The 108,298-nt window shown below is 41.4% G+C and overlaps 6 protein-coding genes across 10 annotated transcripts; 3 read left to right on the forward strand and 3 right to left on the reverse strand.

The window, feature by feature from the left end:
- Nucleotides 1-8,462: 8,462 nt before the first annotated feature.
- On the forward strand, nt 8,463-44,029 carry skila (SKI-like proto-oncogene a). 2 transcript variants are annotated; one of them, XM_055014389.1, is made up of 8 exons: nt 8,463-8,582; nt 9,618-10,898; nt 29,783-29,878; nt 30,536-30,624; nt 32,566-32,708; nt 36,899-37,266; nt 38,055-38,285; nt 39,682-44,029. In XM_055014389.1, exons 1-8 carry the CDS (start codon nt 8,478-8,480, stop codon nt 39,925-39,927), a joined length of 2,559 nt encoding a protein of 852 aa, XP_054870364.1. In that variant the 5' UTR covers nt 8,463-8,477; the 3' UTR covers nt 39,928-44,029. The 2 variants fall into 2 exon arrangements, with proteins under 2 accessions (XP_054870364.1, XP_054870365.1); XM_055014390.1 differs by having other exon boundaries at nt 29,786-29,878.
- Nucleotides 44,030-51,034: 7,005 nt separating this feature from the next.
- nadkb (NAD kinase b) lies at nt 51,035-66,952 on the forward strand. Of its 3 annotated transcripts, XM_023265628.3 has the most exons (12): nt 51,035-51,175; nt 52,370-52,663; nt 52,764-52,847; nt 54,458-54,587; nt 56,886-56,994; nt 58,207-58,292; nt 61,595-61,697; nt 61,810-61,979; nt 63,599-63,698; nt 63,827-63,984; nt 65,776-65,858; nt 65,968-66,952. In XM_023265628.3, the coding sequence occupies exons 2-12, from the start codon at nt 52,371-52,373 to the stop codon at nt 66,125-66,127; spliced, it is 1,476 nt and encodes a 491-aa protein (XP_023121396.2). In that variant the 5' UTR covers nt 51,035-51,175; nt 52,370; the 3' UTR covers nt 66,128-66,952. The 3 variants fall into 3 exon arrangements, with proteins under 3 accessions (XP_023121396.2, XP_023121400.1, XP_035802045.1); XM_023265632.3 differs by lacking the exons at nt 51,035-51,175; nt 52,370-52,663; nt 52,764-52,847 and adding an exon at nt 52,980-53,124; XM_035946152.2 differs by lacking the exons at nt 51,035-51,175; nt 52,370-52,663; nt 52,764-52,847 and adding an exon at nt 53,221-53,380.
- Nucleotides 66,953-67,720: 768 nt separating this feature from the next.
- sec62 (SEC62 homolog, preprotein translocation factor) lies at nt 67,721-82,905 on the reverse strand. Of its 2 annotated transcripts, none has more exons than XM_023265664.3 (8): nt 82,812-82,905; nt 75,910-76,018; nt 74,681-74,786; nt 73,970-74,153; nt 73,397-73,492; nt 73,250-73,310; nt 73,035-73,154; nt 67,721-70,742 (listed from the first exon to the last, which is right to left on the reverse strand). In XM_023265664.3, the coding sequence occupies exons 1-8, from the start codon at nt 82,845-82,847 to the stop codon at nt 70,186-70,188; spliced, it is 1,269 nt and encodes a 422-aa protein (XP_023121432.2). In that variant the 5' UTR covers nt 82,848-82,905; the 3' UTR covers nt 67,721-70,185. The 2 variants fall into 2 exon arrangements, with proteins under 2 accessions (XP_023121432.2, XP_054870339.1); XM_055014364.1 differs by lacking the exon at nt 82,812-82,905 and adding an exon at nt 76,935-77,176.
- Nucleotides 82,906-83,317: 412 nt separating this feature from the next.
- On the reverse strand, nt 83,318-90,935 carry samd7 (sterile alpha motif domain containing 7). Its single transcript, XM_035946148.2, has 9 exons — nt 90,576-90,935; nt 87,100-87,236; nt 86,639-86,762; nt 86,273-86,397; nt 86,096-86,177; nt 85,254-85,930; nt 85,049-85,164; nt 84,848-84,958; nt 83,318-84,032 (listed from the first exon to the last, which is right to left on the reverse strand). The coding sequence occupies exons 2-9, from the start codon at nt 87,209-87,211 to the stop codon at nt 83,796-83,798; spliced, it is 1,584 nt and encodes a 527-aa protein (XP_035802041.1). The 5' UTR covers nt 87,212-87,236; nt 90,576-90,935; the 3' UTR covers nt 83,318-83,795.
- A 10,512-nt stretch (nt 90,936-101,447) lies between these two features.
- LOC111565554 (apolipoprotein D-like) lies at nt 101,448-102,702 on the forward strand. The gene is made up of 4 exons (XM_023265671.3): nt 101,448-101,608; nt 101,708-101,829; nt 102,180-102,268; nt 102,404-102,702. The coding sequence occupies exons 1-4, from the start codon at nt 101,489-101,491 to the stop codon at nt 102,643-102,645; spliced, it is 573 nt and encodes a 190-aa protein (XP_023121439.1). The 5' UTR covers nt 101,448-101,488; the 3' UTR covers nt 102,646-102,702.
- Nucleotides 102,703-104,606: 1,904 nt separating this feature from the next.
- On the reverse strand, nt 104,607-106,214 carry LOC111565551 (apolipoprotein D-like). The gene is made up of 5 exons (XM_035946150.2): nt 106,094-106,214; nt 105,873-106,006; nt 105,598-105,719; nt 105,084-105,172; nt 104,607-104,963 (listed from the first exon to the last, which is right to left on the reverse strand). The coding sequence occupies exons 2-5, from the start codon at nt 105,990-105,992 to the stop codon at nt 104,725-104,727; spliced, it is 570 nt and encodes a 189-aa protein (XP_035802043.1). The 5' UTR covers nt 105,993-106,006; nt 106,094-106,214; the 3' UTR covers nt 104,607-104,724.
- Nucleotides 106,215-108,298: the final 2,084 nt, after the last annotated feature.

The raw sequence follows: 108,298 nt of genomic DNA on the forward strand, positions 1-108,298 counted from the left end.
AGACATAATTTATGTTCCAGCAATAGTCAAGGGGTCACTGCTGTGGTTCATCGGTGGTTAAGTATTTCATCGTAGTTCAGTCGGGGGCCAAAGTATTTTTAATTGCTTCTGAGTATTTTCTTTCTTTTGGGATGGAAAAAAAAATCTTTATAGGCCTGGCTGTTTTGTTATTGTGTCAAGGGGCAGGTCTCATTTTTCAGCGTTTGACAAGAATTATATCAACATGTTAATACTCATTTATTTTAAAAAGTGAGCTGTATAGACAAATGTATGCTTTGTGATGCACTACTAAACCTAAAGACAATCTGTTTCATCTAAAGTAGCCAACTCTTCTTGTTGCCATGTGAGATTTTAATTGTGTTATAAGGTTGTGTTTGTTCAGGTGCAAACTTAAAGGTTTTGTTGTGAGTCAAATATACTGAACACTGATTACTGCAATATTTTATGTAATTCTTTTCATTGTCATTGACATAGGCAAGAAATATTTCTTGTTCCAACACAGAATGTCTACAACAGCAGATTACATAAAATAAAGTGTCGCCATATTGGAAATGATAATGAGCAGATGAAGAGTGGGGTTATAGACAAGAAATCACAAGTCTGTAATTAGTCACACATCTGAGATGAAGAGTTAATGAGGTTGTTGATGTTGCTTGTGGAATGCTGCCTCACTCTTCCTGAAGGGTTTGGTGAAGTTGGAGGACAGGATCACAGACATGTCCATCCAGAGCTGTCTGAAAAAATTTCTTAGATGACAAATGGTGGAGTTGTGGACATTCAGGTGTCTGACTAGACCTATCTGACATTCAGCCTCCATAAGGCTAACAGCCTGTTACCGTCTTTTGCTTGTCATCTGTGGCATCGTGTCTTTTTTAAAAAGCTGCATGTTAGGGTAGCCTTTTATAGTCTCCGGTCAAAGGAGTGTCGTTATACTGCTCACTATCTGATCATTGTCCCTTAATGCCACACCTGACCAGGCTGTGAATTACCTCAGTGGCTGAGAATTGGTCACCAGTTGAAAAGCTCAAAAACTTGTGCACAGCTGACTAAATGCAACACTTTTCTATTACAAAAGAAATGAGACTTTGAACCTTTTCTATGAATCAGTAAAGAAGACCGTGTACATGCTGCATGTATATTTTTGTTCAGTGTAGCGTGTGTGTGTTTCTGCTTTTCCAATGTCGACATGATATTCAGGAGGTATAACGTTTTTCAGTAGTCACTATCTTAGTTTGTTGTGTTAGCGCGTTGTAGCACTTAGCAGCTGAGGTTGGTGGGATGCCATCAACTTTTTGGCAGCACTAGAGGAAAGGTCAGAGGTCACAGATGTCGGTAGGATTCATCCTTTGGAGACCTGTTTTACAGGCTGGCTGGCCTACTAAAAAGTGGATTGATGCTACACATGTCAGTCTGTCTCCTACCAAAGTACTACTGTGCTGGGCACAGACCTGAGCTCTCACCCACATGGGCAACTGGAGAGAAGAGAATTAGACTTGAGGCTATATGCTTGAGCTTTTCCACTCCACCTGCCTGTATCTCCACTGGTCACATGACTCCAGCCTGGCTTACAGAAGGTCCTTGACGTCCACAGAGGTGAAAAGGTCACACTGTAGCCTCCCCTTTGCCCTCACACAGTGCTGAGTGTTAAAAGGTGAATAAAAAGGGTCATGGAAATGATGAGGTGTCAAAAATAATAAAACGGATTTGTGTGCCGCAATAACTCAGACAATGGTGACGAGAAACCCATTGTGTGAGGCTTATTTCACGTCCTGCTCCACTAAACCATTGTATATTGTCTCAATGGAAGTAGATTTTGTGAAAAATGACTCTCCTTGTATGACTGCATGCGACTAATACACCATCGGCTCAGGCAGGACGAGGATAAATGTCTTTGCATAATTGTGTATTCCCATGATGGTATGTTTGACATTGTTCCTGTGCCCTCTCCGGTGGAGAACGGGGATACTCCTCCCCAGGCACTGTGCCTCCACATCACCCTGTGGAAGACACAGGGAAGACTGACCTTGTGTAATTAATGATGTAAAACGGAGGAGGATCTGAAAAAAACCACCCTGTTCTAATTGCACTTATCTTGTTGGGTGTTTCATTTTGTCCCTGAAGGGATTAATTAAGCAGCAGCACAAGAATCATACTTGGGGCTAAATGCAGCCCTTTAGTAAAACACACACACTGCAATGTAAGGTGCATCTAGTGCTCTACTTGGCAAGTCTACACACTATCATACTGTATTTAGAGATGCTCTTGACTGTAGTGCTGACAGTTACTCTGAGTGATTACCAACCTCCATAGTTAAGCATGCTTGTTCCATCCCCCCTGTAAAGTAGCTAAAGATCGGTGTAATGGAGGCATCTTGAGTAATTGTGTAAGCAAAGCGTTTGTTTTATTAGCAGACATTTGAGATGATTCTCCATGACCACGGCTAAGGAACACCTCTTAAACTGTTTATAGGTCAAGTACATGTGGAGAAGTGAAGGAGTTACAGGAGACTTGGTTGAGCATTAAAGGAGCAAGATCTTAATATGGGAGTGAAAAATAAAAACATGTATCATTAAATATTCACAATAAAAAAGATCAACAACAAGCCCCTTGACTGCAGTGCTATCACTGTTACAAATGCAGATAATACAAGACTGCATGACAAGTTGTGTCATCTGGGAATCCCCTGTATGATGTACATCTGTCACATTTCTGTCTGCTTTCATCTGCACTCTCTCCCAGTGCAATTTGTATTTTTGTTGTGTTATCATTTTTTTATGTAACAGCAGTTTAATTCTTTCTTGAAGACCCCTTCTGGTGAAAATCAAGTTTTGTTTTGTTTTTTTACCTGTAAACCGTTTCATGTGGTGTTTTTTATATGCTGGAAGACACATTTTGGACTTTTTGTATCTTATTCTTTGTGATTATTGTTGTTCTTTGTTCTTCTTCAGTTTCCAGTTCAAACATGTATCACTGTGTTACACCAATAACACTACATGCCATTGTGTAGCGTAGAGTAATTTTACAGTGTTTGAACAGTGTTATAGGTGAGCTGGTGTGCTCGAGCTGCACGGAGTATGGAGGAGTGGGTGGAGACTGTTCATTCTAGCAGTACTAACAGTGTGGAGTTACACCCAAAACATTCAAGGCAGAAAGAGGTTTTTCGTTTAATGGGCAAAAAACTTCTAAAGATGTAACTTTGACAGGCAGATATTAGTTTTAGGGGCTTAATCAATGACTACAGAGGGACTTTAATACATAAATTACAACAAAAAAGGCTGCAAAAGCAAGTAGTAGACAGTCTCTTCATTTGTGGGCTTTATTGATCTTTCCTGATGAGCACTAATTGTTTTATGTTATTTCTTTTGCAAAACAAGGAATGTTTATGTTGTAGTCTTAATCTTTTACTGGATTTGCACAGGGAGGGGAGATGGGGAGTGAGTATAGCAGCTAAAGACATCAACATGAATAATAATAATAAAGTTTATCTCTATAGCACCTTTCAAAACCAGAATAACAAATGGCTTTAAAAAGTGCAACAATAAAACTTTAGAAAAGGCTTTATAATCATATTATCACATGAATGCTAACCAGTACAAGCGAATATTTAAAAAACCTTTTAAATTCAGGCACTGACTAAGGAGTTCTGAGTGTAAGGGGGAGCTTTGAGGCTAAGACAGTGAAAGCATTTTGACACATGGGATGCAGACCCTATAAGAGGATATCAGGCGACCGATCCACATTAATGCTTTATACAGTAAAATTCAATGTTTCTTCATTCAGTCACAACTGACTCAGCACTACACCAGTCTCATGTTTCCCTACATAAACATTGTTTCAATGGCTTCCACACAGGAAGGCATACGTGATAGATTTAGGGGAAAGAGAGCACTGGTATGAGAACAATACTACATGCTCTGCATTGAGGTTTTGGTGTTGGACTTCAGGAGAGGAAACATTGGAGAAGTGCTGCTTTGATACTCACATAGGCTATCAGACGTAAGCTACTGAATAGCTGTGTTTACATGTGCACTGGATTTCTGCTTTTAATGTCACTGGGATGTTCATTTTTGTGTATGCAGCATCCTGGTTTCTGATCATCAGTAGCAGTTTTGTCTTTTTCTCATAACTGACAAGATTGCTCAGAAATCATAATAATTTGTCACAGTGTCCTGGTGTCTGTTGGAGAACTCCAGGTAGCTTCTCAAACTAGAATAAAGCCAAAACCCAGTAATAACCAGGATGCTAGTGCACACTCTTTCGCCTTAAATATGATCCACCTTTAAAGCAATGTTTTTGTCAGTATGGTTTCATCATTTTGGTCTACCTTCTGTTTAATCGTCTGAACAGTTAAACATCTTTCAAAGATAAAATGTTTGCTCTAACCTGCGCACCTTGGTACAACCAATAACCCACAATCATGTGACAAAATGCTGTGACTTTTCAGATGAACTGCAGGCTTTATTTACACAGAGCAAATAGGAGACAATTATGAAATCAAGTGAAAAATCTTACTGGTAGAATATCTATAGCAGGGGTGTCAAACTCATTTTAGTTCAGGGGCCACATGTAGCCCAATTTGACCTAGATGGGCCAGACCAGTAAAGTCAGAGCATAATAACCTATAAAAAACGACAACTTCAAATATTTGCCTTTGTGTTAGTGCAAAAAATGTTCATGTTTAATGAACTTTCTTTTTTTTTTGCTAAACGATATGAACAAACTGAAATTTCTTAAGAAATTTCGACACATTTAGTCACAGGTATCTGGAACTGAACAATTGAGTATTTTACTTTATGATCAAAAACAACTTATCAAGATCTAGAAATTATTTGAAATGTGCATTCATTTCCATATCTGTAGTTACTCTAACCCTGACACCATACAAACTAAAGGGGGAACTATTTAGGAAAAGGTTAAGTTATCCCCTTGCCTTGTAAATGTATACAATTTATGCATAAAAAATACATGAAAGTTGTGGCAATGCAGTGGAAAAATTTAAAATAGCAATTACCTTTACTGAAAAATTGCAGTTTATGTCGTCTCTGTAATTTTTACACTTTTACAAAGTCATCCCACAGGCTGGATTCGACCCTCTGGTGGGCCGAGTTTGGCCTGCGGGCCGTATGTTTCTGATCTATAGTATGTGGAGTAACCTTTTTCCTCCAGGTTTAGGAACACTGGAAAAAATAAATAGAGATTGATTTCAGGTTTTTGAAATTTTTGGTAAAAATATGTAAAGAAATTATGCTTTTTTCAGTTTTTCTTTTTTTCCATGATCCTTGGCATAACAGCTGTGTCATACAGCACAAAAGACATGTTTGCATTCTCTCCACTTCCAGCCATGGTTGTGCTGTTTTCATTGAGGTGCAGGACTTTATATTACAATATTACAACTATGACAGATACTTTTAACGTGGCTGAAACACGAGACCCGATGCAACCTGCTGACATACATCACAGTATTACAGTATTTGCCCCAAACTGTCTGACACTTCACACTCTGTAGCGAAGATGTGAGGTCTCAGACCACCTTTTCAGTAAGCATCATTACCCCCAAATTACACACACATCGCACTGAACAACTTAGGACGTATTTCAATATCTCCCATTGATTCTAGACAGGATGTATGAAAGCGACTGCAAGGTGTCTGCCCCCAGGGCCCACTTAGTACTAAGTCCAATAACAGTTAAACAGTCTCTTGTCTAATGGAGAGGCTTATCAATGTGCTTGTCTGCTACAGTCTGTCTGTAAATCCCAACTCCCCCACCACTGACCTCCTTGTGCTTCAGCTTTTTGCTTTAGACCCCTAATGAACAATCAGTGCTGGTCACATTATTGCACATATGAGATTAATTTACTCGCCACAATACACAGAGTGATGTTATTACAGGAAAATCAATGTTCCTCTTGTTGTTCTCTGGGGCTGGACAGGGTGTACACACATCTGCTCTCATAATACAACTGCTGACCTTGCTGTCAGAGAGTGAGCCAGAGAGAGGCTGTGGTGAAACAGCCGACTGTGTTGTTTATCAAAGCTTTATCAAGCCTCTGTGCTCTCACAGACGTGTGAAATCAGATTGTGGGTCAGCCAGGCAGCCAGGGTGCACTCCAGCTGAGAAAATGCCGGCATATGTCGGCAGAGGATGATAACCTTCACAGATTAGGATTTACGCAAAGAGTAGGAGTTATAAATGATCCTGTGCAGTCAGACTCAAGAGTAAAAAAAGAATTCAGCCCCTTGCAAATAAGCAAATTTAAATAAGCAATTTAAATATATATATATATATATATATATATATATATATATATATATATATATATATATATGTACTCATTTCTATCCTCCTCATACTCAGATTTTATTAACTCCCATCATCCCTATAGCACAATAGACCTTCTGAGTGACCTCTTGACCCCTCTGGAGGACAGTCCATATGAAGAGGGGGGGAGGGGCGCTTTGGGAAAGAAATCTTTTACCCAGTCCTCTCTTTATTCTCCCTTTTTTGCAAACTTGGGTAGCAAGCAATGTAGGTAAAACAACTGTAATATCAGTTCATGCTAGCCAATGTCAACCAAGGCAATATCAATAAAAATAGCCTACAAGACTAAAGTCGAAAATAACTTGTAGAGGTTTAATAATAACAGTTTTTAAAAACGTTTTTCTATATTAGACATGTAAATTCACAGGCTTTTTTGTAATTGTATTAATCTTTTTTGTGTATTTGAAAAATAAAAACAAAAAAGCTTTAAAAGAAAAAAAATTACAAATTTATTTTCCATTACTATTTTTGTGGTGTCCTTCATTTAAAACATAATTGAAAATGGGGGGTTAGAATGTATTGTATTGTTGTATTTGTATTACCATTTGTATGAAAAGTCAAGTGCTATAAGAATAAAGTCCCACGAATTGAGTGATTGGCGTTGTAATGAGTGTTTTGACGGGAATATAATGCTGACAGTGTGTAGGACAAACCAGTGTCCTCACTGAGCTCTCTGTCATAGATTCAGGAGCTGCTGCCGTGCGGACCCACTGCTGGGCCCTGTAACGACCTCTAAAAGTCCCCGAGCCGCAGCTTTGGCTTCCCCTGGCCTGCCTGCTGTTGTCGTCGTCTATCTCTGCTCTGAGCCTTTACCTGCTGCTGGAGGAAACAGATCTCCCAGACTGTGTGACACAGTCAGACAGACAGGCGGACAGACAGGCCGACAGACAGACGAGAGACACCCCCGCATAGTTTCCGTCAGCCGGGTGACGTCTCCGCCTCTCCGCCCGTGTGCAGTGTGACGTTAGGGGTCTGTAGTGGAGCCTCTAGCTGCATCTTGTTGACGGTCCGCCAGGCTTTTCCAGTACTGAGGAGACCTCGGGTGAGTGAGGACGACCGACACACAGCTTCCAGGCAAGTGCTCATCGTTAAAAACACGAAGCTTTTAAACGGACCGGTGAAACTCGGGCTGTCCGCTGGTAGCGGATCCCAGTCTGGGATTAACGGTCGAGTTTGATTTGCTGCGCTTTAGACGCAGCCGAACGGAGGGCGGCGAAGCTAACATGCTTTAGCCTGCCGTGTCGCTCTCCATCTGGGGTTAGCCTGCCCTAGTGTTGTGTTAGCGCTTTCGGTCCGCTCGGCTAGCCTGCTTTATCGGTCTGTGTTCTCAGCCTGCCTGCTTTAACACCGTGGAGGTGTATCTCTATATTGGTCGCGGCGGACAGCGCAGTTTGTCAGTGTGTATGTGCGGGCTGAGCCGAGCCAGGTCAGTGTGCTATAGTCGCTCTCGTCTCAGGGGGACCGGGTTAAGTTAGCCTGCCTTTGCTGTTTAGAGCTCGGTTAGCCTGCTTCGTAGTCCACAGTGCTGGTCAGACTGCTTTATAGCCGAGTGCACGGGGGCAGGCTGGGTAGCTAAGCTAACTAGCGCAATTAATAATAAAATCAGACCAGCTCCTTCACTCATTTCTACACAAATACGCACATTTCTACACGCTCGCTTTAAACATAATCTCATTTACGGATTTAAATCATATCATCCTCAAATACAGAATGCGTAATGTCTGATTTGAAGTGATTTGACCGTCGGTTTATCGGACAGGACAAGTCGTCTGTCAGTGTTGGCTATGAGGGCACGCCACGGCTGTAAACCCCGCCGTGCCCTCACTAAATCGGTGTGTGCGTAGTGGCTGACCGCGGTGCCTTCCCAGACCAGACGGTAGTGCAGACAGTGAATGTCATTATCAGCTCTGTCTGCATACCAGCGCCGAGCCAGAGGAGGCGAGGTACAGGCTGCAGACTGGCGAGGAGGAGGGGGGATAGCTGGGGACGTAGAGAGGCAGCGGCGGCGTCATATGCGGTGTCCTTGCAGAAAAAAGGATATCCAGGAGTAGGGTGACATTAAGAAACCTATGTAATTAATGGCTGCAAGGCAAAAGAGAAATAACAGTGTGTGTCCCTTTAGCAAAGCACTGCGGGTATTGTGATGTTTGACCGATATGGTTGGAGGTTTTGGCAGCCAAACCGGAGTCCCCGGCAAGCTCGGGAAAAGGAAGGTGGTTCCCTGTAGACCCCCAGTTATTGGTCGCTGGTACGATTTTGCAGTACGTATATTTTTTCCTCAATCAGCCTACGGTGGGATTTGCCATTAAAACGCCCACAAATCTCAACCCGCTTCGGAATCAAGCCTGAGGTTTGCACCGCAGAAGCAGCAGTATTAGTCTGTGGAAAAAACGACGGGATGCTGATTTTTTTTGCAAAAGCGACAAAATCCATTATGTGCGGTCAATTAACCGAGTGAGAGTCTTTGCCGTTTTGACAAGCAGAAATTTCAATTTGGCGCACACAGAGCATTTTTGCAACACCTTAAAGCAGATGACTGAAGCTGGAGTGCATTGAATCTGCCGTGTCTTGGTGTCATATTGCAGCGGTAGCCATGATCAACTACACTGCGTTTTAAATTGGATGTAGCAGCTTAGTGTTGTTTACCTTCTGCTGGTTAGTAAAACTAGAGGAGGGGGAAACTGCGCTTTCCACTGCGCTGTATGTCAAGCTGTGAAAGGACTGAGAAAAGGGGACGACCGCTGTTAACGCTTTTATCATTTGTTTTTCACGGAGCTGATGGGGTCAGCGTGGGGTAAGCAGACCTGGGGAAAAACACAATATGGCTGGGAAGGACACTTTCATTTGCAAAGTGAAATATTTTTGACCATTGTGTATCCGCCTTACATTAACAATGTACCGGGATAGGGGCAGGGTGGGGGAGAAGTCGCTTGTCATGTCTGGTCAACTGGTTAGGCTCGTTAAAATTCTCACCTTGCGTTACAAAAGTTTTCTTCAAAACCTTTGGTTGATGCAAATTTCCTCTGGGGTTCAATTACAAGGGCTGAAAAAACTTTGTGTTTGTGTGAAGCATGGTAATGGCCATTTGGTTTAGTGGTCCATGTAAACAGTCACTGACCTCTTCAGACCCCAGCAGGGAAAGCATAAAACATTTAAACTCCTTATGGGTATTTCATGCTCCACAGCATTTTTAGATAGTTTTTTTTGTTTGTTTTTCACTTGACAGGACAGTAATTAATTACCTATAGTTTAGATAGGGACTAATTGTTATATTTTCTGCTACGTCTGTTTTCTAGGCCGTGGATCAGAACATTGAAAACTTCAGTAACCATCATGCATGTGTCCAACTACCAGAAGATTTGTGTCATTTGAAAAGACTTAAGGAGGAAAAAAGACTCAGAGGAATACAAGAACTTGGTCAGCCGACAGAAACACAAAAAACCCTGTGCTTAGGTATGGCCAGCACCCAGACCAGTTTGAAGACCCCTTTCAAAGACTTGACCTCATTCAAGGGCAACATGAAGCGGCTGTTCAGAGAGCGACTGGAAGATGCACCCATCAAGAAGCGAGTGATAGCGGAGATCAACCTGAAGCGTCGTAGCTTGGATTCCCTCCCCAAAACTCCCAAGGTAAAGAGAGAGCAGCCTGAGGATCTCCGCCATGAATCTGACATGGATGTGGAGGGCCGGGCTGAACTGCATGTGGTGGGCTCTGCTAAAGCCCTGGACCTGAGCCCTGGGCTCAAACACACACTGGCCCAATTCACCCTCAGCAGCCAGAGCTCCCTTGGGGGCCCAGCTGCCTTCTCAGCCCGCACAGGCCATGAGCATTCTCCTGCCGGCATGCCACCCCTGCCCTCCCCTCCTGTTTTGGGAGGGGGCCCTCTGCTGGTTCCCTGTGACAGCTCTACTGAACTCACCCACTCTCTGCTGGAAGGAGAGTCCATCTCCTGCTTTGTCGTTGGGGGTGAGAAGCGGCTCTGCCTGCCCCAGGTGCTCAACTCTGTGCTCCGTGATTTTTCGCTACAGCAGATCAACACTGTGTGTGATGAGCTCTACGTCTACTGCTCACGTTGCGACGCTGAGCAGCTGCACATCCTCAAGGTGCTGGGCATTCTGCCGTTCAACGCACCTTCCTGTGGCCTCATTACACTGACGGATGCACAACGGCTGTGCAACTCTCTCCTGCGTCCTGGGGCAGCCTTGCCAGCCGACCCCAGTGGTAAGCTGTCGGCCCAGGGCCTGCTGAAGGAGAGTGAAGCCACATTCCAGGTGGAGCACCAGTGTCTGGGAAAGTGCCATGGTCTTTTTGTGCCCCAGTTCTACACCCAGCCTGAGGCGCCCTGCATCCAGTGTATCGAGTGCCAGTTGCTCTTTTCACCACAGAAGTTTGTCATGCATTCACACAAGTCACCTGATAAGCGGACCTGCCACTGGGGCTTTGACTCAGCCAAGTGGCCCTGCTACCTGCAGCTTGCCAGGAAGTATCAGGGGACCCCCGAGGAGCCCAAGCTCAAGCAGCTGCTGGAGGACGTCAAAGAGAAGTTCCACTACCAGCTTAAGAGATCGCTAGACAAAGTAAGTGCACTTCTTATGACACTTGTTAGCTGAGTTTGTGCTTGCTTTTTCGCACGTTATCTAATCTCATTCCACTATTAAGCCAAATATTAAGTTTATTATGTTGGATAATGTGATTTTAAAGTCGCCATAACTGGCTAACTAGCTTGCACTTCCTTTCTGTAAAGGTCCAGTACCATGTTTTGTGTATTCAGCAGGTTTGATTAGACTGCCTTACAGCTGGTGTTTTCTTAAGCCAACGTTGACCTAGTGTGTATGTCTGAGGCCTGAGACAGGTGGTGACATCTGTCTGGCCAGGTCTGCTCAGAGGAGGTTAGACCAGCTGGCTACAGCTGAAGAGGAAGTGCATCATTTGTCCCCTTAGGTCATGTGGAGGTCAGTGGGAATGTCACTGAACAAAAGGCCAATATAGGAGGCTCAGGAAGAGGCTCTCAAACTACACTATTTGAAAAACATAGCAAAGGTTGCTTCTCATTCCTTTTCATTAACAAATAATCCTATTTTTGTAGTTTGCCCAGGGATAACTGTAATTTGTTTTGCTGCACATTCCTACACAGCTATTGCCATCCAAAACTCAAGACATTTTTGGCTGGCAGGACATTATTTTATAGATCCTGTGAAGAGTTGCTTAGCAACTTGAACAAAGCAGAAGTGCTTTTTGAAATACGAAAATGTTTAGATGTCGTCCAAGCTAGGACTTGAACATAGACAGTGTTAGTGACCCCTTTGCCTTCAGACAAGGCAAGCCCGAAATTGAAATTACTTCATTTCATTACAGCTAGTTACCACTGAAGGCCAGAATGCTGCAGTCTCCTAAAGAGGATGATTTTGCTGATTCTTTCTACTCTTGCTATGTGGAAAAAAATCATGTCATTGAAATATGAAAGCCACAAGGGCAACAAGCCTATTGAAACATCAGCATTCAGCAGGGGAAAGGCTTGAGATTATTTCCCTGCCATTTACTGGTTTATGTCTCATGACCTCATTCTGACCGCAGTGGACCTCCCATTTTGAATTGTTTTCTGGATGAAGGTGGGGCTGTGTTTTTGTCTATTTGGTGTAGAATATTCACACTCAGAACCCTAAGTGCAGATAGATTTTTGGTGAAATTAATTAAAAAAAGTAAGTACTGCACTAAAACAACCCTTGATGTCAATAATTATTTGTCAATATCCACAGTTTGGTAGGTGGTCATATGTAAGACTGTGGAGTACTGAGGCTGAAGTGTGTATTCAGAGTGTCTGCGGGAGTGAGAGTGCACATTTTGAAAACACAAGATGCACACACAACTGTTGATGTATGTTAGAAAAGGAAATTATTTGCTTTTCCCCTTTCTGGTTAACTTGGTGTTTGAATGCATCCGGAAATACTCTTGGCTGTCTCATCCAGCATCCTGACCACATTCCACATTCCTATCCGCCTGTTCCCAACTGTCTGTCTCGTCGACCTTTGCTTTGATTTAAGGTATGCATTTTGGAAAACACAGACATTCTTTCTCAGAGGCACAGACATTTTATTGCCAGGACACACACACACACACACACACACACACACACACACACACACACACACACACACACACACACACAGAGAGAGAGACAGACAGAGCAAAGCAAACAGCAGCACAGACCACAGGCAACACATGAACCAAAACGTGTAATGCCAAGGTGGATGATGAGTCTTATAGTCCCTGTTGAAAATGTGTGTTTTCATGTGTGAGACATTGGCACTCTGTGTTAGTGTGTAATGAACTGCTAACTGGAGGTTAGTGTGACACATCTTTGTCTCTCTCTGTCTCACACTCTGCCAAACTCTCTGGAGCCTCTGTCTCACCATAGTTTCAGGCGCTGTCTTCTTGCTGTGGGCTGATTTCTCAGTCTGTTTTTTTCCATTCTGCTGTTTCTTTTTTACCCCGTTGGTAGTGACTAGATTTTACCTCGGTCTGTTATTTGTAAGGGTTTCATTGCATTACAAGTGATATCATCAAGTCAGTTGTGGCAGTGAAATTTTATGTAACAGCTAAATTTGTGTAGACAGACACACACAAAGACACAAATGGCCAAATTCCTGGAAGGGTAACTGCATGGGAGTCTACAGGAAGCAGGTGATTTTGACATTACAATAGTATGCTACTTTACCCTCCTTACGAGCAGATGTACGGGTGTGTGAAAGGTCAGTGGCCAGAGAACAAGGTGACGTTGCAGTGTCCCGCTTCACTCAATGAGGACACGGTGGTTCCCCTCCAAGTCCAACCACTCTCAGATTGTGTATTTGTGTAGTGAAAGTGTGTGATTGACTGAACAGGAAGTGAGGCAGACGGATGTGTCTCTCACCCTGAACATCCTCCAGACTCTGTGTCCAGCCGCCTCCACTGCACTGGCTGTATGACTCATACTTTCCTCATCCCTATGGATGTCAGTGGAAGGCCAGCCAGGCAGCTTATAGTCACACATGCTTTTTAGAAAGATGGCTCGCCTCTGTGTGTTTGTCTAACCCTGAATGCAGACCGTTTTCCCACTGGCCCTTATTTACACACAGTGTCAATGTGCACATTTACAAGCAGTTCATAGTTTTACCAGAGCGCACTGGGACCTCCTAGAAGAGAAGAGATACAAACAAGCGGAGCCTTCTGGAAGTTTTTTTTGCCCACTTTCTCCAATGGCTACTCGTCCCATTTCCTGTTGGGAGTGTTTGGTTTGAGAAGGTGCAGTTAAAAACTCCAGACCTTGCACTCCATAAATGGTGCCTTGTGCCTGGAGGCACTGCTACCCTGTCTACTGATCCCTGCTGTGTAAATAGACTTTGCTAGACAGACGCCACCAACAGACAGCAAAAAGTTGAAGCCTTTGCACAGGAGTTACTTTAGTTCTTAACGGACAATGAGTTCATTTTGCTTTCAGGGGTTGTGACAGATGCATTTACTTACTACTGAGACACAATGTGTTGTCATTTTTCTGAGAAGACAGGAAATAACAAATTTAGATTTGACGATCACAACTACCAGTTACCAATTTGTAAAACTACATTTCATGTCACCAGGCAGGTTTAACAAAGCAGTGTATTACAAAACAAATTATCAGAAAAAAGATTGATAGAGTTTAACATGTAAGCAGCATTATACAACTCTGTGGACCTTTGTGGTAAATTTAAGTATAATTTAAAATGATAAATACAAGCAATACAGAATGTATGTCAAACTGTTGTTTCAAACTAAGGAAAGCTATAAACTGATTTTCTAGACATGCTTCTGTACTCCAGCAAGTACAACTCCACCATAGCAAGCATAACTGTATGTTCCTCATTTGCCTCAGCCTTGTTTGTAGCACTATGCTGGCCCAGAGTCAGAAGTGTCAGACGGAGAGAACAGCCTTCCTCTTGTCTGTCTCCCTGGCTGGGCTGACATAGTAGCTGCGGCACAGACGGCAGACAGCTGCATCTCTCTGGCTTCCTCTATTTGCTATTTCGAAACCAGTGACTTCATTACCACAGACCAGTGCAGCTGCACTCTCTGGCTGTCTCCTGAGCTGTCTGCTCTGTCTGTCTGTCTGCTTGTCTTTCATTCTCTTGGGCTGTGTCTAACTGGATTCTGGCAAGCACGCTAATCGTTCACTGTGCTGCCTTTGCTATGTCTTCCTCCTTCGTCTACCCCTTCTTCTATCATGATGTCCATCTTCAATCTGCCTGCTTCTCTTGAGTTCATGCCCTCACACATCTTGGCTTATGACCCTCAGTGTAGTCCTCATATTGCCGTCCTTTTGCTCACCATTATCCCCTTCATCTAACCCAGACAATTCTTCTGTTGCCCACATTTATCTATGAGCAGTCAGTGTCCCCCAGGCCCCAATCAGTGCACAGTAACAAAGTAAGCAGCCAAATGACCCGATAAGTCGATCGTTACATAAGCAATAAGACCACTTGTGTGTGTGTCTGCGAGGCGGATGAGAGGAAAGGCCAGTGGCTATTGATCAGGTCTCCAACCTTGATGGATGTGGTGAGTTGCTGGGTGACAGACACTGAATAGAGGAGGAGACAGACCAAGAGGGAGGAAGGAGGATGTAGATGAAGAGTGAAAATAAAAGAGTCGGTTATAGGGGCCACAGCCAGTGTTACGTAAATTCCCGTCTCTGTTCAGACATGTGCACAAGTCTCCTAAGTTAACCTCACCTCGGCATCTGCTGTCGCCTCCCTTAATTTTTGTAACTCAGACAAGCTGATGTGGTGTCGAGTAGTGCTGGGCGATATGGAAAAAATCACATATTACGATATGGATTATTTTATATCACGATAACGATATATATCACCGATATACCACAATAAAGTATGTTTTCAGTTATTCTCTGAAAAGTTTGACAAAAATTTCATTGCTTACTTTTCTCCATGAAACTTCAACCTGTTGCTAGGGCTGGACCCGAATATACGAATATCCAGTCCCGATGGTGGTATGCGGTCCTACCCCCACTCCCACCCCCCCGTCGGGCGTTACGAACCGAGCCGAAAAGTCGGCTCTTTCCTCTGTTAGCTCACCGCCTCTGACCTCACGGACCGAACCGAATATTCGGGTCGTTCCTCCGTCCGTCCGTCAACACCCCGTCCATCAACCCACCCACCCACCCCACCCTGGACGTTACGGAGCGGACCGAATATCCGGAGCCCAGAAACTGCTATTCGGGCCAGCCCTACCTGTTGCATGTCCATTGTTCAGTACTCATGAGTTAAGTAACATAAAGCATGTCGCAAACCCGCGTGAGAATCAAAGAACGTAAAGCAGCGTCATGTCGCAAAAACCACAAGACGGCGTTTCTTTGCAAATAATGTCTTTTTTATTCGTCTTTATTTTCACTTATATAAACTCAGAGTATGCATAGTGACAAGAAAACACTAATACAATCGTCGCAGGCTATTTAATGATATATTTGCTGCAATAATTGATAAAATTAGGTTAGAAACGATAGAAACGATAGAAGAGAAATGGCATGATAGACACTTTTCTATCGTTCTCACGATATGTATCGTCATATCGCCCAGCACTAGTGTCGAGTTTACACAAACAGGGTATCTGTGGTCAGAAACATTCCATTCCTGGGGGAGGCGCTTGAGCAAATGAGACAAGGGTGGAGAAGAGAAGTAAAGATGAGAGGGTAAAGCCAATACAGGTGGGTCTGGATGCTGTGTGAGTCACAAATTGCTCTACACTTCAGGTGTCTTCCATGAAACAGGACTTTCAGACGGCCATTAGCTTGTTACAAGGGGCTTGGGCCTCAGCTCTTATTTCCCCAAGTTGAAAATTAACCTCCCCAAGACCTGAGCTGAACTACAAATCGAGCCTGTAACAGCCCTCTTGGTTGGCCAATCACATGTTTTTAGCTTGTATTTCCCCAGCTAACACTCTTTTCTTTGCACTCACCCCAACCCAAGGCACCCATACAAATATTTCTATGTCTGTCTGTGCATTTTCCAAAGAAAAATGATTCACTTATACTGAATACACAGACATTTCTTAGACTGCTGGCCCAGAGTAACCTAGAGTGTATCATGCCTGTACATAGTTGGGTGTGGGAGACTGTCTGTGTTCCCTATGCACAACAAGCTGTCCTTGGCCAACAGTGTTCAGGGATGAGAATTTTCCGCGGATCCGCGGAATTCCGAGTTTTTTTCCGCCGAAAGTATAGTTTTTGTGAATCGTGTAAATCCGTTGAGAAAATTGTAGGGGGGTAGGCAAGCGGCCGGCCGGCCGACGCGTCGCGAGCCGAGGCTTGTGATGGCCGCCCGCCGTGATGGCCATCCCGCCGCCGACATCTTTCGGCAACGCGCATTGCAACGCGCATTGCAACCCGCATTGGGGGGGTTCGGCAGACATTTTCCGAGTTTTTTTCCATTTGTCATTCTCATCCCTGAGTGTTTGCTGCCTGTTGTAAAAAGCTAAATGGGGCCCCAGGAGATAGGAGGGGCTGAGTCGAGGGGCCTCTGGTATGTCATCATCAGGTCAGTGCCAGTATCACAGCTCCATAACAGCATTGCAGTGCACTGGAAGAACGCCAAAGTCATTACTTCTCAACCTTTTTTCTTAAATAGATAAGAATCTTTTCAAGTTTTGGCTTCCACACGGTCGCAGGCCTTGGCCACACTTCATTTTACCCCTTAGAATAGTTGTGCACTGATTCTATCCTGTTCGCTACAGCCACACATATAAAAATGTACCATTGGTTGGTGATAATTTCCCACCCCAGCTGCAGCTCGTTATTTTAGACTGTTTCCTCGGCTTGGACTCTTTTTTTCCCAACTCACCACCAGAAGAAGAGAATAATGTGCTGCTATGGGCCCGATGTGACCCAGCCTCAGCAGCAGGCAGCATAGATAGGTCTGTCCAGATACAGTGGAGCCTCTGCCACGTCTGCCAACAGTCTCATAGACTAAACAAACTGGCTAAGCTCCTCCCAGCTAAATGTCCTGCGGGCTTTAAAAGGGCTCTGGACTGACAGCCTGTTTGCATTTTCACTTGCTCTGAATCTCCCCCACAGGATGTCGGACCAGTTTGTTTCTTCTAAGGAAAATGAGAGCAAGTGCAATTGGAAGAGTGGGATACATAATAGGCTACGAGTTCAAACAAGACTGTAAGAAGAGAAAGTGGCTTGGATCGTAACACATCTGACTTGCTTGCCTGGGTTGTTTTGCATGAGGCCAGAATAATGAGGAGTCTTGGTATTAATTGATCGATGTGTTGATGAGAAGATAAACTGTCCACTGTCTGGTCTCCCTGGGAGACAGTCAGGCGAGCAGGTTGTGTGTGTTGGGGGCAGGGTATAATGGGAAGTATACTGTAAAGGGTCTGTGAGAGACTGCCATGCGTGTTGTGTGCAAGCAGAGAAAGCGTGTTTGCATTTGAAAGACTCGTCTATGCTGCCTTCCCGGTGGGAACGGTGATTAATGAAGATATAAATGGAGAAACCCAGAGACAGCTCTTTCCATAGGAGCACCATATACACAGCAGACACGCTCACACTTGCACATATACATACACACCATACAGCATTTGGATTCCCTCTTCCATATTTTCTCCCACAGCCCCAATCTCCCAGACAAGGAGATAAATACAGGATATTAAAGGCGTGTCACGAGCCCCACTGGGCTGCCACCCGGCACATCGACAACACATTAAGCACAGCCACTACATTGATCAATTATGCATGTTGCAAACACGAGGAAATCAGGGAAAAGTAGTCAGCCTGTACCATTAAATGAATCCCCATCTCTCCACTTTTCCAGTAATTTATTTGCCTGTTTGGTAATGGCTAGTCATTTCCATATGGAAGTAGTTCTGCAGGCATTGTTCGGTTAGTTGTCCATGTTCTTTTGTCATGCTTACTTACCACAGTGGCAGGCAAGTTTAGTTCTGCCATGGCCCTTGCTAGCTTTGACCTTCAGCCAAATGAAAACAGAAAGCAAACCTCTCTTAGGTGCAAGCCCGGTAAGCTTAGATAGGTGGTGTTTCACCCTGCAAGTCCTTTATTTTCAGCCTAACCTTTGCTCCACTAACATCAAACACCCTCCAACCGTTTCTTTCCCTTGCGCTGATGGAAAGCTGTATACCCTGTAAATCCTTATCTCACCAGGGGCCTGAGGGATGTTGCTCAGGGCCAGGCTGTAAAGTTGGCAACTGGGAAACAGGCTGCATGAGTGAATGACATTTTGTGCTTTGTCCAGTTTTCCATCGCTTTCTGTCTCTGCCTTGTCAATGCTGATGTGTTTATCTCACCATTATTCCCACCTGCAGTGATGCCACTCATGGGAATCATCTGTCTCCCTGATATTTCTTAAGGCAGAAATAGACATGCAAACATACTGTCGTCTTTGCCTCATATCCCCTAGGGATCCATACCAGCTAGAGCTGTAAATAGAGGACTCCTGGATCTGGATTTCCCTTTGGATCCTGAGCAGCCCCACTGCAACTCTTCTCAGTATTAACTAAGTAGTAGACAATTCTCGGGGTCATTGACCTCCAGGTGCAATTAATTACTAAACAACTTTTAGACAATGTATATTGCATATTTTTATTTGAATATACTTCAGCTGTGGAAGCCGCCTTAAGGGTTGCATGTGTTAAACTGGTGAGTGTGCTTAGCATCCTTGCATGCAAGCTAATAGATGAGTCTTTCCTTAGCTGTCCCCAAGCAACAAAGTGGTGTGTGTGCTTGTGTGTGTAACTCTTGTTGAGCATGTGGCATGTATTCTTTGCGTGTCCAGCTCCTTTTCTGGTTTCGCTGCTGCTCATATTAAAACAGCCTTGCTGTCAGGGAGACTTGGCCCTCATGGAGTTACTGCCCTTGACTTTTTCCTTTGAAGAGTGCAGCATTGCCTTGTGGTTTACAGTCTGGCTACAGTTTAACCAGTTCCTATGACAAGTGCACTTTGTTATTCCAGACATTTTCTTTGTCATCACTATCAAAATGTACTGGCTGAGATGCATCCTGATCCCAGATGAGGCCCTATGTACAGTGCTTCTTCGTAAGAGTGACTCATGTTGAAGGAAGGAATCTAGCCTTCAGCCTAATCATGGTGAATTTTGGCAAGGTTGCCTTTTCTGTTCCTTGGCAGACAACAAAATTACTTCATTTTTTATTCTGTGAAGCAGTGTGCCTCATAAAAGAGGCAAAGCTGCTGTTGGAATTTTAAATAAAAAAAAAATCAAAAGTTTTGTCTTTTCAGGATCAGAGGTGATGACAGAAAGGCTGACATGACCTTTGAATATACCAATGATTGACACACAATTTCACACAGCAGAACGGGATGCTGTGCTGATGACACAATCTGTAGTGTATGATTAAAGGGTCAAACACATCCAGAAATGCAGCCAGACGCACACACTAACACACACACACACACCACCGACCACTTCCTCCCCTCACCACGCCAACCCTATCCTGCAGCGTGAGTCACGGTGTTCCATCCCTGCTGCGGTCTGCTCTCTGCTCATCAGCGTCACTGTGGAGCCAACACAAAGATTTATCACCGTCCTGGTCTCTCACTCAGTCTGTTTGATCTACGCCCAGGTGTGTTCACTTAGAGCTCTGTCTCAAGCGTAATGAGATTTACCAAACCCAAGTGCGTTTTTCTTGGGCTGTTGTCAAGCTTGCCTCAGACACTGACTGTATCATCCGCGTTAATGAAGGAAGTCTGGTGATCAAGGTGACTGGGGGTTCACCTGTCATTGGCTCTGGTGTATTAATTTCAGTGGAGACAGGATGGAAATGAATCGCCGCCTCAGGCCAAATGCTGCTTTATTTCTGTGTGCAAGTTTCATGTCACGTCAGAGTTCTTTTTTTCATAATCCACATTCAGCAAGATTAATGTAGCTTTGTATTCCAAGAGTCATTGTGAAAGTAGAGAGAATGGACATCAGAGACTTGTTTTGAAAACCAGAGCTTGGAGTCATGGTAACTGATGGATTTGCATTACTGAAACCGTGTGTGTGTTTGTGTGGGAGAGAGACAGTTGAGCCCAAGGGGCCTGGACAGCAAAGCTAAGCTGCCCATGCAAAGAGGAGTAGTAGAGGCTTCAAACAAGCTCCCGCATGTAATATGGATGTGACCGGAGCTCCCTGCAGAACAGTCAGTCTGCATTACAGCAGAGCAGCCTCCTGTGCTGGGGAAGAAATAAGCAAATCGCCAATCAATGTATGACCACATATGAGGTCCAGTAAAGAAGGGTTTTAGTCAGGGGGCAACTCCAACTCTCCCAGTAAATCATTTAAATCTCTCATTGAAACAGCTATTTAACTGTGAAATGATTTTTTTCTAAAGACTTGTTTTTAGAGATGACAAGCAAGAATTAAGAGTTTTTGTTTCTATTTCTCACCAACAGTCATTACCTAATTTTAGACTAGTTTTAAAATCACAATTGATTACGAGTTAATGTTATAAAGTGGCTGAGTGATATAAAATACCCTGAGCTATGGAATGGCTGTTGGAAGCAGACTTTAGTGTGTATATTGAGGCATTTTAGCCGATGCGGTGTAATTTATTGCTAGGAAAGAGGGTCGGCCAGTGTCTCCATTTTGTGTTTTCTCTCTCCGTAGTGATAGCAGTGCATTACTGGCTTGCTGACAGCCTCTCTCAGCTTTCAGTCTGCTTAGCAACGCTCGTCCTCACTGCAGCTCACTAACTCCCCTCTGTCTCCAAGCACTCCGAGTTGTTTCATCCATTCGAATAGAAAGCCAAGTTGCCTTTTATGGAGAACCAGGCAGCTGATTTGTGTTTTGGTGCTAGTATGCCTGTCCCTAATGTCAGATTTGCACCAGTAACCTACCTCCAAACTGCATCTCCTGGTAACAAGCTTCTCGAGAGTTTCTCCTTTGGTTTATAAAAATGGTAAATTGCAACACACACACACACACACACACACACTGACGCACTGGCCCAGATGAAGCTCAGATGATGAGTACAGTCATCCACTAGACAAGGGCCCACTGGCCTCATTCTCAGTCGATGTGTCCTCCTGGGAGCATGAAGTGTGTCTGCTCGTGTCTGTGTGTGCATTTGTGCACGACAGTTTGCTTGCGGTAAACTACGTCATCCTCCTACATTGCTGTTTGATGGAGCTATTATTAGACGGGATGTCTGTGTACTTGTGTGTATCTGAGAGTGTGCATCTGTCCCCTGGCCTGGTTGACTTACATAGGTGAGACCCAGCAGTTGTGGTAATTAACGTTCTGGAGGGCAATTGGGAAGGAAATTGGAGCACACATACTGAGCTGCTGTGCTGGAGACAGTGAGCTGCACATGTGCATTGAAATAGTCTTCTCCTTTATGCATTTCCTTGTAAAATATGTGCACATATAGACATGGCAAACATTACTGTATGCTCTTGATGCAGACATGTAATGCCTGTAATAATCTAATCTAAAGCCATAATTTGAGTCAGAACCTTCATACTGTTATAATATTGTTTTGAGCGTGACATGAACCTGGAGTTTGTGTTCAATTTTTATCTCACAGCAGCAAGAAGAGCAACCAAATTACACTTCAGATATCTTAAATCTCGCTCTGCATACTGTCTGTCTTTGACAAGATGAATCATATTTCTTTTCTTATAAAGCCACGTGATTATAGCTAAAATTGTATTATTTAGCAATACACTTTGTCTGTTCATGAGTATTAATCATCGTACTGCAGGCTTATGATTTGAAGTGTGACATAATTCAGTTGTACTTCTTGCCTCTGATGCAATGTCTGCAGGATGTACAACCACAGATTGCCTTTGAGTAATGTTTCATCACTGCTGCAGCGACTGCAGCCATTACATATGGCATTATTAACCGATTCATCATATAGTGTATGTCATATTTCTACCTGAAGTTAACACTGTTCAAGGTGGTGTCTTAAACTTTCTAATCTTCACTGTGAAAACAAATATAAACTTTTTATATTGTCAGAGATTTCTCTTAATTGAGCTCCTCAAAATGTCCTGGTTTGTTAGTCTTATATGACAGTAAATTGTGTATGTTTTGGTGTTGGACTGTCAGAACAAACAAATAATTGACAATCCAGCAGTCATATTTTTCTTTTACTATCTTTAATATGCAATCTGTCATTGCCAGTGTATGTGTGTGAGTTGTGGGGATGGGAATTACCCTAGTCTGTGCATCCCACCTATTCCAGTCAGATAACTTGTCCATTTATGAGGTAGCATTATTACAACCCTCCACAAGCAATGCTGTGAACAGACTGGAAGCTGCCGTCTGGGATTTGACTGTGAAACATGAGAAATGGAAGAGGGAGAGAGAGAGATGAATTGAAAAATTGATCGAGAGAGCTTAAAGAAGCATCTTTTATGTGAAGGATCCTAGAAAATTCTGTTGTTGGTTTCCAAAGTAAACCCCTGTCTGCCATAAAGCTACAGTAGGTGGACACTAAATTGTGCATTTATACAAGGGAGATTCCTCACTATCGCTTTTATAACTCGTGTCATTTTCTGCTATAGACTCCCATTAACTGTTTCTCCACTGGGGCCCATTGGTTCAAGCTATCAAGACTGTGGTGTGTGGATTGTAAAATGGCTGACTGGAACTGTAGCTATGGAGAAAGGAGCTCAACGCGTTGGCAGGGAGGGGAAAAGCTGTGCGTGCATTTGACGTGCATGTGATGACTGTCTAGACAGAGTGTCCATGTGGCGCAAAAATGTGCTCAAGGCCTGAAGCCAAAGCAAGTTGGGAATGAACACGTCCTTATCTGCCTGTGTGTGTGTGTGTTTGTGACTTGGGCATGACTAGTCTGGCTGATGCCTATCATTGTGCTTGTCTGGCTCTGGTCTGTGTGTTTAGAAATAGGGAGGAACAGGTGTGTGTATGGTGTGTGTCTGGGGGAAGGCACAAACAGACATAGTCACATGTTGTCTGTCTGTCTGCTCGTTTGTCTTGGCTGTCTGCCGACCTCTTTTTTTATTTCCTGTTTCCCTCTGTCACCTGTTTGTCTAACAGTCCACCTGTCAGACCTGTCCTCATCTGTGCCCTACTCTGTGTTATTACCGCTTATCTCTTTGTACAGAGCTGAAGCAAAAGAAAAAAACAGTTGAATAATCTTGTTCTTGGTACATACAGTAAGAAATAAAAAGAGAAGGATCAAATACTTTAAACAGTCTGAGCAGGAGACACGATCCCTGTTGAAGCAGTTGTTGAATATGCTCTCTTTGCGACAAATGTACCTGACTTTGTTTTAATTATTAATCTATTATGCACAGGTGACCGAAGATTCAAGCATTACTCAAGAACTGAACATGCACACTTAAAATAAAGCCTGGTCATCTAATTTTACAGTGATGAGTTAATCAAAGAACATCTACCAAAAGGGGGGGAAAAAAGTATATTCCTTGACTTGCTCCATTTTACTGCCTGGTTCCCTTGTGGGTTGTTATTGATTTGAAACAAAGTGTGGCTCCCAGTCCATGGTTTACTGGATTAAGACCTCTATATAAAAAGCCTCTGGTGTTTGTGTGTGGGGGGCCAGGTGGTACCACCGGAACACTGGGCTCCAGCAAAACCAGACCTAAAAGGAAGGCGCAAAGTTAATATATGTCAGATCTTCGTTGTAAGCTAAAGGCAGTGTCGCATAGATCAACCCTTTCGAGAAGTGTCATTGATAAGATGTAAATGAATGTCTGACATTCAGGGAGCCAAAATGTTTCAATATCTTGTTGTTGCACTGTTTAGCCAGGAAGTATATATATCTATGTAACTCTCGTTTGATCTTTGACACAGTTGACGAGCGCAACAGTACAGGATGTGGTTTAGAAACAGACAGGGTGTGACTGGCTGTCTCTGTGAGTGTCTCTGTATGCGTATGTTCCTCTATTCCTCCCTCCTGTCTGAAGCAGATTGAAAAGGCACCCAAATAAAGGCTGTTTACTTCCTCCTGTGAGAGGAAAAAGGAGAATGAGCTGCATTACTCTGCTATCCCTCATGTTCTCCTCCCCCTCCTTGAATGCCAGGCGCATGAATGGTTCAGAGGCAAGGGGAGGAAGAGGGAGGACAGGTGGCACAGTTATGTTTTGTGAACTCTGCTGTTTCTGTCCCCTAAACTAGATTGTGGTGCTTGCTTGGGGTTTATTTCCATTTTCATACCAGACCAATGATAGCAGGGTTTCAACAGATGTTAAGACTACCCAGCAATGTTTGTGGATGAGGGTACAGAAGGGATTTTATTAACACACACACTCTCACAGAGGCATGCTGTGGGATGAAAGGTCAGACCAAGGCTTGTGAACTCTTTATTGTGTCCTAGATAAGATTTGCCATTGGGCTTGTGAGATTAGTTGTGCATGTGACTGAGATGTGTTTCATATTTGGGGCAGGGTTTTCCACTTTTAAAAATGTGAGGAATCTGTTCTCTGATGAGAACCTACCAGTCCTGGTCCAATCCTTGCAGTAATGATTGTTTGTATTATTAAGTAATTGCTTTGTGTAAAAAAAATAGTGACTATCAAAGTTCTCCAGAGAACAGGTTGATGCCTTCGCATGTTGTTTTGTCTGACGAACAGTCTAAAACCAAAAGATTTTAGTTGACAGAGATTGAGCCGAAATTACTTACGTTTTAAAGAACGAAGAATGAAACTACAGTGTTTTGATGTCTGTCACAAAACATGGAGCCAGACTTGCAGGGTTTCATACATAACAAACCTGAGAAACCAATCCCATCTACTTTCAGGGTAGAGTTCTCTCTGTCTTTATTCTTCTTCAGAATCGGTTCCCAGCTCAGACATGTATGGCTGAATTAGTCCAGTACTACAACTTGTCATTGTGCAGCATAGAGTAGCTTTAGAATGTTTGAGCAGTCATAGATGAGCTAGTGTGCTTGAGTTCCAGGAAGTGGAGTGGGTTGAGAGTGGCAGGAACTTTCTAGACATGTCCATTCTAGAAAAGTAAGCGTGTAGAGGTACATCTAAGCCATTTTCAGGTAAGAGAGGGTTATTCTCATTGAAACAGTTAAAGGCCGAAGGACTTTACGAAGCTTGTACAATAATTTTTTTTGGGCATATTTTATTTAAATCTTATCAGAATAGTTGCTAAGCAATTTTCTTTTTCTTCTTGTGATCATGTCATTCTTCAGCTGAAGAAACAACTCACAACTGTCTTACAACAGGGACCTGTTTAGGTTAAGCACAGATCATTCTGTTAAATGTTTTTCCCTTTTCACTCCTAAATTTTTTAAAGTAAGTGCCAATTTGTTCCATGGAAAATGTATAACTTTAGTGTGTGTGAGAGGGGGAGCCATGTATGTGTTTTATTATACATGTATGGAGAGAGCATATGTATTTATAGCGAAGAGTAACTTTGTGTGTGTGTGCATTTATATGCACTGAGACGGCAGTCATCTGGAGGATCCACGTGACTGGAGTGGAGAGACGAGGAGGGGAGGAAGACAGCTAGACCTCAGACTTGTCTGCATTCTATTGGGCAGTGTGTCAGTCTGTGTCAATGGATCTGCTTTTAACTGAAGTACATATACTGTATATTACAAAAAGAGTAGAGTTTTAGACTTTTACCATTGTCTGCTAGGATAAACAGACTGGCAAGAGCTGAAAGAGACACACTTACATCCTCTGCAGGCTTCTGCTACAAAGAAATTTGGGTGCTGTCAACTTTTGGTGAAGTCATCAGAAATCACTTCTTCATGAAAGATAGAATGATAGATGATTGTGGTGTTTAGCAGCACAGATAATCAAGCCCTCTAGCTCTCTGAACAGAATTAAATTTCTAGCTTTAAAGTGACCAAAAACAAAAACCTCAACTAACTGCGAAGTGCACAAACCTGATACAAGTTACATTCTTTTAGATACTTTTTTCTACACATCACCTTTTATTTTAAATGTGCCTTTGCTGTAATTTGAAGCTACAAAATAGGCAAATTGTTTTCCTATTGTAAATTGGAGGTTAGTGCTTTGCGTAGGAAACACATACAAGGCTGCTAATGAAGTGCATTTTCCCTGCCTGTTTTTGCCAGACTTTGTATAGTAATGTACGGTCATGGATGTCTGTGTAGTAGAGTGGTACTTATTGTTGGATTTAATGGCACAGGCTACACAGAAGCACAAAAACACTTTTTGCTCCATTAATGTGTCTGCTGCAGAAATGTCACGTGCGCTAATGGTCGGGACTAAACTGAAGCTCTGGAAATGGGTCATTGTAAAAGTTCACATGGCTGTGTGTGTCTAGAGCAGTGTGTTTCATCAAGTTACATAGCATTGGTACGAAGAAGTGTGTAGCTGCAGCAGCAGGCAAGCAGACTGCCGGTGATTAGGAACAACAGGGCAGAGTTCAGCTGAGAGTGTGTGTGTAATACTAATCCACATTGTCATAAGGCGAGGTTCGGCCTGACAAAGGGTTGGACACGTGGGGGTGGGGGTGGGGGGGGTGGGGGTGGGGGTGGGGGTAGGGGTTTACAGGGCTGTTTGTGTGCGACACGTGTGTTTGTGTGTTGCAGAAACAACCTAGATAAGAGAGGTGCTTCATTATTGCAGATTAGGGCCGAGTAGCAGTGTGGTGTGTGGTAATAAAGCAAGGTGGGGGGTGGGAAGGTGGAACAGACACGAGAGAGGCAGAGGGAGACAAGAGTAGAGGGATACAGTTGTGTTGAAATGTGCAAACGTTTGCACCTGCACACATTCATTTAGAAATAGAGCGCAGAGCAGCAGGAATAATGAGCAGTAGTGTGTGTGCGTGTGTGTGTGGGCGTTAAGCTGTCAACTGTCAGGTAAGCAGGAATTACTAGGAGAGATCGGCGGCCATTAGTGGAACACACACTCCCCAGGTCTAATTGGTCCTTACAAATATAGACATACACAGACACACACACTCACACACAGACAGACCTACCTTTTAATGAGCTGTCAGTTGTCTCAGTGGCACAGCATCTTCTGTCGTGGGGGTCAAGCAGATGAAAGACCTCGGGATGACCTGGTGTTAATGTCAGTTTGGCTTCATGCTCTCCCTCTGTACGTGTTTGTACCACACACATACACTTGTGCAGTGGTAGTGACAGATTTGAGATTATGGGACTCTAGCCGGGAGAGCCTCAAACACACATGCACGCACACGCACATGCATGCACACACGCACACTGACAACCTTTGTATTGGAGGGAATCCAGCTAGTGAAGACACAGCTCACCTTCACACCACTGCAGTGGTTTTATTGTTGTTTCTGTCAATTCTTCTCCCTCTACCCCCACTTCCTTCTATCTGTGCCCTGTCCCATCATCCCTCTCTCTCTCTCTCTCTCTCTTTCTCTCTCTATCTCTCTCTCTCTCCCCCTCTCTCCCCCTCTCTCCCTCTCTCTCTCTGCTTCTCTCTCTCTCTCTCTCGCTCTCTCTGTGCTAGCCTTTTACTCCCTTCCCCCCCTTTCAGTGCTGCAGTGCTGCCTTCTGGAGAAAAATGAAGAAAAAACACCAACCACAAATGCTCGTAAATGGACGAGCCCCCTTCTGTATACACACAGCGAGACGCACCTGGCTACCCATATGGCTCCAGCCTTTTACATTTGCATGCACATGCTCATTCATCCATACCCTTGTAAATAAGGGACTATCCCCTACATACAGCAAACATGAGCTCACAAGCAAATAGTATTACTAGTTGTTGTTTTTGGTCTTCTCTTAAATAAAGAATGCGATTTTTAGTGGGAGTTGCAGGAAGAAATGTTGGAGCAGTGCTGCAACAACAAATTTCAGAATCCAAAAGCAAAAGACGTTCAGTTTAGTATGATAGAAAACAGAGAAAAGCAGCAAATACTCACATTAGAAATGCTGATATTAGTTAGCTTAATTGTTTTTGTTATTTTTTTCCCATCTAAATGGCTTCAATTTTACAAAATGTCAAATCGTTCCATTAACAGAGTAGAAGTTCTGGCTTCACCAGTATGCATGCACGGCAGCAAAACGGAGTGTTTTTGAGATTTGATAATATGATAAATAGATTTGAATATTTAAAAATATATATTCTGAGATATAGCATGTGAATAGTTGTGTATAATTAAGAGCATAATACTGGATGAAGCTGCTAAATAAGGCAGTTTCTGCATTGGTAGCCAGGATAGTTGATAAGGGGCTAATACCTAGTTGTCACAGTAATTTGCCAGCATTGTTCTGAGGCTGTTCAGTTCTAGTAATGACAGCATGTATTAACCAGTAGGGCACAGAGGAAAATCCTTTAGTCCAGCTAATGAAAGACTGTTTATTATTTACTATGTACCACTGTGTATGTCTGTGTGTGTGTGTGCATTCTGTTGATAAACGTTTGTAGATGGCTTTAAAAGGGTACTGAGTCAATTATTGATGCTTTCGACAACTGCTATCTCCCCTCATCCTCTTTCTGGTCACTGCTTTTGCACTTTTCTCTTCAGTGAATTCTCTTCTGTTCATCTCCTTTCATTTTTGTCTTCTTCTTTTTCTATGCCCTCTTCTCATCCCTCTTCCTCTCTACATCTTCCTCCTCAATCCACTCTCTGTCTGTTGCTGTGGGCTACCTAGCGGCTCATATAGCAGCGCTGGAAATTCTTGTTCCTCTGGTGCTTGTGCGATTTGTCAGTTTGGTTGAAAGTGTGTGTGTGAACTGCAGGCAGCCTGTGTGTAGTGTCAGGCCCGTCTGCCACAGATAAGCATCAGCTCCATCAGCTTGTGGCCACTCACTGTGCATGTCCTGGATTTGCTCTAAAACACAAACACACACACACATTCAGACACAGACACACTACTAGAGGCAGCGCCAGCAGTATCTACTGAATGCACTCACAGACTCAGGCTACGAAGCTGACACAATGAATCATAAAGATTCAACACAAACAAATATACATCTTCACGTTGAGCGAGAGGTTGACTGAAACATCATTGCATGTATACCAATGAATCACATGCACAGAAGCACATGGCAACATTCCATGTTGACTATCAGCTTGGCTTTTCTTGTGTTTTATTCATAGGCTTTCTTCAGCAAACTCATTCAGCTCCCTCCCTTAACTTATCCATTTTCCCGCCACCTTCGTTTTCTACTGCACTGTATCATGGCCAGCTCAGGCCATACCTCACTTACTGCTGTTCACTTCTAATGCCATTTGTCTCCATTTTCTATCTCTTGGATGTCATTTGTCTCTATTTCCCATCGTTTAAATGCCATTTGTCTCTATCCTTCCCCTCCATGACTGCGTGCCAGTTGTAATTTTTTTTCAGCTCTTTTTTCCTCTTGTTCCCACGCTCCCTGACAGTTTGTCATTTTAATTGTTCAGGTTTCTAACAAATGCATTCAACGCTGCATTGTATCTTGTGTCTTTATTTCTTTCACCTTGGGGCGTGTTTGTCGGTCCGTTTAACCACTGTCTCTCTCTCTTTCTCCCTGTGTTTCAGAAGGCAGTAGAGGAGGAGGAGAGCCAGGTGAGGAAATCTTCGGCAGATCTCTGCTCCACTAGCGACAAGTTGGCTGATGCCGACCCTGCAAGAAAGGTCAGTTGTCAGTTTCCTCCCTCTTTGCGTCTGCTCGCTCTCCATCACTTCCTACCGCTCCTTTCTTTCCCTCCCCCTCCTCTACACACAGGTCAGCTCTCAGGGTCACCACCCACACCCTCACTGACAGACACGCCCCCTGTTCACCCATTCATAGTGGCACGCTTCTCCTCTGACCTGTCAGGAAACACACTCTTTCAGCTGCTGTACGGCTCTGTTCTTCACCTCCCCTGTCGCTGCACACACACCAACTTTACATGCAGGGAAGAAGCTCTTTATCATGATTATCTTTTTCTCTGACTCGTGCACAAACACACACATGCACAGTGTCTCAGCTGATGCCTGATGGATGATCCCTCATTCACATGTATGCATGCATATATTAGCTTTATTAGATTAAGGCTCCAAGAGCGCCATGTGCAGTACAGCACATTCCCTACTTCCCCTGCTGCTTCTCTCCACATATCCGTGTGCGCACATGCGTATGCATCTGATTGCCATTGTAATAATTTATCTGTTCAACTGTAAAGTTGATGCTCAGATCAACAATTCTAGATTGAAGAACTGCCATTCTGTGCCTTTGTAACTGTAAAACAATATTTTTAAAAGGAAATATGTTGGTGTTTGGTGTCATATTTATGTGTTTTTTTTCCACAGGGTAAAACATCTCCACCTACTCTGGTGTTTAACCGTCTTTTCTCAGACATCAAGGAGGAGCCAGGACACCCCACCCTGGTCCATCCCAGGTACTACATCATATTAACCTTGATTCAACCACGCTGCAATACCATTAAATTGCTGCAACTAACAATTGGTTTCATTATCAATTTATCTGTATGACATATTTTATTATTAGTTTAAATGTCTGAAAGTACTGAAGCATGTTAGGTTGTTGTTTTAACCAAAATAAACATCCACATCCCAAAGATATTTAATTTACAAAGATACAAAGCAGAGACGAGCAGCAAGGCCTCATTTGAAAAGCTCATTCGGAGGATTTTAGCTTAATAAATGACTATCAAAATTGCTGCAGATTCATTTTCTGTCAGTTGTTTAAGCAGCTTTCAATACCTGAAACAAAGCCAGTTGGCCTGGTGTTATCTGTAGAAGCCTGGGCCTAAATCTTTGTGCCAGATACTGTAGGTGTCCTTCTGCTTTGGTGAAATAATCACCACGCAATCTTAAGTTTCTTTCTCATCTCTGTTTCTTTTGGTACTGTACTCCTTCACGTGCTCTGTTCCCTTCTTGTCCTCTTCCTCACATGTACCACATGTGTCTCCTTCTATCTCTCCCAAGGGACACCAGCCTGTGTTTGGATATGGCTCTCTCATTGTAAACGCAGTAATCTGACTCAGAATAAAGTCTGGAATTAGATGGTTTATGGCGCTATAGTTACATGCGATTGCCTTTGACATACTGAGAAGGCTCACAGACGACAAGCCAGACAAACTGGGGGATTAGAGCTCTGGTCACCTGCCAACATGACTGCTATACTTGCAAACCAGTCAAGACTTGCACAGACCAGTTCGGAGCATGTATTTTGCATCGCAGTGTTAATAATAATGAAATGCCCTGCTACAGTCAGACATCGTGCCAGACATCCAGAGCCGTTAACATCGTATTTGAGTTGCTACAAACATCCATTAGTGGTACACGTGTCAGATATGAGCCAGCCTTATATTATTCAATCACTTCTGAGCCATTTCATGTGAAGGAGTTTCAGATTCCCATTCAGGCAAGCAGGCAGTGCTTCATTTCCATCCAGAGGAGAGGAAACAAGGCTTGGCTGGTAGTGCTGTAGTTTTTCAGGCAGAGTCCCACTGAGCTGTCATGCTTAACCTAGTTCACTGCTTCAGCCTCAGCCCTGTCTGGAGGGGACTGCTGGTGGGGGAGGTGCCTCTCCTCTTCTCTCCTCTCCTCTCCTCTCCTCTCCTCTCCTCTCCTCTCCTCTCCTCTCCTCTCCTCTCCTCTCCTCTCCTCTCCTCTCCTCTCCTCTCCTCTCCTCTCCTCTCCTCTCCTCTCCTCTCCTCTCCTCTCCTCTCCTCTCCTCTCCTCTCCTCTCCTCTATTTTTCTCTCCTCTTTTCTTTCCCTCGTTTCCCACCATGCAGCCAGGAATAGACAGATAGTGGTGGCTCAGTAGCTTTGGAGCATCTCCGTGTGCTATCTCTCTCTCGGTTGTACCCTCTACCTGGACATTTGTGATAAGCTGAGGGTCTGTTTAGACTGAGATCCTGTAAACACATGATAAGAAATATCCATATTCCACGCTGTGTTTGCAGCTCCTGCCTTCAGATGGTACCATTACTTTGGGCTAAATCAGACACCCACTGACTAATGTTGTGTTACTCCAATTCAGTTGTGTCTCATTGTTGTAAATGGCTGTTGTAGGCGTATATGTTGCTTTATGTGCAACAGAATTTTCTGATCTTTAGTTCATAGAGGAGTATGTGGAAGGTGACACTGCTACCACTATGATTAGAGTAACAAAAGCGGACAGAACAGATGCTTTATCCAGTGTTTATATAATTAGCAGCAGACCACATCTTTGAGTGACTGAGGAATTAAATTAAAATTATTATTAAGCACTATTGAATTACCAGCTGTTTTGAAATGAGAACATATTTGTCTTCATTTGTGTCATTTCAGTGTTTAAATGTCCTCTTTCTCTCTGCGTTTCTCTCTCCAGTTACTACTTGTACACGTATGATAAGATGGTGGCTCCCAACGTATCACTGCGGAGGGAGGCAGAGATGAGCCCTGAGGTGCTCGGAGCGCTTCTCAAACACCACTACAGTCGCAGAGTGCTGGGCCACGACGAGCCACCACTGGGTCAGTAATCATACAAATCTCCCAACATATTGCGGCAAATAGTAACATTAGAAACCAAAAACCACATCGCCAGCTGAAGAATTAACCATGAGCTAAGTGACCAAAGAGACCTGATATTGGATAAGCAAGTCAGTGTTCTTCTCTGAACTGGATCATGGTCATGCAGATATATAGAAAAATATGATCAGATATGATGTCACATTCTCACCTTCTTTGCTATGATACCCTAAAATTGTCCTCCTTTGGATAAGATACAGTCAGGCCAATGGCAAGCACGGAAATCACTGAAATCACTTAAATCCAACAATACAGAAATAGAATAATACATAAAATTATTAGGGCTGGACCCAAATATCCAGAAAAACAAAACAAGATTACACAAGGCTGATTGAGAATCTCAGTGCCAGGTAAATCTCTCTGTATTTCACAGTATACCAGAGTTTTAAATCTGGTGTCTGTGGTGACACTATTGCACCAGTAGGAATGTATTTATCTAAACTAGCACTGATTAGTTAGCTGAAAATGGAGAGAAACTGTAGTGACTTAGATAAGGCTACAGCAACTAGAGGTAATGTCAAGCCTGATGATGGCAAAACATAGGAAAGGTCCAAGAAAAGTTTCTGATGCTTTGGATGAAAACTCAGAAACTCAGTATTCAAAAGGAGGATTAAAGTTTAAAAACAGAAAATTGCAATGCATGCATCATAGGCATGCATCGTAAGCATGTGTCATCAGTCTTTGTGTCATTTCTCTGCAGGTTTAATACTCATCAGTACACTGACAATGTAGTAAAATACAGATATCTTAATTCAGTTACCATATTCAAAAGTAGTATGGCCAAGTGCAATGTCCTGAGTGCAGGAGCTGCAATTTTTTGATAAAACTAAATTCTGTCACAATATACTATTATAAATGAAGCACTGTGTTGCTACAGAAATGCGCGACTTACAAATCTTGCTCTCCAGACACAAGAAAACATGCTTGTTTGGAACAAAGTGCAGCAAATATCACATCTTTTTTTCAGGTGAAGAGAAATGTGAACATTTTCTGCTTTGATCAGGATTCGTATCTTGATCTCATCTTCATTTTTTTTCATATCATTAGATAGAGTGATACAGATAATGATTGACTATTTATATGCAGTTTGTTACAGTAACACTAGCTGACCAAAACTCTTGTCTCAAGCCATTTCTGGTTAAAAATATAGACAAACCTAGAAAATATCACTTGAAAGAAGATTATATTTTAAAATATTAATATACTCTCCTTGTCTTAATTTGGTTTAACAATCAGTATTAGCTCAAATGATTTCCATAAATAATCCTAGATAACACGGATGATATTAAATATGAATTATTTTATTTAAAGTACACCCTCCTGTATGTACATTAGACACACAAGCGAGGCTGACACATGCCTACTAAAAATACATGACACACATACAGCAAGCATAAGCACTCTACATGCATTCTACATAAGCAGAAGCGACACGCAGATCGTGTTCATGCAACACACTTGGAGAGGAGACACGTGCTTACTGTAAACATACAGCCTGCATCGCACACATTCACGCAGACACACACATTTAACATTGAAGCCTGCAGTGGTGCACATAATCATGCATTGACCTTCACATGAAGACTCTGGGGGCACCTCACTATTGATGAACAAGAGGGGTGGAAATGGCAGTGACCTCTTCTCTGCAGCGTGTGTTTTCATGTGCACATTTAAGTGTATGTTACGCTTGCAGTAATAAGATGTGTGTATATTCAGAGAAAGAGAGATAAGAGCATGAATCACAGGAATGGTTTCCGTCTGCCATTATTACGCCACGTCTGACTGCCAGGCTCTCTCTCTCCCTCCCTCCCTCTCTCATATCTCTCAGGCATTCTGCTCCCCATTTTCTTCTCTAACCAAGCCGTCTCTCTTCGCCCCTTCCTCCCTCTCTTTCTTTTCCTGGCAGCTATCTCTACATCCTCTCTGACTTGGTTCTCCGTCTACTCCCGCACTTCCTCTTCCATCCATCCATCCTTGTCTCTTTCTTCTCCAATTCCCTTCATCTCCACCTCCCTCTTAGTCTGCTGTCAAACCCTCCCCCTTTCTTTTTCTTTTTGTTTTCACCCTTCATTGCAAGCTCTCCTCTGCCAGTCTGTCTGCGAGCCTTTCACTATTTTTGTTGTGGCCGTCTTTCTCTCTATCTCTTTTCTGCTTATTTCCTTTTGATCCACCACCAAATGACTCACTCCTGTTATCCCGTTATTTGTGCGCTTCTGCTGCCATGTGTGTGCACCACTCAGAGCTTGCATGTGAGTGTGTATGTGTGTTAGTGTGTATACGCACATGCGCAAGCCAGCTTGAGTCAGTAAAGGAATGTATTTTGCAGTGTCAAACATGCTGTGTAAAGAGCATGCTGTTTCCTGTCACATACATACTGTATGAATACATTATGCTGGTAAACAGCCCACTGTTCTTGTGGTCACCCTGTCACTCTTTCACTATTTCTTCTTCTCTTTCTGTGCTTAAGCTTTGCTGCTTCCAACACTTCATCATTACTAGAATTTGCATTCCCCACTGCAACATCTGTGCACATGTGTTTTTGTGTGTGAGAGTGTGGGGTGGGAGAAAAATTCTTGGTAGATGATGTATAATGCTAACCAATGTACACTGCAGCAGTGGAACGATTTACAAAAACCTCAACCATGATAAGAACTCCATAATCAGATTGAATTCAAAAGCTGTACAACATTTTGGAAAATAATTTTTTTCACAGGTTTCCCAAGCAGTTTCTGGGTGTTTAAAGCTCCTGTTACATCCTGACTGAGGGCTCATTTTCACTGCAAAATAAAGTCCAATCACTAGATGCAGAGGGAACTCAGAAATGTTGTTTTTGCTGTATGACAGCTCTAATGTCGTAAATCCCCCAAATAGACAAAAAGATTGAAGTTTAATGTCTTCGATTATTGATTATACAACAATTGAAATAACCGGGAATCAACATGTACAACATTATCTTTATATGTTACAATATTACAATATTGTAAAAAAATTTTAATTTGTTTCAATGCTTCCTACCTCCTCCGTCTACACACAGCCTGCAGTTCAGCTGAAACGTTCTTCAATTTTTGTCATGTGGCTGTTGGTCATAACTGAGTCAGCCATGGCTTGTAGGTTTATGCCAAAGAGCGCAGACGTTTTTGATTTTATACAATCTATTTATTAGCTTAATTTTTTTGAAGTGAAACTTGTAGAATGAAGTGTTTTAGATGAAATATCAGGATTTTAACATGAGATTGGATTATTTTTTTCCAAGAAAACTGAAAGTCTGATACCATATGTTTAAAGACTGTCAGAAAGTTGAAAATTCAGTGATTCTCACTGTTTTTACAGTTCTGGCTCAAATGGATGGTGTAAATTTGCAAATACATGCCTTTTAATGGGGTCCAGATGGTTAACATCCACAGACTGCTTTGCCACCCACTCCACCTCCAGAATACACAACTTATGTCATTGTAAAATATTTAATCAATGATGATGGTCAGCAAATTACACTTTGTTTTGTAAGTTTTATACAGAAAGTAAACCGTGTGATGCTTAGAAGTTAATGCATTTACTTTTTCTGTAACCCAGGCAATGACCCTCATCACAACCAGTTTCTCTTAATAGTCGGTTATCTCTCATTTGCAGGTCAGTTGGCAAAGGACAGCACCCAGTGAACTCGAGTGAGAGCCCAAATTTAGAGTCGAATTGTAACACTAAGACTCTGAGTCAAACCAAAACATGATATTGCCACAGATTCCCACTTGACCCATTTTTCCCATGATACACACCTTAAAGGCCGCAATGAGGGAACAAGTCAGAGTTTGAAGTGAGCAGGAGCCCACGCAGAGCAGCGCAGCTCCCACACAAGGCCTTGTATTCCTCTCTTTTCTCTCTGTGTGTCTGAGGGCAAACACACAGAAAATTTGTGGGCGAGTGTTTGGTTCCTCGGCTGTTGCCATGCTGTACTTGTGCTTGTGTGTGCGCTCACGCTGAGGAAGAAGTGTGAGCTTTTATGAGGTTGTGCGAGGGTGTTACTAAGTGTGGGTGGGAGTGTGCACCAGCACGGCTCACACTTCCTGTCTTTCAACCACCTCCTCCTCTTCTTTTTTTCAAAACTTCTTCCTTCATCCTCCTCTCCCTTCCGTCTTCAGATCTTCATGCGTCGCCTCCTGTCGCTCCTAGCGCCACCGAGGAGGCCAAATCCCAACGTGCCACTGCTGCCTCGGCCACCGAACGGGAATGCCAAACCCAGGCAGTTTCCATGGAGACAAGCAGTCCTGGCTCCAAGAAAGCAGCCCACATCCCCGCCCACACCCCACCTCCTCCTCCCGCGTTGTTGTTGTCATCGGTAACAGAGGTAGCGGCTAAGGACATGAGCTCTGCCACGTGCAGCACCACAGCGGTGTTGGGGGGGCTGGAGGACGACAAGGACAGGATTGTTGTGGAGATCATGCAGATGTACAGCAGGCAGCAGGAGAAGCTCAACTCCACCCTGCACAAGCAGCTGCAGCTGGAAATGGTGAGTCGACAGCAGGAAAGAACAAAGACCAAGATAAATGAGCCCAAGATAAACTAGACCATAACTGTTCCTGCCTGTTAAAAGTGTCCTTGGCGTGGATGTGAAGGTAATGTTCACCTTCCACCGACCCCTCCATCTCTCGTCCTATCACATGAAACATGTTGGTATCAGATGGTTCTGTCATTGTTAATCCAAGTTGGCAGGACAGATCATATGAATCACAGTGTTTCACTATATAACATACCATTTTAGTGCTCAAGTTTAATTTCAATTTGGATATATGATAATAGAGTTCACCTACATTATAGTAACGTTCACAGTTACTGCCGAATTATGTCCCTTTATTCAAACCCTCTAATGGGTTTGAAGACAACTGCTTTGTAATGTAAAATGAGATGTCCATTCTCTGTTACAAAATTTTATATTACTTACCAAATGTCTGATGCAAGAAAATAAACGCATATTGTGCAGTTTTTGAAACTTACAAATAAGTTGAAGCTATACATGTAAAAGTTTTTGAATTTATTTTTTCTTAGTCTTTACAGTATTCATAGTCCTACTGCCTATGTGGTATTAAAGCTAAAAGGTTACATATATAGTTTTGGATTCTATGAGATTTTGGGAAGCACAGTGAATAAAAAGTGCAAGTCTGCATTTAAGCTCTTGTGGGTATCAAACATCAGAACTCCTTGCGGAGGGGCTGTATTGTAAATGGTTTTCCCTACAGGGGTCAATGAAGTGTCACATGATTATTGTTGTTTTCCTTAACTTTGTGTCTGTGTCTCCAGGAGCTGGAGGCATTGCGTGGGGGCGAAGCGGCAAGGTTACGGGAGCTGAGCGCCGAGCAGCGGGAGCTGCGCAGCGAGCTGGAGGCAGTGCACACTGAGCAGGCAAGGCAGCTCAGCCAGGCCCGCCAGGAGCAGCTGGAGCTGGAGACCCGTCTGGAGCAGCTCCGACAGCAGGCCTGCGCCTGCGAGCCAGGGGCACAACGCCAACAAGAGGCCCACTACACTGCACAGGTACGAGCTTAGAGGGGAACATGTGAGCCCAGCACTGATTTTGGAATCAAAAACAGTGAGTTGCAGTGGTGTATACACCAGAGCAACACTCCAGTAGGATTCACATTTAAACATGGGAAACATCAGCACAACACTCTTCACATTAATACTTACTTGAATTTGCTGAACGTTTGCAATCACTTAATATATTTTATTTATAGTCTATTAGCATGAATGTGCATCTGAATGAATTAGTCTGGACCAACTGATGTAGACTGGGTGGAAAAATATTCAGAAGTCTCTTTTAAATATGTCTGTTAGAAAGAAATCTCTTCAATGTATATGCATGTCCTGTGCTACTGTACTGGTGAAGAGCATAAAAACTAACACACTGGACCATTGTTTGGTTTCCCACCACACTTGATCTTGAGATATGCTCTGTTATGTATGCGATATCCCCCTCCTGTCTGTTGTGGAAGCTTCTGCTGCCCTGCTCCCACTGGCATCTAAGTCAGTCTGCCGGTTAGGAAGGACCGCATACATATGTTTGAGTGATTATGAGACTAATGCTAGTCTGACCATAGACACTGTGTAATTTTTACAGTTAGCAAGTTTTAAAAGTAAAGAATAGTCAAATAATAACACCTTTCTTGTCTTAGAATAAGTCACTGGTGTCTTCATAAATGGGTCTTTGTGTTGACTGCTGTGAAAATAAAATCAAAATAGTATTATTAAAGTGACTTTGTCTCATCTTAAAACCTTCACGCTGACCAGTAACAGATGTAATAGATGTTTTCTTGACTGACACCTTTAACCGAAGATTCTGATACACAAGTTTATGTTCACGTCCATCTTAAAATGTGACTACTGATGGCTGAATGAGCAACAAACAATTGGAGTTAATGTTTCTGTAATCCATTTCTGACGGTCGACAACACAAAATACAGTGCATCACCATTAGATAGCCTTTTTACTGTACTTTGCATATTGCGTTTTAATAATCCAGTAGCTATCAGTGTGTATGTGTGTATGTGTATGTGCATGTGTGTATGTGTACATGTTTTACCATGTTTTTACAAGAATGAGTTCAGATTAATTAGGATTACTTACTGGTTTACCACAAGCAATTTGATGATCTCATTTTTGACTTTGGTAAACATTGATGGGGAGTTTTTTACAATGTCGTGACACATTTAATACGTTTATCTGCAGAGAAATCAAGAAGTAATTTGTGGCAGCTTCAAAAAAGAAAAATCTCTGAAAATTTTAATGGGGTCTTGTATAATCTGACTCCTAATGTGGCTCCATCTGGAGTAAGCAGCGTCACTTTTGATAGGTTGATGTTAAATGTCAGACTGAATATGTTCTGATGTGCTGTAGTCATAACTTGGCCTCGTGTCTCTTGGTCTCCTCCTAGTTGTCAGAGCTACGTCAGAGGCTGGAGCGGGCGGAGGCCGACCGGCAGGAGCTGCAGGAGGAGCTGCGCAGGGAGCGGGAGGCGCGAGAGAAGCTGGAGCGCACCATCGTCCAGCTCAAACAGCAGATGGCCCAGTCTGGCACGATGGGAGGCAGCCCCTCTCCTCCTCCTACCCCCTTCCCCAACGCCCACTCCCCACCCTGTTCTTCCTCCATCTCAGAGTCCCCAGCGGCTGGCCAAAAGTAACTGCCACCCCTCCAGGCGCTTCCCCCTCCCTCCCTCATTCCTTTCCCCATTACCCGCCAACTCTGCAGACACAAATAAATCAGCCTGAAGCAGAAAGGAGCTCCACATCTCAGGCTGTTTTTAAGTTTCACATCTCACCCCCCCTCCCCTTTTATTCAGTGTAGGACTGACGTTTGTTTTTGTAATTTAACATCTCTTAAAAACTTTTATGGTTTTACATTTATTTTTGCTTCCCTCTCCTCTTTAAACAGTATTTAAAATTTTTTGGGCATGTATGTTTGATTTAATTTATAGTTTTTACTGAACAAGCAGCTGCTTCACAGACAGGAGATTGGTCAAGTAGAGACCAACTTAGCCCATCACTATTTTTCTCCCTTGGTATTTCCCACCCTCCTCTCCCATCTCTTCCTGCCCTCTGGTCTCTGGAGCAAATGACTTGGAGATTGCAGACTTCAGCCCAGACTCTTGTCTCAGCTCCTCACAGACATTACTTCATGCTACTACCTGGCACAGCAGCAGACACCCCCGGTCACGTAATGCGGCCTGGTTGCGAGCCTCCTTCGTCTTTCTGTACGCAATGCCCAACCGCTCGAGTACCAGCGACTGCAGGAAACTGCATGTACATTTCAAAACTGTTTCTTTGCTTCTTTTAAAACACAGCAACAAAAGTATAATATGTTAAAATGTCGAGTCTATATGGAGGAGAAAGATCTTTACTGTATAAAACATACATTTTGCAGATGTCGTAAAACCTCATGAAAATATGCCTATAGTGACACTGAACTTGAAGTGAGTGTTTTGAGTGACCCCTACAAGGTAGCTAGCTAGGATGTTGCCTGACCTGGACCACAGCTGCTCCCAACACAGACTGGTTTCCTCTTCGCTCTGCTGGGCAGCACCTGGAGTCTCCTGTTGTAGACCAAACAGTGTGTTGGTTGTACCACCAGCTGCCCAGTGTCTCCTCTAACCTGACTGAGACCTCACACCTTCCATCGCTGTATGCTGGCGCCATTGCCCTCTGCTAAGAAACTCCTTAACACTGTGGTTTTCTCCCAATTTGGGCTAGACAGGAAACACTGTGCTCTTTTCAGGCTTGAAGAAGCTCACAAGCATTGTTATACACTTACTACGGTCTCCTCCCCCAGAGTCCCTTGGGAAAGGAATGTGTCTGGACACGAGGGCCGGTTGAGCTGGTGTAGCTTTTCTAAGAAATAAGAAAGGTGGGGTCTCATGTGCAGTAGCTGCACTGTGTTGCCATAATACATACGACATCCTAACATTGCTGCACACACTCGAGTGTGTCAGTGTAGTGCAAGCATTCAGAGAGAACAATGGCCCCAGCGTTCCCAGCAGATGATCAAAGCTGCAGTCTGTCCCTGTTTTTCTGGGCTTTTTTTTTTTTTGTATCATTTGACTTCATTGTTAGCAGATGGTTTTATCCCCACCGTGTTTGTAAGAGCGTCATCGAAGAATGTGGGTCGCAGGTGAAAGCAGTTAGTCCAGGGTGGTTTGCTTCCCGTTATTCTGCCTGGCTGAACAAACAGCACCGGGCAGGCCGGGAGAGGAAGAGAGGGGAGGATTGAGGGGGTGTGCTCAATGCGCTGGTGAACTCTCCCCCCCCCGGCAGGCTGGGTGGCCTGGACGCTGGGGTACCAAGGGAGCCCTTTTTGTTTTGTGCCGTCAGAATGGGGGCAGCTGTTGTTGTCTGGGGCCCCCTGCCCACCCTTGGGTGAGACTGTACAGGATCCCTCAGCTCTCAACAACCTCCCTCCCTTCTCCTCTCCCACAGTCACTCGCTAAAACATGCCCGTCCATCCATCCCCATCAGCTGGGGGTGTGCAGCGTTTTGTAGATGCCCAGGAGAGCGAGCAGACGTCCAGCCGCAAGAAGACAGGACTTTTATTGTGTCAGTTGCCAGGCAAAGCGCTTTTTATTGCCACTAAGAAGATCCCTGTAAGTGAGTGTGTGTGTGTGTAAATAATTGTATGAAGATCAGCCTCGGCTAAACTCTGAGCTTTTTTTTATGCATCTGCTAAAAATGCAAATTGATAGACATTCCACTGTGCGCCATCCTGTTCAATGCAGATTTTCTTACACAGCTTCCCTTTACAGTAACAGACATGAAGACCAGACAGAGTACAGTTATGGTTTGTTGATAATTATAAATGCAGGTGCAGGTGCAAACCAGTAAAATCAAACCCACACCGCAAATATACACTCTACTGTTGTTCCATTTAAACCTTTATTGAAATTATGAAAGAAAATATTTAACGTATTAACTAAAGATTTATATTCACTTTGTAAATACAGTAGTCATTAATATATTAACTGTTCTTATATAAATAATCTTTAAAAGGTTATCTAATTTGGACCAGAACTAAGGCTTCAGTCAGCCTAAATGTTTTTGCTTTCTTTTATAAAAAAAAAAAAAAAAAAAGATCTTTGCAGATATCAGAACTTGGTGTTTGTTGAGTGGATGTGGGGCAGTGAAACGCATGGTTTACTGAGACATGATGCAGGACAGAGGCAAAATAGGAAAATAATACTTTGTTACACAATTCTCCCCTTTTCTGAACTGATGCAATTGTTTTTGTGGATTTCATCTTGGCAGACTGTTTAATGTGTAATGTAAGCTTTTTTTCCCTCTTTGTTAAACCCCTCCCCCTCAAGCTAAACTGAAAATTAGTTTAAGGAAATGCATTTTGGGAAAAAAGAGAAAACAAACTAAATATTATTTTTTTGCATGTTTTGCTGCCCCTTACATTTTGTGTCACTGGGCCACGCTATCAATCTGTTTATTGTAAAGAGAAAAAAAAAGTTTCCCTCACATAATGCACACACTATTGAGATGGCTCATATGCATGAATATTGAACATGTGCAAGTTTTATATTCATTAATGGTTCAGAGGTTGATTAAATATTAAGTCAGAGTCAGATTATGAAGAATAGAAGTTGTAGCCTAATTTGATTTGGAAATTGTGCATACATGGGTATGTGTTGGCCACCCATGTCTGAAGCACAGCAGCTTTGAAAAGGGAAACAGAAAACTTGTCCATGTAGCTCTGGATATCTGGTTTTCTGATTTAGGATCATATATTATCCTTGTCAGTTATCACACAGATAATCAGTGTTAGTTTTTATTCACTTAATTACCACTTTGGCAGAACAGAAAACTAAATGTCCTTTTAATTCAGCACATGAACAGGAAGTCTGTGCATTTACTATCTGAATAGTTGGCATTTTATACACAAGGGGGCGCTGTTTAGCTTCTTTAATTAAAATGAAGAAAGGACTAAATGATAGGAGAAAAAAAATGCCTTGTAACACAGCGTGCTGGGCCTTTTTTGCATTTTGCAGTGTTATGAGAACTTGAATATGAATTGTACAGAATTTTTACAGGTGTGGATTTTGCCCAACTGACTAAAACAAGGTGAGAAGAGCTGTGCTTCATCACATGAACACGTTTGAATGCAGAATTACATGAGAACATTTGCCTCCTGGCTACGCAAAGAAAAATGGTGAACAAGTCAGAGGTGACCTTTGAAGTGTTACAGGTGGCTCTGCTTTGTAGTTGAGTGTGTAATTTTTAGCCAATAATTATTCTTGGAAGTAGAAATGCAATGGGGACAGATCACACTGACCACTGGCTACTAAGAGTACCTTGTTTCCATTTACAGACATCCTGTTATAGATGGGGAAAAAAATCAGTGGCTTTGCTAAAAAGAACCTTTTCCCCCCTGATGCTGTTCTGAAACATTAAACACAGTGTCTGTGTATGACCATTGCATACTACGTTGCCAATACTACAGTGTGATGAGACTTTTGTTCTTGCATGAATCGAGACACTGTTCTCCTACCTCATGTTGTGATATAAAAAGATGTTTTTTTAAGCAGAAGACACTGCATCTCTAACTGTTTATCATCATTGATATTTACTAGTAAATGACATACCTGTAAATGCTTTTAGCTAATACCTCAGTTGTATCTGGTGTTTGTTTTTTTTCTGTTTTTGCCCTTCCCTGACTTCGGATCTTGTAAATAAACCCTGTATAGACAATGAACTTGGATCAAATTCAAGTAAAGTTCTGTAGTGTCAAAACCAGTGTTGTCTTTTACTTTTCTTGCCTCATTGTAACACTGATAGTAATCTCAAAAGTTCCATACTAATTTCAGATTAATAGAAGTTAAGTGCACCTGAAGACGAATGCATTAACCCCGTAAAACCCAAATATAGAAAAAATGAGGAAAGTTTGGAGTCACTTAGAAGTTCTTATTTTTGAGAGAAAACCTTTTATTTTTTAATGAAGATAACATTTAAATAATCAGAAATACAGTCTAGACATTGTTAATGTGGTAAATGACTATTCTAGCTGGAAATAGCTGATTTTTAATGGAACATCATAGGGGCGTCATCATGGGTCCCTCTAATCCAGACAGAGAGTTTGACCTGGAGCACAGACAGTTTTGAAAGAGCTGGAAAGGATTGTTTTCCATACAGTTTGTAGTTTGACCAGCACAGAGAAATCTAAAGAAGCACTGTTTCACAAGGTTAAGTGTGTACCAGCTATGTTGAGATGAAACTGACACAGTGCTTCTAGAGCAATTTCCTTAACTACTCCAAACTTCAAAAAAAAATTTTTTTTTGGGCGAAGCTAATGGAACAACACTCACAAATCTACAACATTTGGGTGGAAAAAATATTCCATTTGCTAAATGATGAAAAATCCCATTTGCTTTTTAACATTCGCTCAGCTGTCAGAGACTGTAGCCCTGGATTTTTTTTTGTGTGTGTAGCTTCTGAGCTAAATTTGTTTGTTTGGAAGAATACAAATTAAAAACTAGTGCTACATCTATTAATCTTGCATTCTGATTATGCACTAAAGCCCTCAAAAATAACATGGCATAGCTGACCAAAAAGGTTGGAAGAATACTTTACTGTCAGTAAAAGTCTAATCTGTTTACTGAAGTCAAAGTATTGTTCCTTCAGACTAGTGTTTCATTACAGACATTTTTTCACAGCAGGATATTTGCAGCAATGACATTATTGTACATATGGATTGCTTCCCCCTATCTGGAATGCAGCTTAGTCAACAATGAAATTAACTAACAATATATGGCAACAGGTAGCCAAGTAGCAATGAAAACATGTTCATTATTTTGTTGCAAGATTAGGCTACAGATTTTCAGCAGCACATACAGTGGATTTACTCTGATTATTTTTAGTTTTTGTTTGGGTAATTGTGTTATGGGACTTTATAGGTGATTTTTTTTCTCCTCACCAGCACCTGCATCTCTGCTCCTGGATTATAAAATATGGCAGAAAGGCTTTAAGGTCTTGAGCATGAGTTGCTTTTTTTTTTTGTTAAAATCTGACACTGCACCGCTAGTCATAATGTAACCCAGACTGTGTGTTAAAAACAAATCCTCCTAGCATCTATTATACAAACAAATGTATATTTATATTTCTAATAAAAAAAATGAAAAAACAAGTGGCATCATAGAAAAAGAAATGTATGTATTCTGAAGGGAAAATATGTACCAGTGCATTGAAATGTTTTGTCTTTTGCATCATGCCTTAAGATGAGCTGATTATAGAAAAGATAAAGAACCACCCAATGTCTTAGCTGCTTTTAATAAAATTAGATCAACCCATTTTTGTTGTTGTTGTTGTTGTTTTTTAACTCGATGCTTTCTTGAAGAACGTTTTACCTTTTTAAAATTATTCATGTTGAGCTTGATTCCTGCTGGGTGCCCACTCTGTGTTATACTGTGTACTTTATTCCATAACATGCAACGATGACTTTAGGTCATAACACAAAGGTGAAACTCCTGATGGTGTTAAACAAACAGTCACGAGGCATGTCTGTACGGCACTCCATGGTGAGACATTTTTGGTCTGGATCAAAGGATGGACCAACAGACTTTGCCTCTGTGCAGGTACATTTCTCTCATGTTCCCTTGTGAGGTATATAAATATTTTTAATACAAGACATTCAGGCCTTCACAGTCGGTTTCACTTCTCTTAACACGTCCTGCATTAAAGTGCTTTGTGTGGTTATGTTTCGTTGTCTGCAGCCAGGCTAAAATTAAATCTCCACTCACAGAAGTTGTCTGGAGGAACTGATGCCAAGCCCTGCGATAGCTGCTAGGTTGGCCAGACTGCACATAAAAACAATTGCTATCAGAAGCAAAGCCAGGCAGCGTTCAGATCCAGGTATGAGGGTATTCCCACAGGCAGCAGGAGGAGCTTGGCCAGAAAAATCAGGAAGAGGGTCCAAGTGTTGAGAAATATCAGCAGGACTTAGTGAACAAAACTTCTGCTGATATGAGTTTGACTTTGTTCTGTAATTTGATCTTTAGAAGGAGTTCTCAGTGATAACTGTGGGATGCAGCGGCTGAGCGCAAGAGGAGGCCCAGCATGCAGTGCAGCACGACCTAGAGTCAGGAGAAGCACTGCTGAAATGTGTTGGGTGTGGGTGGTGTGGAAGGCTCAGCACTGGGGCCTCTGTTGGTGGGAAACATCCTCCAAGACAGGAATGAAGTCAAACAACAGGAAGACATCAAGAGCAGCAAGACACCACAGTGGCGGCCTGCTGCCTCTGAGTCGTGGTGCAGAAAGCAGTCACAACTGCAACAGGCCACTGCAGCGCTCTGTAGACTTGTCCAAGGATTTGAATCAGCATATATGGTATGTGGTCAGCTGCAGGCTGAGCAGGGCGACGCATCTGTCACTGCAGATATGAATGGTGGTGACAGTGTGGGTCAGGGCTGTGTCATCAGCAGCCAGGAAACACTGAAAACTCCCAGGAAGCTTCTGCAGGTGTGGTTCTTCTGGAGAAACGGCAGACACTTCCTCACAAACAGAGCAGGATGGGGTAATGGCGATCAACATACTGTTCTCTGGGGAAGCCTTTAGCTAGAAGTGCTTCAGGAACTGTGGGCCATTATTGAGACTCTCCTGCAATTACATAGGCCGAAAAAAGTTTTTAAATTCACAAAAAAACCCAACTAAATCGAAGTTCTTCTCTCTAAAATTAAATATTGTATGCACATTGACATACAGTACGGAACAAATGTGATTAAATGATTAAACATGTTTTCATTTTACAGTAATCAGATTACTTAGAAATTGAACACTAGCGTATTTGCCCTTATGTAAACTTAAGAACTATCTGTTAGGTTTACTGTAACAAAATATGGACCCAACAATAGAAACTAAGTGCAACAAAAGTCTGTACACATTTCATTACAGGATTCAAATCTTTAATTTTTTTGAATACTTCATCTGTCCGCCTTTATCTATCAATTTCTTTCATTTGTTTTTTTAATGTCAGACTTAACCCTACTCGGCATGGAGGATATCTGTGTTGCATAAATTTCTGGAGAGAATTTTTTTCCCTCTGATTTTTACCGGAGGGATTGTGTTGCTCTGCCTTTCTCTTTAAAATACCCCAGATATGTTCTATTGGATTTAAGTCAGGTGACATACTTGTGCAGGTCATAGTTTTCACTTTTTCTTCTTTAAAAACTCTTATGTGAATGCTTTCTTTCTTAGACTGTAATCCTTCCTCTAAACTTAATTTGATTGAATGTGTGGGATGTTTTGTATGTGAAAAGTCCTACATTACAGCTTTAAGGTGTCGATTGAATTTGTTTTCCAAGACCTCTAACTAAAAAAAGGTGTGAATGTGAGTGTAATTGTTTGTCTCTATATGTAGTCCTGTGATAGACTGCTGACCTGTCAAGGGTGTCCCCTGCCTTCACCCTAAGTCAGCTGGGATAGACTCCAGCCCTCCAGAAACTAGGAAAAAGTGGTGTATAGATAATGGATGGATGGATGTTGCTGCCTCACTTTTACAGGACTTACACTCTAAGTGTAATTGACTCAACATTAAAAAAAGAATTTATTTCTACTCCTCATATCTTCTTTAAACATTTCCTGTGCCTGCATAGAGACCGTTTCCCACAGTAACCAGGCAGTGTGTTGCCATTATTAAACCTCTGTTACACTTGCAGCAGAAAACTCTCTCATCTGGATGTTTGGGGTCAAAACAGCTGACAAGAAATAAAGCATTTGAGAAGGTCTTCAGTCCAGGGACTGGCTCACTCTAGAGCCATTATGTTAAATTTTTGCACTTCTGCTTTTCACCTGCAAATGATTTAACTGCCAATTCCCACCCACAAAACAGACAGATTTAGTCTGTAGTGACAAGCACCAAGAAATGTTTGGTCACACTCAAAGTCCCTCGGGGGACAATACACTGGTATTACAGTCTTTTATCTTTTATGTTGCTTACTAGTATATTGTTTTGAGAATCATTCTCAACCTTGAAGCCAGCAGCTGATAAAAATCTAACTAAAAGTTACATTTAATGACTACTTTCAAATAATGCTTGTAAATGTTAAAAGTATTTCACAACAACTTGTTCTCACAGTGATTTATTGCAAATGTTGCTGGAAAAGAAAGTCTTTTGACAGAAAATTCTAAATGTTTATATTTCAACACTTTTTGCACTTTGCCATATTTTTGTTGGTGTACAGTTAACCTGAAACGTGCTGATCTCTTCCTTCAGCTCCTGGCAAACTTCTACAGGGCCACAATAGAAAGCATCCTCTGTCTTGGTGCAACAGTGTGGTACAGCAGCTGCACAGCTCAGGACACAAAAAACTTATGCCGGGTGGTTAAAACAGCACAGGGGATTGTGGGAAGTCCTCTTCCAGACCTGGACTCAGTATACGCGGGCCGGGTCCAGAGGAAGGCCCGATGTATTGCTGCTGACCCCATCCACCTGGGAAATGGACTGTTTGTTCCGCTTCCCTCGAGCAAACGGTACAAGGAGCATAAAAACTGTGACCTCCAGACTGAAAAACAGTTTTTATCCAAGAGCTGTCCAGTCCATTCCCCCCCTAGACACACAACAGACACACTATGTGCAATAAAGAACTGAGTCTTGCACTGGACTGCACTTTACACTCATCCTACTGCTCATGTGCACTAACTCTGTTTACATGTTTATATCTTTTCAGTATTTTTAAAAAACTTTATTTGTATATAGTGTGCCTTTTTCTGTTTTATTATCTATAGCTAGGAGTCACCAACTGTAATTTCGCTGTGTGGAAACACAATGACAATAAAGATTCTTGATTCTTGATTCTTGCTGACGATCACATGATTGCGATCCTACTACAAATCCACCGCTGTGGACCACGAATTGTTGGAAGATTTCATCTGTTGGAAATCATACAATGACTGAGCAGCCTTGGCAGAGTACTGCGCTCTCTGAGTGCTTTTCTTGTTATTATTTTTCTCATTCCTTCTGTCAAATTACCTATAAAGAAGCCGACTTGAAAAGGAAATTAAGGTTCATGTTGCAGCACTCAGGTGCAGCACTCAGGGCATGACACACACAAAGAAAGGGAAAAATGTTTAGATTCTGGATTTATTTGCTGTGTGATTGCAGTAATGTGATGACAGAAGCAGCACAGTCTGTTCTTTTATTGAGGTGCAGAGGCTGTGGTTTGAGGAAAGAAAGCCAGTCAGACCACACATGTATCAGCTCTGAACAAGTTCACAAATTATTCAAATTTTTTATTTTAGCAAGAAGTAGTGTTTAAATAACCAAGCGATTCAGAAAGTACACACAGTCTCATTTCATTGTGGAACATTATGCAGTCCAATTGGAAAGCTGCTGATAATTCCAACATAAAACAACTTGCAGCAGAGAGTGAGTAGGCCTTAACTATGAGCTAGAGAGAGAGAGCAAACAAACTTTGTCTTCAGGATATGACTGTGAACAGAAAATCAGCTCAGTGGATTTAAATTCGGTCTGGTTTTAATTCATGGCATTCGACTTAAATGTAAATGTGAGTGGAAACTCATCAGAATGTAGTAATAACAGTAAACGTGTAATGCATGAACTATTTGTCTACATGTGACAGACTCTGGCGTACTCCGTCTCTCAGTCACGGTATTGTATTAGTGGTGTACCTGTCACCTTGTATCACCAAAGCAGCTTTTGGTTTATTATAAGTGTGTCACCACTGTAATAAAAAAGACTATTTGATTTTTTGGGGGCCAAAAGTATTTGTCTTTGTAGTTATGTAGTTTAGTTTAGTTTATCCTGTACTAATTTTGCATGCAGTTGTTTTAAAATTTTGTTAATATCTATTTTAACAATGGACCATATCTAACAAATGATTTAACTGCAGCTAATTAACTGTGACTGTGTGACAGCTCACCTGTGTGATGTGTAGATAAGGATTCAGTGAGGCCTGCTTTAAGATCCTGACCAGGACATATTTTTTTTCTCCTTGTCAAAGATAACTTAAAATTAAAAATATTTATTAACTGCTGTCCATGGGAGCAAATATCACCACATCACTGCATTATCTTACATGCTCTATGCTGCACTTTATAACCAGTCTAGTTTGATTTATCAGTTGAAATAGGTTTAAAGGACTAATTTAACTCATATAATGCAGTTTTCTGCTTACCCCTACGTTGGACTGAAATGTTTTTAGTGCATCAAAATGACCAGTTTCATTTATGAGAGTTATATTTAAATAATTGTTGCCTACAAGATGATTGCAAAAGAGATAATTTCTTTATAATACTGTTTGTCTTCTAAATTAGGATAATAGAGATAACAAGCACATATAGCCGAAACTAACCCAACTACAATATTGCATATAGTTGGAAATTGAAATTTTTGGTCACAGTTATTTGGTTAAAAGGAATTTCCCAAAGACATATCTTTACTATCACAACAAATACAAAGTTAGATGATCATCAGTTTTTTTCAGACTATCACTTTTTGGCACATCTGATTACATTCATTATTGGTGAGTGTCATTATTCTTAGCTGTTAGTCACTTCATTTTTATGGAAATTTCCGTTTGTAGCTATTAAGCTAGGTGTAAAATTGAAGTGCAGAGTGAATGATTAGTTCGCATTCTATACTTCACTGCTGTACTGCCACTGCGTTCACCTTACGGTGTGTGTGGGTGTAGTTCTGTATATGACCAGCAGGGAAAACATGGCGCTGTATATTTTAACTCAGCACTGCAAATGCGCAGGGAGACGTTCACTTTGCCCCTACAACGTCACTTCCGCCCCAGTTTTATAATGTTTGTGTTTTAACGCTTTGAGGGCAGCTTCCCTCTGTAAATAGACATTTGGTAGCGTCGAAAGACACCCGATCCTTTGTGAACTAGTATCGATATGACCTAATTGCTTGTTTGTGACAAAGTAAGCCTTCATTTCGTTCAGTTTCGCGGTGGTTCATGCGAGTTAACTAGTTTGCTATTGCTAGATAACGTTAGCTGTCCACAAATCAGCGGTTGTTACGACTGAGAGTGAGAACGGTTACTTCTGGCAGTTCATCAGCTATGTTAGTGTCTGTGTGCTGCTTTACTGTCTGTAGTGTGTCATAAACACAATATTATCGCACTCCATCAAGCACTCCGTTATCTGGGGTGAATGTCACGTTAAGTATAGAGTTATAGACTTTGTTGATTGTTTGATGTATTTCATTAGGTAGTTCAGGTTATGTTGGAATATGATTGTACAACATCATAAATAAATCAACGTAGTGCTGTAAGACTATAACAAACTACTACTAATCTACTTTACTGATAAAAGAATCTATTTCTATTCAGTTAAACCTTAAGTTAGCTCTGAGAATCTGTTTGCCCCAATTGGTGGGACAATAAGCAGTAACTATTTTTTTTAAAATTAATTGATTGGTAATTTTTCAAGCAAAAAAAACAACAAAAAACTGCTGCCTTGTCATATAGGAGAAAACTTTTTTGAAACAGTGATCACCTTTATGTTTTTAATGTTTCATATACCAAATTTTTAATTGGTAAAATGAAAAAAGTGTTTAGATTAATCAGACATTCACACAATCATTGTGGTGCTTTATATATTTACTCATTTGACGTACTACCCATTCATTGTACTTTTCATTAGTGACACTACTATGTTACTTATTGAGTAACCCTTGAAATTGTCACATTTTTGGGCCTCTTGTGTTAGGGATGCAGCTGACAGTAATTTTTTTTATTCTCTATTTAAACAAGAAGCCATTTCGTCTTTAAAATGTACAAAAATTGTTGAAATGCCTAGCATATTTCATTAAGTCCTAAGATGAAGTCTTCACATTGCTTGTGTTGTATGATCAGCAGTTCATAATCCAAAAACATTGAATTTACAATTTAAAACAGCGAGCCTCAGATCCTCTTATTTGAGAAGCTAGAGCAAAGGAATGTTTGGCACTTTAGATTTGTAGATAATTTATCAACTATCAGAGCAGTGGGCATTTACTTTTCAGTCAATTAATCAATTTCTTAAGCAATTTACATAAAATCATCTCATAGATAACTTCTTTTTATTTAAAATTGTCAAACTAGCCACAGATGCTTTTATGTTGCTTCCTTGCAGAATGGAGAATTCAGAGACCAGTCCATCAGTGAGGCCCCTGGCAGTGCCGGACAGAGGCATGGTGCAACCCTCGGGCTCCACTGGTCAGCTGTCAGAATCAACCAGGTCCTCGAAGCACAGGGAGCAGCCGTCCAAGTCACCAAGGAGACGGCGGGAGGGGAAGAGGTCACAGCGACGGGGGGATGGTCATGAACAGCTGCTGTGGGAGATCGTGCGGCGGAGGTTGCCAGGCCAACACGAGCACTTGGAGCCCTCTGGTTCGACAAGCGACACAGCGGAAAGCTCTCCTAAGAGGTTTGCACTACAGGTTGCCAGCTGGTCTGCCATGCCACTGGCTCTCCTGCTTGGGACATGAGGTGATATTGTCTTGACTCCTCTTTTTTGCTCCTCACAGAAGAGCCCACTTTCTACATGGGCCGTATCCAGCCACTCACTTCGGACCCAAAGCCTGTATTCTTCCCAACCCAACTTCAGTCATGTAAGCATGAGGGTGCTGAATGAGTCGAACTTTGTGTGTGCAAACTTTTTGTCAGGACATTGACACAGAATAGTTTGTGTAACTGTTTGAGATAAGATAAAGTGAGGATGTCGTGGTTGGATGTTACATGAGATGGGAAGGCTTACAGAGCAGGCTATAGTGCTTATTGTCACCTGGTCTCACACTGTTTCCTTGGACTGAAGCTGAAAACATACATAGACGAAATTATCAGCCCAATGCCTGTCGTCCGCCACGCAAAGAAGGAGAGAGGCAAATGGTAAAGAAAGAATGAGAATTGTTCTGCTTGGTGTTTTTTGGAATTTGACCCTCAGTCATAGAACGTTACATCAAAGGGTCATTTCAGTTAATGAATGACTTGACTGTTTGCAGAACGTTGAATAATCTTCATTTCATTCAAAAGACATGGTATCAGTGAGGGATTTGACTTCATGTGGAGTGTGTGAAGGATATAAAGGAAACGAAACGAAACTCCTGAGAGCTGTACTACGAAGCGAGATTCATGGGTTAGCGAGGTATGTTGGGCCTAAAGTCAGACTTTTCAGTGTCAGAATGGTGGCTTGCAGTTTCTGTTCAGAGTTTCGGATTTAAATCGGCTGGAAGAAGCGTCTCGCTTTAACCAAAGTGTTAAATGATGATTATTTATGGGCGATACAGATTCTCAACTGACGGAATGTGTGCAACTGCAGACATATTGATCTGTGCGTTACTGATGAATCAAACCGTAGAGTTACAGTGTCACACACTGTATGTATCGTGTTGTCCTGGGAACCCAGCATGAATTTAGTTGGTGATGCAGTAATTGCATAAATATGTTTTTATAGATAGAACACACATTAGAGCATTGATTCGTTTATTAGTATTTGTCACGGGGAATATTCAATCAGTAACATTAGTTTGCTTTGATTTGGTCACAAATTAAAGTGATATCCTTCATTACGAGACAGTGACCTAAATGCAAGGCATTACAATATCGTGTTTAAATATATGAAGTTAAAAATGTAATAACTTTATCGTGCAGCTGTCAGTTATCAATAATCATCTGCATTGATCGGTAAAATAAATACATTGATGCACGTTTAACAGTTTTCTACCAGCATTCCTGTTTTACATAATTTCCAGTCGCATCGCTTTTTGCCGTCATAAATTTTTATGCTCGTCATTGTTCGCTATTAAAACAACCTGTTGACCGACGCAGCTGAACACGATCGGATCATTTTGTGCGGAAGAAGTTAAATGATGCGTTTAACGGCTACTTTTGTGTCAACAAGGACAGAGTTTAAAGCAAAAAGCCTGAATTGTAAAGGAAAGTTGATAACCTCCTTCGTGATACCTGTTAACTCTGACAAGAGTTTTAGTTTTTGTCGAGCTGACTTACCCAAGGAAAGCCTGGTTATGTCAAACTGGCCTCGTAGTTCAGCCCTCAGGTACCATGCGATTAGCTAACAGATATCTCTTTTCGAAATGGTCTGTTTTTTATAGTTTGCTATGGACAGGCAGAGTTGTTTCAAGCTGTTACATGTATGTTTAGGTTTTAGTTTTTGTTTTTTTTTAAAGTTGTTTGTATAATTGTGTCTGTATCGGTGTCTCAGGCACATCCAGGACCCAGCCAGCCAGAGGCTCACTTGGAATAAACCTCCAGTCAATGTGCTTGTCATCAGGAAGATCAGAGATGAAAGCCTGGTTGAACCTTTCAAAGAGCTCTGCAGGTTTCTAGTAGAGGTACACAACACAGCAATTGACGGATTGTATTGTTGAGCACGTGTATGTTTTATAGCATCACTGTATTATGATACTAACGTGATTAACAAGGCAAATTTTGACAATACAAACACAGATCCACTGTTTGAAATTGATGTTATATGTCTCAATTATCACACAGTATGAGACATTACTTGTAAGACGCCTGTGCAGTTGCATTTATGTTTATGTGCTTTTGGCAACATAAACACGAAAGGTCTAGTTAATGTGCTCTTTAAGTATGATATAAACAAAATGTCAGCCACCTTAGGTTTACAAGTTTATGGCTTTTTAGGTGCCCACACCTGAAGGAGCAGAAACAGACTGCAGTTTCAGAAAGAAGATATTTAGATTGAAATTTTGCATACTCTTATACCTGATGGTGTAAAAATTACTTTTGATCTACAGGGGAAAATTGGGTGTGAGTTTTCTGTTTTATTGTGCTGCTACAATGAAGACTTTCACTGGTCCCATTAGTTGTCAGATCTTGTTGACTAATCAGTCTAGTGCAAATATAAGTAATGGCCGTCTAGTTGTGATCTGAATTTACCACCAGCTATATATGTAGTATATTTAATGCCAGAGTCGTACACCATAGCAGTAAACTATAATCAGTTTCCATGTTAGTTGTACTTTGCATGTATCATCTGTCTTATCATGCATGTGTCAAATAGTGTGTTTTATGGTCCTTGTTTACCCCTCCCACACACACACACACACACACACACACACACACACACACACACCCACACACCCTCACCTCTACCCCTCTACCTCTACCTCTCTACCTCTTCTGTCCCTCTCAACCCGCCCGGCCAGCAGGCAGATGGGTCCCCCCACATTAGAGCTGGGTTCTGCTCGAGGTTTTTTTCCCTATTTAAAGGGTGTTTTCCTTGCCACTGTCACCTTTTGGCTTGCTCTGGTGGTCAGGCATATGGGTTCTGTAAAGCATCTTGAGACAATTTGACTGTAATTGTCACTATATAAATAAAATTGAATTGAATTAAATCTGATATTTAAGAAATCTGCACAGTACTTACATGGTTCGCCTGACATCTCATACATTAAATCATGCTGAAGTCTGGTGTTTTAAGCTTATTTTATGAACCACCACTTACAATTTTTGCTTTATTTACAATATAAATAGGAATAGTGTTTACATACAGTGCTTAACAAATTTATTATACCACCTGTCACAAAAACGAGAAAACACAAGTATCTTAGAAATCTGTCAAAAAAAAATTTCAAACTAAAAATTGTATTGTTATTTATTAGGCAAATAACAAACTGGAACAACTAAATAGTCTTTATTCACCAAAAATGTTAATATTTTTATGACCTCCTTTGGCCCTGATAACAGCTTGCATTCTTGCTGCCATTGTTTTTATGTACTTTTCCACAATCTCTTTTGTTATTGAGTTCCGAATAGTTTCTAGCTGTTCCCAGAGGCTTGCTTTGGATGAAACTTTTGTGCGATCTGTTTTTGAATTCAATAAATCCCAGATCTGTTCAATAGGATTCAAGTCTGGACTTGGCCAGTTCATCAGTTCCAATACTCCAGACTCATTTTTTGTGCTTTACTACTTTTTTCTGCTTTTTTGTATATTTGCTAAGCACTCTACATATTTGCGGTTAAAATATAGATTGAACATCCTCATTTTCTGTTTCTCTGTCTTAATGAAAGATATAGGCATGTTTTACTTCCAGGTTTAAAGACATTCCTGATGTATAGAAGCTATACGAAGCATCAGGAAATAGCACAGATTTAGAATTTGTTGTTTTCCAATATTGTAATTTATTTTGGCATCAGAGGAGAGTCTTTTCTTTGCATTTAGAGAACATTGTGCATCTTAAATAAACCGCCATTCCAAGCGATTTCAGTTACAGTTTTGTCTTTGGTGGATAGTAAACTAAGCCTGTGATCCTGCTGCAAAATATGTCAAAGTACTGAGTCTATGCTGAAAAATGTGTGGTACTGAGGAGCAACAAATCTTAACAAAAGGATTCCAAGAAGTCCTCCAGACATGGTGGGGAACACTTTAGTTTGGTTTCAAGCTATTATGACGCCTTTTGACCACGTTTCCTAAACAAGCTGTACTTTGTGAAGTCAGACTGTCAGAAGTGGCCAACTGACCCACATATTTGCGTTCCATACACATAATGCTGTCATATGAAGCTACACGTTTGGCAGATGAGCAACTTTATTTTGAAAAACATACTTTTGAGAGATATCTGTGTGCATTTTTCCTATAGTCACTAAAGCCTGCATTTGTGTATCAGGAGAAGCAGATGATGGTGTACGTGGAGCGCAGGGTTGCAGATGACGCTACACTGTCAAAGGATGAGGCCTTCGGCTCCATCCGCAATCAGCTCTGCACCTTCAGAGAGGGTGAGACTCCAGCTTGCTCTACATTAAAAACACAAACCTTAATGCTGACACACAGGCATATCTCAGTATAGTATTAATACTATACTGAAAAACGTGCGCCAATACAGTGAGGTATCAACATTCCATTAAACGTACAGGTTCTGTACACAATTATATTTCAGGAAAAGTGAAGTTTCACCAGTAAAGTACAAATATTAAAAATACCAAATGTTTTAATTTATAAATTGTTCATTTCTGAACGATGTTTTAATGCTGTGTGTTTCTGCTGTTACATAACTTAAACATGCCAATATAAAATATTGTTGTACGTTGCTCCTCCCAATGAGATGATTTATGAAAATAAGCATAGGATTCAGTGGCTTGTTATGGTAGCACTTAATGACTTCCCTTTTTAGAGGGTGTGCTTCGGTTTTTACCATTGTGTGGCCGTTACAGTTCAAAATATTGATAGAGAAAAGAAAATGTTAATTTTACCCTTTTCAGAATTACATTTTTTTTTAAACACTGTCATTTATGGGTATTTATTTTCAACATTTTCTAAAGCTGCATTGTTGATTAGGATGGAAGCATTGCAATTTTCACTTATTTATAAATAAGCTGAACTTTGAAATCATTTATTCTATGTGTTGATGGGTTGCATTCAAGCACATTAGAAAAGGTGACAGTAATGACGATATTATTTTCTTGTTCCCAATTCTCAAAGTAAAGTAGAAATGGTGTTGACAAAAGTTCTGTGATGTAGTGTAGATGAACTAAGTGACAGAAAAGGGTATGGAGGAAAGAAACAGTACCAGACCCAGTATTTTGTATTAAAACTTACTCAAGAGCAGCATAAATTTATTCAAAACCTCAATTCGCATTAAAATATCATAGCATTTTCTTTTCATGAATCCTTGACCTTTTAGATGAACATATGTATTCAGTGTAAAGCTACTTTTGAAGATCAGCTTGAACAACTGGGTTGCTGTCCGAGAGAAGACATGAAATATCTGCACCATTATTGTGTTTTGGAGTGAATGAATCACTGACCACGTGGTGACTGCTTCCTCAAAAATCTCAGAAGTTGGCCAAGCCATCATTTCCTTCCATGAACAACTTTTAGGAAATTTTACTCATTTTGTTCCAATAATACAGGAAAAAATAAACTGCTCTGATGTAACTGCGTGAAAGTAGCAATATGTTAAATTAAGCTGTGATTTTGTGTGACTTCAGGTTATGATGATATCTCTGACTGCATCGACCTCATCATCTGTCTGGGTGGGGATGGGACTTTGCTGTACGCCTCCTCTCTGTTCCAGGTATTGTGATATATATTTTTTTTGGATCATTTAAGTTATTGAACTTCATGAATGCAGTTTGTAGTAGATTAGTCGGGGAGCTGCATTATATTACTGTAGTTAATTTTTGTTGGATTAAATAAAATTTACTCCTCAAATCTTTCTTCTTGGGTACTAACAGTATCAAACTCGTACTAGTGCATCTGAACAAATTACAATAACATTTGAGTTAAAAGAAAAATCATTCAAGAAGGTGAGCTTTGATGTATTCTGCATTCATTACACGTAAAGTGAAATATTTCAAACTTTTTTTTGTTTAATTTTGGTGGTTATGGCCTTAACGTCATGAAAATCTAAAATCCAGTATTTCAAATTATTAGAATGTTTACTATGATCAATCTGAAAAAGATATACAATATAAAAGTCTTCAACTTCTGACAAGTATTGTCATTTATACACTTGGAGATACTTCACTACAGTTTACTGTATCAATGATGAGATCAGCCTGTGGCACTACTGAGGTGTTACTGAACCCCTGGTTGCTTTGATGGCAGCCTTCAGCTCATTTGTGTATCTCATCTTCCTCTTGACAATACCCCAAAAAGGGGTTCTGTGGGCTTCAGGTGAGGTGAGGCCTCCAAGCAGTAAAATCATTGTCAGCAAACCGTCTGGTAGTAGTTTTGGCTCTGTGAGCAGGTGAGGACTCCTGCTGGAAAAGGAAATTGGAGTGGGGGGAGGGAGTGGGGGGAGGGAGTCCTCCAACAGAACCAGGGTCAGGTAAGGCGGCCATCTGCCTCGATCAATTGGGGTGAGAGTGGAGATGAGGGGGATGGGGATTGCAGGATAGCAGATGGAGAACAGACAAATTATACAAACAAAACAATGAACATTCTGAAGGTTGTTAAGGCCAGAAACTGCAGATCAGAGACGTGTAGCTGCAGATCCAGAGACACCCGTGGAGAGAACAAGCCAAGGACCTCAGGGAGAAACACAGAGTTAGTGACAGAGAGAAGAGAAGAGTACAGGAGAGGACCCCAGTGCATCATGGGACACTTACAGCAGCATAACTAAGGAACGGCTCAGGTGATCCTGAGCAGCTCTAACTAGCTTCATCAAATAGGAAAGTTTTGAGCCTAATCATTTAAAGTAGAGACGGTTTCGGCCTCCTGAACCCAAACTGGGAGCTGATTCCGCAACAGAGGAGCTCCCATTCTGCTTCTAGAAACTCTGGGAACCACAAGTAAACCAGCAGTCTGAGAGTGAAGTGCTCTATTAGGATGATATAGTACAATAAGGTCTTTCCGATACAATGGAGCTTGGTCGTTAAGAGCTTTTTATGTGAGGCGCAGGATTTTAAGTTCTATCCTGGATTTTGCAGGGAGACAATGAAGAGGAACAAATATTGGAGAAATATAATCTCTTTTATTGGTTTCTGTCAGAACTCTGGCTGCAGCATTTTATATCAGCTGGAGGTTTTTAAGAGAATTATTGGGACATTCTGATAATAGGGAACTACAATAGTCTAGCCTAGAAGTTATAAACGTATGGACTAGTTTCTCAGCATCACTCTAAGACAAGATGTTACTGGTTTTTATATTATTACAGGAAGGCTGTTCTACAAACTTGTTTTATATGTATGTTGAACGACATGTCCTTATCAAAAAATAACTCCAATGTTGTTGTTTTTTTATTTTTTTTTACAGTAGAACTGGAGAAAGTAACTATCTAGTTAGATGGTGTATTTCTGAGGTGTTTAGGGCCAAATACAATAACCTCAGTTTTGTCTGACTTTAAAGAAAATTACAGGTCATCCAGGTCTTTATGTCCTTTCGACATGCCTTGACTTTTTCCAACTGATTGGTTTCATTTGACTTTGTAGATAAATATAACTGGGTATCATACACATAACAATGGGAATTTGAGCAATGTCTCCTAATAATATAATAACCCTAAGGGGAGCATGTACAAAGTAAATAATATTGGTCCTAACACAGAATCCTGTGGAACTCCATAACTAACTCTGGTGTGGGTGGAAGAATCATCATTAACATGAACAAACTGGAATCTGTCTGATTAATCTGATTTAAACCAATTTAGTGCAGTTCCTTTAATCCTAATTGCATGTTCTAATCTGTGTAATAAGATGCTATGATCAAATGTATCAAAAGCAGCACTGAAATCTAGTAGAACATGTATAGAAACTAGTCCACTGTCTGAAGCTCTTAGAAGATCATCGGAGACCTTCACCAGTGCTGTCTCTGTACTATGATGTATTCTAAATCCTGACCGAAGCTCTTCAAACAAACCATTTCTGTGCAGATAACCGCATAACAGGGTTTGAACAACGTTTTCAAGAATGTTTGAAATTAAAGGGAGGTTTGGATATTGGCCTATAGTTGACTAAAACACCTGGAACTAGAGTAGACTTTTTGAGAAGTGGCTTTATTATAGCAACTTTAAAAGCCTGCAGTATGTAGCCTGTTTGTAAAGACAAGTTGATGGTATTTAATACTGTAGTGTTAAAGGAAATATATTTTGAACAGTTTTTGTGGATGGGGTCTAACAAACATGTTGCTGGTTCAGAGGAATTTACTGTCGACAAGAGCTCTGAGAAATTTACAGCAGAGAAGCAGTCCAAGTATAAATCTGGTCCTGTGGATGGTTCCAGAGCCAGAAATGTTCAGGATTTTTTGTCTAATATTCAAAACTTTATTTGTGGCAAAGGTCATGAAGTCATCACTACTGAGAGCTAGAAGAACAGAAGGCTCCACAGAGCTGTGACTCTTTGTCAGCCTGGTTACAGAGCTGAAGAGAAACCTGGGCTTGTTCTTGTTATCCTCAATTAAAGATGAATAGTAGACAGTTCTTGTCTTATGAATAGCTTTTTATATGTGAGAAAACAATTTTTCCAGGCAAGATGAAATTCTGCTGAATTTGTAGAGCACCACAGTCTTCTTGAATTCTGCTTTAAGATGTGTAGTTGTACACTCTACTATGGGGCTATTTTATTATAATTTATTGCCTTCTTTTCCAGAGAGGCAACAGTGTCAAGTCAAGAACTACTCTCAGACTAATTTGAATATTTTCGCATTACTCTATGACTGTTGTGGCTTAATGCCAGAATAACAAAACATTTCACTTAAAACACTTTTGACTTAAGACATTTCAGAAAATTTAATGTTAATTAAAGTCTAAGACATACACATTGTTTTTTAGACACTAGTGTACAGTAGAATCAGAGTTGGATTATGGCTATCATCCTGAGATGGTTGATGATTTCAGCAGACCTAGATTTTTTTCATGACTGTTCCTCTTTTCTGCAGGGCAGCGTTCCTCCAGTTATGGCATTCCACCTCGGCTCTCTAGGTTTTCTGACGCCTTTCAAGTTTGAGTCATACAAGACTGAAGTAGCTAAAGTGTTTGAAGGTAAAGTGGAGGATTTGTGAAATAATATTCTGTTCTAATCTAGTGCGGTCTTTGACACTTGGATCACCCCTACTTTTGTGTTTACTTGTATATCTGCCTCATTGGCTTTCAGGCAATGCCGCCATCACTCTGAGGAGTCGTCTAAAGGTGAAGGTGGTGAAGGACATGCTTCAGAGAACAGGACAGCAGTCATACAGCAGAGAGCAACAGCATGAGCAAAATGGACTCCTTCCTCATGGACATACCAACAGTGAGGCCGGCAAGGTCACCTTGCAGCTGCAGGTGAGGACAAGGATGTCAAAGGGGAATCAATGAATGACTGGACTGTTTACCTTGATAAGAATACGCTTGTTTGCTTAGATTTCTGAGTTTAAAAAGAGCTCGTGACTGCAGTCAGTCTCATTAATGTGTTTCTGTAAACCATTAGGATTGTGCAGGCTGACTGTGTTTTTGTGTTATTTCCTTTTTACTGTGAGGGTGTGTGCGCAAATAGATACATCTCTATGCCTCAGCAAGGGAGCATCAGCTGGGTTGCCATGGTGACAGTCATAATAAAGTTGCTTGGCGAAGATATCGGAGAGAAAGTTGGATGTTGTTAAGTTCTGTTGAGCCAGTTGCCATGGAGACTGTGTGGAGTCTGCACTGAATGGATATTTAATGATTCCTGATGCTCTCAGTCTGACACACTGTGGAACTAAACTACATGCCGCACTGCTGGAGTCACTCACACACACAGACACACGCCGTGCTGCAGTTTGTCATTTTCAGTGCACCTCTCTCCACACACCCTGATTATTATTTTTTTGTCTCTTCGATAAGAGATGGTGATGGATTGTTTCGGTCTCTAAAAGCCAGTTAAACCTCACATTACACCACGTCTGCTGTGTCCAGCAGGATGTTTGCGCTGTGCTCCGCTGACGTCAGTACATCTGCCAGACATCACAGCTCAGTGCTGCAGTACCCTGTGTGACTGACTGAAGCGTCAACATGATTTGTATGCTGCCGGTCTGCTAGTAGTTTCCCAGTGTAATGTGGAACTGTAATGCACTGTGACTCTGCGTCTGCTGTTTGAAGATTTAATGTTTTCATTGAGTGCATTGATTAGATTTACTGCCAGTGAGAGGAAATTACATACTTCAGATTTCAGAGAACATGGAGAGAAGTGTCAGAATGTAGTTATTCAGTGTTTGAGGGTTGTAGAGTTATCTACATCATCTACCAAAGATGCTTTGCTTTGAAATTGATTTCCGTGTTTGTTTCTTAGCTGGGTATCTCAAGAACACTGAAAATTTGGTGAGAATTTAGAAACGGGGCCAAGGACATACTGATTAGTTTTGGTGTGAGTAGTTCCACCATGTGGGTATTAATTACACGTCATATTGAGCACAGTCTTTACAGTCTTTTTAAACTCTCTTCTGGTATTTATACTGATTCCAGGATCAGCATTTTAAATAACCCTTATTGACCCTGAACAAATGCCCTTTCTTCAATTTTCTGGGCCATTTCATTTTCCCGTTAAAAGCTGCTAATTTAACATTTATAGCACGCACATTGATCATACACAGAAGTTTGAGAGCATTTGCAGTATTTGGCCTATAGATGGCACTACAATAACATTAAATTTATGTAGTCTGTGGTTTTGCCTGTGCAAAGCCTTTGTATTCTAAAAGAGGATTTAGGTTTTACTCCAAAATCCACATTATCAGATATCACCATTTAAACATGTGCAGCCTTTGTGGAGTTATGTGCACTCTCCTTCTAATCTGGACTGTGGTGTGTGTGTGTGTCTGTGTGTGTGTGTGTGTGTGTGTGTGTGTGTGTGTGTGTGTGTGTGTGTGTGTGTGTGTGTGTGTGTGTGTGTGTGTGTGTCTGTGTGTCTGTGTGTCTGTGTGTCTGTGTAGGTGTTGAATGAGGTGGTGGTGGATCGAGGCCCGTCCTCCTACCTGTCCAATGTGGACTTGTATCTTGATGGACGTCTCATCACCTCAGTGCAGGGAGATGGTAAACAGATTGAGCTGTACAATGTGACATCGCTTTTTCATACACATTTTCACAGTGGGGATCTATATGCAAAAAAAGTCAGTTAGGAAAAACTATGAATGTCCTCCCTCTTTCTCTCTGTCCTTCAGGTGTGATTGTGTCCACACCTACAGGCAGCACAGCGTATGCAGCTGCAGCAGGAGCCTCAATGATTCACCCCAACGTTCCTGCCATCATGGTCACTCCCATCTGCCCACACTCGCTCTCCTTCAGGCCAATTGTGGTCCCTGCTGGAGTGGAGTTAATGGTAAGAACGGAGGCAGAAACATACGACTTGATATATGTTAAGTGTTCCTCCACTGCTGGCTGCACACATTTTATAATCTCTCATGCTTTGATCTTTGTTGCTGTCTGAGCTGCCTCCATTTTCTTCATTGCAGCACTCTGGAAAATTTAGTTTTATGGTACCACTGTACGAAGGTACTTCAGAAAGTTCATGCACAGGAGAAAGATTGTTCTTTTGTTATTTTTCAACATAGTCTCCTTTTAATTTCAATGCACTTGGCCCAACGATGTTTAAGCTTCTATCCCTTCACAAAAGAAGGTCACACCTTGATCGTCCTCAACGGCACGGATGACTTCATCATTACTGTGAAAATGGCGACCACCAAGTTGTATTTTAGTTTGGGAAACATCAGCTGGCTTCAAGCTTTCCTCTCCCTTGTTCTTTGATTACTTCAAGCGTTTGAGTTTTTGGGGGACAGTGATACAAGGCTTTATAGTATACAGTTCTACCCCAAATGGGAGTTATGCTCTTTGTTTTCAGGTGAGACTGAGAACTTTTTGAAGTATCCTCCTGTAGTGACCCATAGATGCCTGACCAGTTTACAACTTTATGTAACTACTGTAAATGAAGTCGCTTTTAAATAGAATATTTAGAAGGTTAGGTCATCATTTCTATATCATGGTTGTTATATGAAGCTTCTCTGAATACATGCTAATTTTTATCACTCCACAGGTTGTGTTTTGGAGACATAGCTGATCTGACTACTGATACTGAGACTGTGTGCTATTCAGGCTTTGCTCTCTTTTAAGTTCGTTTTCCACTGCAGGATGTTGTTGGCCATTTAGAGCAACGCGAACCTTTGCACATGTTCCAACTGCAGTAACCACCCTCTAGAACCTGTTTCAGGTTTGTTTTGAGAGGAGAAAGTTGTATCTACTCCAGGGTAGGTACTTCTGAGCAACCCTATGCAGGTCTCAACACTAGTTGCTTAAACTCAGAGGCAAATGCAGTCTTTTCTCTGTCATCACAACCTTAATGTAAAATGTACCATATAGGCTAACATTACAAACTCTCCATTATTTTGCTTTATGTCCAACAACTACTATTTGTAGTTGTTTTGGTGGACTTGCGGTCAAAGCTGTCACGCAATGTGAACAGGAAGACTTGAAAGAGTTAATTAGGGGGTTGTTCCTGTAAACATTCGTGCCACCTCACGCCTGCCTCAGGTTCCTGCAGTGGAAAGCCACCTACTGATGGTTGCATTCTGTACCTGAGTCAGAATCACTGCAGGAGCATGCGTGGCTTCAGGGATGGCTGTGTTGGTCAGTCAGTTGGTCCACACTGGAATATCTCAGCAACGGTCAAAAAGATTTCCATAGAAATTTTTACACACAGTCATGGTCCCCAGAGAGGGAATATCAACAACTTTGTTAATGACTTTTGCTTTAGCTGTAACCAGGTTAGAGGTTTTGTATGAAATGTTTCAAGAATTATTAAATAGGTTGGCACAAAATCTGGTGCAGTTGTCTGAATGTGTTGCAACATTATAGGAATGTCCATTTTTACTTTTGGTTTTCCCCATTATTCACAGCAGTACTTTGATTAGTGCTATTTAGCAAAAAGACATCATGCAACAGGATAAAGCTGGTAAAGCTAATGGATGGATGTTGGTATTGTCATAGTTAACGTATTGTCACTGTATTTAGCTCAAAGTACAGCCTTAAACAGCCACTGGCAAGGCTATAGACTTAACATCGTTTTAATTTGTGCATCTTGCAAACTTACGCTTGGTTGTCATCTCCCCTAAAACAGATCACCTTGTCTCCTGATGCAAGGAACACCGCCTGGGTGTCGTTTGACGGCAGGAAGAGACAGGAGATCCAGCATGGAGACTGGTAAAGATCATTAACTGATTTTCTGTACTGCAGTTAGAGTGCACAGATCCTTCCTTGAACTTCAATTTTCTTAAATTTCTTAATTTTCTCTCTGTTTGTCTTTTAACAGTATTAAGATCACTACGTCTTGTTACCCGGTGCCATCTATTTGTTGTCATGACCTGGTGTATGACTGGTTTGAGAGTCTGGCTCAGTGTTTGCATTGGAATGTACGCAAGAGGCAAGCCCGACTCGCTGACGTCTCAGACTCATCCGACACAGAAAACTGAAGTTTTGGGTGTGTTTCCTGGCAAAAGACATTCAGCCAACACTCTCCACAGTAGTGGAGTGAGAATGAGTGGGTCAGGTTTGTGTCTATGGCCTAACCTGTGTGACACTGGTCCTTTGAACAGCATGATCGTACTGTGTATACAATGTTTTGCACACAGTCATCATCTCATTGCATTCCAGTGCGTACACTTCAGTTTCATATGTAGCTTCTAGGAAGAAAGCATGTTTCTCCTTTACAAGAGAAGAAATTATCTACATGATTAATGCAATGTGAATTATGATGACCACCTAAAGCTCCTCATGAATATTTCTGTAAACTGTTTCACTTTGAACACTTAATCATAAATGCAATGTTAAGTGTTAGAGGTGTACAAGGTACTGGCAGCAATTCATTAGAAAAACATGAATAAAGCTGTCTACCTATAAATCAATTTGTAAATTTGTACATATAGAATTTTAGTATGAATGTATTTAATGTCATATGAATGTGATATTTATATATTTTCAAAACAGGAGTTTGGAATAGTTGGAAAACAGGCCAATTTAAAACTTGTCAAGTCAACCACATACAACTGTAAGTGACTGTATTCTGTTGTACAAAATTTTGTACAATCCAGAGCATACATTCTCTATGTGCACACACGTACAATCTGTCGGTTGCCTTCAAAACTTTTCTGCCTGAGTTTAAATACAAATCACATTGCATGTAGTAGGACTGAGGTGAAGAATCATAAACTAGCTGTAATTTTCATGATTGATAAACTGCCATATTGTCAAAGGATGTGGCAGAAGGTGGTAAAATAAAGCTTAAAAACTGTTGAACATTTCTGTTTGTTTTGTGCATCTTTCCCTTTGTGCAGTCACTGTGAGGATGTTATCAAAAATATTTAGGCCATAAGATTTTTTAAAATCTTTTTTTTTACTACTAAAGTGACCAAATTGATGTGGCAAAAATAAAACTGAATAGCGCAAAATGAGTACATTTGTGAACTTTATGGCCATTTTAGTTATAACAACAATATATTAATTTTATTATTAAAATTATATATTTAATGTTGGAATTTTTAATAATAAACATCAGGATTTCAGGACCTGCTAGCATCCTGGTTTCTTCCTACAGATGATTCATCCAACTACAACAGACTACTACAACCACCTTGTTAGTCAAAGGTTTTCACAGTTCAGTCATACTTTGTACTTGGGGAACAATTTCAGCATGTTCTGTCTACATATGAAGTAATACCTTTGTTGCTTTGACATGTATTGACATGCTTTCAGCAGGACTTTAGAACATATTTTTTTCATATTATTTTTATAGTCAGCTATATCCAGTGCACTAAACTTGTATTCAGTCATAATATATTTATACCCAAGTGGCTATGAATCAATGTCGCATTGAAGTTGCATCTTCAGTATCTGCTGGAGCCAGTAATGTTTTTACTTTTGTTAGATTGACAGTAAAAAATAGAATTTACAGACTATGTAAGTGTTATTTTCTGACTGCCTGTTAATCAGCTAATACTTTTAGCTCTGGCTTTGTTTCACCAGGAAATAATTAATGAGAAATATTAGAGAAAATATCACAATACCCGTTTGCTTTCTAGATTTTTATTGCAATGATAAGATACAGATATATTTCCAGACATCCAATTTTATTAAATTATACTCCCAATATTTCAGGAGACAGTCTTGAGAATGATATTGATCCAAATGTGGACAACTAGGTGATCAAAAGACATGTTTTTTGACCAGAGATAAAAGATGGATGTTTTACAGTTTCACTTTTATTTCTCCCAGAAATGTGTGATGAGAAGCAGCAGCATAGAGAGTAATAATACTACAATATACAACAGACCGATACTGTGCAACAGTCAAGAACAACTGGGAGAATCTTTTTTTTTCTCTCTTTTCTGAAATGGTTATGCCAATATTCAGAGTACAGCCACTGGCACACTGGCAACTCGGTAAACAGAGATGCACTTTGCCCGTTTGGGGAAGAAAAAACAAAGATGCTGACAAACAAGACGACATGGTGCACAAGTTCGAAAGTCAGAGAGCTACAAACCTCAGTGGGATTACAGCAGACAGAAACCAACTACCTAATACACTCTGAAGGAGGAGTTTGTTTTAGGGCAAAACAACTGCACAGAAAGCTGTGTGGAATATAATAAAAAAAATGTTTTTATCAGTTTGTGTTGGAACTGGCAAGTTGCAGCCAGCGTTACACAAACCGCTGGTTTCATGACCTCAGGTTAATGACTCACTGTTGTTAGTGGGATGTTAGTGACATAGCAGCGCACAATTAACCAACCAAATCACACAGTTAACATTATAGCGCCAAATCAAAAAAAGAAGAAAAAATGGTGACATCTAACAGAACCCCACTGCTTTCTAATCCCAGAGGTTACCTTTAAATAATGAGTACACTTATTGATCATACAAAAACAAAAATAGACGCTCTGTGGAATAAAATTACACCCAATGCAAAAAAGGGACAAAAGCTTTTTTCATAGTTTTTTAGACTGTGTACTGTATATATTTGATATATCGATAGAATCCATATATAAATGATACATTTCTATTTTTTATACTTAAATATAATCCTCGCTATGACTATAAAGAGCATCTAAGACATTTCTAGCCAGAAAATAATGTGAAGGAACAGCTTGGACCTCAGTTACTGGACCACTGCTGCCAGCTTCGACTGGTCAGTGGAGCTGAATTTAAAAAAACAAAAAACACCCACTGTTTTCACACAACGGCTTGTGTGAGACTAGACAGGACTGGTTTGGATGGGAGTCTAGTGCGAACACCTTTAAACGGTTTCATTGAGACCAAAAAACTTTGTGTAGCTGCACACTAACAAACTTGTGCTGTGCTTTTTCTGTTCATTTAGTCAAAAAGATGTGAAAAGTTTGACACTGCGGGAACAAAATGAACAAATTCACAAAACGTCCCCCTCGCTCTCACACTCCATGTCAAAAGCATGCATCATTATTAGCTATGTTTGGCACTAGAGTTTGCTTTACTGTAAATCTGGTTCAGTTTGCAAATAATTCAGTCAACATTATAATACCGCAATGTTTTCCTAAAAAAGAAAATTAAGTATGCCAGCTTTGTCCCAGTTGATTACATTTACTCTTAAAGATGAGTCCCACTTTATTAAAATGAACTAGAACTACTTCACAAAGTGTTTAGAGGATTGCACTATGATGGTAAGCCATTTAAAAAAAAAGAAAATGGGAAGTACCTCAAAGAGCTGTACTACTCTGCTGTCCAAACACTCGATCCAGCCACAATATGGTCAGTTTCTTTTTAGTTTTCTTTGAGTAAACTACAGGATTTGGTCCACCCTGCTAAGTTCATGTTTCAGATCTGACACGCTGCTCATTTTGCTTTAAGTGCTGCCTGAGAAAGCTAGCAGACTCGCTGCCTTTCAACAGGACGCAAGGGGTGCTCCTGGCATAGCTGGCTTAACTCCTGTGATTATACTAACAGTGTGGAGCTCAAGGGACAATTACGTAAACAAAAAAAGAAAAAAAGGACTCTCTTACTGTCAATTTAACATCATCAATCTTCTATGCAATCTGGATCTAAGATCTGGATCTGACCTCACATACAAAACATCCAAATTTAGTCAGTGACTTGGGACACAATAAAAAAAATATCTTGAGCTGAATTGAGACAAAGCAATTTCATGACATGAGGAGCCAAAAAGACAAATAACCAAAAACCTTTCATCAGAGATGTTCTGGTCTGATGGGTTCCTCAGGCAAACATGTCCGGTGGCAATTTTATTTTACCATAAATAACATTTGGGGGGAATCTGATCCACGATAAGGCTTCTTCTTAAACATCTTTCCCCACTATCATAGCTGTTAACATGTCAGTGTTGTGTCTATCCCGATACTGTTTAGTGGAAGATCTCAACAACAAGAGATGGAGCCTCTCTGGGGCCTCAGTGAGCTCAGAGAGACCAGACCAGCAGGTCCTGGGATCACAGCAGGGAGGGAGGGAAGGACAAAGAGAAGTAGAGAGAGATGGGATTAGATTAAGTTTATGTTTCAGCAGTCTGGGCTTTAGTTTCACTCCCTCCCCCTTCTTTCCTCTCTTGTGTCTCCTCATCATCTTCTTCCTCCTCCACCTCCTCCTCCTCCACCTCCTCCTCCTCTGTGTGCTGCTCCAGCTCCTCCCTGGTGATCATCTCAAAGTCGTTTCCGTTGCTGTGCTGCGAGCCTTCGTCCTCCCGACGGTCGCTGTCTGTGTCTGAGTGGCGCTCTTCATTTTCCTCCCCTTCTGCTTCTTTACTGTCCTCTGGTCCTGCATCTTTGCTCTCCTCTTCCTCCTCTTCCTCATCGTCGTCACCATCCTTCTTCTCGCTATCTGACTTCTCATCACTGTCTGACTTCTGAGCCTTGGTGGTGGCGCCACTGTCCTTCTCGTCCGTCTTGTCCAAGGCCTTCTTATCGCTGGCTCGCGGTCCTTTGTATTCGTGAGTGTAGAGCGGCCTGAAAGAGTCGATGAAACCAACATCTGCTGTCAGGTTGGGGAGGAACCAGAAGTGATGCCGTCCACCAGTCACCAGCCAGATGAGCAGGAAGAGAATGCAGCGAGCTGAAGGAGAAAAAAAAAAACATCATCAAGCAATTTGTAAGCTTTAAATACAGGCATCCTGCATGTTTTTCATCTCAAAATTCCCTACTTTCCAGACTCAAATCTCCACTTTTTTCAGACATAACTCACATCTAACTACAATTAGCTCGATGTTTACTATACATGTACAGGAATAGTTTTAAAATCCAACCGTTAATATCTATGATACATTCAGACTAAATAGGATATTGTGTTGTCAAATAATATCTAGAAGTTTATAGCTCTAGCTAACTGTCAATCAATTCAATTCAATTCAATTCAATTTTATTCATATAGTGCCAATTACAGTCAAATCGTCTCGAGACGCTTTACAGAACCCATATGCCTGAACCCCCAGAGCAAGCCAAAAGGCGACAGTGGCAAGGAAAACACCCTTTTAACAGGGGAAAAAAAAACCTCGAGCAGAACCCGGCTCTAATGTGGGGGGACCCATCTGCCTGCTGGCCGGGCGGGTTGAGAGGGACAGAAGAGGTAGAGAGGTAGAGATAGAGGGATAGAGATAGAGGTTTAGAGGTATAGATAGAGGGATAGAGATACAGAGGTAGGGGGGGACACAAGGACCATAAAACACAGTTTAATACATGCATGATAAGACAGATGATACATGCAATGTACAACTAACATGGAAACTAATTATAGTTTACTGCTATGGTGTACGGCTCTGGCATTAAATATACTACATATATAGATGGGGGTAAATTCAAAAATATGTAGATGAGCAAATCAAGTATAGCAAGGGCAATGCAGAGTAAATCATACATCGAGTTTAAGCTGCATGGCCAAACTAGCGAGGAACAGAGAAGAGCAACAACAGACGGCTGCTGCTACCTGTACTTGAATTATCTGAAAATCCTCTATCATAGTTCCCCCCATATTTCTGGTCTCTTTTATAAATAAAAAACAAAAATGAGTCGAAAAAAGTTAAATAATAGTGCAGTCTTGAAAATGACATCAAAAAACAATGAATGAAAGCAGCTATAAAGGTGTTGTTTCCTCACAGAGAAGATGGCTACATCACTGCATAACTTCAATGATCAGTTTAATGCTTGATTTTTTGTGACGCTATAAACAACTGTGATTCAAAGACGGTGTCCCACTATAAATGTGGTCATAGACATTTAGATTTGGTAGTTATGGCAGAGCTTTTTTACTGGCTGTGAGGTTTAGAGGTAACTTTGTGTAAGAGTGTGGGTTCATTAGCGTGCTGTACTTCTTACTTTGCTTTAAATGCATTATCTGATTTCTCCAAACACCAAAACAGATTGTACAGCAGTTGTCTGGAAACCTGATTTTTTTTTCTATGCTTTTTTCTTTTTCACAATTATCCAGACCTGGAAATGACAAAAATCCAATCCGATACTTTTCATTACTGCGTAGAAATCAGGCATTTCTCCACTCTTTAACCAAACTGGCATCAAAACATAGATTAAAATCTCTGCTGTTCACCTGTGACTGACAGGTTTCCATTATTTACTTCATTAAACTCAGAAAGCACTTTAACTGCACCATAACTGTATTTCTGGTCTGTTGTGCTTTTTGTGCTTTATTATCTTTGACTTTCTTGATTTATTCATAGAAATTTAAGAATTTCTTTATACAAAGCTCTGTGAATTGCCTGTATTTGAAATGAGCTATACAGATAAAGTTGCTTTGTTTCAACTTAGCAGAAATCTTCACCACAGATGAATGCAATTAACTAAATTCAATTCAATTTTATTTACATCGTGCAAACTCTCAACATGTCATCTCACAGCGCTTAGCATAGTAAGGTACAGACCTTACGAAATTAAGTCCAAAGCTGCAATAATATCATTCCCACCCTTGTGACATTATTATAATTTTATGTTGCAGAGAACAATCTTTTTGAAACACAGGCTTATATATAGTGTGTATTAATATACTCCCCCTTTTTAGTTTATTACTGTTTGACAAAAATCTTTTTACACTCAGTGGCCACTTTATTTGGACCACCTGTAAAATCTAAATACAACAGCGTAACTATAATCATTCAAACTTTTGCTCATATTGTCATTAACTCACTTTTTTTATTGGGATCATTAGTGGACAGTCTTATATTGGAGTGTGGTTCCAGGTAAGCTAATCATTAGAAAATCATAAATCTATAGTTAAATGATTACCTTTCTGAGAGCAGATGTACAGTATGCTTTATGGTTTTAGTTTGGCAATAGAAATAATTTAGGAGCTTTTAAACATTTTGAGGAGCCAGTGGCTGCATCTTCCTTCAGTACTCACCGACAGCTAGAAGCAGGATACTGGCCACGAAGCAGCCGGCTGCAACACTTAGATAGTACACTCCAACACGCATTTCTGCTGGCCAAAGCGGGAACAGAGTGGCTGCTATCACTGCAATAACTGTGAGACACAAAGGAGTCAAATCAGTGTCAGATAATCCTCTGTTAAATTCTTGTTCAGCGGAAGTCCACTAAAATTTTCAACCCCTGACTCACCAAGGATCAGACCCATAGCAAAAGTCTTGAAATGGACAGGATCGTAAATCCACACATACACCTACAGAGGAGAAACACATGCTGGGTTTTTGAAGTGTTTGAGTATCACACAGTCTTGTTCTGCATTTAATGATTCTGCCTACTAACCTCATTTCCATCCAGGAACAACTGATCCTCGTGAGGCTCCAGTTTAAACTTCTTCTTTGCTTCTTTTTTTTTCTTGGGGGTTCCAGGACTGTCATCCTGTCAGGTAAAATAAACAAAAACATATCACCATTTTAAATTCATTTTCTATGAAGCTACATGCCGGACCTATACTAGTTGCGCGCTTGTTGTTGATTTTTACTTGGTCAGTGTGACCTGTAAACTTTACTCTTAGTCATGGTTTGTCTTTGTGACACAGACCAGACATCATGTACATATGACTTTGAACGTCTTTCCAGGACTCCTAAAGATCTGTCTCTATATGTACTTCAAACTCAGACAGCAGAGACAACATCCACCATTGTACTGTCAGGTTAGGAGGCTCATCTGATCTGCTGGGTCAGGTCAGGTGGATATTTACTGATGTCTGAAAGTAAATTGGGCATTTAAGGAACCAACATCCTGTTATTATCTGAAGATACACAAGCATGTTCATCATGTTTCTTATTGTGCCATAACTGTAAATATAATCTGAGGAGTTTTGTCTTCAGAGGATCATAGTGTTAAGTCACTTACACTTTTCTCTTTCTTAGTTTCAGGAGCCTCTGACTCTTTCTTCTTCTCTTTCTCTTTCTTTCCTTTTTTCTCCTCCTCTTTGCTGCTGTCACCCTTGGCTTTCTCCTTCTCTTTCTTGGAGTCTTTTTCTGGCTTTTTCTTCATCACTTTGAGAGCTCGGTGAAAGAACTGCTTCTTTAGAAGTCTACAAAAGAGGAAAGAAAACATCTGATTACAAAGGGCTGTAAACAATAATGTGTTTTAGATCAGTCTTGCTCAAAGTGCTCACAGACTTCGATGTCTTGACTTTCTCGCTGAATGCAAAAAATTCTGCGAGTTAACAAGAGGTAACTGTTCGGCAAGAAAGATATTTTAGAAGACAATTCAGGTTTCATTTGAATTTAAGTTTAATGATTTGTCAGTCAGTTAAGCAACATGTTTTTGAATGCTTATTTCATCATTTGAGCTTTTAATGTGAAGAGATAATTTTGGTTTCAGCTACACATATAGTTTTCATTATTATGTTTAATGGACCAAATGATAAACAAATAAGACAAGAAAATAAAGTGTAAATAAACTTATCATTAATTAAAAAGGATGGTTAGCTGCAGGTCCATATGACAGTAGCTATATTAGCGGTTTATGTGTTACATGCCAAGATACCTCGTTGTGTAATAAATCCTAGCTAATAACAAATGTCACAAGTATAGTGAAGTGTGTTACACAGCTGACCTGTTGCAGTAATCCACCACTGATTCCCTGGTGGTGAAAAGCGCCTCCTCTCCCTTCTTAGCTTTGGCCCACTTGGAGTCCAGCAGACAGTCCACAGCCTTGATGGCTAAATGTAGAGTCAGAAAACAGACCAATTAAGACTGACCTTGTGTCAAAATATAATGCATTGATTTTTTAGTGATGACTACTGTCAACCATTTTAGAGTCTGTCAGTTAATCTCCATCTGATCTAAGAATTAATGAATCCACTAACACAATACAAGAAGAACAGGTGGCACTGTTGTAATGAAGTAACATTTTAGAACTTTAACATTGCAATGACTGATGCTTGGCCACCTTGAGACAGTGGAAACAAGCTGTTAATAAGTTTATGTGCTGATCTTGTTGCATATTTACAATGGCTCTAGTTATGGACTAACATTTTCAGTGACCACCTGATGAACAGAAAGTCTGATATTCACTTGTTTTGGCTCAGCTTTTGGTCTCCATTAACTCCAGAGAAAAATATGTGTTCAGCTCCAGTGGACAGTGTTTATCAGTGCCTGTTCTCTAAAAACAGCTGCAGCAGGCAGGTGAGAATTACGCTAGTGAACGAAAATGTCAATGCTGTTGGCCAGATAGCTAAACAATGAGCTGAAAATAAATGGTCGAGCAGGGAAGTTCAGAAGAGGTTGCAGACTCAAGTGATAATTCTCAGCAGGTTCATCATTTCAGGAGACACACTGTTAGTCAGCACATTTTTAGAACAAAAGTGACGATTGTAGCTGCTTTGAGATTGTCAACTGGAAATTCTGTGGCCGAAAGCAATGGTCATGTGATGGTTTTGAGAGTAACTGCTGCCCTCTGCAGTCTCACCCTGTTCCACCCACAACTACTGAGTAAACAGTGTTTCCCAAAACTGACAAATGGCTCCCACCGTGCCACAGACTAAGACATACAAATACTTTGTGGGAGGATCAGGTCTGATGAATCTGCAGTGGAAACATTTGTTTAAGAAACTGACAGCTCTTTAGCAAAGTGGCACAACAAACAGAAACAAACAAACAAAAAAAAAACCAGAGGTAACACCCAACACAGCACTGGGTTCATTCAATGTAATTAAAATCAAACACAACTGTGTATCTATTCAGAAAACACAACTGTGTGTGTGTTCTGGTCATCAGAGGGCAGGTTTGGACAATCATCTCTCCACACAGCGCAGAGGTTTGTGTGTTCAGCTGAGCACTAACCAATGAAGTAGTCGACTCGGTGGCCCATCATGTTTGTGGACTTGGTGGGGCAGTTAAATCGAAGGTACTTGGCCACCGCCTTCTCCTCCTTGGTGGGCTCGCTCACCTCCTGTAGGACGACAGACACAATAACAGAAATCAGTATCATGCTGTCCTTCCGCCTGGTAAATGCCTTAATATCTTCTACAAACAAACAGCCAAGAGAGAATCTTCTTGCTACATCTACGGTTGGATTATTCACAGATCTCATAGTGACCTAAATTCATTTATGTTGCAAATCTCAACATGTTGGATAAATTACACTGAATTACACTGAGAATAGATACAATAGCCAAAGATGTATAACTAGAAGTTTAAACCATCCAACTACTTCACAGTCTCCCAAATCCAGAACCCATGCTTTGTGTAAAATCAATGAAGGCAAACACATCTGACGTGTGAACAGAAGAATGAAAAAATATCAAGAAAGCTCATCATTACATTGATGAGTGACATGGCATATGGGACAATTTTATCATGATGAAAATCTACAAAATTTGATGCAACAGAAGTAACTACTAATCAAACATCAGTTTTTTTCAGCAGTCAATGGAGGGTCAGTTATACAGGTGCAGTGATCAGCTTCTTCAAATAACTTATATACATTAGGATTTACACAATTTTTGTGTATACTTCTACCTACAGTATATTTATGAGATATTGTGTCAAAGTTCTGATGCCAACTTCAGCTCTCATAGTGGGGATTTGCCCCATGGATCATTTTTGGCCTTCCCCATACTGTACAAGATACTGTTGCTACTAATTTGCAGTGCTGTTGTGCTACTAGGGTTGTCAAGGTTAACCGGTTTTACAATAACCACGATTATAAATAGATATTCGTCACATTTTTCACAACCACGATTATCCGTAGAAAAGCCTTGCGAGAGGTGCAATGCAAGAAGCGTGAGCTGCGCTGAGTGGAGAGAGAGTGGCTCCTTGTCCTGTGCGCGCGCTCCTGTCTAATCGGCATCACTGAATTCACTCACCGCTAAATTGAGGATGGCTGACGGGGGTGCTCCTCCGGACTTGCATCCTCCCAAAAAGCGACTCAAATCAGCAGTATGGGATCACTTTGGGTATCCAAAAGATGCTAAAGGTGAGGTTTTCGTGGATGGGCACCCCACGTGCAAAGCCTGTCGTCGCAAAGTTGCAGCAAAAGGCGCGAATACAACCAACACGATACAGCATCTTCGTGACAATCATCCATCGCTGTATGTCCAAGTCAAGGTAAAATCATCATTTCCCAATAAAAAAGTAAAGCAAACACCGCGTTAGTGCCAACCAGTGCAGCGCTTCTAACAACTTTTTCCACAAGTTTCAAAAAATAAGGGGGGGGGGGGGGGGGGGGGGGCGGCGGCGGCGGCAATGACGTAGGCCTAATGCACGTGTGTAGGCAACACTACAGCAGTGATCCCCAACCACCGGTCTGCGGCCCGTACCGGGTCGCACAGAAAGAAAAAATAATTTCTGGGTTTCCGGCCCGCCGCGCGCGCGCACAGACACACACACACACACAGAGAGAGAGAGAGAATTATATGATCAGTTATGACAGATTCTTTACTCGAAGTGTCCCTAATATTGTGGCCGCTGTGCGCAATGAGGTTGCCAAGATGGGACTGTCCGCCGCACGCGCGGTAACTGTCGGTTCCGAAGTCAGCGGTCCGGCGGCCGGGCCGCCCCGAGGACCCCCCGTGCCCCGAGTTTCCTCCCGGAGCCAAAACAACCGGCGGGTCGGGAGCTCCGGTTACCTCCTGCGCTCCCGTTCCCCGCCCGTCGCAGCCGGGCTGCTTTCCTGCGTCCGCAGGCGAGGGGAAGGCGGCGGGCCGCGGCGGGTGGGGAATGGGAGCGCAGGAGGGAACCGGAGCTCCCGACTCGCCGGTTGTTTTGGCTCCGGAAGCCCGTGCCCTCCTCCGAAGATGCTGTCGGCCCGGTCCCCTCAGCAGGGAGTGTGGTCCGGGAAGCCCCGCTGACAGTGGTAGTGGAGGAGACAGTAACCTCCAGGACAGGGAGGCTGTCTGTCTGCCTGGACCTCCTGTCAGACTCCAGAGTTTTCCCTGGGAAATGATCCGGGTGTTTGGATTAATTGTTGTAAAATTAGTGGTGAATTGTTTATATAAACATTTTAGTAAAAATAAATAAGACTCCCATTTATCCTTTTTTCTGTAGTTATATTGTCTAAAATTGTGGAGGATATTTAAAGCTTAAAATTAAGTGTTTTTAGAATCTTTAAATGTATTCTTTTTATGTCTTTTTGTTTTGTTTGATTTACAAAGTAAACACTACGTTATCAACCATACATTAAATTGCAACATTCCATAATACATAAAAGTCTCAGAGGCACTTCACGAGAACCAATAAATACATATTGAACATAAATAAGTAGTAATTATACATCATTTACAAGATTCCCAGACTGAATAGTTGCTGTAATGTGCCTGCCAGTTTTTGTAAGTATATTTTTGTCTAAATTAAGGCAGTATTTGCTCATTTTTTTCCTACATCATGTAAGCAGCAGCACTCATATATAAATAGAGCATTTAAATCCAATCCATGTGATCAGTATCGGTAATCAGCATTCAAGGATGATCGGTATCGGTGATCAGCAGCAACAACCCTGATCGGCACATCCCTAATTATTATTAATATTATAGAGAAAACAGCACAGTTTTTAATGCCAATCTTATAATTTTATTTTGTTTTAATGATGGCAGCTAAAGAAGCCTTTAAGTTCCTCAAGTTAATGACTGTTTTGTAATGCAATTTGCACTTTTATTTACTACAAAGACGTGTTGGAACAATTTATTTTATTTTATAAGAACAGTAAATGTTTAAAAGTTTAAGTATTATTAAAGAGTTTATTTAAATACAAACACTGGGTTTTTTTCTTTCATAATGTCGGTAATCGTGAATAATCGTAAAATCGCAATATTTCCTTCCACAATAATCGTGGCTCAAAAAATTGAAATCGTGACAACCCTATGTGCTACACGTTGTGTTTTACTATAAAGGATAATTAGATATCGTGTCAATACAGCAACAAACTTTAGGCCCATTCCAAAAAGTTCCCAGTTCTGTGACTCCAAAAGAGTGCACATTGTTAGCATCACCAATATATTCATGGTGGATTTTTACAACTGTGTTAACCTTTGCTTTATGAAAACAAAAATGTTGAGCAGAGCAGTGTTTATAGTTTATCGGAGCAACAACTGAAATATTTGTATTATGGATTAATCTGCCATTTAGTTTCTTATTTATTTGTTTAACCTATGAAACACTAAAAAAAAAATGGGGAAACTTTCCCAAAGCTGTGCCTTCAAATTCTCATGGTACTTCACTATAAAAAGCCTCTGACAGCTGAAACAGACTACAGTGTCTAATTTTACTCACTTAACTTCATAATACATATAAATGGGGCAACTAATATTTTTATTGTGCTTTATCATTAAATGATAATGCTAGTAGTTCTGCAGGGATGGTGACATGTTACAACCATACTCAAAAAACAAAGTACTTGGCAAACAACTACACAAAGTTTCATGCCAAAGACAACAAAAACCAAAAATTGTTAAACAAAATGTTGAAATCTACATGGCTGACAATCTCTCCACATCTAGATGCTGGTAAGCTTTTGTTCTACTTAGGGAAACCTAGAATAAAAACTTTGTCAGAGTGGCCAAATTTTCCTCTAACTTATCCTCTCCTCTCTCACAGCATCTGCACCGTCTGCTTCCTGCCAGCAGCTCCGAACTGCATGCCAGCGCAGAGAGAATTAGAGCATCAGCACAGCAAGCTTCAGCACTGCTTTATCCAGTCCACCTGGCTCTGATGCGCAACATGAGGAAGACAAAGCCATCAAACAAGCCTTTGTTTAGAGAAGCAGGCATCAGTGGCACAGCTCAATTACATGAGAGCGCTACACAGAAAGCCCCCTGTCGCTGTCTATATGATCTACCTTGCTTGATCACAGGAGGATTAGCTGGCTCTCTACTAACCATGTACGCATATCCCAAACAGCACTCAGGTCTTGGTCACAGCCATCGTATTGGAAGACTGGCCGCTAACGTGTCACACTTAAAATAAAGCATGAGTGCTTTAAATCTGCAGTATTGTGCAAAAGTTTAAAACACAGCTGTAAAGATGGCAAACAAACTGCCATTTCTTAGAGCCATGAGTCCAGAGCACCTGCTGCCATTTTGTCCCAATTCTTGTTGGTGTTTTTGTACACAGGTGAGAAACTAAGCTGTATTTCCACATCAGGGGAATATATTTTTTGCTGTAAGTCTTCCATGAAGACCAATTCTGACCAGATTTTTCTGGACTGTAGATGGTGCACCAGGGTACCACTGGTTTCTGGGCATCTTCAGTTTTTGAGACAAGACTTACTTGTATTGGCTACACTGGTTTCCACTCAACCAACTTGCCAGTAAGAGTGGAAATAGGGATTTTCATGCATCTACAACTAAAACCCATGGAGTGAAAGAATGTAGGATGCTTTACTTACTGCTATGTAGGACACTACAGTCTACTGATGTAAATTAAGTAGGCAAATATTAGAAACGCCTCTCAACATAGTGACTACATTTAAACAGCATCAAAAACTACAGTCTAAGAAATGGCCATAAAGCTGACATGTTCATGGAGGTACAATTTACTGCAGAGCTGCAGCATTAAAAGGTATTAATTGCAGCTCTGTTTCCTAGAGTTGAAAAATGAATTGTTTTCAAGTTGTCATGTGAAGAAATGTAATTAGCAAGTTCAAAGGCTGCAATTTACATAATGCAGTGCCTCAGACTCAGGGTTTAAACTGTCACATAAAATCGATCAACAAATTCATGCCGTCCTCCTTGTGCACTGCTACATTTTGATGTATCTCACAGTAATGCTCCATCGCATTTTAAATCTACTACACTGTGAATATCTATTAAAATCTGACTTATCAAAAACATATCACCAATAAAATCTCAATATCTGTCACAAAAATCACAATTAGATATTTTTCCCCAAGTTCTTCAGCCCCAGTATGTATCTAAACTATGTAACACAACCTATCATTTTGACCTGAAACACCATCTTTCAGTGAGCTAATTCAACCTTTTCATCCATCTACAGATAAAGCACCTGGAGTGAAAACATTTACGCGTAGCTTACCCCACTACTTTGTAGGACACTTTTGCTGTGTCCAAATAGTATCTGGCAAACTGACTGTATACAATGTGTGCTAAAATAACTGACATACTTGACCATTTTATACTTGCACGACTGGGTGTCAATCGTACTGCAGCTTAAATATGATGCCGCCAATAGCACAACAAAGATGACATGTTAAATCTGTTCTCCTCTTTCCAGCTATAAGCTGCCTCAACATTACATTTTTGAACTACGCTCTGGGACAATAACAGACATCGAAATGAGTCTCGTGATGTTGTGAGTGGAATGCTGACTTTGTGATTACTTTCTATTTTATCTCCTTTCTGGTGTGATCAGGCAACAAACTCAAAACTTGATTAAAACTTGTTTACAGTAGAGCTACACAATATAGTTTTTCAGCATCAACATTGCAATGTGTGCAACAGTCACATTACAGGAAGTGGAATGTGAAGCAAGGCCAATTAATTCAAACACATAATGCTCCAACTTTTTTTGTTGCTTGATACCAAAAGAATTTTTTCACAGTTCATAATTTCCACGACTAATGTACAGGGCATGTTTGTCGGACAGAACATAATTTCTCTGATTCAAGTTCTTGGTTACACAGATTTTTAAGTCAACTTTATATGTGCACAGCAAAATAAGCAAAGACCAGGAGAGAAACACTGAAAATAAAGATTTGGTTTCAAAAAAGGGATGCAGTTAGTATGCATGTCAGTTATAGAAACAAGTACAAAGCCAGCTCTGAATGTCTTTTTTTCTTGAAATCTTTTTTTAAATCTTCTATGCAGTTGCAATGCACTGCCAAAAACTCCAGTTACTTTAGGATCATGTTTTCCAGCTGGTTAATAAAATTATCAGTTGAAGATTTCTTTATTTTTTTTTCGTAAGCCCTAGTTTATATTATGGGATCAGGAGACTGAATGGAAACTACAAGCACAAAATCATAGTTATTCTGGATTTTACAGTCATCGGTTTAGATAAGAGCATGTTCATGCCTTCTTCATTTAATTTCAGGTGAGTCATTGAGGAATTTTGAGTCACATTAAGATTGTCCAAACACATCAGGAAGGCCTACTGTTTTTGGAAAAAGTATGGGATGAAAAAATGTAATTACCAAGAATGATTTTAATCGGTATTTTTGTGATCTAGAAGTTGAAGAAACCTGTAGCCACTCTATAAACTCTTGCTTTGACTGAAATCTAAGCTCATGTCTTTAAAGCGATCCTGAAGTCACAGCACCTTTCTGCTTAATGCACAGACTTACATGGAGATGCACGGTGTTGACTCTTTAATTAAATTCCCAAAGATTTCCTCACGTTATGTAAACACGCCTAGTTAAAGCTGACGCAGCTTAGCCAGCAAACCTTTACAGCCACTTCAGTCACAATGAGAATGAAAAACGACTACAGAGACACCACAGTATAAAGAAGAACCACGTCTTTATAATGCCCTAAACAGCGTCTGAGTGCTACTGCTAATGGAAGCAAAAAGACATGAGACATGTCTCATCAAAATACAAATACTAACATTTGTTGTCGCTAGTCAGCTAATGCTAGCTACCGTTAGCCATCATCTGCCGCCTGTTAACTGCTTCTGCGCGGATGCTGCCGGTAGCAAAGATCCGGCAGCGGGTCGTAACGTAGCGTCTTATTTTTACATGTGGTCCTTCAACGTGCAGAAGAAGTATTTTCTCATGAATTCAGTGATGTTACCTGGATCCGTTTCTTGTGCCGCCTGCGTTCCGCCATGATCCTCCAACTCAGCTCCTCCGTGCGCGAGGTTGCGCACGCGCATAGTGAGAGATATCGCGAGACTAACCGACTAGCGGTGTTGGGGGGGGAAAAAACGGAAGATGCGCACTCTTTACGTTGTTTCCTATCGATAAAACATTTGAATTTATGTTTAGTTGGAGGAGATAGCTCTGTTAGTTCTCACTTTGAATTTAGATACAAACAATAAAATAAATACAATTTACTAAAATCTTTGGGACAATTGTTTGAATCAGAGGTGATGCTAAGATTTTCAAACAATGTCTATACTCAGTACCGAAATATGTAGATTTTAACCTGATAACTGAGACATTATGATTATTATGTTACTAACAAGAAATAGTTGCCAGAATCTTGAAACTTTGTATGATGTTTCCCTAAAATGATATATTTTTTTTATATATTGGCATATTTATACCTTATCATAAAGGAAAAATAGTACTGCAGGCTCCTATGTAGAAAAAAGACTTTATTTACAATCCAATAAATGCAAAAAATAATAAACATCCGAACTGAAAACACTTAAATATGTAATTATTTATTTGATGATTTCTGTGATCCTTATTTTAGCCTAACTTGGAAAGTTACGATCAGACAGAGAAAAAGGTGTATAATGAAAAGAAGAAAAGACAAATTCTGTAGGAAACTTCTTAGTGTCTCATAACTTAAAATTGTCACCAGTTTCCCTCCACTGTTGTTTCTTAAAAAATAAAAAAATATGAACATATATTTGTAAAATACAGATATTTAGCACATAAATGTGCATCATGTGAACTTGTGTCATAATAAAAAAAAACAAAAAAACATTTTCAATCCAGTTAACCATTATGACAACATATCCACCACTGTGGCAGCAACAGTTCATCAGGTAGTGCTGTGCTGTAGGTGCAGACTGAGCCTGGTTGGTTTGCATTTCTCCACCAGTTGTCAGGCTGTCTCACTGCTGGCAGATGGAGGTGAATTGTTTTCTGGCTCATGGAGGTGCTCAGCTGATTTAAGGACATCAGGGTCTCTTGGACTCGCCATCATCTCCTCACTGTTGCAGTTGACGGGGGAGCCGATCTCTGAGGTGCGGTCCCCAGGCTTCTCAGGAGTGGTCTGCAGGGTACTGGTGGGGAGCGGCAGGTTCATCATGTACAACGTGCTGCCCAGGCGTCTGGACACCTGTGGAGGGGTGAAGAGAGCAGATATTGCTGATTCAATTGCTTTTGCTCGTTGTGTGTCAGTCTGAAGGAATCCTGTACTGCTAAGGGTCATCACAGTTATCACTGAATATCAGCATCATTTTTAAAATGACCTGGCCTTAGACCCTACATCTATATGAATATAGGGTCTAAGGACAGAAGCAAGTCTTCAAATGCAGAGTCTTACAATTTGACAGCCATCTTGTTAATGGCTCCCAGCAGTTATGTAAGGTGAACTAGACTGTCTAAATGAATAGAGAGAGAGCCATAATGCAGTTTCAATGGTCACTGAGACATAAAGACTGCATGTATAAAATCAGAAGTCAAATTTGCTGAAAATTGCTAAAAAATAAAGTTTTCCTTGGGGTAGGCGGCACCTAGATGTTGTCAGAATAAAGGGGATTTTGAAAATGTGAGGCTAATGGCAGACTTATACCTGCAATCTATATCTTGTGAGTTAGACTATAAAGAAGACAACTTGCTTTTTGAGAGAGAGCCAAGGAATGCATCATACCATCTTTGGCAAATTCTCCCAATGGATTTCTATTCAGGATTCTTTGTATGGTGAGTCTCTGATCATGTCTCTGACAGAGAGAATTCTATTTGTACTGACCGTAGGCAAAATAAAGAAAACTGACTTGACTTTGGTTAGAACACAAACAGGCTCATCAAAAACTGTTAATAACATTATTAATTATCATAATATGATTAAACTAGTTCATACATGTAATATTTAATTCATAGTATCTCTTGACTTGATTGTGAAAAAAAAGGTCAGTGTCTGTGTTTTTGTACCTGTGAGCGTATCTTAAGAGCCGGCCCCAGCTTGAGCCCCAGAGTGTCCAGTAGATGCTCCTCGGAAAGAAGAGGCAGAGTCTCTCCGTCGATCATGTGGTCTTTGAATGTCTGGTAAAATCATCAAACATTAGCACTATAAAGACAAAACAGAAAATTGGAATATTGAAATGATAGTTACAAAAAACTATGGTTGCCAACCTGAGCATACTCTGAACATGTAGGTATACTGCTGACAAAGTTGTAAACATCATTCACTGTCCACTTCCTTATGTCTTCAGGTACCTCATTGCCATTAAGAAAGAGATTTGGTGGACCTTAAAAGCAACCAAAAAACATGCAAGTTAAATTATTGCCACAATTTTAGGGGCAGTTTTTAACTTTTATATTTATTTCCCAAACTCACCTGGTGGGAGGAAACCATTTCCAGGGACAGGGAACATGTAAGGCATCCCTGTGAGAGAGCCACCAGTAGGTGGATACATGAACTTCTCCTGGAAAGCTGAACATTGGCTGGATATGTCCTTGTCATTTGCACTGCTGTTGGCCACATCTGAACACCCCTCCTGACTGTTCACACAGGCTTTACGCAGCCCTGGCTCACCGTCTTTGTAGTTCTTCCTGCTTCCTGTGGCAAGTTCAGAATCTATTTTGGCTTGATGGTGCACCTTGCTGGCAGCACATTCTTCTCCCATTTCCCCCTTTGGCTCCATCTCTTTCTCCTCCCCTGATGTGGCTCCTGGGCTCTGCTCTACACCTTTATCTTCATTTTGCCCCTTCAGGTTGGACACATGGCTCTCTGTACTCTTGTGAGCGGCTGGTCTCCTTCCGGCCCTGCGTCCCCGCTCTCTGTGCAGTGTGCTGATTGGAGGGTAAGGGCTGGCTGACATGAGTATACTGTTGGAATGCAGCTCATCCAGTGAGGGACGGTGGACGAAGACATCGTGGCCATCTGGCATGCGCTGACGACCTCTGAACACCATGGGGTTGGAGGGGTATGACATAGGATTATCAATTCCCATTAGTCCTTTCTGATGAGCATTCTCTAGCTCCTTCTGGTGCAGAATAGCATTCATTTCCATTCTGAAAAGGAGTGCACATTTTAAATACGGTTGTGCAACAGTGATGGCAGACCCACAATATAAACTTAGTTCAAAAAAGTCTTGGGTTTATCCGGTAAAATGTGATGCAAATCTGTGTGTAGGTGGAATAATTCAGGAGATGCTGGTTATATTTTATATGCATTACCTGGCTATATTTTGCTTGTGAATGAGTTCCTGTCGCCGGGCAACTGTTTCCATGGGCTCTGAGAGCAAGAAGCCATAGCCAGCTGAGAAAGAAGAACAGGCTGTTAAAGCTAATCCTAATACCTGAAAACTTTTCAGACTGTCTCAGAGTTCTCTCAGGCATGAGGCCCGTGCTCACCTGGTCCAGGGAAAGTCCTCCCAGGGATGACATTGGCATGGGGAGGAAGAGGTGGACCAAGATGAGGTCCCATGTGTACCTGTCTTTCTTCAGAAGCTACCATCTCAGTAGGAGGAACCAACTCCCTGATGAAAGAAAAGCAAGTAAGATAAGTGGCAAAACATTTACAGAGTGTTTGTATCTTTAATATTTGTTGTGGAAATGATTACTGAGGAAGATTCTGACCTTCAAGCATTTTAATTGTACAAAAGGACGGAAAAGTGCATCAAATTTTCCACACTGACACCAACAGCACCTTCCGTTCTTAAGGGTGTCCTTTTCCGCAAAAGTGTTGTTTTAGGTTTAACAGTGAATTCAGGTACTGACCTGTCCATGAAGCGAGGTTCGAACTGTGTTGGGACCCCCTGCAACCTTTGCTGCCCCTGAGCCAGGATCTGTGGAGCCATGGCCATCTGGTTCCTCATTATCAGCTCCTGTCTCTGCCGCAACTCTACAAGCAAAAAACAAACAAACAAACAAACAAACAAAAAACACCATAGGTCACCAGGAGGCCAGTGTAGCCACAACAACTAGAACATGCATTGACTGTGAATAGCTGCAGCCTGCAGGTATCATAGAGCAATCCACTGAAATCAATACATGGAATGATGCAAGGTCACAAAGGCAGTTTCACCTGTTTAGAATTTCACATTGACAACAAATCCAGGTAGCCCATCCAATCATAAATGAATTTACAAAGCTATGCATTTACCTATATTATTTTATTTAAGTTTTCTTGGGCTCCTAACACAGTTTCTGTTATGCTTCTCATCCTCCTCCGTTCTTACCTCCAGCTGACATGCCATTGACCAGTCGATACCAGTGCTTCTCATCCAGATTCCCCTGCTCTCCCAGCGCAGTCATCTTTCTTAACTGCTCTCTTGGGGTCATGACATGCATACGACCTTTCGCCTCTTCGTCTCTACTGTTAAAAAAAGTAAAAATATAATCATTTTAACTTTATTGATCATATATGTCACTTTTAGAAAAAAAGGTTTACAAATAAGAATCAGATTTTGCTCTTATAGTGAGATTTATCCAACTTAGATGTTGAAAAGCCAAATGCTGGACAATCCCAAGCAGTGCTGGGTAGATTGTTGTAATTTCCTTACAGTACCACTAGAGTGCAGCAGTTACCTACCTCACTTATAACTGTTGGCCATAACTGAAGATAACTGGACATTGGAGGAATGTGTAATCCCACTAAAATTCCTCATGCACAGAAAATTAGGTCTTAGACTCAATTATCATATACTCTATAACAAATACAGCATTTTTCGTTCTGCTGAGTAAACGTTTTTTCAGTAGCATAGATTTTTTTTGCTGTCTTGCAGAAAATGTGTCAGATTAGTGTAGCACCAAATGCACAGCGGCACAGCTAACTATAACCTCTATCCTTCAGCTGCTTTCATCCTCCCCAAACCCCTAGCACTAACTATGATTCTTAAACCAACCTTAACTCTAACTCTCACCATATTGCACACCAGTCCTTAACCCGTATATCCAAATCCCAGCAAAAATGGCCCCTTGTGGATATTTTTTTCACCTTTCTATCCTTACAAGCACCAATACATTTGGTCCTCATAAGTATTGTATTCACACATGTACACTCACTCCAAATGCCCACATTGTTCTTGGCTGAGCCAGCAGCTTGTGTACACATGCACAATCGACTTTGGTACCTCCAATTAGCCGTCTACACTCCAGAAATCCCATTACAAAATATGATACTGTAAACAAAAGCGCAATAATCCAGTTCTGCTAATCCAAGGCAAGTGTGACTTCAAAATGCATCTGGAGGCATGAATATAAATGCTCACCACACAATTTACCCTGATTAAAAAAGCATTTGATTGATATGTCTGTCAGTATAAGTTACACGTGGAAACTGTGCACATGTACTTGGCCATATTATTTTTGCTGTCCCCTCCCCCAGACAAATCCTGCCATAAGATTTGCCCCTAGGCCTTGTACATTATCCACAGTCCCTCAAGTTCCCTCTGAAACCCATCTAATCTGAAGGCTGTAATCCGCCTGTTAGTCCTTCAACAGTCTGCTACCTACATCTGCTGACCTGCCTGTGGTCCGCCCCCCATCCCCACCTTCCCAGGCCCCTGCTACCCCCAGGATCCTATTAGCTAAGTCCTGGCTATACAGCACTTTAAAGGGATGTGTTGGAGGTAATCCGCACGTTTAGAGTTTTACCCTCAGCAAACCTTGCCTGTAAGCATCCTGGACAATACACCCTAAGTGCTAAGCCTATTAGCCTCCATTAGCTCCCAGGATGTCCTAAAAACACCTTCGGGATAAATCTGGGGACGCAATCGGTTTATGTGGAGCTGTGTGGTGTGAACACATGCACCCTCCTTCTCTGCCAATGTCACAACAGCTAACATCAGCAAATGAGAAGATATAGACTTCAACATTTATGTCTCTGTGATTCCCAAGTGGGCACTAATCTGTTAGCCTCAGGCGTTATGTACATCCAATCACTTTTACAACCTGTCACCTGGGAAATAATAGTTTACACTGTGGTATGTGATACAGTTAAAATAACTCATATTTCAAGATGATTAGGTTCTTGTAATTTTAGCAGATGAACAGCTCACAGAGAAAATGACTAGATCTTTGGGAAGCGAATCAGTAAAGAGGTCGACCAAGTGACAAAGCTTAATCCTTATGAACCTCAAAAGCACTTTTGCCATAGTAAATAGATGTTTAGATACTTTATTGTACCTCAGTTACTTTTGTGTTGGGCTTGAATCCACTGCATCTGACTATGAGCTAGCGTCACAAGCAGGGCAGCACCACCAGAAACAGTGTGAGAACAGCAGCCCTAGGATGTGATCCTTTTGAAGCATGATTGCTACAAGCTAAAAACATTTAATTTTCTAAACAAATGAAAACCCAGCCGTATTTACAAAGCATGGAAGATTGTTTCAAAACACATACAGCTATTTCTGGAATCCTCAGTAATTCTTTACGCATGAGGAAAACCCTCTATCCTTCAATACAAGACAGCCTCATTTACATATAGCTTTATGTATACAACAGAAATCAGCATAAAACATAACCTTAAAGTGAGGTTTGCTGATAACATATTTAATTGGCTGGGTGTTTATTCTTTAGAAAATCGGATGCTTAGCTCTTTGAGTTGAATGTAATTGTAATGCATGAAGTTTTTTGTGAATTTGAGTCATTCAGAGGAATCCTTTTAAAGTCCCATTCGACCCGTCTAACACTTTGATTAGGTTAAGTCTCTTAAGTGAATTTGTACCCTGAGACTACATTTTTGTCGCACATGTTCAAACTTTTCCTGCTTAAACTTCTTTGGTCGTTAAAGAATCTCACATTTAAATTGCAGGTTCCAGTGCAGTTTGTGAGCTAAACTGTTGTCAAAGATGAACTACAAAAACTCTTGTCATGTTTCTGTATTGAACAGAGGCCACACCGCAGCTGCCAAATCCGGGGATTGGACTCCTTTGGATTTGCTGTTGCCTGGGTAATCTCATTACAAGAATGAATTAAAGGGAAAAATTGCTGACAACTTAGATGGAGCCCTGAGGAGGTCATATCAGACAAGACAGAAGTATTGTCTAGCCCTTCCTAATCCCCTCACACCACACACACAAGCTAAAGCATATTCTGTCAGTTGCATGAAGCAGATTAGATTTTGTGAGACTTGTACGATAAGTGGTGAGCACCAGGTAGCACTGATAGCAGAATTCAGTGTGATCATACGCAAAATATTGATTACGATGAAAAATATGAATTCATATGTAGACATATACAATATAGATATAAACCTTCAAAGCTGATAAAAAAAAAAAACACACAACAAGAAACCAATATTGGATGTATTTTACCATTTATCTTATTTATAAGTGTCCTTTATAGAATCTGGGCTAATTATTAGGTTAATTATACAGATTCCAAGTATGTTGCTTAATCGCATTGGCCTTCAGATTAATCACCTACTAAGGCATCAGTAACCTCTGACAAAATTCACTGCTAACATTATCCATGACAAAATTTAGCTTACCATGTGAAAATTTTGCATTTCTATAATACTGTGATGCACATTTTTCATTGTTTAAATTTTAAAGCTGCTACTCCCATATTTTATCACACATTAAAGCATTAAAATGCACCTATGTCATTAAACAGTGTTGATTTTGCACCTACTAAAATAAAAGCCAAACAAATCCTGTACAAGAAGAAGAATGGGGCAAATGAAGGAAAGGAGTGTGAAACATCGACTTACCTCACACCAGTTAGTAGACCTTGAAGCTGATTTTGTCCCAGTTCAGTTAAAAAAAAAAACAACAGAAAAAACTATGAAAAAACAAAAACAACAACAAAGGCAAGTGAAAAATGTACCCAAAAGGACTTTGGAGAGCTCACAGAGCCTGTCTCTCTACTGTCCCTCTTTCACTTCCAGCTAAACGGCCTCCCCACTACCCAGCCAACTGGTTGGAGTGTGCTCTGCTGCCAGCTAACTGCCTTAACTAAAAAAGACCTTTTAAATACCGATTCATTTCATCTCCATTAGCTGGCCTTATCTCCTGCGGTAAGCCCTCCCTGCCCTGACATCACTATGATCTCCCATCCAACTGCTTGCCACACCTTGCAACTGATGTGTAATTACTGAAGCAGAACTGCTCCTAAGCATGGAGTGCTAAACCTCTTTCAACGTTTACCTCACTAATCCCTTGTTAGCACTTTAGGCTATGGTTAAGACACCTAAATGCTTGGCTTCCTTTTCCAGTGGCAAAAGGGCCAACCCCTCTTAACCGCTCTGCGACCACATGCGGTGAATCTGCATGGTGCTGGCTGTAGACTATAAGAATCTCACAGATCTGTCTTGTTTTTGTTTTTGTTCATGTGTCTAGTTTGGTTATGAGAAGTATTGCACTCCCCAGGGTGCTGAAGGTTTGACCCAAACACGCTTGGTGGTAATTTGCCAGAAATCCGACTAAATGTTGGCTGGATCATCCTCTCAGACCTCTAAATCTGACAGTTTGCGCTCATCAACCGCTTACAGCATGGACCTGCATTTCTTTGAATTATATTTTCTGTAAATGCCTGGTGGGCAGATAGGTGGCCCAGTCGGTGGGCTGGTAGGAAATTTAAACAGCAGACATACTGTGGAGGCGGACAGTGTGGTGCTTCTGTAGCCAAGCAGGAAAACAAAGAGCCCCTGGAGAGTTCACAAGCTGGGCTGTAGTCAGAGTTTTAAAAAGATGAATACATGTCCCCTCAGTGCAATTCAACCTTTAAGCATTCTAAGTTATTGTGATTAATCATTTCATTTAAACAAACAAATGCTTTACTTCTGCAGAAGTCAGACTCTGCACAGAAATATCTTACCAGCTTAATTTCAGAGTTCAGATGCTTTCAAGTCAAGATTCTGCTGATCCCCTTCTCTGGAGCCACCAGATCAACATTTGTCTAAGTTGTTGGTTTTTGAACAAATACCTGACATACTAAAAATCAGCTTATTAGCTTTGCTTGCTTTGCAGTATGAACTTGACTGTAGGTTCATCTGTTGTCTTGTTTGAATGCAGTGCAGAATTCTACCTGTTGCCAGTATTTGATATTTGTTAGAATTTCACACGTTCACCGCTACCTTACTCTCAGTATGAACTATTTACATTCATCCTGACTTGACCTATCATGCTGTAAATGCATTTTTCACCACTCTGTTTTCATCAATCATTCATTGACCTGCCTGTCTCAGGTCAAACAGAGAGGTGCAGACTTGGTTTGCTTCAGGAGGCTGCAGAGAAAAGTAGTCATGTTTCATAAAATTATATTCTGATACCAAATATCCCTCTTACATGAAAAGGTGCACTCTGGTTAGCAAGAATGCTCAGGTACACTGTGACATTCAAATAATCCTGATTTGGTATTAAGGGTCCTAATCTGTGTCAGGAAACCACTTGCTGCACCATTACAGAACATTACATTACATATTACTCCAGTATTACACTGTTGACATGGAGCTCCATCTTTATTTTCCCAAACATCTTACAAGCAGAGGTAAATTTTTCTTTTTTGAAGGAATTAGCAAAAGATCAAAATAATTAAGCCCATTTACTCAATTTCTATACAGTATAGAATGTCTTTTATTGTCACTTATTATAATCATTAATTTTTAAATAAACAATGTAAAAATGGCCCGTGTGACTGTACTTTTAAAAAAAAATGTATTTATTTTTATTATCCCTTATTAATCTCATGAGGGGAAATTCTCATTTTTGTATATCCTCCCAATTGGGGGGGTCAGAGCACAGGGTCAGTCATGGCATGGCGCCCCTGGAGCAGGAAGGGGTTAAGGGCCCAACAGTGGCCGCCGGGGTTTGAACTTCTGACCTCTGGATCAGTGGCGCAGAACTTAACCGTTGCACCACCACTGCCCCCAAAGGTAAATAGAGAGGAAGACCTGCAGTAAAGGGCCATGAGCTGGAATCGAACCTGTGTCTCTGATGCAGTCCTGTTTATAAATTGCCCTGTCAACCAGTTGAGCTACCTGGGCACACTTGAATTAATTTAAATGTATTTATTTATTTTACAAACAAGACAATAAATTGATGAATCAATAAAATAATTGGTAGATTTAATCCACAACAGAGATTTGCAGGCTGATATTAAATAGTCGCAAACAAGTTAAACATTTCATTTCATGATGTTTTGAATACTTTGAGTGAATTTTTCTAACTATACTAACATACCAAAATTGTTAAATAACATTTTTAACCAGAAGCTTGTCAGAAGCTCGTGGATGATGATTATCAAAAGCTCTGGATTTAGATGAAAATGGCCAAGGGACATTAAACCAAATATTAGCATTGCTGCATTAATATTTTTTGACCCAGCAGATTTTGGTAGTTCCAGAAGAAATTTATGAAAGAACTAAAATGCATGATTGCTTTTTCTGACAAAAAGTGTGTTTCAACAATTCCATCATAGAAAATCAAGTTACAGAAACCACTGAAAACTTAAGAAATCATTGAAAACTTAAGACTGCATGATATACATAGTCTATACAAATGCATGTACGCTTGTGTTCATAACTGCATATCCTTATAACTCTACTTACTACAAATTTATTCTATAAGATTTAAACAGGGGGTAATCAGTGAGTCTGTTTGCTTCATTCTGCCCTCATAAATAATAAGTTTTATTTGACATTCATTTGTTCATTTAAACAAAAAACACTATCAATGTACTGACTGTTGTAGGTATTATTCAGGGCATGAATTAAAAATTGTTTCACAAAGTAGACAGGGAAATGCTCCGAGTAAAACAATATTCTAATTGTCAAGAGTTTTTTAAACAAGAAAAATGTAGTTCTTATATACCATAAGCCAACATTTTTGATAAAATTTAGTTGTTCAAGAGTTGTGACAACATGTATAAAGAATGCATACATTTAGCTTCTGAATTCCAATACTATTATTTCTTGTGATTTAGCAGCCAAAATATCTGCTAACAGACCTACATCAGCTTGTTGTCAGGTGCAAAGTAGGTACAAACTGTGTAGTGAGAGAAGCAGAAGTAGTAAGTGTAGTGATTGCAACCGTAGCAGTATTACTGATACTGCAGCAGTAGAAACAAAAGTAAAAAAATATGCAATACTGACAGAAATATTAACAGCCATTAATAATTTAAAAAAAAAAAATCGAATTTACTCTGTTATGGTGCACACTTTTCTTTCACAAACATCTGTGAAGCACTTTCAACTGCATTAAACTGTATGAAAGGTACTGATAAAGTCTGATCGATTGATTGATCCACTCATTAACTACAGCTTGGAGAAGAACATGCTTCTTGGGAATTTATGTTGCCATTCAGGAGACAACTAGTTTTTTTTTTTACTGAGAAAAAGAGGAACCCACTAATAAAGGACTTAGGAATTAAGAGAATAGAGCATTAGGACATCTAAACCGCTAATTTAAGAGTCTCCTAGGTGTAAGCTTTTTATCAGGGATTTCTGTTTGTGCTGTTTGCACCCAGCATTATGGAGTTGCAGTAAGGCAAAGGGATAAAAACAGGTTTAACCTGGGGAAGCAGACTTGGCTATAAATGGATGGTGTCCGTGGAGATATGGACACCATCCATCTTCTGACAACAACAACAATCTGGTCTCCGGATCACCTGCATTTACTGAATTGTTCTCCATCGAATGACGGATGTAACGAAGCTCTAATCCTTCTAAGCTGGAAGCATTACGTCTTTTACGCCTGGTGGAAATCTTGTTTGGGTCTTGATTACTGTGAGATCCTGGATAGCAGGATTCTTCAGGATCAAAATCCCTGAAATCACACTTTGTATGTGGAATGTGAAGATGTGATGCTTTAACAGGTTTCATCACAAACATTGAATGTTGAAAAAAAAAAAAACACTTTAGTGCATCTGATTGAAGGCAGAAGATCATAAAAGTAATTCCAGTTTGAAATTATTTTTCTCTTATCAAGCTCATTTCAGTGACATACTTTAGGTATAGTGTTTCTCATCAGATAATCTCCTTTTCAATCTATTGAAGTAGCTCTCCTCACATGTCTGCCTCAATAAAAAGGAATACCTTACCCTGTGACTTTGTCTGCCTCCGCTCTCAGTCAAAGAAAATCCCTGCAGCAAACTGTTTTACAACATACTATAAAGAGAAGAACAAAAAAGAGATGGAATGGAAAGTGAAATGATTAGCAGGGTGACTAGTACAATATCATACAGAGAAGCTATGAAATCTAAATGAGTCTTATGATTGAGGACACCGAGGCAGGAGTTTTTTGTCTTTAAAACCTTTCTTTAGACTAAGATGCTTGTTGTTAGCAAAACTAGGGTGAGTTAGTCATAAACATGTAGATGCTGAATCTTCGGACGTTGCAGTTAATTGCAGTGATACCTCAATGTGGCCTTGATAATGGTAAAAAGAAGTTACAGCTCACTAGAAGTCTGTCTACAATTAAAATAATCACAGCAATATGATTTGCTACAAATGTCAGATACTGTCTGTATCAGTGACACAGTATATGGTTAAATTAAATACCAAAACATTGTATCTTTTGTAGATGGTGTTATGATCCTGCTCCAGCCTCTGCCCTTCTTCCTCCTTTTCTCTCTTTTTCCTTCTTTCTCCCATTGTTCCTCATCTGTTTGTTTTGACCTGTCTCTCTCTCTCTGGCTCCCTCTGTCTGTCATCTCTCCCTCCTGTCTCTCTGTTCACTCGCCCCTTGCTCTCCCTGCTTCACCTGCCTGCACTCTGTTTTGCTGATTACTGCAGAGTGTCACCTGCAGTAATTGTTTCACTCCATTCACCTGTTCTCTACCTCACCTCCAGTATTTAAGCTCTGTGCTTCCATTCACTTCCTGCCAGATCATAGATTCACATTCCCTTCTTAGATTCTGTTGCCCTCCGAGATTCAGTTTCCACATGGACTTTGTTTCCCCACCTTTGGACTCCGTTTTACCCCTTCCTGGATTTTCCCCACATGGACTCAGTTCTCCTACTGGATTCTCACCAGCTCTGCTTCAGTCTCCAGCCTGTTTTTCCTGCCTCGCCTCCGTCCGCCCCTGGATTCCCTCAGCCTGTCTTCCCCCTCTGTTATCAGTTCCCCCATCTTGTGAGTACCCCTCTTTAGCTTAGTATTGTTTATTCACTTTAGTTTTGTAGACATCCATTTTTGCGTTCTTAGTGTTGGTTTGTAGAGTTTTGAGTAGTTTGGTTTAGTTCGGTCCCCCCAGTTTGGTTCTCCATTTTATGTATTGGTTTAGTTATCTGGTTTAATAAAACTCTTTCCTTTATTTACTTGTCTGCCAGTTTCTGTGTCTGCGCTTGGGTTCTCCAGCCCCCACCATAACAATATGATCCGGCCAGAAAAGAACCCAGCAGACACAGTTCACAGCACAGAATCTGTTTAGTGATTTTGGCATTTTGTTATTCACCGTTGTCTAGTTTAGACCCTCCTTAGATTCCTGTGTTCAGTTCCCCATTTATAGACCATGGCTGATTATGGCTGGGAGTCTCCTTTTGTTGGGACCCGTCTAGCAATAAAAACACCTTCTAAGGGACGGCGTGGTTCCCGAAATACAAGAAATCGCCAGTCACCTCCTATCAGCATTTCTTCCAGCACCTTGTGCTCCTTTTTGTTGGATAGAGCCCTTGGGTTAGACAGTGACCTTAATAGTCGGCCCCAGCCTTCCGTTATCCCGAAAGACCCTGTTCAGGTCAGGGAATATAATGACCTGTTGAATTCCCTTGCCCATTTTTATGGGTTGTGGAAGGGGTGACAGACCTTCCGCATAAAAAAATTGTATTCGTCGCTGGCACACGGTGAAATTGCCCGAAAGCCCTGGCTCATTCGCTCTCTGCCTGACTTTGTTTTTGAGTTTGTAGACCCCCCCTTTAACCCGTCTGACACCTCCCCAGTCGTTATTGCATTCAGTTAGCCACCCTCCTGCTAGTCCGTCAGTTAGCCACCCTCCTGCTAGTCCGTCAATTGACTCCTCACTTGCTCCTCTAGTTAGCTTACCACTTGTTAGCGCTTCTCCCTCACAATCCAGCAACCTCCCAGAACCTGCCCCCCAGCTGTCAATTGCGCCACCGGAGAGGAAGCCTCGCCGTAGGAAGTGTGGCTCTAGAGGACGCCAGACCTCGCTGCTCCCCAGCGCCCAGACCTCGCCTCCGAGCGTCGCTGAGGTCCCGCCTTCCGAGCGTCGCTGAGGTCCCGCCTTCGAGCGTCACTGAGGTCCCGCCTTCGAGCGTCACTGAGGTCCCGCCTCCGAGCGTCACTGAGGTCCCGCCGCATCAGAGTTTCGTCCTGGCCCGTTCCGAGGGGGTCGCCGACGCAGCCTCAGCTGTCTCCAAGGGGGTCGCCGACGCCGCCTCAGCTGTTCCCGAGGGGGTCGCCGACGCCGCCTCAGCTGTTCCCGAGGGGGTCGCCGACGCAGCCTCAGCTGTTCCCGAGGGGGTCGCCGACGCCGCCTCAGCTGTTCCCGAGAGGGTCGCCGACGCTGCCTCAGCTGTTCCCGAGCGGGTTGACGCCGCTTCAGTTCCCGAGTGGGGTCAACATCGATGCCGCCTCCGCCTCAGTTCCCGAGCGGGTCGACGTCGTCGACTCCGCCTCAGTTCCCGAGCGGGTCGACGTCGTCGACTCCGCCTCAGTTCCCGAGCGGGTCGACGTCGTCGACTCCGCCTCAGTTCCCGAGCGGGTCGACGTCGTCGACTCCGCCTCAGTTCCCCAGCGGGTCGACGTCGTCGCCTCAGTTCCCGAGCGGGTCGACGTCGTCGACGCCGCCTCAGTTCCCGAGCGGGTCGACGCCGCTGCCTCCGCCTCAGTTCCCAAGTGGAACTAACCAGGATTGGCTGGTGATCCTCCCAGCAGAGGAATTAAACTGGAGTCAGCTGACAAATCCCCCGGCCTAGAGACTGTCGAGCCTGAGTCAGCTGACGAATCCCCTGGCGTAAAGACTGTCGAGCCTGAGTCAGCTGACGAATCCCCCGGCCTAGAGACTGTCGAGTCAACGTCGGCTGAAGAATCCTCCGGCCTAAAGACTGTCGAGCCTGAGTCAGCTGACGAATCCCCTGGCCTAAAGACTGTCGAGCCTGAGTCAGCTGACGAATCCCCCGGCCCAGAGACTGTCGAGCCTGAGTCAGCTGAGGAATTCCCCGGCCCAGAGACTGTCGAGCCTGAGTCAGCTGACGAATCCCCCGGCCTAGAGACTGTCGAGCCTGAGTCGGCTGACGAATCCCCCGGCCCAGAGACTGTCGAGCCTGAGTCAGCTGACGAATCCCCCGGCCTAGAGACTGTCGAGCCTGAGTCGGCTGACGAATCCCCCGGCCTAGAGACTGTCGAGCCTGAGTCAGCTGACGAATCCCCCAGCCTAGAGACTGTCGAGCCTGAGCCAGCTGACGAATCCCCCGGCCTAGAGACTGTCGAGTCAACGTCAGCTGAAGAATCCTCTGGCCTACAGACTGTCGAGCCTGTGTCAGCTGACAGCATCCCCGGCCCAGAGACTGTAGAGCCCGGTGTCAGCTGACGGCATCCCCAGCCCAGAGACTGTTGAGCCCGTGTCAGCTGACGGCATCCCCGGCCCAGAGACTGTAGAGCCCATGTCAGCTGACAGCATCCCCGGCCCAGAGACTGTAGAGCCCGGTGTCAGCTGACGGCATCCCCGGCCCAGAGACTGTAGAGCCCGTGTCAGCTGACAGCATCCCCGGCCCAGAGACTGTAGAGCCCGTGTCAGCTGACAGCATCCCCGGCCCAGAGACTGTAGAGCCCGGTGTCAGCTGACAGCATCCCCGGCCCAGAGACTGTTGAGCCCGTGTCAGCTGACGGATCCTCCAGCCAAGAGACTGTTGAGCCTCAGTCTGCTGACCGACCACCCTGCCCCCCCCAGCCAAGAGACTGTTCAGCCTCAGTCTGCTGACTGACCCCCCCCCCCAGCCAAGAGACTGTTCAGCCTCAGTCTGCTGACCAACCCCCCCCCCCCCCCCCCCAACCAAGAGACTGTTCAGCCTCAGTCTGCTGTCCAATTCCCAGGCCCAGAGTGTGGGCCTGAGTCAGCTGACAAACCCCCTGCTCCTGAGTCTCCGTCTGCAGTGGCCACCCCTGCTCCTGAGCCTCCAGAGGGGTCCCGCCTTCGTCGGCCCCCAGCACGGCCTCCAGAGGGGTCCCGCCTTCGTCGGCCCCCAGCCCGGCCTCCAGAGGGTCCCAGTGTCGTCCTCCTGAGTGGTTTCGTCTGCCCGTCCAGCACCCGGGCCGTCCTCCGGAACTGGAATATTTTGTTTTGTGTGTTTGACCAGCCTTTGAGCTATCATCTGGTCTGTTTTTGGTTTTGAACTTCGTTTTGCAGCCTCAGTGCTGCCCCCAGACTGATCTGGACACTTTGTTTCCGTTTTACCCCCTCCTGGATTTTCCCCACATGGACTCAGTTCTCCTACCGGATTCTCACCAGCCCTGCTTCAGTCTCCAGCCTGTTTTTCCTGCCTCGCCTCCGTCCGCCCCTGGATTCCCTCAGCCTGTCTTCCCCCTCCGTTGTCAGTTCCCCCATCTTGTGAGTACCCCTCTTTAGCTTAGTATTGTTTATTCACGTTAGTTTTGTAGATGTCCATTTTTGTGTTCTTAGTGTTGGTTTGTAGAGTTTTGAGTAGTTTGGTTTAGTTTGGTCCCCCCAGTTTGGTTCTCCATTTTATGTATTAGTTTAGTTATCTGGTTTAATAAAACTCTTTTATTTACTTGTCTGCCAGTTTCTGTGTCTGCGCTTGGGTTCTCCAGCCCCCACCATAACAGATGGTAACACTTAAAGAATATTTGTTACATTTGTTTCGGTAATTTTGAAGATGTACTTGTAAGCAATGTTCTTTTTTCTCTCTTTTATTGCATTGTGAAATTATTTTCTTTATGTTACTTTGTTTAGTCTCAAAATAAAACAATAAATTGGCTAAAAGGATGCTAAATTTCAAAGATTACATAATTGTTTTGGAAAGTTTCCCAGTTTAGTTTTTTCTCCAAAATATCTTCCTCATTTAGGCCACAGCATTTACAAAAATGTAGAATGTATCAGCAGCATTGTGGAGAGTTGTGTTATAGGTACACTTTCCGATTAACCAGTCTCACAGTTTTGCACTACTGTGCTCCAGGGGCACAAAATATTACTTAAATAATAAATACAAGCGTTTTTTGGCATCTCATAGTTAGCTTAACTTGGCATAGTATCATAAGTCACTTCTTTAGACAATTCAACAACAATGATATATCACAAGCTAACCAAACTCCTTCCCTGTAATTGTCATTTCCTGTTGCCTTTTGGCATGTCTCTTATTAGAACATTCAAAAGCAGAAGTTGTACTTTTGAACTGGTCAGAACCCCACTATAATGGTGGCAGCAGAGATTTTTCTCACATCTTGGATGAGGTATCACCATTAGCATGTAGATATGCAACTTGGATATGCTTAGTTTAGAGTATTAGCATTCCAACACCTGCTAATTTGCACAAAGCACAATCTGCTGAAAATAATATAATTCGATACTGAGGGCCTTCAAAATGAACTTTCTTTTGGACATCTATGTTACCATTCCAATAAATTGCTCAAGGGAAATTCAAACAAAAAAAATATAATTTTAAAGCAATGAGATAATGCAGTCATGTTCTTCTCTGTGCTACTATGCTAATATTGTCAATTAGCTCTATGATAGCTCAGAATAAAATAAATCATTTACAGGACACTCAAAAATCACTAGTGAAAAGTCCTCCTTTAAATTGTGGCATCAGAAATATAGAAGTTTAAAGACCTTTCAATAAGCAGATACTATACAGAGCATGTCAGAATGCTAACCCAATGACATGCCATGGTCACCGTCTTAGTGTCATTTGCTAATTACAGCAAATCACAAAGCACTGGTATTGAAAAACAGAAATATAGGGGTGCCCGTATAGCTCAACGGGTTAAGCCAGTGACCCATGTACAGGGGCTCATCCCTGATGCAGCGGCTGGGTTCTATTTCCGCTCACGGCCCTTTGCTGCATGTCTTCCCCCCACTCTTTTTCCCCATTTCCTGTCTGTCTCTCACTGCGCCCATCAAATGAAGCCGAAAAGGCCAAAAAAAAAAAAAAAAATATATATATATATAAACATTTAAAAACCATTTATTGAGGGTTTAAGTATTTTTTAATATATTACTGCAGTGAATAAAACACAAGAGAATTGGATAACTGTACAGGCAAATGCAGAGAAAATACTGTGAAAAATCATTGTATAACAATCACCTTTATCCACAGAGCCATGTTGTCAGTGTCATGAGATAACTAGAAAATATGATAATATATAACTATTAGGCCAACTCCTTAAAATATTTGCTTAACACCTGAATGTTGAACAGGTGCCATATATCTCACACAGCTTTCTCAAAATAACTTCACACGCCTGTAGGAAGGAGGGGCTGCCCATCGTCATCACTGACAGGCCTATAAATATGCCATCAAAACTCTGCACTTCACTGGTGGCCAGTAAAACAGGTAAACAAGCGAGAACCATGACTTACTGCTTTTCTTTACTGGCATCTCTTTTTGTAAAAGAAACAATTAATGTAGACTTATGCTTTAGCTGTTTTTTTTTTTTTTAAAACTAAAGAAGTTAAACATTTTATATTCCTTACAGGTTGTGGAGAAAAATGAATGTCGTCCGGGTGTTTTCCCTCACTTTGCTGTCAGTTATGGCAATGAATGCTCAGGTCATTGTGCCAGGAAGATGTCCCAAGCCTGCTGTTCAGAAGAACTTTGATGCTGCTAGGGTGAATGCCAAAGTCAAAAAATCGTTTAAATTTAGATTGTTCAAAATTGCCCATTAGCCCACTTCAGGTTTTATTTAATTTCTCGTGCTTCCTCTGCAGTATCTTGGTACATGGTATGAAATCAAGAAACTGCCCCACACTTTCCAGAAGGGTGAGTGCAGCACAGCCACCTACAGCCTGAAGAGCCCTGGAGTCGTTGGGGTCCTCAACAAGGAGCTGCTGTGAGTACTATGACTACATGTCATTGTTAGCTTTACTTGCTTTCTCCTACTAAGGGTCACAAGGGAACTGGGGCCTTTTTCAGCTGATGGTGACTGAGAAGTAGTACATGCTGGACAGGTATCACGAGGCTAACACAAACAGACAGACAAAAAGGCTCATTCTCACACCTACAGCAAATTTAGAATCGACAATTGACCCATCACATTTGTCTATGGGAGGAAGGCGGGGCACCCAGACCAGCTTTGACTTTTGACAACCTGACCTTGAAGATTCTAGATGTGATAGATTCTAATGGTGCTGTCTATGTAACTCTAGAAAACCTTCAGTTTCAACTGTTTGTCTCTTTTAGTGCCGATGGGACCATTAACACCATCAGTGGCTATGCTGTGTCCAAGAGCCCCTCTGAACCTGCCAAGCTGCTGGTCTCCTTCTTTGACAGTACACACCCCTGTTTTATTTTTTACATGGATTACTATCAGACACTTTAAACTATTTTTAAGTCTACACGTTCTGTCGATCTATACAAATCAACAACTCTCTTACTTGTCTTGTTGTCTCCTTTCACACTTCCAGACTCTCCCCCTGCTCCTTACTGGGTCCTGTCCACCGACTACGACAGCTACTCCCTGGTCTACAGCTGCACTGACCTCGGCGTGCTCCATGTGGAGTTTGCCTGGATCATGAGCAGGCAGCCCACTCTGCCTGAGGAGACCATCAAGGAACTGTACAGCACCCTGTCTTCCATCGGAGTCAATGTGGACAAGATGATCACCACCAACCAGGATGCAGCTTACTGCAGCGCAATGCACCACTAAACAAGCACTGTGTCCCAGTGCAAGATCAATGCAATAAACTTCAGTGTTTAAAACAAACATGCAAGTGTTTGTTTCTGTTCCTTTTATAAGTAATCTGCCCACAGCCATTGTTGTCCAAGCCATCTATGTCCAAGAGGACAGGCTAAATAACAGAATCAATTGTCTGTATAATGCAGCGCCGTCCAACAAAACCAAAAACTGCAGCCTTAAGAATGACTATACAATTGAATCAGCACCTTTCTGAGAACTGTCTTACTGCACTGGTTTGAGCTATAACAAACTGTCACCTGAGTTTATACAAAATACATTCTGTATGGAACATTCATCCTCATGATCAGCTAATTTGTACTCATTTAATTTAATTTTAAGTGAGTTTAGTAAGGACGGCCAGATTGAACTGATGTATTATTTGTGTTACAGCAGGGTGATGCCTTCAGAGGATATGTATCTGTATTGTTTTTTAATGCTGTATTTCTTGTATTATCTTGCCTCTGTGTTTTTTTTTTTTTTTTTTTTTTTTTTACACCCAAGTTCATTTTCTTTTTGGAACATTAAATCTGAGCTTGAAATTGTAAGCAGTGGTGAAAGCGGCATGTTTTTGTTTAATATTTGTGATTTTTCTGTGCTGTGCTGGTCATCACAGAAAATATTTATTTTCCAATGAAGTAGTTCTATTTCTGAATCATATACATTGTCACCTTTTGTAAATTATATCCTTAATACAGTTTTCATACTGTGTAATTAGGAGCCCTGCACTCAAAATTACTCATAAATTACACACACCCAGGATATCTTTATGTTTTCTGGCTTCAGTAAACCAAAGAAGCACACAAGGCTGACAACTTGCTGATCTAGAAAGGGTTCCTAAATCTAGCTATAAGAGTGTTTGTATGAAAGGAACGGTGTTGGCACCAGATGACCACTTTAAAACATAATACAGAATGAAAGCAACATAGCTGTGGCAACAAAAGTGATCAAGGAAAGCTGGCATAAAAAGAGAAACCAAACAAGTGCTATGTGAATATTTAAGTTAATGGGCTTATTAATATCACTGCTCCATCATAAAGGCATTGACATGTCTACAGTTATGTGTAAGTAATTCAAGGGTCAGCTTAATTATCATAACACATCTCAAGGTTCTATAATGAAATTATAGATGCTGTTCCTTTAAAAAAAGAAGACAGAAATAGCCATTTTCCCGAAAAATTGAGGAGTCAGAAAGTTGTGTTTTAATAACCATTGATCTGTTATCTGAAACACGACCTGCTCTTGAACAGGTAAGATGTTCAGCATAAGTTACCATGGTGATGTACGCTTGTAAGAAGCGAATCAACGTCACAGTCTTTAAAGCCCAAAATTAAACCTGAAATTACCTAACTGAGAATCTCAGGCTTCCAGTCAGTTCTTTAAATTACTGGTTAAAAAGTATGTTTTATTACTTATTGCACAATTTTGTTTCAGTTTTTGTTTCCTAGCTTAACTCTGTTTTAATTGTTTCTGCTTTTAAAATATGCTTTAAGTTTAACAGATTTTTGTTTTAAAGATAGAGTCTGAAATTTGGACAAAGGTGGTTGATGTTTAGCTAGTTTGCATATTTCAGTAGGTAGCATGTTTCACATTTATTGTCTCTCTTGCTCCCACTGCCTCTTCTCCTCCATAAATAAACGTGTTTATTATGTTATTGTATTATGTGATATCCGGAGTACAGAGAATGCCTCATGTGACTGATGGCCAACTTTATAACACTCAGATCAATTTGGAAAGATTTTTTTTTTACAAAGATTATAGCCCTTCAAAGATTATATGCAACAAGCATATCTAAAAGAGCTAAAATTTGATTGGTGGTAAAATGAAATTAATTGATGGGCACGATAACACACTGAAATCCAAATTCAACCAAAAGACAGGGAGGCTTGTGAATGTAGTGCATAATATCATGATAAAATACACCACAGCATGCATTTCTTTTTACAGGTTTATTGCACTGACTTTGTACACCGTATCACCAACATGGCCAGTAGCACCGTAAACACTCAAATCATCCTCAGTCTCACAGTCCTGAAACAGGAGTATCTCTTGTTACTGGTTCATGGCCCTGCAGTAGGTCTCATCATGGTTGGTGGGGATCATCTTCTCCACGCTGACTCCGGCAGAGGACAGGATGCTGTGCAGCTGCTCCATGGTCTCCTCAGACAGAGTGGGCTCCCTGCTCAGGATCCAGGTCAGCTCCATGTGAAACAGGCTGAAGTCGGTGCAGCCGTAGACCAGAGAGTGTCCCTCGTAGTCGGTGGACAGGACCCAGTAGGGACCAGGAGGGGCTGCAGGAGAGATGAGTTGAAGAGTCAAAGCTGCTGAAAAATTTGACACACTAGAGTCTATAATAACTGACAGAACTTGAATCATAGAATATATTTGGAAAATGATTTAAGTTTCTTTACTGCCTGAGAAGGAGACCTCCAGCTTGGCAGGGTCAGCAGGATCCTTGACCTTGGCAGCACCGACGATGGAATTAATGGTTCCATCTTTGCTAAAAAATTAAACACAAAGCAGAAATTCATTTAGTCATGCATTTCTTTTAACTTAAAGCCAAACTTTTGAAATACTGATTTATTCTGTGTGCTCCTGTTTTCACAAAATAGTTTCTTTCATCAATTAACACAGTGCACAGGATCAGTCTGTGATCCTTTGTGTTCATACGGCAGAAATTTTGGCCAAGGACATTCAATACCCCTGATGTAAAAGCATAGATCACTGTATGGAAGCACTTCTATCATGATGCTGTGGATTTGCAAAGTATTAAAAGTCTTTATTTACTCTGATAATTATTATTTCAGGGACTGTGCCAAGTATAATGAGTCAGAAGATGCAATTATAAAATATGACTTTTATTCGGAACAATATATTCAAAAACTCTAATCTAAAATATTGACATCTTAGGTAGCATATACTCACAGTAGCTCTCTGTTAAAGACCCCGAGGACTCCCGGACTCTTCAGGCTGTATGTGGCAGTGCCGCACTCACCTTTCTGAAAGGCTGTTGGCAGCTTCTGGATCTCATACCACTTACCAATGTACTGCAGAGGAAGCACAAGATTTAACAACCTAAGTAAACCACATCAGTTACTGAACATTTAGCCTTTGTTGCAAAACAGGTCCCTTTGGCTGGTAATTCTAAAAGTAAGCATTTCTCATGACAAAAATAGCAGCAAAGCAAGTTTAGTATTCACCTTGGTAGCATCAAAGTTAGCCTGAACAGCAAGCTTGGGACATTTGCCAAACTTCAAGACCTGAGCGCTGACTGCAACAGCAAGCAGCAGAGTCAGGGAAATCACCCGCATGGAGTTCATCTTCTCACCTCAGCCTGCTCAGAATAAAACAGACAGCAGGAGTTCACTCATGAGTTTGGTTTCAATATAAACAGAAGGAGTCCTGGCTGCCGTCTGCTCACCTGTATGCAATCAGCTGCACTACCTGTGTAGGACGACCAGTTTCTGAAGGCTTTTTAAAGGTCCAAACACCTGTAGCCTCATTATCGATCCCCTACTCTGACTGATGAAAGGTGAAGTGTGTGTGTGAGAGTTGGCACCTGTTCAAATAAACACACTGATCAAACAGGCCTCTTACCAACAGCAGCTTAGTGATGTAATCACACAGCTGTACTTCCATCTCATTCAGTAACGCTACCTGCTCAAAAAACAGCCAGCTAAATATAAACGTTATAATTAAAATATGCAAACCCAGTATGTAAAATTACATAAAAGAACCAAGAAAATAAAAAATAAATAAAAAATCTCAATCTGCCTCAGTGCTCCGGTAGAAATATCAGAGCAGCACACTCACAGGAGCAGGCTGAGATTCTGTAAGCTAAACAAATCATTTTGTGGACTTAAGAGGCCTCATTTCCTTTTAGGTGTGTTTAAATTTAAAATTAGCAGCTGCTTATTTGCTTTTTTAAAATTAGTTACATTTTCATTCCCCAAATTGTAATTATATTTTCTGTACACATTGATTTTGTGAAAGAGAGGATGTTTGCAGAATCAAACTTATTTAGAAGCCTTATTATTAAATAGTTCTTTGAAGTAGCTATTTTAATAACTGAATAGTTTGACATTTTGATGCTCCCCTGTAGACATGGGAACACTGAAAATATGTACTACCCAACAATAAGTCTAGTGTTTTAAACCCATGAAGCCCTTGTCAATGATGGCCTGACGACACTGAATACACTTCATATGAAGCTTAGCTTAACTTGGGGAACAGACTGAAAATGGCGGGAGAATAGTTAGAATGGCTATGACCAAAATCTGACCAGTGTTTCTAAAGCCCACTACAAAAAAAGAAAAAATCTGTACAGTAACCAAATGCAGAATCCAGTAATTTCTAGTTGCTAAATAGCATGTTACAGCTAGCAAATGGTTAGCTTAGCAAAAATGCTTGAAACAGAAAGAAATATCAAGTCTGGCTCAGTTGAAAGGCAACAAAATCTTACATGAATATCTCTAAAGCTCACCAAAGAAGTGATTGTCTAGGAAACGGGTAGAAAGAACTGGCATGTGTCCGTTGAAAGGTGATAACCACCACCTCTGAAGCTCACAACACCTGTGCTATTTGCTAAAACAAATAAACAAAAAAAGCATCTGTGTCCATAAAGTAGGGGTGTTTACGGGTAGGAATTGTCTTTTTGTTTTCAAGGAAATAGTCCATATTTATGGGAAGTGAGTTAAGCTAAAAAAAAGCTGCTAGCAGTACGCTAGCTTTATATTTACAGAATTTTTGGCATCTTTTAAACTAAGTCTGGTAAAATAAACAAACAAAAAAAAGAATATGCCTGTGTCTCTCAGTTTTTTTTGTAGGATACATGAAATATGCTAAAAGGATAAAGCGACCAGCTGTGACACTAAAGAGACTATTTTCAGATAACCCGAGATGTTGTGTGAGAGAATATTTTACCAATGGAAAAGACATTCTGGTTCCACATCAGTCTTTCCATTTTGAGACATACTGTGTATCATCGTGTGAACATGTAGGTCCTCGTCCTGTTTTTGTGGACTTCAGGTTCTCCTCTCACTGATTATTAAAGCACACGCACAGGTGCTCCTGGTTTCTGCCTCTGGACTCCCTTTGAATCCCTGCTCTGCTTTTACACACAGCTTTGAGGGCCTTGGAAACAACAGGTAATGGAAATAGCTTGAAGCTGAAGCAGTTTTATTGGTTTGTCAACAAAAGGGACACAGAAAACAGAATCAAGGAGCCACAGGACACAAAATACTCAGTAAAAATATTCAACATTTAAACATCATCACATGCAGCAGAAGAATCATTGAAAACAGCAGTGATCATAATAAACAACTGTGTCTATGCTTGAATACTAATTAGTAAATTGTCACTGTTGAGAGTATTATTTACAGTCTTTGTTGTGCTTAGTCTGGTAATATATTAAAGAACCAAGCTATTGTCTTGTGATTGTCCAAGAGCACTTTGATCAGCAAGTCAAGTAGTTTTTCCAGGATCATAAATGTTATCTAACTGATGTTGAGATATTTCGGTCTGGACTAAAATGGTACACTGTCTACTATAGCCACAAATATCTAAAATATGTCTTGAAAGTAAATGTGTCCAAATCTAATTTTTCTGCAATAAATAACCTTTGTTG

This window comes from Amphiprion ocellaris, chromosome 10 (genome assembly GCF_022539595.1).
Source record: "Amphiprion ocellaris isolate individual 3 ecotype Okinawa chromosome 10, ASM2253959v1, whole genome shotgun sequence".
Classification (NCBI taxonomy): domain Eukaryota; kingdom Metazoa; phylum Chordata; class Actinopteri; family Pomacentridae; genus Amphiprion; species Amphiprion ocellaris.

Bases quoted from the DNA above. Each gene is read 5' to 3' on its own strand.
- LOC111565551 (XM_035946150.2), bottom strand. From the start codon at position 105,992: ATGAACTCCATGCGGGTGATTTCCCTGACTCTGCTGCTTGCTGTTGCA. The intron at 105,720-105,872 runs GTGAATACTAAA...CTTCCTCTGCAG, and splicing joins CTAACTTTGATGCTACCAAG to TACATTGGTAAGTGGTATGA. The intron at 105,173-105,597 runs GTGAGTATATGC...TTAATTTTTTAG, and splicing joins GTCTTTAACAGAGAGCTACT to CAAAGATGGAACCATTAATT.
- skila (XM_055014389.1), top strand. From the start codon at position 8,478: ATGGTTGGAGGTTTTGGCAGCCAAACCGGAGTCCCCGGCAAGCTCGGG. The intron at 32,709-36,898 runs GTCAGTAATCAT...TTCCGTCTTCAG, and splicing joins CCACGACGAGCCACCACTGG to ATCTTCATGCGTCGCCTCCT. The intron at 38,286-39,681 runs GTACGAGCTTAG...GTCTCCTCCTAG, and splicing joins AGGCCCACTACACTGCACAG to TTGTCAGAGCTACGTCAGAG.
- samd7 (XM_035946148.2), bottom strand. From the start codon at position 87,211: ATGCATGTCATGACCCCAAGAGAGCAGTTAAGAAAGATGACTGCGCTG. The intron at 86,763-87,099 runs GTAAGAACGGAG...TTTTGCTTGTAG, and splicing joins CAATGGCATGTCAGCTGGAG to AGTTGCGGCAGAGACAGGAG. The intron at 84,959-85,048 runs GTTGGCAACCAT...TGATTTTACCAG, and splicing joins CATGTTCAGAGTATGCTCAG to ACATTCAAAGACCACATGAT.
- sec62 (XM_023265664.3), bottom strand. From the start codon at position 82,847: ATGGCGGAACGCAGGCGGCACAAGAAACGGATCCAG. The intron at 76,019-82,811 runs GTAACATCACTG...GTCGTCCTACAG, and splicing joins GGCACAAGAAACGGATCCAG to GAGGTGAGCGAGCCCACCAA. The intron at 74,154-74,680 runs GTCAGCTGTGTA...CCTCTTTTGTAG, and splicing joins GTGGTGGATTACTGCAACAG to ACTTCTAAAGAAGCAGTTCT.
- LOC111565554 (XM_023265671.3), top strand. From the start codon at position 101,489: ATGAATGTCGTCCGGGTGTTTTCCCTCACTTTGCTGTCAGTTATGGCA. The intron at 101,609-101,707 runs GTGAATGCCAAA...CTTCCTCTGCAG, and splicing joins AGAACTTTGATGCTGCTAGG to TATCTTGGTACATGGTATGA. The intron at 101,830-102,179 runs GTGAGTACTATG...TGTCTCTTTTAG, and splicing joins GTCCTCAACAAGGAGCTGCT to TGCCGATGGGACCATTAACA.
- nadkb (XM_023265628.3), top strand. From the start codon at position 52,371: ATGGAGAATTCAGAGACCAGTCCATCAGTGAGGCCCCTGGCAGTGCCG. The intron at 52,664-52,763 runs GTTTGCACTACA...TGCTCCTCACAG, and splicing joins GCGGAAAGCTCTCCTAAGAG to AAGAGCCCACTTTCTACATG. The intron at 63,699-63,826 runs GTAAACAGATTG...TCTGTCCTTCAG, and splicing joins CACCTCAGTGCAGGGAGATG to GTGTGATTGTGTCCACACCT.